This window comes from Tasmannia lanceolata, unplaced genomic scaffold (assembly GCF_043159265.1).
Source record: "Tasmannia lanceolata isolate RefF3 unplaced genomic scaffold, GAP_Taslan_0.1 ptg000037l, whole genome shotgun sequence".
NCBI classification, from domain to species: domain Eukaryota; kingdom Viridiplantae; phylum Streptophyta; class Magnoliopsida; order Canellales; family Winteraceae; genus Tasmannia; species Tasmannia lanceolata.
This window is the reverse complement of record NW_027518714.1, coordinates 63,236,616-63,367,500: the sequence shown is the minus strand read 5'-3', so window position 1 is coordinate 63,367,500 and position 130,885 is coordinate 63,236,616. Positions and strand designations below refer to the sequence as shown.

General features: G+C 40.4%; 2 protein-coding genes and 4 pseudogenes across 6 annotated transcripts; 2 read left to right on the top strand and 4 right to left on the bottom strand.

The window, feature by feature from the left end:
* Window positions 1-4,620: 4,620 nt before the first annotated feature.
* Window positions 4,621-5,370, bottom strand: LOC143861684 (equilibrative nucleotide transporter 1 pseudogene; annotated as a pseudogene).
* A 1,735-nt stretch (window positions 5,371-7,105) lies between these two features.
* On the bottom strand, window positions 7,106-30,716 carry LOC143861683 (uncharacterized; annotated as a pseudogene).
* A 4-nt stretch (window positions 30,717-30,720) lies between these two features.
* On the bottom strand, window positions 30,721-32,889 carry LOC143861682 (uncharacterized; annotated as a pseudogene).
* Window positions 32,890-61,143: 28,254 nt separating this feature from the next.
* Window positions 61,144-83,928, top strand: LOC143860293 (putative casein kinase II subunit beta-4). The gene is made up of 5 exons (XM_077370862.1): window positions 61,144-61,676; window positions 76,201-76,419; window positions 77,565-77,671; window positions 77,755-77,920; window positions 83,547-83,928. The coding sequence occupies exons 1-5, from the start codon at window positions 61,487-61,489 to the stop codon at window positions 83,681-83,683; spliced, it is 819 nt and encodes a 272-aa protein (XP_077226977.1). The 5' UTR covers window positions 61,144-61,486; the 3' UTR covers window positions 83,684-83,928.
* Window positions 83,929-85,316: 1,388 nt separating this feature from the next.
* On the bottom strand, window positions 85,317-111,359 carry LOC143861681 (chaperone protein ClpD, chloroplastic-like; annotated as a pseudogene).
* Window positions 111,360-115,582: 4,223 nt separating this feature from the next.
* Window positions 115,583-130,429, top strand: LOC143860908 (protein FRIGIDA-like). Of its 5 annotated transcripts, none has more exons than XM_077371766.1 (5): window positions 115,583-115,664; window positions 119,947-120,101; window positions 120,194-127,825; window positions 128,040-129,112; window positions 129,221-130,429. In XM_077371766.1, the coding sequence occupies exons 1-3, from the start codon at window positions 115,646-115,648 to the stop codon at window positions 120,509-120,511; spliced, it is 492 nt and encodes a 163-aa protein (XP_077227881.1). In that variant the 5' UTR covers window positions 115,583-115,645; the 3' UTR covers window positions 120,512-127,825; window positions 128,040-129,112; window positions 129,221-130,429. The 5 variants fall into 5 exon arrangements, 3 of the variants coding, with proteins under 3 accessions (XP_077227881.1, XP_077227882.1, XP_077227883.1); XR_013239833.1 differs by lacking the exon at window positions 115,583-115,664 and adding an exon at window positions 117,501-119,469 and having other exon boundaries at window positions 120,194-127,395; XR_013239834.1 differs by lacking the exon at window positions 115,583-115,664 and adding an exon at window positions 117,501-119,469 and having other exon boundaries at window positions 120,194-127,453.
* Window positions 130,430-130,885: the final 456 nt, after the last annotated feature.

The window sequence follows — 130,885 nt, the reverse complement described above, 5'->3', positions numbered from 1 at the left end:
AATCAATGGAAGAAAACCCTTACATATACTTTTCCGGTCACAGATTTGTTTGAGCTTACACCTTGGAGTGGATAACCTGTAAATATATTCTAATTTTATCAAATTCATGTTTTAAGGCAGTGTCCTTTCTGTCCAGGTAATGTCCATCTATGTCCAAAATAATGTTCCCTGTGTTCAGTGTTCTTTCTATTAAATTTTTAAGATCATGGGGCCCAGCATGCACTATTCATATGGACCCCATATGTTACTATTCATGTGGACCCCACAGGTTACTATGCTCAGCAGTTCACCATTCTTTGATTTAGTTTATTTCTTGGCTACTATGCTCAGCAGTTCGCCTTTCTTTGATTAAAGTTTACTTTACGGTTACTATGCTAGGATTTCACCGTTCAAATAAGATGGGCTACTATGCTCAGCAGTCCGCCTTTCTTTGATTAAAGTTTACTTCACGGTTACTATGCTAGCATTTCACCGTTCAAATAAGATGGGCTACTATGCTCAGCAGTTCGCCTTTCTTTGATTAAAGTTTACTTTACGGTTACTATGCTAGCATTTCACCGTTTAAATAAGATGATAAAACTTGCATAATCTATAGCGAGTTATCGCCTCTTATGCATGCTTTATCCTAATATTTACATAGGTGGTAGAACCAACCATATTACCCATAATAAATACTTTAACTATCTATATGAAAGACTTACCTTGGTAGTGATGAAGTGAATTTCCTTTTCCTTCTCCTCTCTCTCTTTTTCCCTCTTTCTCTCTCTTTTTCCCTCTCTCTCTTACTCTTTCTTCTCTCTCATTCTCTTTTTTTTCTCTCTCTCTCTCTTTATTATTATTTTTTCTTCTTCTTCTCTTCCTCTATTTATAGGTATTTTTTTCAACTACAGTTTAAATTCACAACTACTTTCTTAAATGCTTTTACAAAAATAAAGGAATAGTAAAGGTATAAATAAATGAATAGTAAAGGCTGCTTGAATAGTAACAGGATGATTAATATTATTTAATTATTATTTTCGTCGGTGAAGCGCAACTACTCTTTAATGATAGTGGTTGTGGAGTGACCCGCTTAACCAATGAGTTAATGAAAGTGGTTGCGGTATGTCCTTCTGGTAGTGGTTCCCACTAGTGATGGGTCCCGCTGGCGTTGGGTCCCGTTATTTGTGGGTCCTGCTTGTTGTGGGTCCCACTGGTGGTAGGACCCGCTTGTGTGGGGCCCGCTGATGTGGGACCCACTGTTGGTGGGACCCGCTTGTGAATAGTACTCGGTGGGTCCTACTGTGAATAGTAATTTTGAATAGTTTATCTCAATAGTGAACTTGCATAGTATTTCTGCGTAGTAATCTTACGTAGTAATCTTGCATAGTGACTATTGGTAAGTTTTAATATGTGTAAGTATCTACTCATTTTTAGTTGACATCTGGGGCAGTGGTTTAGTGGTAGGAAGCCGTTCAATCCTCGCTCAGCGTTGGGTTCGAATCGCGTACGCCCCATTATGCCAGATGTCCTCATGCCCGATTAACTTGGGGAAAAATGAGTAATGACCGATGATTACCCACCTATGAGGCCATATTTATTTATTTGTATATATATATATATATATATATATATATATATATATATATATATATATATATTTTACCGGTTATTACATCTATGGATCAAAGGGTTAGGATCCTCTTATGGACAAAACCTATCTACATTTGCGCCAAGCATATAGAACAAAGTGGGTTGAGTATTTTTAAAAAAAAAAAAACACGCACTTATCTAGTGTTGGGATATAGAAGCACAATTTTTTACATTAAAAAAATAATAATAATAATAATAAATACAATGGGAGAGAGAGAGAGAGAGAGAGAGAGAGAGAGAGTGTGTGTGTGCTTATTCAATGTGGATTTGTAGAGAGAGTTAGGGGTGTCAACGGATCCACTCGGGTCGGATCCACCTATGTCACAGTCACGATCCATTCAAATTCCTTATCGGTCGAGTCGGAGTCGGATTGTTCTTCGGATCCTACTTTCCACGTCATGATCACGATCTATTTTAATTTGGACCGTCCATCGGAGTGTCCTATTATGTCCCACTAAGCTAAGTAAACAATTAAATTTTTTAAAAAGAGAAAGAATGGCAGTCCACTATTAGTGTGTCTTTATGCATTTTCTTCAACTAAATTAAAAATTTATCTATGTTTAATCTATGTGTATAATAATGCTTCTAAACAATAAAACTAATCAAAATTACATACACAAATATGATGTATAACTATTATCAAAGAACAAAACCCCTCTCTCTCTTCCTTTGTCAAAGTATGAAATGAAGTGACTGAAATGAGTGAAATCGCATTCCTATCCGATTCATTAAGTGGTAAGAGGTTTTGACCAAAATACCCTTCATAAAACGGTTATCATTAACAAAATTTGGAGGGTATTTTTGTAAACCATTTCGGATCGTGACTATCCAATGGGCATCTGTGGTGTGCCCATACACAATCCAAAATTTTTCGGATACCAAATTTGATGATCCGAAATATGCCCATGGATTCTATTCATATGTTTAGATCCCATTCATTAACATTCGGATTCGGACGATCCATCGGACCGTCTAGATCCATTGACACCCTTAGAGAGAGTGCTTCCTCTTCAAAGCCGCAAGTCTTCTTTTTTGAAACTAACCTTTTTTTTTTTTTTTTACCGTTTTCAAAAAGTAAACGCATTTTCCTTTCTCTTAGTCGGCTCCAGGCTCAATGTTCTAAAGCTGTCTACTTTTTCCTATAAAAAAATAGAGCTGGCCCATCACCGTCACAATCACAATCACCTGCATTTGAAACGTAACTCCCAAGAAATGAATGAATTTGAAACTTAAAACTCCCAAGGAATCTCTCTCGCACATGGCTGTGCCTACATCATTTGCTAGAAATTATATGATGAAGGGCCGTATTTACACTTATCATGGTAGGATAGAAGTACCATCCCATTTGCCTGCTTGAATCCTGAAAATTCTGTGCATTTATCATCCATGCACAGGTGGGCAATAGACACACACACACACAGAGAGTGAGAGAGAGAGAGGGCCCCCCCGGGGGGTGGGGGGCGGATCGAATTCGAAGCGGATATGACTATATCCGAATTCGATTACAATATAAATTATCCGAATTCGGATTCGAATTCGACGGATATGTAATATCTATTACCGAATTCGATTCCGGCGGATATTGTTCGAATTCGGTTAATTATACTCAGAAAGGGCCTGGGCTTCCCCCTTTTGCATAGCAAATACTTCAATCCATACTCATCAAAAAAAAAAAAAAACTTCAATCCTGAGAAATTTGTGTATCAATTTAATCCCAAACTCTCCCTCTCCCTTGCAAGCCGTAACCCTAGCAGCTTAAAATACAAATCATATCCCCATGCTTAAGAGAAAAGGAGCTCAATGGCCAAAATATATATTCCATAAGACTAAGACAATTGCGACCAAAGAATAATCATGGAAGGCTTACAGCATTTTCATAAGTTTTGCTAGCAATGCTCTTATTTCATAGCAAACCAAGCACATACAAGTTTAGTATGTCAGCAAGTTTAAACTAAACAAATCACGATAAAGAGATGGATCAAACTCCTAAAACCTAATGGGAATTGAATCCACAAAATCCCCCAAAAAAGCAAGCAAACTTGAGTCCACAAAATTCCCCCAAAACCAAGCACATCTTTCTCCTTTTGATCAAGAGCACTTCTGGAGCAAATTCTGCTGCGCTAAGAGGTGTCTCACAATAAGTAATGACTCTATTGTAACAAAAAGTAATCCCTTGCCTGTCAGACAAATTGGGACACATGAAAGATAAATCAGATAAGCACCCAGAAGGAAATAGACGGCATATGAAATTCCAGACATCATTTACAAGTAATGTAACGTGTCTCCATCTAGATGCAAAGGCTCATCTGGAGCACTTTCTTCGTTGTCTATGACCGAATGCCAGTCCCTCGACCCTGCCGATGAACTTAGATCGTATAGAACTCTTGCCGACGAAAAGGAAAACTTATGGCAAACAACTTCCCAGTAACAAACGAGTCAAATATGTCTCAATTTATTCCCAACCAAACAATGACATCAATAATATAAAAAATCTAAACGTAGACAGAATCTTTGTCCAACAGTTCTATTCTTCAAAGTATATACATAATGAATAATTAATACATACATGATCTCCACATGTGAACAAGAAGAAAAAAGAAATGCCATATATACTTACATGTACCATTCATCTTGGACTTCCAAGTTTGTGATATTACCACTAAAACTAATAGAGAAATAGCTGAAACTTTCCATTAGGGTAATAAATCAGCTTGGAGCTCATTGGGAGTAGGAACAAATTTGTTAAAGATGAGAGCAGTATTACGTGTAGAAAAATGAGAGAAGTAGTACTTATTTTAAGTTGCATTTACTGGCATACCACAATTCATTTCCCCTAGTTTGCCCTGTTGCTTCACCAGCAGATGCAAATGGAATACATTACCATGGTCTTATACAATTTTACAGCCAGAAACAACTTAGCAACCCAATCCTTAGTCCAGGGTTGTGAGACAGCACAAATGCAAACATCTCAAATAACCATAGGTGGATGAATCAGATGACCCAGAACCAAGCTACTACTGAACCAACTGCCAACCCAAGAATCAGAAAAAGGACAATCACAATCCCGGCAGTCTCAGCACACTGTAATGGAACGACTTTTGGAGCAAGAATCATTAACACACTTGTAAGGTAGCCATTGGTTAACCCGAGAAGACATGTCAGCACCGTGACTGGAATCTCTGTTCGGAAGAATGTAGGACCATGCAAGCAACCGAGAAAGAGAGGATAGAACAACAGCCTCGCAATGCAGGCAGCAACAGCAACATTTGCATTATCGACAAGATAAATCGCATTTAAAGACTTACCCACCAGATCGAACACATTGTATCCAGCAATGAGAAGAATAGGATACCAGTCCTTGAATAGCAGAGACTGCACATCTTCCGTAATATATCCTGGAAATATGGAAAGCGTTACAACATAGATGAGGAAGATTCCAAAGTCAAACCATTTGACTCTTCCTATGATGTCCCACAAGGTCGATCTCCACGCAGATCCACTAATGGGGCCTTTCTCTCCTGATTCCTCATTCATGGCCTGCATTTTCAAATCTCTGTAGTATTGAATAACAGGAAGCCTGCCTGCCACGTTGTAGCAAACAAAGCATATGACCATAACTACGATACTGACACTGAAGTAGAGGTTTGCACTGCTTCTTAAACCATTGGCAGTTTGTGGGTAGATAGCTTTGGTTATAATCCTCATCACCGAAACAAGAACCCCTGCACCCACAGATTCAAAGTTCAAAAAGGACAGTGCACATGAATGTTGTGAAAAAAATTTTCATGTCATTTAAACTAAAAACAAGTACATCAAGAGCGTGAGTGGATTCTGTCAAGAGTTTTCTTTTTCTTGTCTGTTTTTTAAATGGTAATAAAACTTTGTTAAGAAAAAAGAGAACAGAACAAGAAATTACTGGAAGGGCTGCGCATGCATGTTGTGCAATTTCTTTCCATGAGTAGTGATAGTAAAATATCATTTAAACTGCAAACAAGTACATCACGAGCTTGAGTGGAATTCTGTCAAGAGTTTTGTTTTTCTTTTTCTTGTTCTTTTTTTTTGAAATGGTAACAAAACTTTATTAAGAAAAAAGAGAACAGAAAAAGAAAACACAGGAGGGGCAGAGATTGCAACATACACAACAAAGATCTAGAAACACCCCTTTGGCAGAAAGACCAGCCATCTCATTAGCATTACAGGGGGTGTGAAAAAAAGAAAATGAATATAAATTAATAAGCAAATCACCCTGACCATTCAAAAAAAAAAAGGCCTAATCTCATCGATGATATTAGAAAATCTCCATGGACCAAGGGACTCATTCCTTGCCCACGAGATTACGTTTAAGGAGTTGCCCTCAACAAGAGTGGGCAACTGCAATTTGAAAAAAAAAAAAAAAAACAGAGAGAGTGGGCAACTGCAATAAAGGGTGATAAATGACCAAAGTCCCGTAAGAAGCGCACGGACCCCTGTTTTTTTGGAATACAATAATTTTATTACGAAACATACTACAACGTACAAACAAGGGACAAAAGATGTTCCTAGGAGTAATTATCATTTTGCACTTTCTAAGGATATCTCTCATGTTGTTCTTTCTTCCCCATGAAATGAGATCAATTTTGACTTCTAATAATATCCTTCCCCAACTGCCTACACACGCATGTACGCACACACATACGTACGTAGTTAGAAAATCTCCATGGACCAAGGGACTCATTCCTTGCCCACGAGATTACGTCTAAGGAGTTCCGCTCAACAAGAGTGGGCAACCGTAATGATGGGTGATAAACGACCAAAGTCCCGTAAGGAGAGCACTGACCCCTGTTTTTTTGGAAGGAAACAATTTTATCACGAAAAATACTACAGCGTACAAACAAGGGACAAAACACGTCCCTAGGAGTAATATAATCTCCTTTCCAATTTCATCAATGATCATTCTGCACTTTCCAAGGATATCTCTCAGGCTGTAGTTAGAGAACTTATTATTTCTTCCCAATGAAATGAGATCAATTTTGACTTCTAATAATATCCTTCCCCAACTGCCTCTTTTTTTCCTTTGAAAATGTGATAATTCCTCTCCTTCCATATGTCAGATCAATGCATATTGTACCATCCTCCAAAGAACCTATCCAGCTGCTCCAAAAGGACAACTACTCCAATGCATAATGATGTTCTCAATTGATCTTTGGAGCACCCATGAGATACCGAAGCATTTGATAGTAGCCTGTCATGGTCAGTGAGAGTAGCAATGCACCTTTAGATGATCCAAAGACCCCTCCTCCTTGCATAAAACACACCAGCTGGCAAGGTGGAGCTTAAGGCGCTCACATGTGTTGATTTTTTTATTTGCAACCGTCCAAGTAAAAACCATTACCTGTGGAGGAGCAACGGATTTCCAAATCCTTACCAAACAAGAGCCTTCTTGTTCACCCAGATCAATATGTGGAAAAGAGAGCAGACGGAAAAAGAACCTTGAGCATCAGGGTCCACAATCTACGATCAGGCCTGATGGGAGAGCAATAATAGGAGCTAAGGAGACCTAATAAAGAGGAAAAGCAGTCTATTTCACTGTCCATAAGGTTTCACCTAAGCCTAATGACCCAATCCAGACTCAACCCCCCTCCTTTCCATATGGTCACAAACTCTAGTCCCTCAACCAGTCGCTAACAAGCATAGGTTTGAAAATCTATCGCACACCTGAGAGCATGGTTTTAAATTTCGGCCGAAACGTTTCGGCCGAGTACCTTGCTTTTAACCTCATTATACAGCCCACTCGCAGCAATTTGTAGAACAGATAGAACCTTGGTCTTCTTCTCTTCTAGCTCTCCATGCAATTTAGTGAAAGCAGATAGAAGCCGGTCCATAGATTCTGCCTCAGTTTCTGACCCAATAGAGCTCATTAATTCCGAACACTCCTCTTCAACTTTAACAATCTTTATTGCATATTTCTCCACTCTCAGACACAGGTCCTCATGTTTTTGTCTAACAGCATCAAAACCATCACCTTGGGCCTTTGCAATGAGGTCAGCAGCCTGTCTTTTAGCAAGAGAGAGAGTATCAGAGGAAAGGTTACTCACTGGTAATTGCAAAACTTGGGCCCACCCATGCACTGGACTGGTTGTAATATAATTTAATGGGAGAACTCTTTGCAATGCCAAAGCATATGCTTGGAGTGCTCTTACTGCAGAAGAAAGTCCACCATCCAACTCAGCTATGAGCTGAGAAATTTCCCTATCTAAATCATGGCATTGTTCTTGTGTGGGCTCCGATACAATTGTCAATGGAACACGAGCCACCACAACAGCAGATGTAAGAGATAAGGCTTCCCCCATACTACAAAGTTGTATGCAAGCTTGAACTTCTGGCATTGAACCACTCCGTAATGCATCAAGGACTCTTCCATGTTGCTCCATGCACAAGGCTGCCTCTTGGGCTTTCTCAGCCGCAAATGTTTTCGCTTGAGTGAACTCACGGGCATTTACTTCAAAGGACGTACGAGTCTTTTCTGAATTACTAGTTGCTTCAGCTACAATTGACTTGGCTGATGTCTCGTGCAGAATAAGATTTGATCTCTCTTTATCGGCATGAAATAAAGGGCTGAGACAACTTCATATTGGTTTAGGAGATTCTGAAAACCTCTGGTAGAAATCCACAGATATTAAGTTTCAGTTGGCAATAAAATTTAGCAACTTACCACATATAAAACATTTAAGTGTTATTCCGTTATACCTCGAGAACAGATTCAACAGCCGGTAAGGTAGTCAACAAAAGATCATGGTGCTCCTGACCACAATTAAAAAAGACAAATCGAGTATTAAATTAAATTTTAAAATATAACATCAACAAAGTTGCAGATACTCAACTCAACTCAACTAAGCCATTGTCCCAAACTAGTTGAAAGTTGCAGATAAAAACAACAAAACTAGAAGTTATAAAAGTAATTGCATCTGTTACTCGTCTCTATTATTTACCATGTCTTTTGTCTCGTGAGACAACCAATTACTCCAAAAGCTTTAGCTGTTGAAGAAGGTGTCATTAAATCTTTAATACTTGAACACTCCCCCTCACATGTGGGCCATCATTTTAGGGTTGGCCTACACGTGGCACATGTAGCACCTCTTTTGGGTTTGGCCTTTGCATGTGGATTTTTACCATCAAGGAGGTTTGAACCGAGGAAAATTGCTTTGATACCATGTGAAACAACCAATTAGTCCAAAAGCTTAAGCTGTTGAAGAAGGTGTTATTAAATCTTCTATACTTAACATCTCTAAAGAAAGTTGTCCAGAATTCCAGATAAATGAAAGCAGCAAATAGATATGCTTTAGAGGTCAATATTCATGTTTCCTATGGATAAACAATCAGACTGTGGATACAAGTATGCTAGCCACATGATAACAACACAGAATATAGATTAATTTATTATGAAAATTTATTACAAAAAATAGTGCAATCTTGTCAAGTTATTGTCTGGTATAGGAATTATAAATGAATGGCATGCATTACTGGTATAGTTTGATAAAATGCAAGGTTATAGCGAACTGTAAATAACACTATTTATGCACGATTGTCCAGTTTGGATGAAGCAAATGGTTATAGTAATTCAGTATCAAGTTTGAATCAAAACCATCCACTTTGTGAATAATTTTCCAAAGTAATTAGTTCTTGATATATTATGTAGTTCATTATCTACGAATAAAGTTTTAAAGCACCACTACTTGCAATGGTTCATAAAATTACAGGTGAATGTTCTATATCTGAATAACAAGACTTGTGGTTGTGATCTTTAGAATGGTACTAAATAGCAACGGAAAGCTAATGATACTGGTGAGAAAGGGGAATAGCATTTGCACTTCTTTTGTTTTGAAAATGGCACTCCTCATCTTGTCAAGAACTTTTTTTTGGTCGGTGGTTTTGATTAGAAAATTATAAAATGAAGAGGAGTGCATAATTAAAACAAGGTGTTGAATAACATGTAAGGGTAGATTAGGTATTGCTAATAGTTTAGAGGGTATTGTAGTCTTTGTACACTATTGCCCTATTAGGGGCCTATACATACATCATATTCATTAGGAGCTCCCTAGTGGAGACTCTCAACCCTAGCTCACTTCTAACATGGTATCATAGCAAAGATCCATGGAAAAGGAAGAAGAGCCATCTCAAGCATTTCAGGCCATCTATCTCTCCTCAAGTCAATCTCTCCTTACGAGTCCTTTTTTTTTATTTTGCGCTAACCCATTTTTTGGGTTTTTACACTCCCGAAAATCTCTCTCTGATCTTCTCCTAATATCTCTCTCAATCTTTTTTTCCTTTTCTTTTGCTATTTGCGCACAATGGGTTGGGTTTGCCATAACCCACCTCTCCACGAAAATTTCTCTCTCTCTCTCTCTCTCTCTCTCTCTCTCTCTCTCTCTCTCTGTGTGTGTGTGTGTGTGTGTGTGTGTGTGTGTGTGTGTGTGTGTATGGATGTCCCTTAATTGTGCACAAAAAAAAAAAACAAAAAAAACCAACTCCCCTTTGTTGCCATAAACACTCTCCCCTTTCTACCTTGCTGTGAATTCCAAATCTCCCCCATTCTCAACCCAAAATCCCCTTTTCCAAATCCAAAATCCTCAATCTTTAATCCTAAATCCTAAATCTTTCCTTTCTTTCTCTTTTGAATTCTCATTTGGGAAGAAATCTTCTTCCCAAATCCCTTTTGGCATCCCCAAATCTCCACCCAAAACCCCAAATCCTTTTTCGACCATATTTTCTCACCACCATCCCTAAACCTTCTTCCTAAAACAAGAAAAACAAAAGGATCCCTTCTTTTTCTATTATTTTCTATCTTTTCCCATTCAATTGCTCTCTTTCTTGTTCTTTTTTGTTGTAACTCCATAAATCTCTTTCTTTTCTCCTAAATTCATTCTTTTTCCCTCTCTCTTGTTCTAAATCCATACATTCCATTCTTTCTTGTTCTAAATCCCTAAATCTCCTTTCTTTTCTAAATCCATGCTCTTGTTGGGTTCTTTCTCATTCCTTCATCTCTTTCTCTATGTTTTAAATCCTCACTTTCTTTCTTTTTTGAGTCTCTTTTGAAATCCTCCTCCTTCTCTATTCCATCATAATCTTTGTTTTCTCTTTATTCTATGTCTTTTGTGTAGATATCCAAGGTGCACACCAAGTGTTTGGTCAAATGTCCGAAAGAGGTGTACTGCCTTGTTTGCCTTCTTTTCGTTGCAAGTTGAAGGCATTCGACCTTCAACTTGAGGGGGAGAGTTGTCATGTAGTTCTTCTTTTGTTGTTTTTCCCTGAGGGAGTGATCTAGTCTTGTTGTCTTCCTTGTTGCCCTTTCTTAAGGGGGAGTGTCGGTGTGTCTTCATGCCTTTTCTTGTCTTGTTGTCATCTCCGTACTCATGTAGTTTCACCCGAGGGGGAGTGTTGTTATGCTCCCTAGTTAGTCTTTGTCTTCTCGACTTTATGCCTTATCCCCTCTTTTCCGGGTGATGGCTTCCATATCCATCGTTCATTGGCTTTCTTACATGTGACGGTCTCTTCCCGCCGACCTCTCTTTTCCGAGCGATGGTGTCCCCATTGTTGGTCGGCTCCTCTTCAGGCGATTTTATTCATGCCGTCGACCTTGTCTCCAGACGATGGTTTTCCCATCGTTGGTTGGTAATCTTCTCCCTCATTTTCTTCTTATCTTCAGGCAACGATGTTCATATCGTCGACTTTGTCACAAAACAATGGTTTCCCCATCGTTGGTTGGTTATCTTATCCTTTTCTTCTTCTCTCCAAGCGATGGTTTCCCCGTCGACCTTGTCTCCGATGGTTTCCCTATCGATAGTTATCTTCTCTTAACGTTGTGTTACTCAATTGGTATTTCCACTCGTGGTGCTTCGCCATTGCTCATGTGCGCAACTTTGGTGTGCCTATTTTACTCAATGGATCGCTGCTATTTCCCTATCGAGGTGTCATCGTTCGATCCTTCGTCGTTTGTAGATGCCTTTGCCGGGCTATCATTCAATTGGAGTTTCATAGTGGTCGTTATCGTCGCTCTCGTCGTAATGCTACTTCAGGGGGGGAGCTGGTCCTTTTTTGTGGCCGCTGATCTCAACGATAGTACTCTCACGGTGGTCGTTATCTTTTGTTATGCTTTCCTTATGTATTCACCACACCAGCTTGAGGATGAGTGGTATACCAAGCCGGATATGTGTATGAGATTATGTACTTTTTGTTATTTTTAGTTGTTGTAGTTTTCTTTGTACCAAGCTGGAGTTTCATAGCACATACACTCCAGCATGAGGGGGAGAGTTGAATAACATGTAAGGGTAGATTAGGTATTGTTGATAGTTTAGAGGGTATTGTAGCCTCTATACACTATTGCCCTTGGGGCAAGGTAGATTAGGTATTGTTGATAGTTTAGAGGGTATTGTAGCCTCTGTACACTATTCCCCTATTTGGGGCCTATATATATAATATTCATTAGGAGCACTCTAGTGGAGACTCTCCGTCCTCCATTCCTCTTCTTCCTCTCTTCTAACCCTAGCTCACTTCTAACACAAGGGTGGGAGACATCATGTCCCACAAGAAAATATAAATTGTAAGCAGTCACAGACCGATAGAATAAGAAACTCTAAAGGAATCATGTACCTTAAGGATAAATGGGTCCAATAACTAGTTACAAGTGAAACTTTTTAACTGACAAAAGTTTCAGCATATCAACCCCCATAAGTAATGAATAACTGCTTAGCTTATCCACATATTTCACTCGAAATTCTTGTAAAACGGAATTGGAAAGCATTGATGTTTAGAGTGTTGAAAAGCCAAGGCATCGTATTCATATTCTCATCCATTTGGAAAGAAAAGTATCTCGCTGGCCCACATTAGGAGTCAAGTATTAATAAACAGAAACTAAAGTGAATCATGTTATCAACTACATTTATATAGAACAAAAGAAACCCACCTAAACTCAATGTTTGACAGAAGTGGCCACAAAATAAGAATATTTTAAAATACGATGCTTGGAAACTCGAAAGAAATTTCAATATTTTGTGATTTAATGTTTGCCAAAACATGAAACTCATGGTAGTTTTTTTTTAATTTATTTAAAATGACACACATAGGCACAAACTCATGGGACTCCCATTGGCGGCATTGCCTCCCAACCACCTAGGATGAGGGGTCCAATTAATCAGTTTGGCTCCACCAAAGCTTGACAGACAACTCTAATGTCTAGGAGGAAGGAGGAACATACTGGTGTTTGCAGAAAGATAGGGATATTTATTTATGAAAATGCCCTTTCTTTCAATTAGTCCATATTTTGTGCCTATGTGTGAGACGGTTACAGCATTTGGGGTCAACTTTAAGCCCCTTAAATGCATGAGATGGGGACATGAGTGCACTATTATGCTTAATTGGTTGATCGACGACAAGATTAGATGTTTAATCAATTTTCTTGTAAATAGTCCAGTAGGAACATGATTTATAAAATCAGTTGATGAATCTATTAATAAAGGATGGGGAAGAAAAAGTAGCAGAGGTTATCACTATTAACTTACCAACTTCTCCAAAAGCTTAAGCTTTTGGAGAAGTTGGTAAGTTAACATGGTACCAGATCCAAAGCTCTTGAGTTCAAACCTCTCGTATAGCAAAAATCCACATGCGATGGTCGGCCCAAAGTGGGACCACATTTGCCATGTGTTTGCCAAATGGGCCACACGTGCGGGGAGTTACGGGGCAAATGCCTGGGTTCAAACCTCCTTGATAGCGAAATCCACATGCGATAGGCCAACCCAAAAGAAAGAGGGGCCACACATGAGGGGAGGGTGGAGTTACGGGGGTTGGGGGGTTACGGTAGGGGGGATTGGAGTTACAGTGCATAGAAGCAGGGTACTGTGGGTAGAAGGGCTTGTCGTAAGGGTACGATGGATGGAGTTGGCTTTGGGTGGAGTAGGAAGAAGATGGGTTGGAGGCAGAGGCGATAGATGGATTTGGCTTTGGGTGGAGATGGAGGAGATGGAGGCTGACGATTGTCCTTAGGGATCGGAAACCCTAGGGCTCTGATACCATGTTAACTTAGCAACTTCTCCAACAACTTAAGCTTTTGGAGAAGTTGGTAAGATTGTTGGTATCATAGCCAAAGCTCACGAGTTCAAACCTCCCGGATAGGAAAAATCCACATGCGATGGTCGGCCCAAAGTGGGACCTATGTCACAAATATCTCCGATATTTTCAAAATATAGCGTTTTTATCGCAACATTTTGACAAAACGACAAAATCCGGAACTAATCCCAAGATTTTGAAAATATAACGATATTTTCGTTTTTCTCATAAAATTTCCCGATAATATCGTGATATTATCCCGATATTTTTACGATATTTTTATTTTATATTTTTCTTCAATTTAATATTTTTTATGTATTTTTTAAATAATTTTATTTTTACCTTTTTTTCCCGATATAAACTCGAAAATAATAATTTTTTTTAATATATCCTGAGATTTTCCTTTGCCGAGAAATTCCCGAGAATGACATTTGTGACATAGAGTGGGACCACATGTGCCACGTGTTTGCCAAGTGGGCCACACGTGTGGGGGAGTGTTAAAGTATAAAAGATAAATAACGCCCTTCTCCAACAGCTTAAGCTTTTGGAGAAGTTAGTAAGTTAACAATAACAAATAACCATTCTGAATATGTTAGTATAGGGAAGACATTGATGGAAAGAGAAATTATTAGAATTCCAAGTGTTGTTCACTGCATAGATTTGATTTAAGAGCATCATCAAATTGAAAGGATATGCATTGACAATTTAGAAGGCTAAGAAAGCAACTGAGTTCATTTATGAGCATCCATAGGTTCTTAACTTAATGAGAACCTATGTAAAGAATCAGGAGCTTCTTTGTCCTATGATAACATGGTTTTCCACAACCTAGCTAAGTAACATTACAGAACTTATACAAGAATAAATCGGCTGACATTGCATTATTTTCCATTGGAAGCATTTACTCACAATTCTTATGTCAAAATGGTCACGGGCACAAAAGCACGTAGTATTGTGTTATTAGATAGGTTATGTTGGCTACAGGTTGTGATGTAGGACGGTTTAGGGAAACCAGGCTCAAATCTGATGAATTTAGTCACAGCAGTGAAGATGAGGAGTAAAAGCTAAGTTTTAGGGGTCTAGCGAAGGGATGTGGGATCAAAGAATATGGTACTGGGACTATAGAATTGATCAGGTAGACTTATCAAACTGATTTGGGGGACTGTTGGGACTGGTTTTGGTGGACTGTGATGATGATGAGTAGGGACAACCGGACTAGTATAGTTTGCAGGGAAGTCAATAGGATTGGTTGTAATGTTCGATAGAAGGGGGAAAAAAGTAATGGTGACCGATGGGATGGGGAAAAGATTGGATAGATTTGGTTGAGGATTAAAGGCTGCAGATCTGATCTAGGACTGTTCTGGAATTTCATGGCAGAGCAAGAAAGGGCACAGCCAAGGGGACTAGTGTATCGGTTTTCTTGAATATTAAGGGACATTTGACTTTTCCTCAGCAAGAACTCTGCTATTAATGATTTCAAATCTCTTCAAGCCATATTCTTCTTCAACTGCTTCATATTTCTTCCTCCCCATTTGCCTTTGGAATGACCAATTTGATGTATATTCCACTTCTTGTCATCATTTGCACTTGTGCTTCCAATAAATGTCAAACGGAGCCATAGCTTAGTTAAATTTCAGAGAAATGATAAATGTATCGGTTAACTTACCAACTTCTCCAAAAGCTTAAGCTGTTGGAGAAAGGAGTTATTTATCTTTTATACTTTAACACTCCCCCGCACGTGTGGTCCACTTGGCAAACATGTGGCACATGTGGTCCCACTTTGGGCCGATCATCGCATGTGGATTTTTGCTCTCCGGGAGGTTTGAATGAGAGACCTTCGGCTCTGATACCATGTTAACTTACCAACTTCTCCAAAAGCTCAAGCTGTTGGAGAAAGGCGTTATTTATCTTTTATACTGTAACAGTATCTTATGTTTTTTGTCATCGAAATATTCTATATCCTGGCCAAGTATGTTGACAGTCTGGTTTTAAGGGGGGCACAGTTCACTGACACCAAAAAAGTGAAGTCTTCAACCAACTCCGGTGGTGAACGTAGGGATATGATATCAAATCATCAACTTCTTTTTCATTTTCATTTTTTTTTTTTTTTTTTTGGAGTGTGCATGTGTGCTGGGGGAGGGGGGGGGTTCCATATTTCTCGTGGACCACTCATTGCTGTCCGTGCCTTAATATTTCTACACTGTATTGCCTACTATGCTTGAACATCTCCAGATTATGAGCAGCTTATGACATCTTGGTTAGTCTCAAATACAGATGCCGGCTCGTTAAAGAAAGGGTTTCCTGAAAAATAATTTGCAGTTCTGTGGCTGCTTTCACTTTTTGAAAAGCAGTCGGAGTACTCTGTCTCCCAATACCATTGTTCTCATCGATGCTTACAGTTCCTAACCTAGATTAGGCTTTGGCTACAATCCAGAATATTTCGGATAAAAGTATCGATAAAACACCCAATAATAGTATAAAAAGGAAACTCCCAGTCCCAGACCATGAAGTCGCTGCTGTAGCAGCAAAAATAATGGTTTAATTAATTGCATGAAACATGAGGATCATATTCTCTGGCCAACGAAGACTAGTAAGTTCCTAACCAATCAGATTAAAAACAAGGAGTCTTGAACACCAAATCTGAATGTACAAAATATTGAATGAAAGTAAGAAAAAAAGTTACAACCACGAAATACTAAAAATTCTTAATTTGAGAAAGTCAATAAATCAAAGTATATGAAAGTGGCGACAGAATATATCTACCATTTGAGAACATTTTGCTCGAAAATGACTTATCCAAATGGATTCACACAAAAAGACAATAAATGATCTTAAATCCATTAAAGGGTTCCACCAATAAAAAATATATAGATGGGACATAATTATATATTACCAAGCATCCCATTATGTGCTGAAGCTCCTCTGAAGGCTCCCCTTCGTATGCATTCACATCAACAAGAGTAGGGTGCACTATAGACCAAGGAGATAGCTTGGCTAACATCAAGAGCAAGCCCTCCAATTGTTTTCTAACCACTTGCTCAGGATGAGAAGTTAGTCGGGCAAATAGCTGGGGTGTAATTTCATGCAGAAGAGAACAACAGAGGCAATATATAATTAAACTATTATTTCTTAATGAGGAGTTCTAAAATGAAGGGCACCCTTGCAAAAAAAGGGATGAAAGGGCGCCCCCATTGGTTGTAAATCACTGAAGTGCATTAAATGGGATGAAAAGTCAAAGAACATTAAATGCATTTTGATGATTTACAACCCGCAGGGGCGCCCTTTCATCCCTTTTTTGCAAGGGCGCACTTCATTTTAGAACTCCTCTTTCTTAATTCGATGCTCTATGTTGGAATATGTAACTTGCCTAAGGGCATTTAGGACTTTGTACATTCCTTTATGTTTTAGTATAAAGATATGAGTCAGGGGGAGATAACCCTAACTCATTTATTTTCTCTGTCTAAACTTTCGTCTAACATGGTATCAGAGCCTTAGGGTTTTCTGATCCCTAGGGTTCTCTAGTAGCCTCCATCTTCTCCGCCACCCCCCGCCGCGAAACCCAACTCTGGGGCAAGTTTCATCGGAGGCAGACCGACACACCATCTTTTTCCTCCTGAGGAGGAGCCGTTCTCTCCGAGCCGAAGGCAGCCCTCCCTCCCTCCCGCCCGCCCCGTTTCTCTTCCCCTGCGCAAAGCTCCCGGTTCTGTACCCCTGCGCAGCAACCCCCCACAGATTTTCTACCTACGGCGGAAATTATTTTCCAAGAACAAGGATTTGCACCCCCCCCCCCCCCCCCTAAAATTTTTCAGGAAAATATTTTCTCCCCAGCTTAGAAGACTTTTTCCAGGACCGAAGATTTGCCCCCACAAAATCACTTTCCTGGAAATAAGTTTCCAGGGCTGTGTTTCACCTCGCATCAGAATTTTTTTTTTTTTCAGCACCCAATTCCTAGGTTTGCTGGTAAGCCTCACACCCCAAGTTTTTCAACCCACAACATTTTTCCGTCTCTTCCTTTCATCCCTTGGTAAACCCTACCACTCTTTTCTCCCTGTTATTATGTGTTAGATCTTCATCTCTTACATTACTTTGATTCTTGTTTATCTTTGCGGCTCCCCTCTGTGTCTCATGGCTTCCCTCTTGTCAAGCTTCGTCGATGCCCGTCATTCTTGGAGCCGCGTCTAGCTTTCTTGGCCTATCCTAGTTTGCCCACTTATTCTGTTATCTCCTGTTATTCGTCTTGGTTGGGATTGTCTGTTTCTTTCTTGCTTGTTGTTATGGAGGAGGTGCTTGACAATCCTTCCACAGGAGTGGCTCCTGGTGTTCATCCGACACCCTCTTTGGCGTCTTCTTCGTCATCATCTCTCTCTGTGGATGGATTATTCCCACATATCACTATTGTTAAGTTGGATGGGGCAAACTATGTTACTTGGAAAGCAGCCGTCGAGAAGTATCTTATTGCCCGTGGGAAAGCCCACGTCATTCGTCGTGATCCTCCTCCTACGACGGATCCCACCTTTGATCGATGGGAACAGGGGGATGCTCTTGTTTGCAACCCTTCTGTGGCAGAGTATGGCCCCTCACGTCTCTGGGCCCTTGATGCTTTTGCCTACTGCGAAACGGATATGGGATCAGGTTACTCTTCTTTACTCTGGAGTGGCAAACATTAGTCAGATCTGCTCTACCTATTCTGAGTGGATGCGTTTCCGCCGTGGTGAGCTTCCTCTTGCCACCTATTACAGCCAATTCGTTGGCCTCTGTCAGCAGCTTAATGTTTACATGCCGCTTACCACGGATCTCACAGAGCCTACCCGTCAGAGGGATCAGATCCGTGTTGTGCAGTGCCTTGAGAGTTTGGGTCAGAGTACATGCATCTTCGTCAGCAAATTATCGGTTCTGGCGCTATTCCTTCCCTTACTGAGGTTTACTCCAGGGTCCAGCAGTGCTCTCCTGGTGATCCAGCGATATCTGTTCCTATTGATGGTTCTGCTCTCGCGATCTATAATGGCATTACTCGCCCGCCTCGTGGTGGAGCCTCCTCTGGTCGTGGCCGTGGTCGTACCGGCCGTGGTCGTACCGGCCGTGGTGGTGGTCGTTCTGGTGGTGGTCGTGGCCGTTCTTTTTGCACTCACTGTCAGCGCGAGGGACGTTATATTGACCATTGCTATACCCTGCATCCCGAGCTTCGTCAGGCACGCTCAGCTCACATGGGTGCTACTACTGCTTCGGTTTCAGATTGCACTCCCTCTGCTTCTGTTCTTGCACCAGCTGATTCCACCTATACATTATTCCGTGCCGATTATGAGGAGTTCTAGCGTCTGCGGCTCAGTTCTCGTCCTTCCTCTGCAAGTTTCGCCCAGCCGAGTAGTTCACCCACTACCCTTCTATCTAGCTCAGGGTCATGGATCATTGACTCTGGGGCATCCAATCACCTGACTGGTAACTCTTCTCAGCTTCATTCTTTTCGCTCTTTCTCATCTCCCTCTCAGTCTATCACCCTTGCTGATGGGTCCACTACACCTATCACTGGTGTTGGTCATATCTCCCCTCATCCTGCTCTTACCTTATCTTCTGTTTTATATGTCCCAAAATCACCATTTAGTTTACTTTAAGTTAGCCAAATTACTAAATCTCTTCATTGTTCTGTCTCATTTTTCCCATCTTACTGTTTGTTTCAGGATCTCTCGACTGGGAAGACGATTGGAACGGGTCGTGAGGTAGATGGACTCTATCGTCTTGACTGTCGGCCGCCTACTGTCTTACATAGCTCTTTGGATACATTTCAGTGGCATTGTCGCCTGGGGCATCCTTCACTTCAGCAGCTGCAGCAGACTTCTCTGGATCCCGGACCTTTTTCTAGTTTTCAGTGCGAGTCCTATGAACTCGGGAAGCACCGTCGTGTGTCGTTTCCGTCCCGGATCATTAGTCGAGTGTCTAGTCCTTTTGAATTAGTCCATTCTGATGTATGGGGACCCTCTAGGGTCGCGTCTAGTACTGGCTTTCGGTATTTTATTGTGTTTATTGATGACTTCTCACGCATGACCTGGTTATATTTACTTAAGAGTCGATTCGACGTGTTCTTTGCTTTTCGCACATTTCATTCTGAAATTAAGAATCAATATAATTTCAATATTAAATGTCTTCGTACTGACAATGCTAGAGAATATTTTTCTGATACTAATGGCTTTCAATCCTATCTCTCCCAACATGGGATTTTACATCAGTCTTCATGTGCGTACACCTCTCAACAGAATGGTGTTGCTGAGAGGAAACTTCGTTATTTGCTTGAAGTAGGTCGCACTCTTCTTTTTCAGATGAGTGTTCCTAAGGCATACTGGAGTGATGCCCTTCTCACGGCGTGTTTCTTAGCAAATCGCCTTCCTTCCTCTGTCTTAGAGGGTGCCTCTTCTTTCGAGATTTTATCTCCTAGTAAGGAACAGTTTCCTCTGACACCTCGTGTATTTGGATGCGTTTGTTTTGTTCATCACCTTGGACCTGGCCGTGACAAACTCGATCCCCGGTCTGAGCGTTGTGTCTTTCTGGGGTATTCTCGTACGCAGAAAGGCTATCGTTGCTTTAGCCCTCATTTGCGTCGCTGGTTTGTCTCAGCCGATGTTACATTCTTTGAGTCTGAGGCATTCTTACAACATGGCGCGGCATCTTTCACCCCTTCTCTCGAGTCTGAGGTCTCCCTTCCCTTACCAGATATACCTGCTTCTCTTCCGTCATCTCCTATTTCCGTGCGGCCAGCTTCTGCAGCTTCTACTTCTTCTGCCACGTTGGAGAAGCCAGCTCCACCTAAAATTACACAGCAGTATCAGCAGCGCCAAGTTACAGATAGGTCTCTTCTACCTCCTTTCGCACAATCATCTTCTAAGCCGATGATCCCTCTCTCCCGCTCTCAGGTATCTTCTCTTCCGCCTTCCTCTGTTGTTTCTGATTCTCCTATTGCATCTCGTATGAGATCCCGTTCCACTGCACATCCTATTTCGAATTTTGTTTCTTATGATAAGCTCACCAGTACCTTCCAGAGCTTTGTTTCCTCCTTGTCTTCTATCTCTTTACCACAGTCAGTGGCTGAGGCTCTTGACCATCCTGGCTGGCGTGATGCTATGAACCTAGAAATGGGCGCTCTTCATAGTAATGATACATGGGATCTGGTTTTCCCTACCAGCTGGTGCCCATCCTATTGGTTGTCGGTAGGTTTTCTCGATCAAATACCTCCCTGATGGTACTGTCGAGCGCTTACAAGCACGGTTAGTCGCGAAAGGATACACTCAGACTTTTAGTGTTGACTACACTGAGACATTCAGTCCCGTTGCGAAAATTCCCTCTGTCCGTGTGCTCCTGTCTCTTGCTGTTAATCATAGCTGGCCCCTTCATTAGCTGGATGTGAAGAATGCCTTCCTCCATGGCAACCTAACTGAGGAGGTGTATATGGAGCAACCACCAGGATTTGTTGCTCAGGGGGAGACTTCCTCCTACGTGTGTCGCCTACGCAAGTCACTATATGGCCCCAAACAATCTCCGCGTGCGTGGTTTGGGAGATTCAGTGAGGCAGTCATGCGCTTTGGCATGAAATAATTCGCAGTGGATCACTGAGTCTTCAGTTATCACTCTTCAGCTGGGTGTATTTTGTTGATAGTTTATGTAGATGACATAATCATCACAGGGAGCAATTCACAAGGTATACAACGTTTGAAAACCTTCTTGCAAAAGGAATTCTCTACTAAGGATTTGGGTCAGCTCAGGTATTTCTTAGGGATAGAGGTTGCTCGTTCCTCTAGAGGCTTGTTCCTATCACAGAGAAAGTATGTCTTGGACTTGCTAAAAGAAACATGCAATCTTGGAGTTAAACCAGCTTCTGCACCCATGGATCCTAATGTGAAACTCGTTCCAGAAGAAGGAGAGTTGTTGCAGGATCTTGGCAGGTATCGCAGGCTTGTCGGTAAACTTATATATCTCACGGTTACTCGGCCAGATATTTCATATGCTGTTGGAGTTGTCAGTCAGGATATGAGCTCTCCACGTACTTCTCACTGGGCTGCGGTGACACAGATTCTTAAGTATTTGAAAGGGGCTCCAGGGAAGGGATTGATGTTCAAAAGACATTGCCATATGAAAGTTGAAGGCTTCTCTGATTCAGATTGGGCTGGATCCCCAGCAGATAGACGGTCCACCACTGGGTATTGTACATTTGTAGGTGGCAATCTTGTTTCATGGAAAAGTCAGAAGCAGGATGTTATAGCTAAGTCCAGTGCAGAGGCTGAATACAAGGCAATGGCACAGACAAGCACGAAACTTATTTGGCTACGTTCACTTCTTTCTGAAATTGGCTTCATTTCATCTTCTCCTTCGCAGCTTTATTGCGACAACAAAGCTGCAATATACATTGCCAACAATCCAGTCTTCCATGAGCGCACCAAGCATATTGAAGTGGATTGTCATTTTATCCGTCAAAGAATCCAGAAAAGAGAGATTTGCACTGTGTTTACTCGGTCAGGGGACCAATTAGCTGATATGTTTACAAAGTCCTTAAATAAGTCAAAATTGAATGATATATGTAACAAGCTAAGAATGTATGATATCTACATTCCAGCTTGAGGGGGAGTGTTGGAATATGTAACTTGCCTAAGGGCATTTAGGACTTTGTACATTCCTTTATGTTTTAGTATAAAGATATGAGTCAAGGGGAGATAACCCTAACTCATTTATTTATCTGTCTAAACTTTCGTCTAACACTCTAGAACAGCAACAAACTGAAGTATAACTGCCAATGCAGTAGAGGAACTGTTAGAAGACTCGGTTCAAGTGTATCTCTTAACTCCACTCCATAGTTCAAAAGAATATGCAGAACATATAATGTCGCCCTGAGAGTGGAATTTCCAGCCTTCTGCTTCACAAAATCAGCATGGCCGCTAGCCGAGAGACTTCTATGATGATTGGAGGAGGAATGCGTGAGGAATTTCATATAACCATGAGCAGCGTGTCCAAAAAGCGAAACTCTTCTTTTCCTTAACGACCACCAAATATCAACCAATTCATTAACTAAAGACAAAATTTCATCTTTCTCTATGTCAGCCTCAACATAGAGGAAACACATCTGTAATTGAGATTTTAGTGTAGTGTAGGCAGATTCACCATCAGTGTTTTCCACTCCGGGTGCCCCAGCCACAGCTTGAATGAGACACACTACTTGCTGGACCAAAGACGTCAGAGGTCTCGTGTTTCAAATGCTCACCAGAATAAGGCCAAATGATATGGTTTTGATTATTCTTTTGGAAAAAATTTGCAATTATTGTTTGGACTCTTGATATCTCTTCTTCGGTCTGTCCGACTGAATCTCTAGAAGAAGAGCGGGAGACAAAGAGTATGACTGTAGAACAGAATCTGGTGTGGAAAGAGAGCCTCTTGCTTGACTATAACACTAAAAGGCATAAGACAGCCATGACTTACCCATACTGGGACAAAGAACAGTAGACACTTTGGTAGCTGTACCCACAATTTCCTCGAGAATAAGACTATAATTTGCCTCAGACGTGAAGCTCTCATCATTGCATGTTTTGGATTCCAAAAAATCCACACTTATCTTGGAAAGAATACTTTCCAAATTTCTGTTTGAATACTCTTGTTTCAACCAGCTCGATAGTTTCAAGCATGCCTTGGCCTTCAGCAATTTATCAGATTCAGAGAGTATCATTGTTGGAGACAGCATAAAAGGGCCCACCAATGACCACAGATTTTTCAAAGCTTCTTCATGATTATTATCTGCATAATTTAGCAGGATATTCTCATACTGCATATTTGTAATAAGAAAATCAGTGTGCTTTCCCTCATGATGTGACAGGAGATCATTTTTTAGAAAATCACTCAAACGATGTGCCATTATGAAATTTGTCTGCTTACGAGCTAATCTGATCAGCTTCTGACAGAGTTGCAGAGTAATTGGTGAGGTTGGAATCGCATTACGATAAACTCGCAATATCTTTAACCATGAACTACAATCTTGGTGAACACTATTAATTGGAGCCTGCAAAACTTGATGTAGTGAACCCAATATTGATGAAAGTTTTGATTCATCTTGGTTGTTCAGATCACAACCTTCTTCAAAAGCAAAGATACAATGAAGCTGAGTGGCATATGCAGCTACCTCAGTCAACCCATAAAGGGAAACAACAGAGAGAGCTTCCTCAAGCATCAACTTGGCCTTTTCTATTTCAGGCACTGTATCTACCTTAGCATTCCTTTTAAGCATTGCCTGCAAAAGCTGTTCACTCCTCTGTAAGGCCATTTTAGGATCAAGTGTAAGCTCATTGCTACTTTTAGGTGTCAAATCAAGAAAGCTCCATGATGCTTGGATATATCCTTCATCAAAGCGTGCTAAGGCATGAATTGCATTTATTTCATTGCCTGCAGTAGTTAGAGCACCAGTATAACTCTTCCCGGCATGCTTACCACGAAGGGCCTGTAGTTCTAATGAGCAGCAGCCTTTTCATACTGCCCTTGGGCCTGATATACAAGTCCTGGCATCCATGAAAAAGCCCCCAAGCTCACCATATCCCCGGAAATAATATGACCGTCCTCCACAAACAATGACGAAAATGCCATCGCCGCCCACTTTTGAAGACCAACCAAAGCCTCAGGTTCGTGACTCCGGCACAAGGCCAAGGCTGCATGCCTAAGGATCCTCAAGACATCTCTAGAATATCTTGCTCTAATATTATGGAGATTCTCAGCTATTTGTGTCCGGGGTTTGTCCTTAAAAGCCGATGCTAATAAATGACAGAGGTCGTGTAAGCGTAATAAGCAGTAATGAATGGTTGCGGCGTGAGAATGAAGAGCTAAACCAGCATTCATCATGGGCTCACAAATGCGAGAAAACCACTCTTCACAGACCTTCTTGTTAGCCCGAAAGAACAAGGAACTCTGTCGGGTTGCGGCCGGTAAAACACAAGACCCATCATAAGCATTATACACATTTTTCTTCAGAGCCTCGACAAAATGCAACAATAAATGCATTGGTCATAAGTGAGCACTAGATGAACCAATATTTAAATTCCCTTCACTTTGTTCAGTATCTAGCTGCAATACATGTGCTACGTCTAAAAGCATGCACTCCAAAGCTGCGAAAGTCTGGGTGGGCCCACCAAGGTTTGTTCGAAGACGAACAGATATACAATGCCTTGCTGCTTCATGTATGGACCACCAAGCAGCAGCCACATTGTTTACTGAGCAAATTTCATCCATCATAATTCCATCCACTTTTACATCCATCCATAGGCCATCTGGACCAAGGTTTCCTAGCTCTTCTAGTTGACTTGGAACAAAGTCGTCCTTCGTACCATGGCAGCTAAAAACTGAGCGTTGGATCCAAGATGAAAGGGGAACTTTCCACCTCTGTGAAATGTAACTCAAAATAGAAACAAGTTGCTGAGAGTGAAGCTTCCGAGGCAGCTGCTTGAGAGCAAATACTTGCTTCCAGTGCAAATAAGGTATATTTCTCAAACTAATAACACCACGATCCTCAAAAGCACCACATGTGTAAATTGTAACTGGCAATACACTGGAAAGCACCCTCACAAATGCATTTTTAATACTAATATCTGGATCACCGAGTTTTTCAAGGACAATTTCAGCCACAGAGTAGAAGTGCCCCGGATAAACAAGTCTTGCTTGTAGTAGTAGTTCCTAAGTTGATGCGACATGTGACCTCACTTTCAAGTCTCCATCAGATGCTGCATCGAGAACTGAGAAAAGCAAGCTACTGCTAATACTAGCACACTCACATATATCACAAATATAATCTTTTTGTTTCACATCCTTATGCATAGTTATGATGGACCCACAGAAACTACAGAGCCACTCTAGGGCTTCGAGTTTAACTGTGAGAGAAGAAGAAACCTGGAGAGCTCTAACAATGTAAACACTGTACTTCCTTAAAAACTCCATTATAACAACGGAATACTCATTCTTAAAATCAAGCCAGCCTTGATGCTTGCTATCAATTTCAATAGAAACTGTTTTCCAAGAACTTTTACCTATGCCCCACTTGCTTAAGTATTCAACTTCACTGAGCTTGTGTAATGCCCTCAGAACATGAATTTGCAACTCCACACATTCTTGAACGGGGAAATCAAAAGGATTCAGTTTTTCACAAACAAAAGATGCGAGTTTTACTGATCTCTCATAATGGGAAGTGGAAATGTCTATCTGGTTCAGCAAATTTCCACCAGTACCCAAACACACACAAGCTAACAAGACTTTTAAATCAAATTTAATCAGAGCAAGCAACTAAAGTTCTGAGCATCCTTGGCCACCAACTGAATACACATCTGATTCACCAGATATCACACTAGAGACCCGAATACTGTCATGACCAACCCCATTAACACGATCCCTAAATTTTCCAAGCATGCCCCTTAATAACTGCAGCTCCTCAATTAACAAATCCATGGCCTGTCCAACAACTTCATTACACCGATGCTGAAGCAAGAATAGATAAGTGGCAGTGAGAGACCCTGTCACAAGGTGATTTGGATGCAAACGCAGCTGAGATAAAGGCGAATCAAATTGCAGTATCTTCTGAACAGACGATGGGAGGAGACAGAGCTTTTGTAGGGACAACAGTTGCAGATTTGTTTTTAGCATTCTATGCACCTGAAAGGATGGAATGTCCTCCCTCGAGCTTTGAAACAATATATCAACGGCCGCAGGATAATAGGTCGAAAAACTTTCACACATTACTTCAGCCAATAAAATCAAGCATCTCCATGATTCTCTTATCCATTTTGACCACCCGAATTTCTTGCCAACCATAGAAAGGCATGCCAACAATTGAGGGAGCATCCTGGCAAGGGGTTCACGGATTTGATCAAGTAGATTCATTTCTAGCATACCATAATCTGTGACCTGCAAAACTGTCAGAAAACATGAGAGTAAAGCAAGCAACCGTCGGAACTGTTGTGGGGTCCCAACACTTCCATCCTGAAGTAGAACCTCCATGTCACCCAGAAACATTGACAGCAAACCCAGTGAAAACTGCAAGTTAATCAACCAGTGTTTCTGGAAATGCAAAAAACTATCCATTATAGTGGACCTATCCGATTCCGAAAGGTCTGGTACCAATGCCCATCCGAGAAGTAGGTCAACAATGTCAACAAAATGAGGCTGAAAGCACCGACTAAACTTGAAAGAAATTAAAGTCAAAAGACCTAGAAGTTGATGGAGTAGGGTCAAGGAGGTTCTCTCATCCTCAAGAAGTTCCTGGCATGCTTTGAGGATTGGCAAAACATATCGCTCAATTCCACCTGTATCTCCAATATTAAGAAATTCCCGGAGGCCTTCCAATGCCAATTCAACCGTCCCATTTCCAGCACTAACATCCCTAAGAAGGGGCAAAGCCCAACCAATTAATCGATCGACCAGACCCCCTGCTATAACATGATTCTGTCGCACATTTGCTGCCAAAGGGCTGGAACACACTACAGAACACAGAGAACCATATGCAGTTGCTGCCAACTGCCTTACCGAGTAGGACCTGCAAGCAATTTCAACAATGACATGAATTCATTTTAAGCAGTTTTCGTACGGAGCACGGCGTAACTAACTGTGCTTGAAGGAAAGTTTCCTCTCACATACTATTGCACAACTTAAGGGTGCATTTCATAACTTCCTCATGAATAAATAAGCCTAAATTATGATTAAATAACACCAACTCTAACAGCTTAAGCTTTTCGAGCAACTGGTTTTTCACATAGTATGAGAGCTATTGCCTCACGACATGTCCTGGGTTCAAAACCCAACAACTACCTGATATTAAAAATCCATGTGTACGGCCAACTCTAAAGTGGAGCCACATGTGAGGGTGGTGTTGAATCATAAATGACTAAAAAACACCAACTCTAACAGCTTAAGCTTTTCGAGCAATTGGTTTTTTCACATGGTATGAGAGCTATTGCCTCACGACATGTCCTGTGTTCAAAACCCAACAACTCCTTGATATTAAAAATCCATGTGTACGGCCAACTCTAAAGAGGAGCCACATGTGAGGGTGGTGTTGAAGCAAAAATGATTCAATAACACCAACTCTAACAGCATAAGCTTTTGGAGTAATTGGTTGTTTCATATGGTATAAGACCTATTCCCTCACGACAGGTCCTAGGTTCAAAACCCAACAACTCCTTGATATTAAAAATCTATATGTATGGTCAACCTAAAAGAGAGGCCACATGTGCCAAGTGTATGGCCAACCCAAAAAAGAGGGGCCGCACGTGAGGGGGGAGTGGTGAAGTATAAATGATGACTTTAACAGCTTGAGCTTTTGGAGTAATTGGTTTCATCTCATCTAAACCATTGAATTAACAGAGTTAGGGTTATGAGTCCTACACGAAAATAGTAATCACAGTCTCAAGTGAATTAAAGAGTTAGGGTTAGGGTTATTAGTCCTACACCAAAATAGAAATCATTCTTTCAGAGCCTTGCTCTAAGCATATGATGTCGTTATCTTTTCTTTCCATTGCATAGACACTATATTCTACTTTTGAATTTTCCAATTTTTTGTAACAAAGGCTTAATCGTGGCTTTAAAGGTCAAATTTCACATATTTTTCAATTAAGAAAGAGTAGAATAGAGAGAATTAGAGAATTAAAAAAAGAGAGATAGATAGAGAGGGAGGAGGTTTCTTACTTGTCAGAGACAAGTTGGGAAAATCCCTGAGAGAGGAAAGAGGAGGAGTGGGTTGAGAGAGTTACCCTATACAGTATTAAACCGTAATTTTGAGATAATATAGTGAGTTATTTGATAAAACATCAATAACTCTCTCATTTTAAGTGCCAAAGTGGGAAAATTTCTACCATTCGGAGGTCGTCAAATTCTCTTTCCATAGAAAAAAATCCCATCAAAAAATTCAATGGGTTGAGAGAGTTTTGGTCTCTTTACCCTAAACATTATTAAACCATAATTTTGAGATAATGTAGGGAGTTATTTGATAAAACATCAATAACTTTCTCATTTTAAGTGCCAAACAGGTGAAATTTCTACCATTCTGAGGTCGTTAAATTCTCTTTCCACAGAAAAAAAAAACATCCTAAAACATTCAATGGGTTGAGAGAGTTATGGCCTCTTTACCCTAAATAGTATTAAACCGTAATTTTGAGATAATGTAGGGAGTTATTTGATAAAACATCAATAACTCTCTCATTTTAAGTGCCAAAGTGGAGAAATTTCTACCATTTGGAGGTCGTCAAATTCTCTTTCCACAGAAAAAACATCTAAAAAAATTCAATGGGTTGAGAGAGTTATGGCCTCTTTACCCTAGACAGTATTAAACCGTAATTTTGAGATAATATAGTTAGTTATTTGATAAGACATCAGTAACTCTCTCATTTTAAGTGCTAAAGTGGAAAATTTTCTACCATTCGGAGGTCGTCAAATTCTCTTTCCATAGAAAAAACTTCATCAAAAAATTCAATGGGTTGAGAGAGTTATGGTCTCTTTACCCTAAACATTATTAAACCGTAATTTTGAGATATTATAGAGTTTTTCCTTAATTTTTTGTCACCCATTAGTTTATAGGACAACCCCTTTTCAAAAATTTTGCTTTGGTTTTGGTTGCAAAAGGGTGGCCATTTGGAAAAAAGTTTAATGAAAATTAACTAAAAGAAATTTTTCGCCCCTTAAGTTACCTTGGACAATCCCCTATTCATGTATATGTTGTATTTTAACTAAATGAGGGATATTTTCAAATAAAACTCTTCATGGGAGACATTACAGGGATAATGCGCCCCCCTTTCTGCTCTAGTGTAAAAACTGGCTGCCTTACAGGATATTTCACTCCCCTTTCGCACTACAATTCTAATTCGGCTCGTCTTATTAGGCATTTTTGCTAGAATTTTGATGAAATTTTGCAAGGACATAGTTGGGACCCTAACCTATCCTAGGGTGAAATTTGTCCCCTAATTCCTTGATTTGAAGGGTTTTCTATTTACACAAAGAGGTTCAGGGCACGGTCAAAATGGGGTGTCTACAGCGGGATAACGCTCCTTCGAAAGAACAACCCAAACATAACCGCCGACATCAAATACCACTTCTTGCCGATGTAAATCAACTGCGCTTTTATATTTTGCATTGCTCTTCTCAATCTGAAGTCGTACTTGTTCGTTCATTGATTTGATATGATTGGCCACTTCTTCTGCTTTCGCATGTATCTTCTGCTGATTAGGGATAAGGGCAACATCAAGTACAATAGTCGGATTAGTGCCATATACTACCTCGAATGCACTACGGTTGGTTGTTCTATTTGGCGAGCTGCTGTACGCAAACTCTGCCTGAGGAAGTACGGAATCCCAATGCTTTGGTTTGTCTCCAACTAAGCAATGTAACAAATTGCCTAGGCTTCGATTGACTACTTCAGCCTGGTCATCCGTTTGAGGATGATATGCACTGCTGAAACACAACTTAGTTCCCATGAGCATCCAAAGAGTCCTCCAAAAATGGCTAATAAACTTCGGGTCTCGTTCTGAAGTGATTGATTTGGGAACTCCATGAAGACGAACTACCTCCTTGAAATATAAATTCGCCACGTTGGATGCATCCATGGTCTTGCGGCACGCGTTGAAATGTGCCATCTTTGAGAATCTATCGACTACGACCATGATGGAATCAACTCCTCTTTGTGTGCGAATAAGACCAAGAACGAAATCCATACTCACGTCTAACCACAGAGCAGTAGGCACGGGAAGAGGAGTGTAAAGCCCGGCATTAGTAACTACACGCTTCGACTTTTGGCAAACATAACACCTCTCAACGAACCTGGTGACACCACGATGCAACTTAGGCCAAAAGAAATGGGAATCAATCATAGCGTAGCTTTTGTCGTGTCCAAAATGTCCCATACCATGACGCTCGACGATAATCTTCTCATGTAGAGAGCAATCATGAACACATAATCGAACACCCTTGAAGAGAAATCCATCATGGATGTGATAATCATCTCTTTTTCCTGCTAGTGTCTCCATGTAATTAGCTCAAAATCTGGATCGTCGGCATAAAGATCAGGAAAAACATCAAATCCATGTACCTCGACCCGCATCGTAATAAGTAGAGCCACTCGACGACTCAAGGCATCGGCCAGTCTATTGCTAGTGCCAGCCTTGTGCTTGATGATAAATGCAAACTCCTGTAAATACCCAACCCATTTTGCATGCCTTCGATTGAGCTTTTGTTGGCCATTGATATGTTTGAGCGCCTCATGGAAAACAAGATAAACTCCCGATGCACTAGATAGTGCTGCCAATGCTTCAATGCTTGCACAATAGCATAAAACTCAATATCATAAGTAGAATAATTAAATCTTGCACCACTGAGTTTTTCACTGTAAAAAGCAACCGGCCTTCCTTCTTGCCTCAAAACGGCTCCAATGCCCGGATGGGAAGCATTACAATCCACTTGAAAGACTTTCTCAAAATCTGGCAATGCTAGAACTGGAGCTGTAGATATCTTCTCTTTGATAAGCCGAAAGCTATCATCAGCTGCAGATGTCCAAGTGAAGGGTTATTTGTCTTCATACTGTCGGTGATATGTGTTATAAGACTGTTGAAATCACGAATGAAATGCCGATAAAAAGAAGCGAGTCCATGAAAACTACGTACCTCGTGAAGTGAACGCGGCACTGGCCACTCTAAAATGGCTTTCACCTTGTCTTGATCAGCTTTCACACCTGCATCTGAAATAATAAAACCAATAAAGAGCACTTGATTAGCAATAAAAGTGCACTTCTTAAGGTTTAGGTACAACTTATCTCGTCACAAAGTATCCAGCACTTCACGCAAGTGTTGCATGTGGGAGTCTGTTGAGGGGCTATAAATCAGGATGTCGTCAAAGTAGACAAAGACAAACCGTCCAACAAAAGGACGCAACACTTGGTTCATAAACCTCATAAAGGTGCTAGGTGCATTCGACAACCCGAACGGCATCACCAACCATTCATAAAGGCCCTCACGTGTCTTGAAAGCAATTTTCCATTCATCTCCAGGGCGAATCCGAATCTGGTGATATCCACTCCTTAGGTCCAACTTGGAAAAGACCTTTGCACCCGCGATTTGATCAAGCATGTCATCAAGTCGAGGAATCGGATACCGGTATTTCACAGTTATCTTATTAACGGCACGACTGTCAATACACATGCGCCAAGACCCATCCTTTTTTGGTGTGAGCAAAGCCGGCACGGCACAAGGACTCATACTTTCTCGAATTAGTCCCTTGCTCATGGCCTCCATTACTTGCCGATGTAACTCTTGGTGTTCTTGTGGGCTCATACGGTATGCAGGTCAGTTCGGTAAGCTTGCACCTGGAACTAGGTCAATCTGGTGTTGTATGTCACGCATGGGAGGTAGGCCTGATGGAAGCTCTTCTAGCATAATATCAACAAACTCGGTTAAGAAGGGCTTTACCACATCATGTGGTGGTTGGGGTGAGGAACCATTTTTATCGATCAATGCATACACCACTCCACTCTCCTCTACTTCCTCCATGAATTTGTTTATAGATAGCAAGTTACTGGCCTCCCCCATTGCGGGTTTGGTCGAGCTACCATCTCTCATGGGAGCGAGAGTGATTTTTACATTGTCCTTAATAAATGTGTATGTATTTTTTTCTCCCATTGTGATTAACACTACGATCAAATTGCCACGGTCTACCCAATAAAAGATGACAAGCATCCATGGCAACTACATCACACCAAACATTATCGAAATAACGTTTTCCAATTGAAAAAGTGACCAAACAACGAGTCGACACGGTTACCTCGTTTCCTTTCTTAAACCAAGAAAGCTTGTAGGGCCTGGGGTGTTGTTCCGGCTTGATATTCAACTTTGTTACCGCCTCGTGTGAGATGATGTTCTCACTGCTGCCTCCGTCAGTAATTAACTTGCACACCTTTCCGCCGATTGTACAAGTTGTATGGAATATGTTACTACGTAGCCAATCTTCATCCACATCTTGCTTGGGCACCAAAAGGATCTTTCGAATCATCAAGGCCTCTCCCGTATCTCCATAGACAAGATCATCTCCATCAACCTCATCTTCCTCCTCATCATAAACGGCATCGCCAACGCCATTGAATTCGGCATCCCCAACGTCCTCAATCATCAATTGTTTGGCTTTGGAGCGCATTCCGATGCATGGTGGCATGGCTCATTGCATCTAAAACAATGACCCGATCTCGCCGTTTGACCACGATTGCTTGGGCCAAAATTGTTCCACTTACTTCCAGAATTGGTTGTAGCACCATGGGAGGGGCGTGAAGCTTGTTGTCCCCTTTCACCATTTGTTGGCCGAGTTGTGGATTGAACGGAATCATTTCTTGGGGCTGGCCGTGGCTTACCGTCCCACGATCCCCCAACCCCGGTTCCTCTCCTGGATAATTATTTTTCTGCTGCAATAGCTCGAGGATATGCTTCCTCCACCATCCAAAGTGAATGGAGGGCAAGCATGTCTTGGATGTTTTGCCGCAAGCCTCCAATGTAGCGTGAGGCTTGTTGTTCTTCAGTCTCCATCAAATCAGCCCTAGTGATGAGTTGATAGAACTCATTCGTATAATCCACCACGGAATGGCTCCCTTGTTTCAAATTTCGAAGGCTATCATAGATCGTTTGCATGTAGTTGAAGGGGAGGAATGTCTTCTTCATCGCCTTCTTCATCTTTTCCCACTCAACAATTTTGGGCTTTCCTCGTCATTCGCGATTCACTTTGAGTTGTTCCCACCAGGAAGATGCTCGGCCACGCAATTTGATTGCAACTAGTTTCACTTTTCGATCTTCAGGATCATCTTTTAAATCAAAGATCCGCTCCACGGTTTACAACCAATCGATGAAATCTTCAGGTTGAACGCCGCCATAGAATTCGGGCATTTCAATCTTCAAACCCATCTCCCATCGGTGATAATCCATACTCCTATCTTCATATTGTGCTTGTGGTCCTCTCTGCGGAAATTTGTCATAAAGTGGATTCTCAAAGACACCCTCGGACCCATAGGCATCGTCCTTTTGGATGCTGGCTTCGTGTAGCATAATCATCTGCGTCAAATCTTCTACTTGTAGTCAAAGTTGATCGTTCTCCATAGCTAGATCAGGTTGAGATCCTGCAGGAGTGGCGATCTCCTCCAAATGTCGTGTACAGCGCTTCGGTGGCATCCTTTGCTCTGATACCAACTAACGTCGGAACCACATACAAGTAGCAACACGAGATTTGTGCAAAGAGAGTATGAATAAAAGTAATGATGGTGCTAGCAGCAAACCGCATTTTGGAGGAAACTCCAAGATTCAAGAACAATGTTTTTCTCAGAAAACATTCACTTCATTCAACGTTCAAAAAACTACCCCAAAATGCAGCCGTCCCACCCTTTACAATGCATAAAATCTATTTTAGCCAAGTAAAGAAAAACAAGAAATTATAATTTAGAAGCTATCCTAAAATACCAAAACAATAATTTAGAAGCTATCCTATAAGACCATTACACCGATTCGTTTTGTAAAGTTGACAAAACTAATATAGAATGTTGCTGATGACACGAAGGCTAATAATAGTGTCGTGTAGAAATCTTGCCCCTTCACATGCACTTACCTTTTCACGTGCACGCACTTGCTTTTCTCCCATGCACCTTCGTAGTGGTAACGGTTCTAATATTAGCAAGCACAGCCGATGGCCTTGTAGGAATCAATTTGTATCTAAATGATGCTCCTAATATTAGAAACACATAGAACGTCCATGCAGCATGGTAAGCACTAGTTGTGGGCCCTCTTGGGATGGTCCAACCACGCAGCGTTCGCTTCGACGATCCGATCAAACGGTCCTGCATCAGTTCTCTTCTTCCTTCTTTCCAGACCTTCTCCTTTACTGACGTCAGTGTTGTAAGAAGCACAAATGGGAGCTGGTTTTCCAATAGCATCATGACCCTCACCACTAAAGACTGGTCATGTTTGCTCAACAATAACTTGTTTTTGTTTTCTACAGTTTCTGCGACGAACTCCAGAAGAAAGCAACCATCCTTCAACATCATGCATGCGAATTCCTCATCCGATGATATCTTGACATTCTCATCATAACACTCCCTAACTTGATACACCACCCTTAACAATTCCTTGTAGAATGGCTCTACCAATTTCACATTGCCATTGGATTCAGTATATAGATGCACTGCCGTGACCTTGTACTCTTCAAGTCGTTTGAGATGGGTTTTTCCGAAGTGGTAGGAACCTAATGAGACCACCTCTGGATCGAAACACGCCTCGTTCGATATTATTTTTCGCAGGATCTCTGTTACCCTCCCTATGGTAATCTTTGCCACCAGGTCTCTCTTCTCTCATATATTAACTTAGCAGTGAGGGAGATTGTCAGTTTTCTCATGTTCTTCGATTTCGGCAGGAGGGTGCTCAGGGAGCATATGGGTAGCAAGAGGGCGCGTCTTCTCATATTCTTCGATTTCAGAGACGAGCTTCCCAGCTTGCCCTCTAATGAGAGGAGGGAAGAATTTAGCCATAGTACCGTGCTTAAGCCAACGTTGAGTCAAGGAATACAGGAATTAGCCCAGGGGATGGGGGCTACATATTGTAAATACTTAATCCATAAATCACTCTTAGAACTTACGTGATGAGTACAAATTGTAGCTTTACTACTTAAAGCCTACCCCACTTTTTTCTCTGCCTCACTCTTGGAATCAAAGTACAAACTTGCCATCAGTTCATAAGAAAGTTTCAAATATATAAATCAAGAAAGGAATATTGTGTCTCATTCACAACCTATGATACCTTCCGCCATTAATTTTAGCCTCCCACAAAAAGAGGATGGCTGATTTTGGTGTAAAGTAGCATCCCGGGCAACAAAGCTTAGATCACCTCATCTCATGAGTAGAGCATGTTGGTAAGTGTTCAATCTAGGAAGTTGAGTTAGCTTTGAATGTTGAGCTCATTAGAAAGGGGGGGAGAGAGAGAGAGAGAGAGAGAGAGAGAGAGAGAGAGAGAGAGAGAGAGAGAGATTATGGTTAATTATGATTTATTAAGGTTGACGATAATGGTGGTCTTAAAGGTCATAAAGGGAGCAGCTTGGGGTACAAGGGTGGTCTTAAAGGGCTTGGGGTTGCAATTAGAAGGTGGTGATCGGGGGTAGGGGCGGAGCCACGAATTTACACTTGGGGGGACTAATTTACACTTTGCCTGCATTGGTCATTGGTGTTGGAGGGGGGCAAAAAATTTTATATTTACAGTACCCGGAATTTAATGATTTTCAATTGTGATTCTTTTATGCATTAGTTTTGACTTGTGTTGATTTGTTTTTTTTTTTTAATGGACTTCTGTTGCTGAAATTAATGTCATGTTTTATTTGAATCTTATCTGAATGGTGTTATTAAATTGATAATATACAACTTGGCTCTCAAATTACAATTGATATACACTAAATTAAAAAAATATTTAGTTAACTAAACACTAATTGTCTAAAAATTGTAATTTTCTCTGCAATTTTTTTATTTTGGAATTTTTTTCATGAAAAATAACTTTACCAAATGATAAAAAAAATTGATAAGAGGAATGCTAGACTCACAAGAGCCCTTGCAAAAAATCAAGGAAAGGGTGCCCTCATTGGTCAAAACTCCTTTATGGTAGTTATGACCGTGATTTTCTGTGCATCCTAAATTGATTTTGACCAATGAGAGCGCCCTTCCCTCATTTTTTGCAAGGGCTCATGTGAGTCTAGCATTCCTCATTAGATAAAGACCATGAAAAAAATTAGATGAAGTCTTCGATAAAGATGATCACAAGATAATATCAAAATGTTCTCTATATGTCTGTTCTTTGCATCATGCACAAATTTTAGAAATAAATATAAATATTAATTGAAGATCTCAACAGAGATGCAGAAACTTGCCACTAATATTTAGTTTTCCCTTGTTTGTTTGTACATCCACATCTAGTGACTGATATTTACACCCCCTTGTTTTTTATACCGTGTACCTCTTCATTCTAGAATTCTACTATAGCTCATTGGTCATTGGACTCTGCAAGATGACTTGATGAGCCATTTTAGTAGGCTAGTAGCTTATGAAGGACTTTAATTTAAGATACGCGCATTATACCAAAAGAAGGGGATTTAAATAGGGTGCAAGTATATGCATTATTATTTTGATGGTGGCACCGTGGCTTCTCTGGACAAAAAAAAATTTGTTTCCACAATTTAGATACCCTGTTTTACAGCCAGAAAGTAAAAAAAGGAACCTTAGAAAAAAGATGAATAGAGAAGAGTTAAGAGTAGATGAGGTCTCTGTGGGATTAGAGGTAGAGGTTGGGAGTGTGAGAGAGAGATAGAGATAAAGATTGAGGGAGAGTGGGAAGGAAAGAGAGATATTCTGATATGGTGGGAGAAGCAGAGCATATCATTGGAAGGAAATCCCAAAATATTTGGACTTGCACAGAGAGAGTTATTAGAGAAACACCAATAAGGGCATTGTCCTCTTCCAAAAAAATGGAAAATTAAAGGGGGGTAAAAGAGCAATTCCGGAAAACTCAATTATGGGATAAGACAGAATCAATTTTTTACGATTTTTAGGGCCATATCACTTTGGAATTTACACTAAAAATTTGGGGGGGGGGGGGAGTGGCCCCCCACGCTATATGTGGTTCCACCACTAGATACGTGGGCTGAATTTAATGAAAGAGAAGAGCAGCAGATGGCTCTTCTTGATGTGGCAAAACGAGCAGTAGATGGCTCCTTTAGGCAACTCTCGGAAGGCAACAAACTCAACTCAACTCAACTCAACTCAACTCAACAAAGCCTTTGTCCCAAACTAGTTTGGGTGGGCTAAATGAATCCTTTAGAAAAAAATTCCTGAAGAAGATAAAAGGAACTACCCAGCTCTAATCCTGGTTCTAGTTGGGTTCTTCTACGTGGATCATTTTCTTCCATTCTATCCTATCAAAAGTCATGTTCTCTGTTATGTTCCTAGCTATCAAGTCTTTCCTTACTGTTTCTACCGAAGTTGTTTTCGGTCTGTAACAAAGCAACTCAAATTTTATTTCCAATAAAAGATAATGAAATTGTTTACAGCAATAGCTATTTATAAACTTCTGAAAATAAAAATCCTAATCAAACTAAACCACTATGCTAATCCAACTAGAACTAGGAAATAAATAAATTCATAAGATTTCTCCAACTTATCTCCTTGGACGAACTACTAAGGTGAGAATTTCATCCACACTAAAAATCAATTTTAAAATCCTAATATATCTCTACTATTTCCTAAAACTTCTCTAAAACTAATCCCAAAAAGATCACAAATAAAATCCTACAAAAACTAAAACTCTAGCTAATTTCTTCAAGTGTAGTAATCACGTCGGCCATTGATCTAGATGCCGATGTGTTCTCCTTGCCCTCTGATGATTGGCTTTCGGGATGCATTCATTCACAACAATTTCTAACGGATCGACGATCTGGACTGTTGAATTTGTCACGTGAAAATAAACTAGGCCCCCGAGGGGGGAAGTAATAAAAAATCTGAAGAGCCTCTTCCCCTGCTCCCACTCAGACGAGACTATCTGCATCATTGTTCGCTGATCTATGCACATTCTGAAACCGTACATGGAAATTTGTCACACGCTCCTGGATCTCATCTACACGTCAAATCTCCTTTTCTCTCCCCTGCCTTCTCTCTTTGTCTCTCTTTATCAATGCTTATCAACATCAGATGAAAGGGATTTCCCAAGATTACCGCCCCAATGTTTCTCTTAATGTAATATCTTTATTAATTAAGTGCAAGTTCGAAGGGGAAAGAGATGGGAGAAGAGTGAGAAGACGAAAATTAGGGCTTGGATTCATTGTTACTTACTGAAGAAAGTAGATCTTGAAGGAGGATTGGTTACTGAAAAGATGATAAATGGCTGAAGCATGTTTTTACTGTTTTACCACGGGATTTTTCAACAAGGAGGGGGAAAGAGAGTAGTAAAAATGTGAGAAAAAAGAGATCTGAATGTTTGCATCGTGTTTAGAAAACTTTTCTGGGTTAGAAAACTCCATCTGCAATGGAGATTTATGGGTTGAAAAAACTCTATTTGATGCAGAAATCTCTCATCTCTCTCTCTCTCTCCCTCTCTCTAACTCTCTCCAGCCAATTTCTTCTATTTATCGAAGCTTTTGGGGTATCAAAGATTCAAATTATTTTTCTGTTTTTTTTTCATTCGTTTTCTTGTTTTCTATCTTCCTCTTATTCTTAGGTTTTCTTTCAAACCTCACTTGTCGGAGTCTCTTATTTTTCAAATATGTTCTCTGGCATTTCTGAGGTTTAAGATAAAGGAGATGCTTATGAGAATTTGAGGATCTAATATGTATCTTCCCCTGCATCTGTTTCTTCTCTATTTTTATCCACAACAGGGCCTTAGCATTGTTGAGAAGTTTGATCCCTTTATACTGTTCTGGCTTCTGATTTTTTAATGTGTACTTGAATAATTTTGTAGGATTCTCAGTGGCTAGGGAGTATCCTTCTTTTTAACCCTGTCCACTTTTTGGAGTATTTTTCTTGGATGTTTGTATGATGTTTCGCTTTTTTTGCATAGCATACTTATGGATATCCTATACAAGGTTTTCTTTATATGTTTCATTGTTCTTGCATCAATTTGTATGATTTATAGCATTTTTGTGAATCAATATGATGGTATTTGTAAATCAATCTCCGTATGTGGACAAGTAGTATCCTTGTCTGAAAAGAGGTATCTTCATTGACATTGTAAGTTTGAGTAACAGAGATTGTTACATGTTGGGCATCAGATGTGACATGAGCTAATTCCAAGATTCTACTTGTGGATAAATACTGAAGAAAAGTTCATTTAGGTGGTTGAGGAAATACAAACTGTAAACTGTAAATAATGTAAACAACATGTTTAATGCGACAATATAGCTAAACATGTTTAAATCAACAAGTTTAAATTAGATTTAAAGCAGGTATAGGGTGAATTAGGACAATTTGGAGTGAAAAATATACTATTGCATGAGGCTCAATGCGACAATATAGAAAAACCCGACCCGACCTGCCCGACCTGAGAAATTATCTCGGGTTGGGCCGGGTTTATGAATCGTGGGTTTTCTCCAAATAAACCCGACCCGACCCGAGATAATTTCTTGGGTAGGGTAGGGTTCTAGAAAACCAGACCCGTCCGACCCAAGTTGCAACCCTACTAAGAACTCCTCCCACGCCTACTGGCCATGGACTACCCAGGCTCGATCCATCGAAGTTGAGCATCAAATACCCTTGCATAGGAGGAGTCCACCTGCGGGGACTTCCTTATTCTCGAGATAAACCAAAGAAATTGTGGATCTTGACCAAGGTAATAGTCAGATAAATGATTTTCATAGACACGTTTTATGAGCTTTTGACTAAGCCCCTAAAAATTATGTCATTGCTTTCCTTCTAGGTAGCCCATATCGTGGCTAGCATCACAACACTTCGTAAGATCCTCCCCTCCTCCTCCAAGGGTCAATCATCCAACTTTTAAGAAAATATGTCAACCCTCTAGTAAAAACCCATTGAAGCCCAAATCTCCCAATAATATAGCACCAAATATCTCTGGCAAACCTGCAATGTGATATAAATCTAAATTTAGATGTAATAAACATGCAATATAAATTTAGATGCACAAGGTTTTGGTTTCCAAAAACATGTCCCCACTGTTGCTCTTCTTTATTGGATAAAATTAAATGTTTATAAAAAATTTATAGTTACACTACACACTTGTACTAAAATGTATGCTACCCACATGCCCTCAAGCTTAGCTTAATCAGCTTATTATTTACTTATTTAGGCATATTATTATTGAATAAAATAAATAAATAATCCTATATTCTTATAAAAAGCTATTTAAAAAAAATAGTTAATGATCAACATAAATATTCAATTGCAAATAATGCACAAAAGTTTGGGCCCACATAAACAAACAACATATTTTTATACTCATTGGCACAATCCAACTATAATAAATTGCCTCAAACTATCACCTCATTGTTATAGTTCTCAACTCAACTCAACAAAGCCTTTGTCCCAAGCTAGTTGGGGTCGGCTAAATGAATCCTTTAGCAACAAAAATCATGAAGAAGGTAAAAGGAGTCTACTCAGTTCTAATCCTGGTTCTAGTTGGATTCTTCTACGTGGATCATTTTCTTCCATTCTATCATATCCAAGGTTATGTTCTCTATTAAGTTCCTAGCTATCAAGTATTTCCTTACTGTTTCCACCCATGTTATTTTCGGTCTACCCCTACCTCCTTTTAGTCTCTCAATTTGGCATGAGTCACCTCTTCTCACCGGAGCATCCAAAGGCCTACGTTGGATATGTCCAAACCATCTTAAGTGGTGCTCTCTCATCTACTCCTCGATCGGAGCCACCCCCACCTTTTTACTAATGTCTTCATTTTTAATTCTATCTAACCTTGTGTGACCGCACATCCATCTAAGCATTTGCATCTCCGCTACACTCATCTTATGCACATGCTGCTTTTTGGTGGCCTAACATTCTGAGCCGTACAGCATGGCTGGTCTCACATCTGTCTTATTAAACTTTCCCTTCAACTTGGTAGGGATTTCACGATCGCACAGAACTCCTGAGGCAAGCTTCCACTTCAACCAACCTGCTCTTATTCTATGGTTAACATCTTCTTCAATCTCTCCTTCCTTATGTAAAATTGAACCAAGATATCGAAATATATCCCTCTTAGGTACCTCCTGTCCACTCATATTTACTACGTCCTCATCCCGCCTCCTTACATCACTAAAGTTGCATTCCATATATTCTGCCTTAGTCCTACCCAGTCTAAAACCTTTAGATTCCAAAGTAGTTCTCCATAACTCTAATTTAGCATTTACTCCTGCTTTGGTTTCGTCGATTAATACTATATATCATCTGCAAATAACATACACCACGGCACCTCATCTTGGATACCCTCTGTAGGCTCATCCATAACTAGTGTAAAAAGATAAGGGCTTAGAGCTGATCCTTGGTACAGTCCTATTGTAATTGGAAACTCACTAGACGTGCCATCCGCGGTTCTAATACCAGTTGTTGCTGCATCGTACATATCCTTAATCACATCAACATATTTAGTAGGCACTTTTTCCTTTCATTGACCTACCACATAACACTCATGTGTACCCTATCATACGTTTTCTCCAAATCAATGAAAACCATATGAAGGTCCTTTTTATTTTCTCTAAATCTGTCCATTAACTGCCTAATCAAGAAGATACCTTCCGTAGTCGATCGTCCTGGCATGAAACCAAATTGATTCTCTGACACCTTAGTCTCTTTTCTTAGTTTTGCTCAATTACCCTCTCTCAAAGCTTCATGGTGTGACTCATTAGCTTAATTCTTCGGTAATTGGTGCAACTTTGAATATCTCCTTTATTCTTATAAATAGGTACTAATGTACTCTTCCTCCACTCATCAGGCATCTACTTAGTCTTCAAAATATTTTTAAATAATCTAGGTAACCAAACTAAACCCACATCACCCAAGCATCTCCCAGTCTCAATAAGAATATCGTCAGGTCCCCTAGCCTTACCTAATTTCATATTTTTCATAGCTACTCTTACCTCTGATGTTCGGATTCTACGAACAAATCTCCGATTTGTATCATCAAAAGCGTCATCAAGTTCTCCCAAATTTGCTACAGGTTCTCCATTAAACAACTTATCAAAGTAACTTCTCCACCTCTCTTTAACCTCGTTTTCTTTTACTAACAATCTTTTATTCTCATCTTTGATGCATTTTACATGATTCAAGTCTCTGCTCTTCCTTTCTCTCATCTTAGCAAGCTTGTAGACACCTTTTTTCACCCTCTTTCGTACCTAACCCGTGGTACAAATCCTCATATACCTTGCCTCTAGCTTCCCTTATTGTGGACCCCGACCCCGAGGGCGGTGACGAAGGATACGAGATCCCCGTCAATCCTCTAAGATCTCCACAATGTGAATGAGAGCTCTACCAAGGAACTTTCGAAATAGTGCCACTCACAGCATGAATAGCGATATAAATGAGATACTTCTTAATTCAGGGACTAGCCCGGAACCAAGATGTACCTATAACAAAGAAGAGTCGACATCCAAGGAAGTCGGCCCTGGACCCCATGAAATACTCTGTCGGAATAGATAACTAGAGATGCAAAAGTCCGTGCCTGGTGACGACTGAGGAAGATCCGAAGAGCACCCCCAATTCGCCCAAGTGCAAGCACCTGGTCTCTTATGCCATTTTAAATTAATTTTGAAGAGTTTTGGGCTAAAATCATGTGAAATGAGAACGAGTATCCCCGAGAAAATGTCTATCTAAGCATGTATGACCCGGGGATGGGCAAAAGAAAATAAACATCCAAATCCTAACTCACCGCATCTAATCCTAACTCATCACATCTAGGAAAGCAGTAACATTCGCATGCATAGCTACAACTAAGCAGATAATGACAGATAAGATGAGATAATCAGGAAAAACAGTAAAGAGCTACGTCTAAGCAGATAATCAAGATAAGATGAATGAATAAATGCTACAACTAAGCATGTGAGAGGAAAGATAAGCACAACATTAAACTGCCAAAGCAATAGAATAAACACACTAGCAAGCGAGCTTATATAAGAGATAATGCTAAGAAAAATAGTAATCAATCACATGTTAGAAAAGCATGCAATCTAAAAGTAATACATAAGAAAGCAAAGACAAACACACAACGAGTTAAAAGAAGCAAGGAAAGAAAGGAATCGGAAAATCAACGGTATGTGAAGACCAAAAATACCAGGGAAAAGAAAAGGGGATATACGATAGGCTCAGGGGGCGATTCTAAAGGAATCAAGCCCAGTGATCCTGTTTCGCTGAAGATCGGACAAGTCTCGCGATCATCATAGTCTATCGTTGGGCTCAGCGAGGACAATCCCTATGAAGGGGCCACGCTACGTCGTCACCCGTCCCAAAACCCGATAAAACGTTGGAAAACCGATGAAACCCGAAAAACCACGATCAAAATCAAAAATAGAATGCAAAGAGGGCTCTGAGTGACCTGGCAATCACCATCCTTGCCCATTTTTGGTTTTTGTTTCGAAAGTTTTGAAAGGGTTTGAAAATATTTATTGAAAAGGTTTGACTGAACTTAGGTGGGCCCAAGCTGCCTACTTACCATGTGGAAAGGGATCAAGCCAACGTAGTTCGAATCAGCTTTTCGAAATACGCTTTGAGTGTTTTTTTATGTTTTTTATCCCTTTTGATTGAAAGGGGGTTTTAGCTCAGGAGATTTCCGTCCGTCGTCGCCTAAAACCCCACAAAGATGTGTTCCCATAATCAATGGAATCTCGAAAAATCGATGAGGATCCCGAGGAATGCGAGAAGAATAATCCTGAAAGATGGTAAGAAAGGAAACCCTAAACCCTACAAGGAGTGATAATCCTGAGAAAGGAGGTACCCCTAAACCCTGTAAGAAGTCCCAGGATGAGGAAAGAGACGAGAAGGGTAAAAGGGTTGGCTCAAGAAACGTTGGCTCAAGAAACGTTCCGTCATCACCCAAACCCGTCAGAGATTTCCAAAATACTGAAAAAGATATCGAACATTGTATCAAAACCGAAGTTCAATGAAGTTCCCTAATACATGAGGAAGCTCTAGAAATCGGAAATGAACACCGAACATTGCCACAAAATCACTACAGCCCTGCTTTTACCATGGAAAAAAAAACTCACTTTACACCTTTCTCATTTTTTTTCTTTTTACTTCTTATGAAATGATCTCATATTCAAACTACTCACGCAAACTCATCACAAACAGAGTAGGGTCAGACCAAGCTTGTATGAACATCTAAACATGATGGTATTAACATTGACCAATTGGGTTGCTAGTGTAGTTAATATCTCCTTTGACATTTACACCAAATCCATTGTAATGCATGGTACTAACACCTACAGAAGTCAACTTTATTTCCAAGACCCTAAGAAAATCATCAGCTAATTGATCTTAACAAATTTCATGCAACTGAGACAAGCGAATCATGTTAACATGGGTCTAGGTACTGTATGAACAGGCAGATCATGTTATTCTTATTTAAGTATAGATCTAAATGTATTTCACATGAAAACAGAATCATAGTAATTCTCTTTGTCATGGTGCAAATTGGGTAGTGCTTGTATCCAATGAATAAAACTTTTATTAACGAGCATGAAAGATCAATTGAAGCAAAAGAAAGGGAAAATTCCAAACTCAAAGTGATAGTTGTACACTAAGAAGCGACAACAAACAGGGAGCTTCCGAGGCAATACAATTAATTAAAGAGATGTAGGTACCTCTTCAATATAAGTAATCCCTGAGTATTGTGAATCCAAAACCTTCAAGATATGTATTAATTGCACGTGAAGAAACTGTAATCTGGTGAATTGATGGTTTAAATGGACTTTAATAGAAAGTGAGACTTGACAACCAAATGCTGGTTAATTTGTGAGGACTCAGAACCTTCAAAAGAGTGGCCTAGATAATAGGACATGAAATGAGTTTCTCTGAGATTAACTCACATTACAAAGAGGGTATCCCACAGCCACAAATGTTAAGAATTCTCAAGAATACAGATCCCAAATATACTTCACAGGCATTTTGTCAAACATGAACATGCAAAGATTATAAGCTTCTGAATTCTTAGATCAAGTAAAAGACAATCCAATGAAAATAAAAACTAGTTGAATACCTGTCAGAAATTGTTGCAGACATTGTTGACAGAAACGCTCGCTGAAGATGACCGTCGGGACCCGTAACGGCTGAAGGTAAAATGATCGGAGCTATGGGAGATCGTCGGAATCGACAATAGTTCTCGGATTTGGCAGTGCCTGATTAGATTGCTTAGAAATTGGAAGGGGATACGATCAATAGAAGAAGAAATCAGATAGTAGTTAAGGTTTAATGGGGAACTGATGGGGTGTGAAAACACCAGCCTCTCACAGGCCGCCACCTGTCCCAGAGTAGGTGAGCTGCAGCCTCTCACAGGCCGCCACCTGTCCTGGACACCTGTCCAGGACACCTCACCAGATTTTCCCTATAAATAGGGGATCAAAGCTCAAACCAATGGGTAATAAAAAAATCCCTTCTCTCCCTAAAAACTCCTAGACATCTCCCCTTCACTCCTGCTCATACTGACTTGAGTGTCGAAGGGCCTGTCCGGAGTAAAACCCGGTCTGGTCTTCTGACCTCGCTTGCCTTGTGCAGGACTCAGCCCTCATAGCAGGACTCTTTCTCGACCACCTCACTCCTCGTTCACTCCGGTCCCTCAGGACTCAGCTCCCCTAGTCATCTAGCTCAGTTCTTACATCACTGCTGTACCTGTTACCGATTTTAGGTCTAACAGATTGGCGCCATCCGTGGGACCCTAGAACTAAAAGCTGTCCTTACACATCCCACTCACAAAAATGGCAGGACGCAAGAGTACGCGGATGCCTACTGCGCGGGCGCGGACTACCCAAACCGCGCTACCCGCAGGACCCGGAGCGAGCGAATTGCATCACTAGTAGTAGCAGCTTCTGCTACAGCAGAGCAGAGCCCGGCTCGCTCAGAACACCTGAACCCCCAGCCCACTCCGGAGCAAGTTCAAGCTCTATTTCAACAGATGACAGCTCTCGTCGGGCAGTACCAGCAACTGCTTCAGACGCCTTCACAACCTCCCCCAGAGGCTCCGCGATCTGTCCAAGGAAGGCCAGACGTCCACAGGGGAGAGTCGTCGCGCCATGGTGAGGATCGAACTCACCACTCCACTAGACAAGTCCATCACCCCACAGCGAGGCATGCCCAAACAGAGCTTCATCACCGTGAAAGGTCGCGGTCCCGCTCCGCACAGAGGCGCCGAGCTCATGAAGATCGTGCGCCACCAGCGAAACGTCGACCTCGTCGTAGGAGTCGGGAGAGCCAATCCGGCTCCGTGGCGAGCCACTCTGTGGAAAGGATCAGGTCCTTGGACCACAGGACGGATCCGCTACTACAGAGAATGGAAGAGATGGATCATCGGATAGAGGAACTGGCGAAGGACCAGAGCCGGCCCGTCTCCAGGGCGTTCTCAAGCAGGACGTCGTTCACTGATGATGTTCTGGGTGCCCCAGCACCCAGAGGGTTTAAAATGCCCGCCGTCCCTCAGTATGACGGCACTACAGACCCCGTGGACCACTTGGAGACATTCAGAACAATGATGCTCCTCCACGGAGCTTCCGATGGCTTTCTTTGCAGAGCGTTTCCAACGACGCTAACTGGCGCAACAAGAGACTGGTATTCCAGGATCAAACCGAACTCCATCAGCAATTTTGATGATTTTGGAGAGGATCTTGTCTGCCACTTCATGAGCAGCCGCAGGCCAAGGAAAACAACAGCTTCCCTGATGGCCTTGCGACAGGACGACAACGAGCCTCTGAAGGTGTTCGTCCGCCGATTCAACAGGGAGGCACTTCAAGTGCCAAATCTAGATCCCTCAGCAGTAATGAATGCGCTCCTCGCAGGCACCAGGTCTAATGATTTCCGTCGAGCGGTGGCTCGACAAAATCCGCACTCACTAGCAGATCTTATGGCCGGGGCAGAAGAGTACATAACGGTGGAAGAAACACTGGCAGCTCTTAATTCAAATCGGAGGATAACCTCTGAAGAGAAGAATCTCCCTAAGCAGCGCAGGGAGGATAAACCTCCAAGGAGAGAGAAGTCTCCGCCTCCTCAGAGAAGAGAAGAAAACTTCACGCCTCTCAACACCTCCAGAAAGCACATACCGGCGGCGATCAGCGGAGAGGAGTTCGTGAAGTGGCCTGCTAGAATGATCTCCAAGGGAAACAGGAGAGATCCTTCAAAGTACTGTCGGTTCCACAAGGACCACGGCCACGACACAGATGATTGTTGGCAACTCAAGGAGGAAATTGAGCAACTCATCAGCCGGGGCTATTTGAAAAAGTATATCCGAACTGACAGCCGCAACCAAGAATGCAGAGGAAAGAGCCCCCAGGGCCGCAGCCCTCGGAGATCACAGCAGCCCTCTGCTCGGGACAAACCCCCTCAGCCGGCCAATGCGCAGCCTGAGGCACCCCGATCTCAGCCAAGGGGGGTCATCGGTACAATTATGGGTGGGCCTGCCGCTGGGGGCACCTCCTCTACCGCTCGCAAAGCATATGCACTGCGAGTTAACGCCGTGCACACAACCAGCAAAAAGACGAGAACGGAGAACGAGATCTCCTTCTCAGATGCAGATCTTGATAATCTTATCCTGCCCCACGACGATGCACTGGTTTTAACCATGCTCGTTGCCAACTGGGAGGTGAAGAAAATCCTCGTAGACAATGGGAGTTCAGCGGACATTCTATACTACCACGCCTTTGAGAAAATGATGATAGGCGACGACCGTCTGAAGCCGGCGAACTCAGATTTATTTGGCTTCTCCAGAGAGGTCGTGAAAGTGGTGGGGCAGATCGAGCTCCCTGTTCTTGTCGGAGACCCACCTTGTCAAGCTTTCGCCATGGTCAACTTTCTGGTAGTAAGGGCCACTTCGGTCTATAATGCTATCTTGGGACGGCCTGGCCAGAACCTCATCCGTGCAGTAGCCTCGGCCTACCACCAAAAAATGAAGTTCATAACCCCCAATGGTGTGGGGGAAGTTCGAGGAGATCAGCCTCAATCCAGAGAGTGCTACGCAATGGCACTCAAAGGCAAAAATGCAGTGGAATCACTGCCAATTGAACTGCTCGATGTAAGGGACAAGCTCAGAGGGACTCAACCTGCTGAAGACCTCCTCTCCATCCCACTATGCCCGGAGGACAGTGAGAAGGTCGCTCTGATCGGTTCCTCCCTCAGCAGCAGCATTCAGCACCAGCTCACCAATTTTCTCCAGGACAATGCAGATGTCTTTGCATGGGTTCCTGCCGATATGCCCGGCATTGATCCAGAGATCAGCACACACAGGCTGGGTGTTGATTCAACCTGTAGACCGGTGAAGCAGAAGAGACGACATTTCGCTTTCGAAAGGCGGCAGACAATAAAAGAAGAAGTGGAGAGGCTTCTGAAGGCCGACTTCATTCGCGAGATTCGATACCCGGACTGGTTGGCAAACGTAGTCCTAGTCAAGAAGACTAATGGAAAATGGAGGACCTGCGTCGACTTCACTGATCTGAATAAGGCTTGTCCTAAGGACAGCTATCCACTCCCGAAGATCGACCAACTCATTGACGCCACAGCGGGTCATGAACTGTTGAGCTTCATGGACGCCTTCTCCGGATATAATCAGATCAGGATGTACGAGTCGGATATACCAAAGACCTCATTCGTCACAGATCAGGGGACTTACTGCTACCGAGTTATGCCCTTCGGCCTCAAAAATGCCGGAGCTACTTACCAAAGGCTTGTGAACAGACTTTTTCAGAACCAGATCGGCCGTAACATGGAAGTCTATGTGGACGATATGCTGGTCAAAAGTCGGAGTGCGCAGGACCATGTGTCTGATCTCAGAGAAACATTCCAGGTCCTGAAGAAGCACAACATGAAACTTAACCCCACCAAGTGCACCTTTGGTGTCAGCTCGGGGAAGTTCTTAGGATTCATGGTGAGCCAGCGAGGGATAGAAGCAAACCCAGAAAAGAACAGAGCCGTGATGGAGCTTACTGCTCCAAAAACCATCAGGGAAGTCCAGCGGCTCACGGGAATGATAGCGGCGTTGGGTCGCTTTATCTCCAAATCACCGGAGAGATGCCTGCCCTTTTTCAGCGCGGTCAAGGGACTCAAGACTGCGCCCTGGACGGAAGAATGCCAGATCGCATTCGAAGAGCTGAAAAGGTATCTGTCCTCTCTGCCATTATTAACAAAGCCGGAGCCGGGTGAGGAGCTATTTTTGTATCTCTCCATCAGCTCCACGGCTCTGGCAGCTGTCCTCGTCCGTGAAGAGCACCGCCAGCAAAAACCTATTTACTATGTCAGCAAGGTTCTTCACGACGCAGAAACAAGGTACCAGCGGGTCGAGAAATTGGCTTACGCGCTGGTAATGGCCGCCAGGAAGTTAAGGCCGTACTTCCAAGCTCACACTGTAAAGGTCTTGACTGATCAGCCACTTCGACAAGTTCTCCATCGACCAGATATCTCTAGGCGACTTGTGAAATGGGCCGTAGAGCTAAGCGAGTTCGATATTCAGTACGCACCCAGGCCAGCTATCAAGGCCCAAGTACTGGCAGATTTTGTAGCCGAGTGCACTATCCCCCAGCCGGTCACCGACCCTGAAGCAGCGCAGCTCCCAGTTGTAGAGAAAGCAGTCCCTGAAGAGCGTATAGCAGAGGAAATTCAGACAGAAATTAGGCCACCGTCAGCCGAGCAGGACTCCATAACCAGCACACTGACTTGAGAAGTATATGTCGACGGATCTTCAAATAAAAATGGCTATGGAGCCGGCCTCATCCTCACTGGGCCTGATGAGTTCACTGCGGATTACGCCCTGAGATTCGGATTCCGTGCATCAAACAATGAGGCAGAATACGAAGCCCTCCTTGCCGGAATGAGCCTAGCAATTCAGACCGGCGCCCAAAAATTAAAAGCATACTGCGACTCGCAGCTGGTAGCAAACCAGATCCAAGGGGTCTACGAAGCCCGAGACGAGCGTATGATTAAATACCTCGCCAAGGTTCGCCAACTTTCCAGCCGGTTTGCAAGTTTCGAGGTCATCAGAGTACCAAGAACAGAAAATGCCAAAGCGGACGTGCTGTCAAAACTGGCTGCTTCTGGATATACCACCCTCGGAAGCATACGCATGGAGTTCTTACAAAGATCTAGTATCGAAAAAGAAGTTGCCGACATAATGCAGGTGGAGAACGAGTCGTGCTGGATGGACGAGATTATTCATTATCTGCGCGACGAGGAACTCCCCGAAGATAAGAAGGAAGCCCGCAAAGTGATACAGAGAGCTGCCCGATTCTCCTTCAGCGGTGGCAATCTGTATAAAAGATCATATACTCTCCCATATCTGAAGTGTTTGAGATCGAGCGACGCCGCATATGCATAGCAGGAGACTCATGAAGGAATTTGTGGAGAGCATCTGGGGGGGCAAAGCCCTGGCGATCAAGGTACTCCTCAGAGGACTGTATTGGCCCACCATACGACAAGACCCGCTGAATCTGGTTAAAAAGTGAGAGAGGTGTCAGAAATTCTCCCTCACCATCCATCAACCCGCTGTGGCGATGGCCCCAATTATCAGTCCACTCCCTTTTACAGTATGGGGGATGGACATCTTGGGCCCTTTTCCACCGGCTTCCGGAAAGCGCATGTTCGTAGTAGTGGCAATCGACTACTTCACCAAGTGGGTGGAGGCAGAACCTCTAGCCCAGATCACTGAGCAGAATGTGCAGAACTTCTTCTGGAAGGCAGTAGTCTGCAGATTTGGGATTCCCCGTGCCTTAATCACAGACAACGGCAAACAGTTCGACTGCCGGAACTTTCGGAAGTTCTGCTCGGACCTAAAGATTGAACAGAGATTCACTTCGGTTGCTCACCCCCAGACCAATGGGCAAACGGAAGTAACTAATAGAATCCTGCTTCAGGGGATAAAGAATCTGCTGGATGAAAAAGCTGGTCGATGGGCAGATGAGCTCTATCACGTTCTGTGGGCTTACCGCACTACTCCTCGCAGGACGACTGGTGAATCGCCGTTCAACCTCTCCTTTGGTACCGAGGCTGTGATACCAGTCGATATAGGCGCTCCGTCTCCCAGAATCACCAGCTTCAACGAGCAGCTTAACGGCGACGGGCTCCGTGCCAATCTCGACTTACTAGAAGAAATCCGGGAAGAATCTCGAATCCGGGTCGCCGCTTATAAGCAGAGGGTATCAAATTATCACAACTCCAAGATTCGCCCCAGAGAATTCAGGACAGGAGATTTGGTCCTGAGAAAGGCAGCCGTCTCCCAACCGACGAAAGTCGGGAAACTCTCCCCGACTTGGGAAGGGCCATATCGAGTGAAAGAAGTTATCAGGCCAGGAAGCTACAAGCTAGAGACACTGGAGGAGCACTTATTACCTCACGCATGGAACTCCAAAAATCTCAGGAGATATTATCAATAGACAAAATGTCCTGCGTAAAAAGGTGACTTTGTAAATTTGTAAATTTGTTATTATTATGAATAAATAATGTTTTTTTTGCAGACTTAGTTTCACCCTTACTCATTGGAAACCCAGTTCACAAAACTTGGGTACTCATTGGAAACCCAGTTCTTAAACTTGGGTACTCATTGGAAACCCAGTTCTTAAACTTGGGTACTCATTGGAAACCCAGTTCACAAAACTTGGGTACTCATTGGAAACCCAGTTCTTAAACTTGGGTACTCATTGGAAACCCAGTTCTTAAACTTGGGTACTCATTGGAAACCCAGTTCACAAAACTTGGGTACTCACTGGAAACCCAGTTCTTAAACTTGGGTGTTTGTATCTGGAAACCCAGTTCACAAAACTTGGGTACTCTCTGGAAACCCAGTTCACAAAACTTGGGTACTCTCTGGAAACCCAGTTCACAAAACTTGGGTACTCTCTGGAAACCCAGTTCTTAAGCTTGGGTGTTTGCATCTGGAAACCCAGTTCCTAAACTTGGGTACTTGCTGGAAGTCCAGCTCGTCACAATTCGGCTATCAACAGCCTCAGTCCCAGGTTATCAAAATTAAAAAGACAAGTCAAGCAAATCACTCAGTAGAGAAATATCAGAGACAAAGAAGGACAAATGTGATTTCATTGATCAGAATATGTGGGGCCTCGAGGGCCATTACAAAAGCTGTAGGGTCTCAAGGACCATTACAAAATGAGGTCAAAATGAAAACAGAAAAATACTAAGCGTCTGGAAGAGAGGTGATGTCAGCAGGAGCATCAGCAGGAGCATCAGTAGGAGCATCTGGCTCCTCATCAGTAATCTTTGGCCTGGCAGGGAGAGTCATATTCTGCATCACTAAGTTTGGATTGCAGGCCTGGAGCTCCTGGAGGCAGTCGTAGTATATGAGACTATAAGCCTCGCTTGACAGGCTGAAAAGTTCAGCCTCCTTCGCCTCTGTGGCCTCCTTCACTGCCGTCTCCTGCCTCTCTTTGGCTCTTCCTCTTTGGGCCTCCATGGCTTCGGCAGCCTTGACCAGCTTCTTCTTCTCTGAGGCCAGATCCTCCATCAACAACTTCTTCTCCTCCTGTACTCGCCCGATGCTCGTTTGAAGCTCCTGGACCTCACGGGCCAGCTTCCCGTTCTCCTCTTCGGATTCGGTAATTGCTTCAGAGAATTTCTTGCTCTTCTCCTTGAGATCATTATAGTAGAGCAAGATCTGCAGACAGAAACAGGCATCAGTATGGTCAAAGGAAGAAATGGGCAGAAAGTTAGCAAACTGATCACCTCTTCCTTACCTGGTAAGCTGAGGATAACACAGCCTCCTCTCCTGTAGCTGGCGGCTAGCGAAGGACCTGTTGCTTGTCCTTCCGCAGCAGACACTTGCTCATGATCTCTGCTGCTACCCGGCTCTCGCCTAGGGCAGTATCATCCTTCAGAACAGCCCAATTGGGCCGAAAAACGTTCTCATTTAGTCCCGTAGGAGGACGGGCTCCAGAGCCGGTTCCAGTAGAAGCACCACCGGATTTAGAAGAGCCACCACCCTGGGCAAAGGGGCCTATTAGCTTCACCGTAGTCTTGGCCCTCTGAGATGGGGGTGGAGGAGTGCCTTGTGATGGGGCCGGACTCGCCAATACAGTCGCATTTCTCTTCTGGCGCTCCTGTTGTGCCTGTGCAGCACCCTCCTGTGCCCGTGGCTGGGCTCCCTGTCTTATCTTCTCAACGGTCGATTGTTTCTTCATTTCTGCAAGACAAGCGAGCAGTCAGAAGCAAGCATATAAAAATAAACAAATTCTAAAGACAGGTCTAGCTACATACGTTTTGGAGTCGCGGCACTCACGCCCAGTCCAACTAGCACCTCCTCTCCTGAAAACTCTACACAGAGGATAAGGCCTGATTGCTCAATCTCCTTCCGCATCAAGGCGAAAGTCTCTCTGTCCTCACTCTCGAGGAGCGGCTTTCGACTTAATTTGGAAGTGTCCGGAGTGTCCCACACTAGAGGGACAGGCCAGGGCTCACTGGCCTCCTTATCCTCGACGTAGAAGAACCTATTCTTCCATGAATGTATTGACGAGGGGATGCCGGTAATGATTTTTAGCTCAGGGCGCTGGCTGATGTAGATCCAGCCCCCTTCCTTATGCCTCTTCAGATGTGCACAAGCACGGAATAGCGACAAGCTCACGCTCCTCTCTAACCGGCCATGGACGAGATACAAGAACCCAGTCAGTAGTCTCCATGAGTTCGGAGCTACTTGAGCTGGGGCCAGTCCGTAGTATCGAAGCACCGCTGAGAAAAATGGGTGCAAAGGAAATCGGAGTCCCGCCCTCATCGACTCCTCATAGATACAGAGATCTCGGCTCTCGTTACAGGCTCTGTCTCCCTCTATAGCTGCCTTCAGTTCAAATCTTGGAGGCACGCAGTACTTATCCCTAATGTCCCCTAGCATGGACCTGGTGAGGTAGTTCTCCTCGACTAGAGCTCGCAGGTTGTATTTTGGGTTGGCATCCATCCGCGCTCTAGCGATCACCTCCACCGCCCGGCCAAGAAGGAATGTTGTAGACGCCTCAGCAACGTCACTTTCAACACTCCCTTCTGCTCGGGGGAGACTACCAGTGGGGAGTGGAGTGGCGTTCAAGTCTAAAAACACCTCGTCCCTGTCCCCTCCGTCGTCGCTATCTACGAGATCTATCCTAGCGGACGTCCTAGCCATTACAGGCTCCAGTGGCGGCCTAAATTCTGAACTACTGCTAGTGGAGGACTCCGTACCGGACTCGGAACTCGAATTACTATCAGACATGCAGTAAAGAGAAGGGCTGAGAGGAATACCGGTGAGTGGAGCTCGTCAAGTCCTTGCGCAACTCCTACTGCGAACTGAGAACTGAGAAGTCGAAGCTCCCAGAGCAAGAATAGAAAAAAAGATGAAAAGTAAAAAGTAAAAAAAATGAAAGGGGGTAAACCTCCTTTTATAGCTTTTCAGAGGCGGTGGGGCATTAAATGCGACGCACGCATCTCAAGGACACTCGAATGGCGCCACGTGTCCCATATTTATGACGGACACATTCTCCCACTCAAAAATACGATCAAGCACGCGCGTGTTCCTACGCGCATGAAAATTCACATCTCCACTCCGTACTCCGTGCTCCGTGCTCCGCACTCCGTACTCCGTACTGGATCTTTAAAGCCGAACTGGATATAACGCGTTTCAACAAAACGACAAAAATCAGTCCGGTCCGAACCGGACTGGCCGCAAGACGACAAAAATCAGTCCGGTAAAAGCCGAACTGGATATAACGCGTTTCAACAAAATGACAAAAATCAGTCCGGTCCGAACCGGACTGGCCGCAAGACGACAAAAATCAGTCTGGTAAAAGCCGAACTGGATATAACGCGTTTCAACAAAACGACAAAAGCCAGTTCGGTTGAAGCCGTACTCCGGACTCCGAACTCCGGACCGAATATGACGCGTCCTATACCGCGCCAAAAGCCAGTCCGGTTGAAGCCGTACTCCGGACTCCGAACTCCGAACTCCGGACTGAATATGACGCGTCCTATACCACGCCAAAAGCCAGTCCGGTTGAAGCCGTACTTCAGACTCCGAGCTCCGAACTCCGAACTCCGGACTGAATATGACGCGTCCTATACCGCGCCAAAAGCCAGTCCGGTTGAAGCCGTACTCCGGACTCCGAACTCCGGACTGAATATGACGCGTCCTATACCGCGACAAAAGCCAGTCCGGTTGAAGCCGTACTCCGGACTCCGAGCTCCGGACTCCGAACTCCGGACTGAATATGACGCGTCCTATACCGCGACAAAAGCCAGTCCGGTTGAAGCCGTACTCCGGACTCCGAGCTCCGGACTCCGGACTCCGAACTCTGAACTCCGGGCTTCGAACTCCGGATTCCGGACTGGATCTCCAGAATGAATTCTCCGATTCACGTTCAAACAACGTCTGCCCATCCCGAATAACGAGTGATCACACTTTCCCAAGTCTCTCAATGACTTGGAAAACTGGGGGGCAACTGATGGGGTGTGAAAACACCAGCCTCTCACAGGCCGCCACCTGTCCCAGAGTAGGTGAGCTCCAGCCTCTCACAGGCCGCCACCTGTCCCAGAGTAGGTGAGCTGCAACCTCTCACAGGCCGCCACCTGTCCTGGACACCTGTCCAGGACACCTCACCAGATTTTCCCTATAAATAGGGGATCAAAGCTCAAACCAATGGGTAATAAAAAAATCCCTTCTCTCCCTAAAAACTCCTAGACATCTCCCCTTCACTCCTGCTCATACTGACTTGAGTGTCGAAGGGCCTGTCCGGAGTAAAACCCGGTCTGGTCTTCTGACCTCGCTTGCCTTGTGCAGGACTCAGCCCTCATAGCAGGACTCTTTCTCGACCACCTCACTCCTCGTTCACTCCGGTCCCTCAGGACTCAGCTCCCCTAGTCATCCAGCTCAGCTCTTACATCACTGCTGTACCTGTTACCGATTTTAGGTCTAACAGGATCTATGATTAAACAGGGTTCGGATTCAATGGGGTTTTTGGAGGATGTGACCGGAGCAATGGTGATGGGGGTTTGATGGTGGCCATGAGGAGATGGAGATCGGGGTATGAGATGCTAGCTGATGGTAGTAGATGTGGGTTTTGGGTTAAAAAAATGGTGGAAATGAAAGTGAAAAGGATGAGAGAAATGGAAGGGATGTGGCTGTTGTTGGTGCTGGTTGGATCTCCGGCGGAACGGCCGGAGAAGAAGACCGAAGATGGATGGTGGAATAAATGGTGGAGATGAGATGACGATGGGGAAAAGGGGTTAGATGCAGGTGGGACTGAGATAGATAGGGTGATGAGGATACTGGTGAGGGAGTGGCCGAGAAATGGGGTGGCTACCGGCCGGTGGCAATAGGTTTGGGTTTAGGAAAACGAAGGGGTAATGGCTGATGGTAGAGTGGAGAAGAAGGTGCAAATGGCCGAAGAAGGTGGTGGCTGGAATCAGGTAGCGTTGGTTTGGTCGGATTCCGGCCAGCTTGCCGGAATCAATGGAGATGGTGGTGGTGTTGGCTAATGAGAGATAAGATCGAGATGGAGGATAGGTAGAGAAGATGGTCGGTGGAAAGTGGAGGATGATGTAAAGGGGGAGAAAATTGGCCGGCGAAAATGGTGGCCGATGGAGCTCAACCCCGTTCTCTGCTGCTCCCTCTCTTTGTCTCCTTATCACCTCTTTCTTGCTCCTCAAGAAAAAAAACCCCTCTCTCTAACCTTAGCTGATGCTTTCTTTATAAAGGGAAATGCCATATTCGGCCCCCCTATGCTTCGCAGGACAGCCCCCTTGGTAGTATATTATGACTACTCTTTTTCCTACAAAGGGGTGGCTCGAGTAGAAATTGATGGCAAGGAAATGCCATATGTGACCTCTTTTCTCCTGGACAAGCCATTCATTTTCTAATTCAACCCCCCTCATGTAAAGGGAAATGATAAACTTGCACCTCTTATCCTTGCCCTGGACAGCCCCTACTAGTATATCGCTCACTCTCTTTGGCAAAAGGGGTGGGCTATCCCAGGTTATAAAAGGGACAAATATATCATATTCCTTATAGGGCATTGATATCAGCACACCTCCCTGGTGTTTGGATTCACCCCCTTCTCCCATTTATCTTAAGAAATGATATTAGCACAACCTCATTTGATACCTTTACAAACCATCTTGTCTTCTAGCGTTTAAATGGTTGTCAACAGATTATTGCATTTCATAAACAAACTTTGACGAGCCGATTAAAGGGCAAATGATAATTGGGTTTGTGCAAATATCAAAATATGGTGTGCAGGTAATCATTAGGACTCAGGGGACTCAGATAAAGTGTCGGTACCAAAACTCAGGGGTATTTTGTAACTTTTCAAATCTTTGTAAAAATGAAAGAAAGGATTAGGGCAATTGATCAGAGGATATCACTAAGGTTCAGGTATCACTCGGGCTCCACAAACGCTTCAACAATGGTCTGCAAATTGGCACTTTCGGGTTCTTTTGCATTTTAAGGTTCGATTCTTCGGGAATTTTTGGGATTTGGTTTTGGGACTCTTATTCGATTTTGTGGAAAAGGGTCCGGTCAAAATGGGGTGTCTACACTTACTGCCTTCTTAGCTTCTTTTCTAGCCAATCTATACTTCTCCATGTTCCCCTCATTTTTACACTTATGCAAGCATTTATAACTCTCTCTTTTAGACCTAATCGCCTTTTGGACCTCCTCATTCCACCACCATGTGTCTTTAGACGGCGGCTTACTTCTTCTAGATTCTCCAAGTACCTCCCTAGCCACTGTCCTAATATAACTAGACATCCCATTCCACATAATATTAGTCTCCTCGTCAATACTCCAAGGTCCTTATTTAAACAGTCTATCATTAAACATCTTTAGTTTTTCCCCTTTGAGATCCCACCACCTAGTCTTCGGATGTCTAACATCTCTATCTTTTCTCTTCTAACGTTTGATGCATATATCCAACACCACTAGCCTATGTTGTGTGACTAAACACTCCCCGGGTATGACTTTACAATCTTTACCCGCTACTTTATCCTCTCTCCCAGTGAGGATAAAATCTATCTGGCTACAGTTGTTTCCACTGCTAAAGGTTATCAAGTGTGAATCTCTTTTCTTAAAAAAAGTATTTGTTAACATCAAATCATATGCTACTGCAAACCTTAAAATATCTTCTCCTGCCTCATTCCTATTACCAAAACCCAATTCTCCATGAACCCTCTCAAAACCTCCACTAGTTCTTCCCACATGACCATTTAAATCTCCTCCTATAAATAACTTCTCTCCATGTGATATTCCTTGGACTCCTTCATCCATATCGTCCCAAAATTGCCTCTTGACAGAATCATTTAATCCTATTTGAGGGGCATACACACTAATAACGTTAATCGTCTCTTCATCTAATACTAATTTAATTAGAATAATTCTATCACCCTTCCTTTTAACATCTACAACCTTATCTCTTAGGCTCTTATCTATTATGATCCCTACGCCATTTCGATTAAAACATCCATAAAAATAAAAGTAAACACAAACACAGTCAAAATATTGCATATCGCTCCATTTCTGAATCCATAAGAATTCAAATCAACTGATTCACATTGGTGCGACTGATATGGTCGATATGCATCATTGACATGATTTATGCCTAACATTTCAACCTTCCCGATATTGATATTTTGAACTATAATTGGGAGTGCCAAGATTCTTAAGCCACGCGCTCTTATGGGAGTAGGGACATATATGCTCCACAAGTTGTTAGAATATGTGAGATCTCATTAGTGGATTATGTGGAGATCTCATGTTGGATCATCTTATTATACTAGGCAAGTTGGCTAGTAGAGGTAACCTAGATAGACTAGGAAACTAGATTTGATTAGTAATTACATTATAATATTCTACACATATCTCCTTCCATAGTTATCTTAATTTATCTCTATGTTTTTCATGTAAGTGCTCTTTATAAGCACTATCAATTCTCTTTGTAATTTATCCAAGAAACTCAAGAATAATAGAAATTCTCTAAAATTCTTCATGGTATCACCGATCCAGCCCCGATTACAATTCCATTTTCCGGCGGACGGTCGATCTAGCCGTCCGCCGGGCATTTCAAAATTGGCCTAAATATGACTCGCTCATTCATGCTTGAGTCAAATCCAGTTCATTGAAGCTCTTCGTGGCTCATCTTTCATGCGCCACATTTTTCAACAACATGAGACAATCATCTTCAGCAATTTCGAACATCAATCGTGGCAGACATCATTCGTAGCAGTGTGCATCAAAATTTACAATTTTTTATATTTCTTTTTGGGGATATCTATTGTAATCAAACGTATATCGATTTTCAATCCATATACGTTCGAGGGGGCATATTAGAGAATGAAATCAAATCAAGATCAAATATTCTAAGATTAGAAGATTTGATTTTATTAGGCTATATTGGTTGGTTGGGTTAGATTAGGCAAGTGAATTAGATTATGATAGTGTCTTTCCATAATTGTCTTATTCTCTTGCTATGTTTATCATTTGAGTGTTCTATAAAAACACTCCTCGTACTTGATGTAAAGCATCCAAGTTTAGTGAAATCTCCTAATTTTATCATGGATAAAGTTGGATGCAAGCATGCAAAAAGTTACTTTAGTTTACATAGAGGTGCCCATACCTCATGTGTGATGGAACCTATGATGATCCCAATGCTGTTTAGGATTTGATCCAATGGCTAGGAGATGTCTTAGCCAAATTACTCACTTTACCCTTCCATACTTAATGTCCCCTTGCCCTTTCTTATTTTATCCCCCCCCAAAATCCCTTCGTCCTCTATTTAAAGCCAAGATTTTACAGACCTCCTCTCTCTCTCTCTCTCACCCAACCCTACCCTAGCTAACTCTCCCTCCACCTCTTTAGCCTGTGGTACCCTCTCCACTAATCTGCCTTCTGCCAAACTATACTCTTCTCCTCTCAAGGAAGGGGAGGGGCTCGTGTATATAAAAGGTACTAAATTAGGAAGATAAAGACAAGAAGAAGATGATCAAGATTAAGCTCCAACAAGGAGAATCTCATCGTCCGCCTCGAAGCATTAAGCACAATAGCTGGAGTAAGGCTAAGGTTAGGAGGTACACTGTTGTGTTTTCTTGTGATTTTGCATTGTTAATAAAAAAATTCAACCCATTAGGAATCATCCTCTTTTCCTCTTTCCCTCTTTCTAAGCACCAAGGGACCACAAAGGTGATCAGGGTACAACCTATTCTCCTTGCGATCGTATTCAGTACGGACCCTTCATCTATTTATCAAAGAAAAATCTATAATCAAAATAGACAATGTCACAGTCAAGGTGGGTCTCATGCGTCTTTGTGGTTCACTTTGCAACAAAAGGCACAAATGATAATTCTACAAAAATCTGTTTGAAGAAGAAAGCCTAGAGGCTCAATCCCTCTACAAAAATCTTATTTTTTCAATAGTGTCCATCACCTCACAAGGAAAACAGTATAGGGAGACAATTGTTTTAGGATTGCGTCAAACATCCACCCCATTGACCCATTTATGATTTGGAACCTTGGATCGTGTGGAACTTTTGAATGACGTGCATTAAAATGAGATGGGAGACTGGTGACCACCAATCCAGGTTTGCTCCATTGCAAAATAGTGACCCAATGTCAAATTCATCAAGCTGAGTCGAGGGAGGGGTATGACTCGCTCGAGTCTGGCTTTATGAACGAGTCAAATTAGCGTTTTTTTTTTTTTAATAATTAATTTCAACACGGTAAAAGCAGAGGAAACGACATATAAATAAGGAGGGAAAAGGCGCCCCCCCACCCTAAAAAAAAAAAAAGAAAAGAAAAGGAGAGGATAAAGGTGTTCCCGTGGGATAGAGGAGGAATCACGAACATTTTCCTCTCGTCTCGCATCTGATTCGATGAGACAGAGCTTTCATCGATCTCTCCTCCACGATCATCGCCGCTCGCTATGAAGCCTCGCTAGGGTTAGGGCGAAAACCAAAGGAAAGCGAGGGGCAGGAAAAAGGGATCCACTTTCTAGGGTTTCATAGCCGTCCTTCCCTCGTTTTCTTCGTAAAAAAAGGTTTTTGAGGGGGTGAGATTAGTCAGGTGTATTTCTTTTTTTTTTCTTCTTCTTCTTCTTATTCTGTAACAATAATGTTGAAAAATGGTGCTCCGTCTCGAGCCGTGCCCACGCGATCTAACCCTATCCCTAATGTTGCCGATTCAAACCCCAAACCTTTGAAAGCTTCGTCTACCATCACCGTTACTAAAAAGCGGTCGGAGAGTGCTTCGACTTCAGCGCCCAAGAGTAAGGAGACTAAGCTCACCGCCCAATCTCCTCCAGGTACTTTAATCTATGCCACTCTCCCCTTCCTTTTCCTTTTTTTTTCTTTTTTCTTTTTCCTCTGCTGCTGTAGGCTTTAATCCAAGTATTCTTGGAATTATATTTTCTTTTCTCAGCAATAAAATGTAGAATAGTATGGTCGTGGATATGGTGGAAAGATAGTTGCTTTATATGCCCTTTTACGTTGGAATTTTGTCTACTTGTTTCGACCTCTGACGGGTTTCCTTTTTTATACTGACGAAGAGAAACAAAGAATGAAGGAGTCGTGCATTGTTGTTTTTTGGGACATTTCACATGCCTTGAAGTTGAACTAGTTATGCATCTGTTTGCGATTGTCAATCCATCAGTGGTAGGAACTTGCAAGAATAACAAAAGTTTCAGTGTTGATTTGTCCCACAAAGGGAAAGGATCATCCTACTGTTAAATTTTCCCTTTAATAGTGGCAAATCTAATGGGCAGATTGTGAAAGCTCACAATGTCAAAAGCCAAGGTGTGATCCCCCTTTTATAATTTCGGTTCATTCTAAATCTCTCCCATTAGAGATGTGGAATGAAGATAAGATCAAAATCCCTCTATTTGTGGTTTGTTTTTATCAAGTTATGAGTCATAGCCAATGAGGAGAATAAGAGTCTGTTAAGATAAGATTAAATAAAATTAGCAAGGAAGAAGAGGTTTTAAAGGACACGCAACTAACAATCTCCCACTTAGCCTTTAAAATCTTTCTAAATCAAATTTCACTCATACCCAATACAGACAGGTAGACCCAATAATTTAGTCGCCTGTGCCCCGTATCAAAGTACTAATGAAATAAGATTTTTTCACAAACACAATTATCAGGGATTACTATCAGGATCAACTTATTCTGTGAACTCCTGCCACAGATGTTGTGAACTCTTGCCACAGTACATTTTGTGAATTCCTGTCACAATTTATTGTGAACTCCTGTCACAATTTGTGGCCTCTTGCCGCTTAAGATGAACTCCTGTCATCTATCTTATGAGCGCTCTTATTATATTCTGGTGAATTCTTGCCACCCCATTTAATGTGAACCCTTGTCACATGTTACATGAACTCTTGCCATGTTTAGGTGAACTCTTGTCACACTATTTAGTCAAAACACATATGAACTCTTACCATATATAAAAAACCTTAAGCATAAAATTTATTTGATAGAATTAATAAAATCAGAACATCTTACTCATATGATGAAGTCCCATGTTTGACACATGCTTTTCGAAGCTTTTCACAAATAAAGCTTTAGTGAGAGGATTTGCCAGCTGATAATCGGAAGCTATCTATGACACAATGATTTCCTTTGCATTCACTTCTTGTCGAACTTAATGGTGCTGAACCCGGATGTGTTTGGTTCAAGGATGGTTTCTTGAATCTTTGGTCAGAGAAATGGCAGCAGAATTGTCACAAAAGATGGTCAAGGGATAATTGATGGAATCAACAACACGAAGTTCTTTGAGGAGTTGTTTCAACCATATTGCATGCGTAGCAGCTTCGCTACATGCAACATATTCAGCTTTAGTGGAAGATAAGGAGACCGAGTCTTTCTTCTGACTTTTCCAGGAAATAGTTGCACCTCCCAATGTGAAGACATATCCAGTGGTTGATATGAGGGTATCTTCACATCCTCTATAATTAGAATCAGCATAACCAGTGAGAATGAGCTGATCAGATCCACCATAAACAAGTCCAAAATCATTTTTCCCCTTCAAATATTTGAAGACTTTCTTTACAGCTACCCAATGTGGCATACCGGGGACTTGCTGAAATCTTCCAAGAACACTGGTGGCAAAAGTGAGGTCAGGTCGAGTGCTAGTCATAGCATAATTGAAACTGCCTACTACAGATCGATAGGGCTTGTTTGACATTTCTGATCTCTCTAATTCATTCTTGGGACACTGACTTTTGTTAAATTTGTCTCCTTTGACCATGGGTGCATTTCCTGGTTTGCATTATTTCATTCCAAACTTCTGGAGAATTTTGTCAATATAAAATTCTTGAGACAGGGAAAGTAACATTATTTCTCTATCACGGTTGATCTTTATTCCAGTGACATAAGAAGCTTCACCCAAATCTTTCATTTCAAAAGATTTAGAAAGAAAAGATTTTGTATGGAATAGAAGAGCCTTGTCATCATTTGCTAGAAGGATATCATTGACATATAGCACCAGAAAAACTACATGTCTCCCACTGAACTTGGCATGCAAACAATGTTCAACAAAATTTTGAGAGAAACCAAATTGGGTGACAACATTGTGGAATTTTTAATACCACTGTCTTGAAGCTTGTTTTAAGCCATATATGCTCTATTTAAGTTTGCAGACTAGATGCTCCTTTCCAATTTCTGCAAATCCTTCTGGTTGTTGCATACAAATCTCTTCTTCCAAATCTCCATTTAAGAACGCTGTCTTGACATCCATTTGATGGAGTTCATTGTCAAAGTGTGCAACAATTGCCAAAATGACTTATAGAATCTTTCCTAGCCACTGGAGCAAAAGTTTCATCAAAGTCAACTCCTTTTTGAGTGAAACCTTTGGCTACAAGTCTGGCTTTAAACTTATCGATCTTCCCCTCCGCGCTTCTCTTGGTTTTATAAATTCATTTACAGGAAATAGGTTTGTGGTTTTCTGGTAAATCAACAAGTTCCCACACTTCATTTTTCTTAATGGAATCTATTTCTTCTTTCATTGCCTCGATCCATAGGTTGCAATGAGAATCATGAATAGCAGCTGAAAAATTTATAGGATTATTTTCATTGACGTCAGGTTCCATGAAAAGTGTTTCCTCCAAATAAACAAGGTAGTCATCTCTAATAGCTGATTTCTTGTTTCTATGAGGTCTATCTGAATTAAGAGATGGTTGAGCACCAGAAGCGGATTGAATTACGGAAGATGGATAAAATTCAGGTAATTCAACTCTGCGTTTCTTTCGAACCTCATTAAAGAAGGAATTCTCAAGGAATTTCATGTTTCTGCTTTCAAAGATCACATGAGAGAGGGTCAAACAATCGATAGCCTTTGTATTTTAATGGATATCCAATGAAATAGCAGTTGATTGATTTACTCTCAAGTTTGTTTTTGCCAAGGCCACTTTTGAGAGCTTGAGCAGCACAACCCCAAATCTTCACATGTTGGAGACTAGGTTTCTTTCCGGTCCAAAGTTCAAAAGGTGTATGAGCAACATATTTGGAAGGGATGCAATTTAGAATGTAAATAGCGGTTTTAAGCGCCTCTTCCCATAGAAAAGTAGGAAGATCAGCACGCTCCATCATGCATTGGACCATGTCCATAAGTGTCATGTGCCTTTTTTCTGCCACCCTATTTTGCTGCGGAGAATGGGGCATAGACATCTGATGAATAATTCCATTTTCCGAGCAAAATGAATCAAAATCCTTGGAGAAATATTCTCCTCCTCTGTTAGATCTAATGATTTTAATCTTCTTATCTAGTTGATTTTCAACTTCACTTTTGAAGATTTTAAAAGTTTGAAAAGCATCAGATTTCTTCTGAAGTAGGAAAATGTACCCATAACGTGTATGATCATCAATAAATGTAATGAAGAAGTTAAAACCATCAATGGTAGTAAGGGGTAAAGGAGATACATCAGTATGGATGAGCTTGAGAGGTTCATTTGTTCGAGAAGCTTTGTGAGGAAAATGTGTCCTAGAGAGCTTTCCTTTGATGCAGTCAACACATTCTCCCAACAAATCAAGATCAAGGTTGTTTAGAATTCCATTTCTTTCAAGACGTGACATTCTATCCTTTCCAATATGACATAATCTATGGTGCCACAACAAAGTATGATTTGGCATATCAATAGGTCGTTTGAATATGTTACTCAAACTAGGATTTTCAACATTTAGGGATTCATCAAAACACAGCTTATAAAGTTTAAGTTTATCAACCTTATAACCATTGGCTAGTAATTCCATTCCACGTTTTATTACTACTTTTCATGTTCAAAGAGAAAGGAATAACCAAGAAAATCTAAAGCAGAAATAGAAATCAAGTTTCTCCGAATAGTCGGAGCAAATAAAGTTCTGTCTGAAATTAAAGTTTTTCCATCACCAAATACGAGCTCAAAACATCCTACGCCTTCGATTTTGGCCTTTTCATTATTCCCCATGTAGATGTACGCCTCGGTCCCGTCCTTTTTAATGTTCTGAATCCCTGTACGTAATTACTAATATGAGCTGTACATCCACTATCAATCCACCATGAGTTTGAATGTTCGTTCATAAAATTTGCCTTAGTGCAAGTAAAGGTTTTAACCTTACCTTTGTTGGATGGTGTAGTAGGCTTCTTCGGCTTGCGACAGTTTTTCATGACATGTCCAACAATTCCACAATTGAAGCACACTTTATCACTCGCAATTCTTTTGTTAGGAAAATTTGTATTTTTTTGATGTTGAGGTTTGAAGTTGGCTTGGCGAGGTTTAAAATTGGGTTAGGACTTAGAATACTTCTTTTTCTTATAGTAATTCCGAGCATTCAGCGTCTTGTTTTCACTAAGGTTTGCAATTGTAGTTTCAACATTCGCCTTTTTCCGATCATCCTCAAGTAAGCATTGATTCAACAGTTCATCGAAATTCCAGGTTTTGTCACTAGTGTTGTAATTGACCATGAAAGTATCAAAGGAAGGAGTAAAACTACTCAGAATAACGTATGTGACGAATTCTTGTTGGAACGTGCATTCAATGGAAGCTAAGTCATTTATGAAACCTCCCATCTTCAAGATGTGCTCTCTGACATCATCTCCTTCAGCCATCTTAGTGTTAATTAAGTTCTTGATTAGAGAGTGCATCCTAGCTTTTGATGACTCTGCAAATTTGGCCTCCAAACTGGTCATCAACTCCTTAGCAGATTTGCACCCGCTAAGAGTTTTGCCTATCTCCTCAGTCATAGATCTATTGATCAAAGGCTACATAGTTTGTCAGCCTTTCTCCAAGTCTCAAATTTCTCTCTATTAGTTGCAGGTGGACAAGGACAATCTAATGCTATGTCAACTTCCTGGAAGGATATCAATGATTTGATCTTCTTTTTCCATTTTTGAAAATTGGATCCGACCAAGGTTTCTACCTTAAAAATTTAATTCATGGATGCGGTTTTCAAGTCCATGGTGTGAATCTGAAAAACAAGGAAATCATTCCAAGGTCAAACATGTGTTGATCTGCAAACTCCTGTTGCAGAAAAAAACAAGAAATGTCTACCTTTGGGTATGACATTCCTTAATAAATCAACAAAAAAAAATCCAACTTTTATCGAGTGACTTCAAAATTTTTACTTCTAGCTGACCCACTTTGGTGGAATCAACTCACGAAGGGCCTGTTTGGATGCCGAGAAGATTTTGATTTGGAATTCTAACATTTGCAGCCCTTTTTGCGTTGAAATTTGGATCCCGATCAAATCCTTGAATTTCCAATTCAGCGATTGACAGTGTGAAAAAAATCAGATTTCCAAATAAACTGTGGAAATAAGAAATTGGAAATTCACAGATGTGGCAGTTTCCTTCACCCTCTTGGCTCCTCAACCTCCACCTTGCAACAAGAATTACCCCCTTCCCTATCTGTCTCCCTCAACATGAGCTGGCAGATCTATTCATTTTGTACTGAAAACTCAATTCCAAATCCAAATACAAAATTTGAGGTATCCAAACGGGCCCTAAATTCATTCTTGATTGACCCACTTTGGTGGTATCAATTCTTGATTGACCAACTTGGAAGAAGAGATTTCGAAGGACACGTAACTAACACCTACTTCCTGTTAAATGAAGAAAATATTTATGGAAGAAGCCTTCTATTATCATGATAACTACTTAAATACAGTCTGCAACAACAGATAATTCCAAAGTACAAAAACAGTTACAAAACTAGAACACAACTATTCAAGCAGTTATTTTGGAGGAAATGGTTATAATGCAATAACCTACTTTGCACTTGCCAATCATGTGCAATGTCAATGATAGCATCCTCAACATTCCACCCCCAATAAAAGTTTCCTTGTCCTTGAGGCTGCAAATTAGGAAACTGATTCTGGAACCTATCAAACCGTTCCCAAGAAGCATCCTCAACCGGCAGACCAGCCCAATGAACTAATATTTCAGTGACTGCTTTGTTGTTCTTTTAAACCATTCGATGATCTATGATTGCTTGAGGTACTCGTTGCAATTGACCTTAGCCAGAAACTGGTGATAAGTTGTACAGTACTACTCTCTTTTCACCGATTTTCTTTTCCTAGCAGGAAACATGAAATACTGGGTGGATCTTCGAATCCGAAGGCAGCAGTAATTTGTAGGCTGCACATCCATTTCGCCGTGTGACCAAGAAAGGTCCATAATAGCGCGGAGAAAGCTTGAAGTTAATTCTGTTGGCCGCTATCATCTTGCTAAATATGGCTGAAATTTTAAGTAAACGCAGTCCCCTACTTGAAATTACCTTTCACTGCGATGTTTGTGTTCTTGCATCTTCATTTGACCTTAGGCTGCTTTCAAATTTCCCTTCAAGAGGCGTAGTATCTGATCATGGCTCCTAAGATCCTTATCAGCCATGGCCACCTTTGATGTGCTAGGTTCATATGGTATAACTGGCGTAGGTGTCCTTCCATAAACCACTTCAAAGGGAGTCATGCCTATAGTTGAATGAAATGTGGTATTATACCATCATCCAGCCCACGGTAGCCATTTGGTCCAATTCTTTGGTTCATTGCTAGCAAAGCACCGTAAATAGGTATCAAGGCAACGATTAAGAACCTCTGTTTGGCCACCCGTTTGTGGGTGATACGTTGTACTTGTCTTTAAATTGGTACCTTGCAACTTAAAGAATCCTTGCCAAAAGTTACGAAGGAAGATTGGATCTCAGGAGATAAAGTGTCCATATTTTGATAGTCTATCAACCAACACCATGATTGCGGTGTGACTGGAGATGTCGGAAGTCCATCAATAAAATCCATTGTGAATTCCGTCCAAACTTGCTTCGGAATAGGGATAGGATGCAATAATACTAGTGGTGAAATATTTTCAGCTTTATTTCTTTGGCAAATTTCACATTTAACAACATATTTTCTTACATCGGAATGCAGTCCATCCTAGTAAAAAGTTCTCGAAATTCGCTTGAGCGTGCTTAGATACCCTGAATGGCCAATAGTTGGAGTGTCATGAAACTCATACAATATCTTATCTTTTAAAGCTGATGCTGATCCCTACACCATTCGCCCTTTATATTTTAGCATCCCATCGTTATATGAGTACCCCTTTTAAGCTTGTGGGTTACATTGTAGTTGGAGAATTCTCAACTCAACAACTCAACAAAGCCTTTCTCCCAAACTAGTTGGGATCGGCTAAATGAATCCTTTAGAAAAAATTCATGAAGAAGATAAAAGGAATCTATCCGGCTCTAATCCTTGTTCTAGTTGGGTTCTTCTACGTGGATCATTTACTTCCATTCTATCCTATCCAAGGTCATGTTCTCTGTTATGTTCCTAGCTATCAAGTCTTTCCTCATTGTTTCTACCCAAGTTGTTTTCGGTCTACCCCTACCTCTTTTTACTCCATCAATTTGGCACGAGTCGCCTTTTCTCACCGGAGCATCCAAAGGCCTACATTCTAAGATTTAGCCGACACTTAGAATTGATTGCTGACACATGTGTCTTGCCCTGTCCGACACGACACGCTTGTCAACCCGTGTCGACACTCCTTTTGACACTTTTAAATGTACTGCTATAAGTTTTAGACTTAATTTGGGTGTGTGGACACATTTTTTGTGCCGTGTCAAGTGTGGCATTCTGTTTTATTATTGCATATTATGTTTACCTCTTTTATTATTAAGTCTTCTTTTATTATAAATTCTTTTTTAACTCTTCTTTAACTAATATTTACTATTGTATCATATATATACTTTCTATTTTAGCCGTGTCGCCGTTTCTAAATTTTGGGGGTTCGCCGTGTCCGACACTCCGTGTCCGTGTCCGTGTCGACACGCGACACTCCGTGTCCGTGTCCACAAATCATAGCCTACGTTGGATATGTCCAAACCATCTTAAGCGGTGCTCTCTCATATTCTCTTCAATTGGTGCCACCCCCTCCTTTTTACGAATGTCTTCATTTTTAATTCTATCTAACCTTGTGTGGCCTCACATCCATCTAAGCATTCGCATCTCCGCTACACATCTTATGCACATGCTGCTTCTTGGTGGCCCAACATTCTGAGCCGTACAGCATGGCTGGCCTCACAACTGTCTTATAAAACTTTCCTTTCAACTTGGTAGGGATTTTACGGTCGCACAGAACTCCTGAGGCAAGCTTCCACTTTAGCCAACCTGCTCTTATTCTATGGTTAACATCCTCATCAATCTCTCCTTCCTTATGTAGAATTGAACCAAGATAGCGAAAGATATCCCTCTTAGGTACCTCCTGTCCAGTCATATTTACTACGTCCTCGTCCCGCTTCCTTACATTACTAAAGTTGCATTCCATATATTCTCTCTTAGTCCTACTCAGTCTAAAATCTTTAGATTCCAACGTAGTATTGTAGTTGGAGAATTAATTGATGTAAATCTGGTTTTGTCATCCACTCTTGTTTGACCTCTTCAAAAAACGACACGGATATAGCTGATAAATTAGCTTCTTCAAAGTGCTTAGACAATGCATCAACGGCAATATTTTCTTTCTCCCTCCTGTGGATTATCTTGTAATCATATCCCATGTGTTTTGCAAGCCATTTCTGTTGTTTCGGTGTTGAAGCCTTCTGATCAATTAAGAAATCTAGACTTCAATGGTCATTTTTATCAAGAATTGTTGCCCAACTAAATATGGTCTCCATTTTGATATAGCATGCAATATAGCTAGCATCTTCTTGGCATAAGTAGGCAATGTTAAGTTTCTTCACGAAAGTGCCTTGCTTGTATAAGCTATTGGTTTGTTTTCTCGCAACAAAACTCCTCCTATCCCATTTCCATTAGCATCGGTCTCCACAATGACCACAATGAACAGTTTTGTGAAATCAGTTTACACGGATTCTTCTAAATGGGCGAAGAATATGTGTCGGAGATGTCTTAGATTCCAATCCTTTAGGATTCTCCGAGACACTTCTAGATCTCTTTTATCTGTTTGTTCTGCATACCACTGCCAGTGCCACAACTTTGCAATTACCTCATGTTTTGAGTTTTACCCATCCCATTAGTAAGTTTCATAAATAGAAATAAAATATTATATCTACTTAACTGATTATTTTTTTCAATATATTTCTTGTAATAAGCATATTATTGCGTAAGAAAACAAGATTTGAAAATTGATTAAAATATTTTGGAGAATCCACAAATCTTTCTTTTTTAGGTTTGCTGGATCCTACACTTGATGCCCGTGTCGGATTCCGACACTCGTATATGTACTGATGCAACATATAGTGCCAAGACAGGGGCGGTAGTTATGGCTCTTTTAAGAGCAACAAAAGGCTGATCCAGCTCCATTCAAACCCATTCTTCTTTAAAAGTGTAGTTAAGGGCGTTAATTTTCCCATATTTCCGCACAAACTTGTGATAATGGCCCGTCATACCTAAAAATCCTCTTAATCTGTGTTGGTTGTGGCCACTCCATCTTTGATTTTATATTTTTTCTGGATCAGCCCCAACTCCCTGTTCTGAAATTATATGACTGGCATACTCCACCTCTCTTTGGCTGAACAAACACTTTGTTCTCTTCACATATAGTTGGTTATTTTGGAGAAGTTGTAGAACTTTTCGAATTTGCTCTATATGTTCTTTCCAATCCCCAAGATGTCATTCATTAAACTTTGGATGGTGGTCGGGGCATTAGTGAGGCCAAAAGGCATTGCAAGAAATTCATAATGCCCATCATGAGCTTGAAATGCTGTTTTGGGTATATCTGGCTCATGAACACGAATTTGATGATATTTGAAAACTGTGAAAAAATTCAACGGGTTGAGAGAGTTATGGTCTCTTTACCTTAAAACAGTATTAAACCGTAATTTTGAGATAATATAGAGAGTTATTTTATAAAACATAAATATCTCTCTCATTTTAAGTACCAAAGTGGTGAAATTTCTACCATTCGGAGGTCGCCACATTCTCTTTCCACAGAAAAAAAACTCATCAAAAAATTCAATGGGTTGAGAGAGTTATGGTCCCTTTGCCCTAAGCCAGTATTAAACCGCAATTTATAGATAATATAGTGAGTTATTTGATAAAAAATCAAAAACTCTCATTGTTGTGCCAAATTGGTGAAATTTCTACCATTCAGAGGTCGTCAAATTCTCTCTCCACAGAAAAAAACCTCATAAAAAAATTCAGTGGGTTGAGAGAGTTATGGTCTCTTTACCCTAAAACAGTATTAAACTGTAATTTTGAGATAATATAGGGAGTTATTTGATAAAACATCTATAACTCTCTCATTTTAAGTGCCAAAGTGGTGAAATTTCTACGATTCAGAGGTCGTCAAATTCTCTTTCCACAGAAAAAACCTCATCAAAAAATTCAATGCGTTGAGAGAGTTATGGTCTTTTTACCCTAAAACAGTATTAATCCATAATTTTGAGATAATATAGGGAGTTATTTGATAAAACATCAATAACTCTCTCATTTTAAGTGCCAAAGTGGTGAAATTTCTACCATTCGGTGGTCGTCAAATTCTCTTTCCACTGAAAAAACCTCATCAAAAAATTCAATGGGTTGAAAGATTTATAGTCTCTTTACCCTAAAACAATATTAAACCGTAATTTTGAGATAATATACGGAGTTATTTGATAAAACATCAATAACTCTCATTTTATGTGGTGCATCTTCTTGGAGCAACTACCATTTCAAAAAAAAAAACTCTCTCATTTTATGTGCCAAAGTGGTGAAATTTCTACTGTTTGGAGGTCGTCAAATTCTCTTTCCAGAGAAATAAACCTCATCAAAAAATTCAATGAACTTCCTGTCTTAAGCTTCCATATGGGTGGCATCCTAAAATTTCTCCTTGGTTCATGGGGCGTTCATAGATGTAGTTGCTCAGATCTTCTAGTTGTGGTGCATCTTCTTGGATGCTAACTTTTAAAATCCCATACTACTGCATTTATTTAGCATGCACTCTTGGTTATGTGTAGCTTATTTGTTACTAATCTCATCATTAATGAAATGGGCAGAATTTTGTCTACATCAATCAACCATTTGATTATATTAACTTGTTAATTAAACGAATTTCTAAATCCAATTTCTGCAACTTGTCCATTAAGAAACCCAAATCTTGTATTTTTCTATTAGTCCACCTAGACTTTTCTAAAAGTTCTTGAAAAATAACCATAACTCTTTTTTTTTTGAAATGGCAATAACCATAACTCTTAGATCAATAAAAACGACCATCTCCGCCAATTCTTACAACCTGGGGTCATGGTGCACCCCTACTAGCTTTGTTCTAAAAGGCGGCCGCCCAGGCCACTTAGGCGCTGGGCGCAGAAAAAACGCACCCCCCAGGCCCTGGGCGTTTTTGACTTTTTGTTATTATTTAATGTTTAATGCTTATGCATAAAATGGTTTGGATTGTTATGTATTCATGTATTTGTATTTTCTATAAAAAAAATGCAAGATATTATGAAAATATATTAATATCTAAAAAAAAATGAAAAACGCCTGGGCGCGGCCTGGGCGTTGGGAGGTCAGTCAGCCGCCCAGCTCCGCCCAAAGCTTTTTAGAACATTACCTACTAGTATCAATACTATTACATGATGTTTTTAATTTGCTCTCCTTTTTTACCACTTTGTCGCTGCCTTTTGATTGAGATGTCTTAAAGAGCTATATGAGAACTTGTGGATCAATTTGATTGAATTTCTGTTCATGAACTAGTGGATTGATCTTCATGGTTAGATTAATAGATATGAATATGATATCTTGAATTAGTTTGATCAAACATTCCATTGGTGGTGGTGGTGGGTGTTAATGGTCCTTTTTTTTCGCCGATGGGGGGTTAATGGTCTATAAATTTCGCATTTATAGTTCGAGGATGATTTTTTTTTTGAATAGTGATAATATATTAATCTAAAAGAACCTAGAATGACCCTAAAGCACTTAAAATGGGTAGGGAATTCATAGGACAAGGGAATTCATAGGACAACTAAAACTAGGTTCTGATGCCCGAATTGATGCAGAATGGGTTAAGCTTTGACTAATTCCTGCAGCTTTGGGCAGCAAGCAAAAACTAGGAGAAGTATTAGTTAAAGCTAAAATAGAGTCCTATTGTGAGATTTCTAAGGACTTAAGAATGACGATAGAAGTGTTTCCTATGTATCCTCTATGGGATTTTCATGATTGCAGCACATTATGACATGATTATGCAGGCTTAAATAATAAATTAAAGCAAACTAACACTAGCAATTGGTCACTAAAAACATTTGCATATTTTGGCACACTTGAGCAAAACCAAGAGCTCCAAAGAAGGTTCAACGTTAGATGGAAGCATGAGTCTTCTTTGCTGAACCAAAGATGCAATTCAAATAAAGGGGAAAAACATGGTAAATAGTCCCAAATCCCTAATCCAAGATTCCAGAACAACCTCAAAGAAAGAAACTAAGTTTCCCGTCAAGGTGGTCGTAGAAATTGGGTATTTAACTGATTTAAGTTTTCAAGATGGATGTAGGGTATCACAAATTAATCCAAAATATCAAATTGCGGAATGATTTGAAGGATTCAACAGCCGAAATCTAATCTGGCCATACCAAAAGATGCAAATTTCAGATCTACATATAGGGCTATTTTGGTAATTTCCGGTGTCAACAATCAACAAGGATTGACCGGTCAACTAGCCACCCAAGACAACCTCACCTACGAAATTTAGAGGTGATCAATCAAGAGTACAAACCCCAAAGAAGAAGTATAGACATAGATCCAAAAGATTTAGAGCTCAACCTAGATCTAGAAGAGGCTTTGGTGGATGAAACTTGGGATCAAAGAAATGAAAATTAGGGTTTCTTAAGGAAAGTCAAAATGGATATGTAGATTTAATAGAGAATGTTTGAGAGAAAAGAGAATGGAGAGAGAAAGAGATGGAGAAACAATTTGTAGAAGAGAGAAGTTGAGAAAATACCTTGATTTGTATTAAATCCCAAAGACTTCTCATCAATGGGGAGCTTTCACCCGTGCAAGATAATAAAGGCCTTCAGAGAGCTCTTCAATTTCATTCATTCTCTACAAGGTGGGCTTCACAAAATAAAAAGGTGAAAATGTGTTTCCTCCTAAGATAAAGAAGTAACTACTCTCTCCCTTATCTTTATAACTCATAACTATCCTTATCTCTAACTGATAACTAAAATATTTTAAAAATGACAAATACGTCCCTGGCTCATTAAAAGTCATAGAAACTACAAAATAAGAGCCAAGCTTATAAAAACTGAAATACCAACTAAGATCCTACCGTATAAATGAATATTACTCCCCTGTGCGTAGGAATAGTCTAGCACTGCTTAAGTAAAAATAAAATTAAAACTCTATTGCTACTTAAAAAAAAAAAAAAAAAAACTCTTTGCTCAAAAAATCGTCGAGCTAGGAATAACGCACTAGGTTCTGAGTGTGCATCCTCATAAAACTTCGATCCATTCTGTTGGAGAGGTGAACTGTCCAATTAATAGCTCGGCAACTCCTCGTCTGGCCATATCAACGTGATGGATGGCTGCTGATGTCGCCGTCTACGCCGTGATATTCTAAATCCAATGTTGATGTTTCCATGAGTCCATGACTAACCTTGTGACTTAAATCCTTAGAAACACTGGAGCATAAGTATACTTTTATTGAATCCTTAAAAAGAATGTACCAGGCAGGTCAAATTTAGGGTATCCTTGTACAGGAGATCCTTGTCGTATCAGATGTTTGTATCCATGTGTTTTTAATATAATCTGATGGAAGTAGTTTTTAAAATATGTCATAGGTGGCCCGACCACCTCAGTTGCAGGCCTTCCTTAGATTAACATTTCAACAAAAAAATTGCCATAGGTGATTCGACTTAAGCGGGTTCGCTAACCATGTGACTCAAATCCTTAAGAACACTGGAGTATAAGCATACTTTTATCGAAACCTTTAAAACTGGAGTGTAAGTATACTTCCATGGAATCCTTCAAACGAATGTGCTGGGCAGGTCAAATTTAGGGGATCCCTGTACCAGAGATCCTTCTAATGTCAGATGCTTGTATGCATGTCTTTTTAATATAATCTGATGGAAGTAGTTTCTTAAAAATTTGTTTTCGATGTTTGGAAGTTTACACTCGGCTCATTCAACTTCAAAAGGTTTTCCAAATATGATACACAAATCCTTCAAAAAACTGAAGTATAAGGATACTTTTATTGAATCCTTCTTATGTTCCTTTCCGTATCATATTTTACGTTCATTCATTTAATGCTACTTTTTATTCTCTTTCAACATGTTAATGTTTCAAAAGAAAATTTTAGTTATCGTATCACCATTTGTAAATTGGCATTTTTTATTGGGATCCTAATTTTCTGATCTTTGTTGTATTTGTTGTCTTTGCATCTTTAAAGAAATCTCGGATACAGGAAGCGAGGAGACAGATCTTAGCAGTTCCGAGGGAGATGATTCATCTTGGATCTCTTGGTTTTGCGGGTTGAGAGGAAATGAGCTCCTTTGTGAAGTTGACGAGGATTATATACAGGATGATTTTAATCTGTGTGGACTTCAAGGACAAGTTCCGTATTATGATTATGCCTTGGATATGATCTTGGATAATGATTCTTTGAGTGGTATGCTCTTCACATTTAATCTTTCCCTTTTATTGTGTGTTTCCTTTTTTTTATTACCATTTTCTCTTTATTGATTTTAATATATTGAACCTGATATCATATATCTTTCTTTTTTTGAGTAGTAGTATTATATATATATATATATATATATAGAGGAAAGTGTCTCTAGTCTCTCCCCTAGATAAGCTTATCTACTCCTCCCTTTAAAAAAAACACAGTGGGCCCACGCTGTTTGGATGATCCAAAGCATTCATTTGATAGGTCCTAACATAGATAGGGTGTGCCCAAAAAATCAGCCACAAAGGGTCATCCTAGAACTTCATTTTGTTGGGCACACCGTGTCCAAAATGGACGCATATAAATGTGGACGTTTATATGTGTCCATTCTGGGTACCACAAGGCACCACAAAACGAAGTTCTAGGATGACCCTTTGGTGCTGATTTTTTGGGCACACCCTATCTATGTTAGGACCTATCAAATGAATGCTTTGGATCATCCAAACAGCGTGGGCCCACTGTGTTTTTTTAAAGGGAGGAGTAGATAAGCTTATCTAGGGGAGAGACTAGAGACACTTTCCTCATATATATATATATATATATATATATATATATATATATATATATATATATATATATTCTAAAAAAGAAAAATATACAACTAAAGCTAGGATTCCTACCGAGACTAACAACATGAAAGAAGATACCCCTAAGCTATAGTGTCCTGAATAGTTGAAAATGGACCTAAATACAGTTATGTTAAAATAACTGAAACATATACCACAAATATATTTGTTATGATGAGGTAAATTTTACTTGTCTCATTCTTTCAACTTAATGTTGGGCTTGCAAGTGCTTGCACTTTAGTTTTGAAAGATGCAGAAATTTTCAAGCTCTTTTTTTTTTATAAGACCCATGCAGCTGGTGCTCGTGGTCTTTAGGGTTAATTGTAGCAGCCACCTCCCAAATTTCTTTCGTATATTCATTTAGTCTCTTTCTTTGCCTATATGCATTATGCAACACTGCTGTTCCCACCATTCGTCGTGAACTTTGACTTGATTTTTGCTTTCTAGTACTTGATGAAGTTTCAAGTCGATGACTATTTTTTAAAAAAGAATCCTTTTTTCCTTAATGGGGTGCTCTTTTAGGTGAGGTAGATGGCGATGAACACAGTGAAATTGAATCTGCAGCAGAGCTGTTGTATGGCCTTATTCATGCTCGTTATATCTTGACCAACAAAGGATTAAATGCAATGGTAAGGTTTTTCATATTTTGATAATATCTCAATGGTTATCAAGTTACAAGGTAAAACATTTCTTAGTTGGGCTGTTATTGTAGCATGAGAAGTATAAAAGAGTGGATTTTGGAAGATGCCCTCGTGTTCATTGTGGAGGGCAACAATGTTTGCCTGTCGGTTCATCAGACATCCCTCGCAATGGTTCCGTGAAGATCTATTGTCCCAAATGTGAGGATCTTTACTTTCCACGATGCAAATACCAGAGCAGTATCCTTCTATTTATGATTTGTTTTTTAATGGAATTTCCTACTCAGTATCATTTAATTATAAATTGGAAGGTCACTAAGATTAGAAGAAAACCAGTCCACGCAATATACTTGGCATGCCAACATCTGTGATACAACATTAGCGTCACCCTCTTGATGTTGGCTATTTTTTGTTATTAAAAAATATGAAGTTTTACATATAACCTAATATAAATTTATCTTTTGTTTTAATAAAATTTGCTATTGATAAAACAAAAGATAATTTTTTTTTCTTTTCAAAAAAAATTTATCTTTTGTTTTATCAATAGCAAATTTTATTAAAAGGGATTGGATTCAGAGGAGGAAGCATAGGAAATACAAACACAATTATACAAATACCATGATTTGATAGCTAATCATGTTTAAGTCAATCGACTGATGCATCTTATATTATAGTCTCAAAATTTTAATTTACAAGTCCACAAATGATAGCATCTAAATACCTGGCATCTGTCATCCTCTTGTTTTTTGTTTCTGTTTTCCATTTGTGGAGTTTCATAGGGCCTTGGATAGGATAGAATGGAAGAAAATGATCCACGTAGAAGAACTCAACTAGAGCCAGGATTAGAGCCAGGTAGATTCCTTTCACATTCTTCATGAAATTTTTCTAAAGGAGTCATTTAGCCGACCTCAACTAGTTTGGGACCAAGGCTGAGTTGAGTTGAGTTGAGAGTTTCATAAGGCCTATAACAATAAGTAGATTTTTATAATCTATATACAATATGTATATAACTATTACTGCCAAATATTGTATATAACTATTACCGCTAAATAAATAAGAATAGAAAAATCATAACATATGGTTTTGCTTTTGCTGATCAGTAGAGCCAGTGAGGCGGTAAACAAGTGTCTCGTTTAATATTACTTTGAGAGGCTAATCAAAGTATATAGAGACTTATGAATTTGGAAATCATGTTTCGTCTGACATATGCTGTGTGTATAGTTTGTAGTTTACAGTTGTTTTGGGCATTTATTACCAAGGGACACAAAAGCTTGTTCACTGTGTCTTGTTTGCGGCTTTGTCCAAGGTTTCAGGTTTTGATTTTATTATGCATTTCGGATGTGATGGAAATAGAAACATATCAGTTTTGAATGGAAATTTTGGTGGGAATACAGTAAAATTACGGAAACATATACAAATAACAGACATTTAAGATGAAACTTCAAGAAGTGCTAGGTTAAGCACAGATGCACGTTAAAAATCATCACAGAAAGGAAAAATCATTGGTACTGGTTTAACAACATCGAGCACCTAATGACATGAGTAGTGACGAGCACTATAACGCGTGTCTCATAATTTGGTACATTCTAGATTTTTTTTTGAATGGATTCAGTACATTCTAGATTTCACATGTAATTCATATAAATATTGATGCATAATACATACATCACATTTAACATGCAATTCATATAAGGGGATATAAATATAATTATATAACACATACCCATATACTACTAATGCACTTGACGGTCTTGGTTTCGGTTTTGGTGGAAATTCAAATCATGGTTTTTTAACCATCTGCTTTGTGAATCTCCCATCTTTTCAGATCTCTTCGCATTATTAGAAGTTAAATCATGTTTTATCATTTTGATCCACCGACTTCGGTGCTTATCATCAAACTCACATGTACATGGACAAACTTTGAAGCGTTGTGCGTATTATCACTAAACATGCTTCTCGAGTTCATATTCTCAACAAAATTGTTTAGGTTCTAATGCTAGATTATCTTTTACAATTATGATCCATCTATATACTATGCATCATTGCATATTGTATTGATGCTTCTAATGTATTTCTGAGAGGGTTTTCTATATGGTTGGCATTTTCTTATTATTGTTTTTAGACTCCGGAGTGTGTAGGGAAAAAGAAACATGAGAGGAAAATCATATGAAACCCTACAAAGAGCTCCACCTTCCTCACATTTGGATGTTTGATTTTTTCTGCATGGGAAATTGGATTTACTCATCCATCTAGTGACATTAAAGAAAACACTCTTATTGCTAAAGGGCCTGCATGATAAAAGAAATTCCTTGAATTAGAGCTCCACCTTCCTCACATTTGGATTATTGACTTCTTCTGAATTGGAAATTGGATTCACTTGTGCATTTAATAACCTTGGGAAAATCAACCCCTCTAATGACTGAAGGACCTGCATTTTGTACTGCAACTGCGAAAAAACTCCCTTGGTTTTTACCATTAAAAAAAAAATAAAAAATAAAAAAATCACTGAAGGACCTGCATAGTCAAAGAAAACCTTGATGCCTTGAAGGAAAGAAAGAACTTAATCCATGTAGTAACCTTGAGAAAATCACCCCTCTATTCACTAAAAGGACCTGCAAAATAAAAGAAAACCTTGATTCCTTGAAGAAAAGAATGAACTGCCTGGGTAGATCTCATCTCTTTGTATCCCATCTTTTTGTGATTGATGTGTTGGTCCCTACTAGACCAAAGAAAGCCAATCTAATAAACCTCTACATTGTGTACCTTTCGTCATGTGTGTCTTGTTTTCTTTCTCGTTCTTTATATTTTTTGATCCTCTTTGTCATGCTTTGTAAGTGGCTACTCTTGTCCCACACCAGTTAGACTTTGGATTCTGCAGAGATCACGGTTTAGAATATTGGCTGATAGTATCAGATTTTCAGGGGTTGGATGGTTTTCAAAAGATGCAGGCATATTGGCTTGAGAACACTTGATTTTTATGTGGTTTGGGTTTGTGTGGAAATGTAAGCCGACCCCATTTTTGCACTTTTTTCAATATTTTTGAGTTTTTTTTTTTTGCTTGGATTAAAGGTCGTATGACCTGATCCCATCCAGATCTACCTTAGTCTAGAAGTTATGTCCTTCACTAAATAACGGGTTTACTCCATTTGAGGTGATATACCTAACCTTTCCCCTCATTTTTGTTATGGAACCATACTTATTTTATCTCTTTTTTTTAAGACTTTCCTATCTTTTAATGTATGATATATATGAGAAATATGATGAATGGGCGTATATTGTTCATCATCCCGTCCTTGATATTTGATCCAACAACAGCTCACTTTTTAAGAAGCTGCTGTTGGATCAACTATCAAGCGTGGTACTTCCATTGTACCACCTTTATGTATCCATACGCTAATTCATCATATAATCATGGTTTTAAATTTCGGCCGAAATCTGAAATTTCGGGTGAAATCGGAACCAAAATTTCACGAAATCAGAAATTTCGGGTTTATCTGAAATTTTGGTAATTTCAGCCGACATTTCGGATATAATAAAATGTTGCTTTTTTTTTCTATTACCGAATTTCGGTTTCAGCCAAGGCCGAAATTGGAACCTAGTTTAAATAGGGTAGGTGCCTATGTTGTTTGGGTTATGTTTGACATTGATTCTATAGGACCTAACATAGATAGGGTGTTCCTAAGAAACATCTCCATAGGATCATGCTAACCCTTAATTTGTGGAGGTTTAAAATGGACAGCTATAAAATGGGTCCATTTTCTGCCTGCATAGATCGAATGGTTAGGATGATTCCATGGATATGATTTCTTAGGAACACCCTATCTATGTTAGGTTTTATGGATTGAAAGGGTTGGATGACTCAAACAACATGGCTTCATGTGCTATTTGTAGTGGCTAGCTCAGATAGCTGAGGTCTCCCTCAGATACATCACCCATCACCGAAGGCATTTCGTTGAACAGATGTTGCATGAGAGTGCAGTCACATAGGCTCAGATTTTGTCTTATTCATTTAATTCATCTGAGGTGGCTGCACTCTCATGCAACAGCCGGTCCGCGAAATGCCTTCTGCAATGGTCCCTAGCAAATCCCTATATATGTATATTTAATTTTTTTCCTCCATTTTTTTACTATATTTTGTGTTTCAATGTCATTTATATTTTCCATATTTTTAACTGCTTTCAATTACCTATTATTGACTTACATTTACATTTGTTTTGTATTTGATCCATTTAGTAATGGTTTGTGCCTATTATTTATTAATCTCTCTCTCTCTTAATTGTTTTGCATTTTTGCATTATATTTTTGTTAGAAGCCACCAAAGAGGGAGAAAGAAGAGGAAGAAGAGAGAGTGACTTAGGGATCCTTCCCCTCACTTATGTATTTATAGGAAAGAGAACATTCAAAAGACTACTATGCCCTTATGGCTACAATACACACCCACACACACTTCTAACAATTTTCATTTTTTATATTTATCTGTTTTTATATTTGATATCTGACTTCCTTTGATATAGATCTGTGTGCAATAGGTCAAGTGTAAGCATATGTGTACCTACTGTTTAGTAGTGCCTTGTGTTGTGCCACTTATGTAGGTGTGTCAATTAATTACCAACTTATTGTTCATTTCTTTAGTTTCACTTATGTTCATGTTTACACTTATAGTTCAAGTAGTAACAAAAAGGTTGGTGGACGAGCAGACATGACATGTTCCTCTAGGCTATCGGCTGATACATGATAGCGGGTAGGACTTCTAATGTGGGTAGTTATGTTCATGTTATTTTCAAGCTACATAACTGTCATGGCATGCTGTTTTTGGCGGTGGCTAATATGCCTGCTGATTCAGATATTTTGATCCTTGGTGTTGGGTCTCTTTTGCAATTAGGGTCTCTCAATTGATCGCTGTTAGATCTTTGGTCAGTCTTTAGATACACCTCCACATCTTTGGTCAATCTATAGGTACACTTCCACTCAGGAGCCGGCTATAGGAAAGTTCAAGCTGAACATTGATGGAGCTTCCAAAGGTAATCTAGGAAATTCAGGGGGGGTATGATAAAGCAAAGATGCGTGCCGTTCTCTCACTCTTATGATGAAGGATCCAACATTCAGGCAGAATACAGGGCCCTCCTAGTTGACTTAAGACTGTAATGCAAAGATATTTGTGACGTTCTCTCGCTTCTATATGGTGAAGAATTCAACATGCAGGTGGAATGCAGGGCCCTCCTAAATGGCTTAAGAGTTAAGACTGTAAGTCTTTGAATATAAAACTCCTTGATGTGGAATCAGATAGCAAAGTGCTTAGTAGACATGGTCTTAAGCAACAGTCGGGAAATTTTTCCCTTATGCAAGAGCTCACTCCCTCTTATTTCCCATGTATACCATGAGGGAAATCAAGTTGCAGACGATTTGGCCCATGAAGACTGTCAGAACCATACCAATCAACAATTCTTCTATTGGAGAGATCTTGCTAGAGATGTAAAAGGAGCAATGAGATGCGATGGTCTAGGGATTCCCAGTCTTTGTGTTTAGGATTATCCAATTCGACATTTCGTTACCCTCACCGTAGATAATTATGCATCTTTTCTTTATCAATACACTTCATCTTAGCCAGTTTAGTGCATTTCAATGTCTTTTTTCTTCCTAAAATGACAGTTTAGCCTATTTCTTAATACATTCATCTGGTACTTTCTCAACTGCAAACCATGTGTAGATTGAATTGACTGCAAGCCAAGTATGGTAAGTATTGTTCGTAGTTAACAGTCTTTCATTCATTGCAACATTAACATGTATCTAGTACATCCCTTCTGTATATATGGACTCCACTATCAGCTCTGTTTCGTCTGTTTCTCTTCTTGACTTTTTTGTTCAGACATGGACGGTGCTTATGTCGGCACAACATTCCCACACCTATACTTGATGACCTATCCTTCTGCAAAGCCTTCGAAGCCTTATCAAACTTATGTACCTAGGGTTTTTGGATTCAAGCTTCACAAGGAATCCAGGTGACTCAGATGATGATCTTCCATTTATGTTGTTCCTTTCTCAAAGGGCCGGCAAATACCACCGCTTCCACCAACAAACCCTTGTACTCGGCAGGAATTTCATGCAGCTGCCATTTATGTATGTGATTTCTGATGCTGTATGATAGGAGCTGGGCTAGAAATAATCACCTCTCAAGGAGAGTCATGGCCTGGTCAAAATATTTGATCATTGTTTGTCTAAAAATCATCTATAAGAGTACTTTGCCTTGATGCTTTGCCCCTTTTTTCTTTTTTTTTTGTACTTCTATATTTATGACCCGAGTGCATTTGAACACTAAAAGATGACTTGGGCGTATCAATCAACAGTATATCTTGTCTTTAACAACAATCTTTTCATCTTTCTTAAATCTTGCAAGGCCAGAAAATTTTGATAAAATTTTGGACACGATGGCATTTCTGATGAGTGGAAAATTTTGAAAGGCCAGAAAAGAATTGCAAAATGAACTCTGGGAGAAGGGGGAGTGAGCATTAGAATTCCATTGAATGGCTTAGTGCTCTGAAAAGAACCCCTGTAAGATGGCTTAGTGTAGGGGTGAGCATTATTCGGTTATAACCGAAGAACCGAACTGAACCGATTTGGTCGGTTCGGTTCGGTTTTTCTCCATTTCAGTTCGGTTTCGGTTAGTTTTTTGGGAAATTCGGTTATTCGGTTTCGGTTATCTAAAAAAAAATTCGGTTAACCGAAATAACCGAAATAAGGGATGAAACCATTTTTTTTTCAAAAAAAGTTGCTTTATGTGCACTCCGTGGGATGATCAAAACCGTCCATTCGATTGATCACAACTTAATTATGTTGTGCTCAAAAATTCATTTTTGATCGGATGATCCTAGCCCTCCGATCCAAGCCTAAATTTTACTTTTTTCCCTCTTTTCCTCTCACAATTCGGTTATTCGGTTATAACCGAATAACCGAATTTGTAATCGGTTCGGTTTCGGTTCGGTTTCTCATAATTCGGTTTCGGTTCGAATTTTGCGAAACCGAAATAATTTCGGTTTTAACATTTCGGTTTTTTCGGTTCGGTTTTAACCGAATAACCACCCCGAGCTTAGTGCTCTGAAAATACTTGGAGAGGAAAGCATCTTTTGATTTTGCTGTGCTTCTGTGAATCCAAGTTTCCCAAACTGTACAAAATGGATCACGGTACAAACCTGTACTTTTTGAGGAGTTTTCAAGATGTCACTACCTGACAATCTAGACACCCACACACAAATTTTATTTTATTTTTTTCCCAGCTTTTGGAATCACGAAAATTCAAAGGAAATTGATAGCGGCACTCTTTTGTTTCAATAATGGCAATCAACTCTTTACAGTACGGAAGCCACTTTTGCCGTTCACATTTCAGGCCCAGATGGAGTGGCCAATTGAATAATACTTGGCTTTTATTCACTGTAGATACAATTTCTGTCACCTGTATACTATACAAAATAGCAGGCACTAACCGGTAAAATAATCAAATTGCAACTATAAAATGATAACTGGATCTTACAGTGTAGATTTTGAATCTGACAAGTGGATACCATAACCAGATCTAAGTGTAAGGAACGGGTTTCAGTAAATGAAGGCAGTGTCACCTGGTGGCAAGCAATGCTTCGCTTAGTTATGACATCTTCATTGAGGTGGGGACTCCCCTCCTCAGAGGCCGGTCATACCCCTGTTTGCACACAAGCTCCTTGATTGCTTCACACACCTCTAGCCGCACTTTACCTCCACCCGCATTATATTCAGAATCTCAAGCATCTGAAACAAAAAGGATAATGAAAACTAAATTACCTACAGTTATGAGATTTTCCCGTATCAACATAAGAATACCATCTGAAAAAAAAAAAAGGAATCGTAAAGTAGAAGAAAGATCAGACAATCATAGAGGTGGCTTAAGGTTAGTTTCTGGAAAAGAGAAAACAAAAGGGGGCAATACAGTTGTTGTTTGAAAGTTGAAAAGTAAGTCAAGCAGCAACTGATTGAAGGTTTCTGATATTATTTTTTTGAAAATGAAGGGTTTCTGATTTTTGCTTTTCATAAACTCCGGACACCGACGAAGTTCATAAAATATTGGCAAAGTGATTATCAATTCTGTTTATTTTCCCCCAACTCCCAAATGCTTTAATTTTCTTGAGTGCCCAGTTTTCATAGTGAGTTGGGATGGCAACCAATGTGTTACTGCAATAACTAGGAGAGAAATTGTGCTCTATTAAGTAGGAAGGAAACAAACCTGTGCCTTCTCCAGGGGGCGGAATGCAACTACCTCGACTATTCTGTTGACTAACTCTTTGCAGAAATACGCCCTTAGCTCTTCCATTACTAGACCTTTCATCCCTGAATATGAACTTGACTCTGTATCATCTGCAATTAAGAAACCAATGGTATGGTGCTGCGTCGGCCTTTGGCAATGGCAGTAGAGCCCACATTGGATGTCATGACAATCAATGTGTTTTTAAATGATATCCTCCGTCCCTGTTAATCCCAAAAATTGTAAAATAAATTTTGTTTTTGAAAGGTAACTATTATCTAACTATTATTAACCAAAAATGGAAGAAGCAAGACTGGTGTCACGGGGAAGCAGTTCAGGACACAACCGGTATTAAAATCTCGTCTCGTTGCGTCTTGGAAATGCGTTGTTTATAGCACCTTTAGTCGCCACTCGCCGCTAAGCTGGTTGGTTGGCCAAACTCTATAGGAGGAGTTGACCCCGTGACTTGCTGACTCCTCCCCCGTTAGGCCCAGCAGGTGTGGGCAGGAACCTTGGTGGCTTGCTCATGGGTTGCAAGAGGACTTGCTTGTGCATCTGTTGCACACAGTAGGAAATCATACTTCAACTCGTAGGCGTGCCCTAAGGGAGCTTTGGGTGCGGACTGCGAGCTATCCATAGGGATGCTCCAGTTTCTTTGGTCGAGGATGGGGCCAAAGACAGTGTATGTTGGGTTGGGTTCCCACATGCATTGGGCGTACGGACCGGTGCAGGGGGCTACCTATACTGTTTGCCCTTCTGCACCGCGGTACGTCTTGTGGGTAGGCCATTCTCTAGGTCTTCCATGGGTTCGTGCCGGGGCGACTTCGGTTCCCCTCGCGAGGTGTACACCTTGCAGATCAGTCCATGGGGCATCTTGCTCCTTGGATGACCAAGCCCCAGCGTTTGGCGGATTGGTGCGTGGCATCGTCATGCCTCGTACTCGATGGACTTTGCATTAGGCCCCAAGGCCTTATGTTCGATGTACTCATGATGCAGGCTGATCATGAGTGTGGGTATCTAGAAGCGCATGCAAGATCTGAGCCAAGTAGCCTGTTGAACAACTTAGAGTTTGTGTGCACATTCGAAGCATCAAGGGGTGTTGGCGTGTAGGGCCTTTAAATAGGAGTGGCAATGGTTCGGTTTCGGTTCGGTTTGACCCTCAAACTGAACCAAACCGAAATTTGAATCGGTTTGGTTTTACCAAACCGAAACCGAACCAAAATCCGAATTTTCGGTTCGGTTTCGGTTCGGTTCTGCCAATTTTACCACCCCTTACTCATAATTATTGGAGATATTCGGTTTCGGTTCGGTTTGATCCCCAAACCAAACCAAACCGAAATTTCCAAAACTGAATTTTCGGTTCGGTGTCGGCTCGGTTCCGGTTCGGTTCGGCCAATTTTGCCACCCCTACCTTTAAAGCCTTGCATGATTGAAGGCTTGCCCTAGCATTTGTGCATGTTGGGGCGCCGCACGGGTTATTCCGTTGCTCAAATATTTGGTCCGTGACACTGGTGACGGAGCAGCAGCGGCAGGAACATGTAGAAAATGAGCTACTTTGTGACCCAAAGCATTAAAAATTGAGAGATTCGGAATCGGGACTGTGGGAACAGTGCCTTTCCTAGAAAGTTCAGGCAATTATGTTTGTGACCGGATGGACAAATCATATATACGAAAGAAGAAACAACTTAAGGTAGACAATCTCCTTACTGAAATCACGGCAAATGCTACGACCATACATTTACTAAATAACTTGTTATAGATGTATACAAAATAACTAGTCATAGATGTACCCATCTCAGAGTCAGTAAGATGACCATCTTCAAAAACCTGGAGGACGTTAAAAATATCAGAATGAGCTTTCTCAATTTCATCAAGCAAGACCAATGTGAAAGGTCGTCTTCTGACAGCTTCTGTCAGGGTGCCACCCTCTCCATAACCTACATATCCTGGAGGCGCTCCTATTAGCTTGCTTACAGTATGCCGCTCCATGTATTCACTCATGTCCAATCTTAGCGTGGCCTCTTCCTATGACAATAGCATGAACACAGTGTTAACTATGAAGCAATTATGTAGGTGTACTGCATTTCTGTTTTATGCATATATTTTGCTATAGGCCATGCCCACATGAACTAGTGTTTATCTCGGTATATATTTTTCAATTACCATATTATATATGTACATATTGGTATTCCATGTTTGCAAGGTCTGAGGGGTTGGGCATTGCGTCCCCTGTTCCATATGAAAAAAATAAACATGTACAAGCAGCTTGATCCAATGAAATAAATTAGACTACAATAATTACCAGAAATGGTAGTAAGCAAAAGCAAGGGGCTGTAAATAAAGGAACAAACTAAACTATTCTAGTATTTTATGGCCCAAAGCAACTACGAAAGAAAGATTCTAATAGTGTCCTATGCAGAATATCCATTAAATTATAGAAATATTATGGACAAAATTCTACTACTACTCCCACAAGGGCTTAATCTATCGTAGCCAGTTTTTTGTTCACAATGCGCAAATTTCTGTGGCACAATCTGTATTTTTACAACAGCATAGATGAAGGATTTACTAATCACTCAGGTCTGGCTTTCTTTGCTCTCTAAATACAGAAAATGAAAAGGACATGGCAGGTTAAATTGGTTTGAGCATGATAAGTCCCCTTCTGTCAGTCTACCATGTTTTGAATTTAGTTCCTGGAGGAGGCCAGAAGCCTGAATGCTCGAAAAGGTGCAGAAGCAGGATTAGAAGCAAGAGGAAAGTTAGCAATTGTATGGACCAAAGCATATAGTTGCAAGGCAATGTAGTGGGTGAGACCCTAAATCATAGTTTTGTGCAACTACATTTTCAACATCTCGTGATATAATGGATGGGATTTGCTAGAGAGCATTGCAGAAGGCATTTCGTGGACCGGGTGTAGGAGGCCAGAAGCCTGAATGCTCGAAATGGTGCAGAAGCAGGATTAGAAGCAAGAGGAAAATTAGCAATTGTATGGGTCAAAACATATAGTTGCAAGGCAATGCAGTGGGTGAGACCCTAAATCATAGTTTTGTGCAACTACATTTTCAACTTCTCGTGATATAATGGATGGGATTTGCTAGAGACCATCACAGAAGGCATTTCGTGGACCGGGTGTTGCATGAGAGTGCAACCACCTCAGATAAATTAAATGAAGAAGAAAAAATCTGTTGAAAAGAAAGCCTATGTGGCTGCACTCTAACGCAACACCTGGCCCGCGAAATGCCTTCTGCGATGGTCTCTAGCAAATAGAGAGATTATGACTTACTGATCCAAAATAGCATGCTGCTAAAGCTTTTGCGAGCTCAGTTTTGCCAACTCCGATCGGGCCACAGAAAAGCATTGCTGCAATGGGTTTGTCAGGGTCCTTGAGGCCAATGCGGGATCTTTTCACAGCTCGAGAAATGGTAGCGACAGCATCATCTTGGCCAATCAGTCATTGCCTAAGCTGCTCATCGAGACCAACTAGAAGGGTTCTTTCATCCACAGTGAGCTGCTGGACTGGGATACCTGACCATAGCGAAGCAACGGCTGCTATGTCATCTGGTCCTACCATTACAGGACTAGAAAACAAAACCCACGACGAGAAAATGAGGTCCAAATCAATGTTTAAGTCAAGACAAGGAATTTTAGTTATTTATTTCTTTACAAGACTTGAAGACTCAGTATCATACCCATTGTTATCTAATGTAGATGGGATAGGGGGCTCTGAGATGAGTTTGATGTCATCCTTTATGTCAGCAGCACCAACACCATCCCCACTGCCCTGATTCACAGAGTAATTCATTTTATTTGCCACCATCTGCACACAAAATGAAACGGGTATCTATAACGTACAAATCTAAACAGATTTAACCCAAATACCAGGCAGTATAAAGAAAAGTTACCGGGATCGCCCTCCCACCCTCCGACCTGCGATCCGGGGTCGCCGACCCGAAACGTGGGTCGTTTGCGACCCGGATCACCAAAAATGGTGACCCGCGCTAAAGGGAGAGATGCATAGAGAGAGGGAGCACTTCGATAGACTAGAAAAAGAGAGTTGCACAATAGTTTATTAGTTCATATCTTTATATTCTTATTTCAGAACAGGGTAGTTATTTTCTGTTTGCTTCACTTAAGATCGAGAATGCAATATATGTTGGAACTTAATTTAGTGATATTTGGAGATTTTCAAATTTTATATATTATGGATTGGATTAGAACTGGAATTTTCATTTTGAATATATATAAATGGCATACATGATGTTTTTGGTTTTGTTTATCAATTGTACGTAGTATGGACTATAGAATGATATTTTGTAAAAATATATGAAATTATATATATAGAGTACCAGAGCGACCCAAATTTTCACTCTAAATCGACCTGCGAACTAAAATAGCTAACCAACTTAGTTTACCCTCATCGTACCGCGTACCGGGCTACCATCGTACCCCGTACACATTCCTGTACCACGTACTGGAACGAACCGTGTTCTAGGTAACCTTGGTGTAAATTAAGGAAAAAAGCCAATTGCCACTTCATTCATTGCCTGAACGGCTCTCATTTCTTGCCAATATTCATCTGGTGGCTTCGAAAGTATGCATGTTTGTTGCTTCTTTCTCTTCTTAAAGGCATCCATACGGGCTCTACTCTCAGCCTCATCAATGAGATCAATGGCTTTATCAGGAAGGTATCTGTCAGCAATATATCTTGCTGAGAGGTACACTGCAGCATTTATCGCTTCCAAAGAATCTACATCTATGATGGAATTCATACTTCTCACTTAGACCCAATAATATCCTTACAGCATCCTCCTATGAATGTTACAGAAAGACTAAACAGTGATTAAAATACAGACATGGCACATAGAAATTATACATTAATATAAATTAGAACCAAGAGGCTACCTGGCTAGGCTCATTTTTCAATACAGGTTGGAATCGGCGAGCTAGTGCTTTATCATTTTCAAAATGCTTCCTATGTTCATACATAGTTGTAGATGCAATACACTGGTCACTACATATTGTAAGTGATTTCCAGATACAATGGATAACAACAATAGAAATTATTTATCGACAAATGCCAAAAACAATTTCAAAAATCATGTAAAGATATTTCAAAGTCCAGATTTCATTGATTGCATAATACTCTTCCTACATGTTAAGCTAAGAATAATTCTAGATTGTTGAGAATTCCTTCAAATGTTTCTGAAATTTATAATGACATGTTCAGCTAAAAGATACTCAACTGACAATATCAGATGTATGAGGGTTTTGCTAGAGGAGGATTAACTCAATGTCAGTTCTCGAACAGAGATTCTTGGCACTTACAATACGTCATCCATAATATGCAGAGCAGAAAAGGAAAGATAAAAAGAAACAATATATGTCATCCTCCAATTATTCTTCCATGAAACCTTATTATTTCTAACTAATGTCATGTTGACAATGGAGCAGGAAGCATTCCATACTGTATCCAACCCTCTCAGATTATCTTATTTTACTCTTGATTATCCTTTTTTCCGCCTCATGATAAACAAACGGCTGTAGGAGGATGGAAGGGGCCAACAGGTTGTAACCAGCGGCCTCTCACTTATCTAGTATTAAACACAATATAAGTACAGAGTTTGTCAATGGGACCACCACCTGTAATATGCCTGTTAACTTGCCAACTTCTCCAAAAGCTTAAGCTGTTGGAGAAAGGCGTTATTTATCTTTTATACTTTAACACTCCCCTGCACGTGTGGCCCACTTGGCAAACACGTGGCACATGTGGTCCCACTTTGGGCCGACCATCGCATGTGGATTTTTGCTATCCGGGAGGTTTGAACTCGAGACCTTTGGCTCTGATACCATGTTAACTTGCCAACTTCTCGAAAAGCTTAAGCAGTTGGAGAAAAGGCGTTATTTATCTTTTATACTTTAACAATGCCCCTCCCAAGTGCAGGCTTTATCAAGTTAGCAATGCAAGACCTGATCCCTTGCTTCCTCTTCCAACCGTGCCAGACCCAATAAGTGTATGAGCTTCATCAATAAAGAGAATTATGTTAGCTGAATTTTTGTATAGCATCATTGTGGGAATGAAAAGAGGACGCACTTATGTGCAATCCAAACATCCAAGGAAACATATTCGGCAACCTGCTTTCTGTACTTCCTTGATTAAGTTAGTGACCCTGGCTTCTAACTCTCCCCTTTCTTTTGCTCCTGCCATTAATAAACCTATATCCAAAGACATTATCCGCTTTGACTGCATTTACAGTCAATTGAAATAAGTTTAAAAAATTAATCCTTATTAGTATGAAAACTGAAGAAAAGATAGCTTGGATGCACATTATGTGTTGGATAAGGAGGCTAGATCAGTATTTCAAAACGTGGCTAAAGCAAATTATAGTTGACTCAGCACGGCAAGACAAAATACTTGGCTCATGAGGCCGAGTACTCAGTTCACGCGGTCATAACTCGAGAGAGTCAAAAGGAGGTTTGATTGACTTTGGTAGGGGGAAAATGTGGACTCGACAAGAACTCGACCAAGGTAAAAGGGAGTCGACTCCGGCGAGTCGACAATTGATGTGGGGAGTTTTGAAACAGTGGGATAGATACAAAATAATGAGCACAAAAAGAATGCACATCACTCTTAAACAAAGAAAATAACACACCAAAAGAAAAATAGGAACATCTCCATTTGCAATATTAGTGCTAGCCCTTCAGCAATGGCAGTTTTCCCAACGCCTGGATCGCCCAAAAGAATGGGGTTGTTCTTGGTTCTCTGGCAAAGGACCTGGACAATTCTCTGAATTTCAGTGTGTCGACCAATAACAGGATCAATGAGTCCTTCGCTGGCTCGAGCAGTGAGATCCACACAGAACTGAGCTAATGCACTTTTCTCTGATGAAAAGATTTAAACCATCAGCGTTTGTAGCATTTCCATGCTCAGGAAAATCAATCAGGAGGTATGATATAAACCTGAATAAATAGGAAGTCAAGCCACCAACCTTTCTTTCTATCAGAAGGTTTTACAATGCTGGACTTTCCAGAAGAAGATTTTTCACGTTTCTTACCAGACACTGCTGAAGGTTCTCTACCATCCTTGGCAAGCTCCCCATGAAGTCTGAAGAGTGCAACAGATGTTAAGCAATCTATGTTCACTCCCTGTCTGCAATCAATGTTCAATTTAGACACAATATTGGCTGGCTAAATGCAGTGATTGATCAAGTCTTTATCACAAATACACAAATTAGAGCTTGCATTTAAAATGCGATTGAAACAAAGGAAAATACAGGTTTCGGAAAATTGCCTGGTGGGACATACATGTTAGACATGCTCAACAGATGCACGTGAACATGGCTGTTAATAGAATGCTATTGATAGGGAGCATGTCTCCCTATATTTCTATAAATCTTGTTATATGCTTCAGATTTTGAACTAATATTTCTATAATGCTATTCATAGGGAGCATCCTTCATGAGAATCAAGGAGTTGGGAAGATGAGGCCCATCATCGGTATTAAAAGTCTTTTAACTAGTCTTAGAGTGTTATTCAAGTCCGTTAAAGTCATGGGAATAGTAGTCTTTTTCCACCTAAATCAATTTAAGTATTTTAAAGAGGCCCTACACATCTATTATGAAAATTTTAAGTGGGGAGATAGTTTTTTAAGTCATTTGAGGCTATTTAAGTCTTTTTCCTTTTTTTTTAATGGTATTTAAGTCATTTCCATTTTAATTCACTTAACTCATTTATGTGAATAAAGAGGGCCCACATTTAATTCACTTAACTCAATTAAGTGAACCATGAGGTCCCACCTATACCTTGCAACATTGGATTTAGAGTTCTAGTTATATGGAGGTGTCTTGTAAGAATCCTTGTTTTAGTCTCTTTGAATTCCATATTTCAGTCTTTGTCCGAGTGGCGTCATTGGATAGGTTTTTATGTTATAGAGTTGAAGTAGAAGTAGACTTCTACATGCTCCCTCCCACAATTACCTAGGGTTTGGTTTCTCTATAAATGTAAGGACTTTGGCCCTTTGAATACACAACTGAATTATTGAATGAAATTTTCAGCAGTTGTAGCCTTTGCAAGTTGGAGTGAGATGCTTACCCCCTGTCCCGGTCTGATGCTTTGACACCCTTGTTGAGATGCCTAGAACCCTAATGTGATTCAAGGTTTATTTTCTTCCTTTTAATTCTTGATTTAATTTCCTTTACTTTCAGTTACTGATTTTCTGCACATAAAACTGTAATCCCTGCTCAAGAAATCCACTCCACTACCCTCTAAACCAGCTGACCTACTCCCCATTCTCTTCTTGATTCCCAACCTCTACACTCAACGGACTTACCCTACGGTTTTCTTTATTTGAACAGTTGATCTCTCACAGATTCAAGAACTGCTCGAATATCCCTACCTTCAGCCTTAAACCTACATCCATTACACCCAACACTCCCCCATATATATGTTGGGTATATATAATATAACCCATGTATGTTCTAATATAAGCCCAATAGGTAATGGACCAGGTGTAGTGGGCCCATTTGGGCTGGAGCCCATTAACCTCTCTTAACCCTAGTGTATCTCTATATATAGGGGCTGGAGGCAACAAACTTGGTATTCCAAACTAGATACCTTGGGTGTAATGCTTTAAGCATCCTGCTTAAACCCTATTAACCCTAACAATCTTAAAGCATTAAAAAAAAACCCTAATTCTTTCGTCGGCTCCTCTCGAGATAGACCATCGCCGGTGAAACCCATCTCACGGCATCTTCCTTGCCGTCGGTGAAACCCATCTCAAACAGAGGGTTTCTCACGGAATCTGCTTGCCGCCGCCGGTGAACCCATCTCACGGCATTTGCTTGCCGCCGGTGAACCCATCTCACGGCATCTTCCTTGCCGTCGGTGAAACCCATCTCAAACAGAGGGTTTCTCACGGAATCTGCTTGCCGCCGCCGGTGAACCCATCTCACGGCATTTGCTTGCCGCCGGTGAACCCATCTCACGGCATCTTTCTTGCCGTCGGTGAAACCCATCTCAAACAGAGGGTTTCTCACGGAATCTGCTTGCTGCCGCCGGTGAACCCATCTCACGGCATTTGCTTGCCGCCGGTGAACCTCACAAAGGAATTGTCCAAGACCCATCTTGTGGACAAATTCATGGATTTCAAGTTTCAAGAAGACAAGGAAATCACTCCTCAAGTTACTGATCTAGAGAATTTGAGATCTAAGTTGAATAATGAAAAAATAGCTGTCTGTGATTCGTTTCTTGTGGGTGCAATTATATATAAATTACCATCTGCATGGCATTCTTTCAAAACCGAGATGTATCGGAAAAAGGTGCAAGTGGGACTGGATGATCTCAAACGATTCATTCGAATCGAAGATGAGAATCGAGCTAGGAATAACTTGGAGATGGTTAGACAGCAACAGTCTGCTGCTAACGCGGTAACATATCCCAAGAAATTTCCTCGGAAATCCAAGTCACCTAAAAGTGACCATCCCAAGTTGGAGGCCAAAAAGACTATCTTTCAGAAAAAGAAGGGCAAGTGCCACAACTGTGGGAAATGGGGTCATTTTGCTGCAGAGTGTAAACAACCTAAGAAGGCTAAATCTGACACACCACAAAAGGAAGCTCATATGATGGTAGGCAGTGCTGCGCCTAAGAGTTTTATTGCCATGTTAGGAAATGGTAAGGCCAGTACTTCTTCAGACTGGTGGTTAGATACAGGAGCCACCTGCCATGTTTGCAACTCGAAGAAACTACTTACGAATGTTGTTGGCGTGAAAGAGACCGTTACAGTGGCTAGTGGAGCTGAGGCAGAGGTGACTCACACTGGAACTGCGAACCTGGTTCTTTCTTCAGGTAAAATACTAACTTTAAAAAATGTTAAAGTAGTTCCTGCTATTCAAAAGAATTTAATTTCTATTAGTCTTTTAGACAATGCTGGCATGTGTTCATCTTTTTTGGGTGGTAGAGTAACTTTAACTGTTAACTCTTATTATTTTGGTTGTGCTTTCTTAATCGATGGTATGTATAGACTGAGTTTAGCAAATGAAACCGTTAGTCAGGTTAGTTCCACTTTGATTGATCCTAAGTTGTTACACACTAGATTGGGACATGTGAACTATAGAAAAATGGTAAAACTTGCTAACACTTATAATATACCATTAGATACATCGATTAGATTTGACAGGTGTGAAGTGTGTGCACAAACCAAGATCACTAGAAAACCTTTCGTTCGGTTTCTAGGAGCACACACCTTCTTGAGTTAATACATTCTGACCTTTGTGACTTTAAAAGTTTCACTACTCGAGGTGGTCGGAAGTATTTAATCACTTTAATAGACGATTTTTCTAGATTTTGTCATATTTATCTCCTAAAATCGAAAGATGAAGCTTTTGATAAATTTAAAATTTTCAAGAATCGTGTTGAAAATCAATTGAACTTGAAAATTAAGAGATTTAGGAGTGATAGAGGAGGAGAATACACTTTGACAGAGTTCAAGGAATTCTGTGCCTCTCAGGGCATAATACTTGAAACTACTGCTCCTTACTCACCTCAATCTAATGGCATAGCTGAACGTAAGAACCGGACGTTAACTGAAATGTTAAACTCTATGTTATTGACAGCTGGCATGCCTACTAGCTATTGGGGAGAAGCAGTTTTAACTGCAAATCACATCCTGAATAGAGTACACCACTCTAAGTTGACCACTACTCCTTATGAGTTATGGCATAAACATCCTTGTAGATATGACACTCTTAAGACTTGGGGCTGTATTGCTTATGTGAGGTTACAAGACCCTAGGAGACCTAAGGTAGGACCTAGAACAAGCACTTGTGTTTATCTAGGTGGTGCAGAAGATAGTGTTGTTGATCGGTTTTTGGATCTATCTACCAATTTGGTTATAGAATCTAGAGATGCAGTATTCTTTGAGAATAAATTTCTCAGAGATCATGGTTTGAACCTACCTGGCGATACTGAAATGGTTACAGAATCGCATGTAGAGTTTGAACAGAATACTTCTGACACCTGTCCTACACTGATTTCTACATCAGAACCTTTAAGAGTTTCTACAAGAGATAGAGTACCCAAGAACTTTGGTGAGGACTTTGTGACCTACCATGTAGAGAATGATCCATCAACCTATAAGGAAGCGATGAGATCTAGGGACTCTTTGTTGTGGGCAGAAGCCATTGATGATGAAATGAGCTCTCTGCTACAAAATCAAACTTGGCAGCTAGTCGATTTGCCAAAAGGGGCTAAGACTGTGGGCTGTAAGTGGATTTTGAAGAAGAAACTTAATCCTGACGGATCCATAGCTCGATATAAAGCACGTTTAGTAGCTAAGGGCTATACTCAAGTTAGTGGGATAGACTACTTTGATGTTTACTCACCGGTCTGTCATTTGGCAACGATAAGAATTCTTCTTGCTTTAGCTTCTATTGAGAAGTATGTTGTGCATCAAATGGATGTAAAAACGGCATTCCTTAATGGAGACCTCACAGAGGAAATCTACATGAACCAACCTGAAGGGTTTGTCATGGAAGGTTTCGAGAACAGAGTTTGTAAGTTACACAAATCTTTGTATGGTCTTAAACAAGCACCTAAATTGTGGCATCAAAAATTTGACAAGGTAGTAAAGAGCTTTGGTTTTCAGACCAGTTACTCAGATAAATGCCTTTACTATCGTTCTGTGTCGAATAAGGTTGCGATTATTTGTTTGTATGTAGACGATATGTTGATTCTTGGTTCCGATCTCTCTGCAGTGAGTGACGTGAAAACCACTTTGGCTCAAGAATTTGACATGAAAGATCTTGGTGTGGTTGACACCATTTTTGGTATGAAAGTAAGTTTTGAAAGGCAAGGGATTACTCTTAGCCAAGCCCATTATATTGAAAAACTACTTTCTACATGGGGATACAGTGAGTGTAAACCGATTGAGACACCATTTGATTATACCAAGAAGCTGATCTCTAATGAAGGAGACAGTGTGAATCAGTTAGATTATTCTAAACTGATTGGTAGTCTCATGTATGCTATGAGTTGCACTAGACCAGACATAGCCTTTACAGTTGGCATGCTGAGTCGTTTCACTAGTAATCCTGGCCATGAGCACTGGGATGCCCTTATGAGGCTGATGAGATACCTTAAGGGTACTCAAGGATATGCTCTATGTTATACTGGCCATCCTCCTATCCTGGAAGGGTATTCTGATGCGTCATGGGGCTCAGAATTAGGAGACAGTAAATCTACCAGTGGTTATGTTTTTATACTGGGTGGAGCCGCTGTTGCATGGAAGTCAAAGAGACAGACTTGTATTGCTCTGTCATCTATGGAATCAGAACTTTATGCTTTAGCTTCTACAGGAGATGAAGCAGAGTGGATAAGAGATCTGATCCTGGACATTCCATTGACCCATTTAAAGATTAACTCTTTGAGTTTGTTCTGTGATAATCAAGCTACAATTACGATTGTGAAAAACTCACTCTTTAATGGTAAGAGGAGACATGTCAGGCTGAAACATGCCACGCTGAATTATCTTCTAGAACAAGGTATTATCACTTTGGTTGATGTGAGATCGAAGGATAATATGGCCGATGCTCTTACGAAGGGACTGAACAAAGATCGAATATTCAAAACTGCGGGGGAGATGGGGTTAAAGACTGTGTAGACGTGTCTTAACCTACATTCCTATTATTTTGAATTTTTTCGAATCTCCCTATCTTGGCCAAGATAAGCACTTGATATGTTTCAATGATGTTTACAGTTATCTTTATGTCATTCCACATTTGATGACATGTCCTTCTTGGGAAAGGTTGTTTCATTCCAAACTTGATGATACAGCTTAACTCAATTTGGATATGATGCCTGTAACATTCCAAATGGAAACATGGAATGGTTCTTTGTAAAAGAAACTATTTAGGTCTTGTTCTTAATTGAAACTTGACATTGATGCTTATTGATATTAATATTTGTTTTTCAGCCATTATGAAATTGTACTAAGTTCTTCTGGTAGAACTAGATACTTTTAGTAAAATACACAAATGATTGGATTCATTTTTTAATGAAATTCATATTTGATAATTTACAGGAATTGGCGAAAATGGAGGAGATTGCCTCAATTTGGATCTTGATGAGGATGACTTACTTGATGAGTGAATCCTTATAGCGCAGTGGGAACTATTATTTTCTTTTTCGTTGATTAAATAGTTCACCTACATATGAAACTGCTTATGTTTGAGTTTAGATTATTTCTAAAACTTTTGGTTATTCTTTAAAGTATTTTGTTTTCAATTGGATTACAAATCTTTATTGATATGGTGATATGGGTACTTCAATAATTTTGTTTGGACATCACATTATCTATCTATTGGATTGTGCTATATGTAGAACATAGGAGGAGATTGTTGGGTATATATAATATAACCCATGTATGTTCTAATATAAGCCCAATAGGTAATGGACCAGGTGTAGTGGGCCCATTTGGGCTGGAGCCCATTAACCTCTCTTAACCCTAGTGTATCTCTATATATAGGGGCTGGAGGCAACAAACTTGGTATTCCAAACTAGATACCTTGGGTGTAATGCTTTAAGCATCCTGCTTAAACCCTATTAACCCTAACAATATATTCGCTACTGCCATATTAGAAACCTAAAATCAGTCTTTTCTTGATCTGCTATAGATACAAGAGAACTGCCCAAATCCTGCATGTACTCTAGTCCCTGCATCTGTTACAAAGACCAGTCCCTAACAATCCCAAACAGTCCGATACTGACCTTAAAAAACCAATTTGATCAACACTTTCTTGAACTTCCATAAACCTGAGAACCGTCCTAAATCTGTCATCCAATTCAAGAACCTTGAATCCGTCCAGAATTTCAGATGAGATCCTAGCATATGTGCAGTTTATCTTTCAGTGCCTGCAGTCCAACCCTACCATTGTCAACCACCCTACATATCCTGTTTTTTCGAGCCCAAACTCTTTAATCCAACAGTCCCAACGTACTGTTACAAAACAGTCCCAACAGTCGGACCTATTCTCTGTTAATTTTTAAAGTGTATTTTTTGGTTGCTTTATTTTATTTTTATTTTGAGAGATGTAGTGAGGGCAAATATGTACTTTTGTATCCATGGACATGTTGGTCTTTTTGCCTAGATTGCACATATGTGAGCCACACATGTTTGCTACAACTTTTCCCACTACTTCCTATTTCAAATTCAAACTCTACTTGAAACTCTAAACCCACTATCCTAGCATTAAAGTCCCCACTTTCCCATACCCACTATCTCCTACCAAAGCTAATACTTCTCTTTACTTTCCTTTGACCAAGCATATTCTCATTTTAACTTCATTTTGGTAGAGATTCTCTACTACCTAGACCTCCATTGAAGCTTCATTGAAGTTTTCTTGCGTGCAAGCTTTCCTCTTGAAGCTTTCTTCTTTTTTTTATTGTTCTTTATCTTGTAGTGTTGTTCTTTCTATCATATATTGAAGCACATGATTTTGGGCATTGTTCTTCTTCTACTTGGGTTGTTGATTTTGGGCTAGTGTAAACTTTGGTTTCACTATTTGAGGAGAGGATTTTCCGGTGATGAGAAATCCGTCTTTCTCTATATTCTCCATCTCATTGTTATTTATATCCTATAAAACAGGTCCCTATTCCCTGCTCCTAAATTTTCCTAGGAAACCCCAAGCATTTGCCAAGCATCTGCTCTGTCGGATCTGTGCGATTAATTGTTTCCCCTAACTGGTCGTACATCAAGTAGTATCGGACCTACACAGCACTATCTAGTTTCTTACCTTCTGGTCACGCATCAGTTTAGTTTCTTACCTTTTAGTCACGGGCATCAGTTTGTCATGGGTCTCATGGTCCGTACACAAGGTTGTGATGTTTACGTTCACGAATCAATGATTTGCTTGTGTGATACTGAATTGTTAGGATATAACTGCCGATGGTTCTTACATTTGTGTATGTTTATCCTTGCATTAAAATATGTGACTATGTTTATCCTTGCTTCAAGATAAGTGAGTATTGTTGCCAATTATAGCATGGAGATGCTTTTGTTGGGTATATAATATAACCCATGTATGTTCTAATATAAGCCCAATAAGATAATGAACCGGTGTAGTGGGCCTATTTGGGCTAGAGCCCACTAACCTATTAAAACCCTAGTGTATCTAATATATATAGGGGCTGGAGGCAACAAACTTGGTATTCCAAATTAGATACCTTGTGTGTAATGCTTCAAGCAACCTCTTGCTTGACCTAATTACCCTAACAATCTTGAAGCATTAAGAACCGGTTTGGGTTGTTTTGCAACTGGTTCATAGACCGGTTCTTCCGATTTAGTAAAACCGAGTTCTTCAACTGGTTTTGCCGCCAGCTTTATTTGCAGCTAGTTGTCACTGGTTGTTTGAAATATTTTGCAACCGATTCTCATTTGTAGGTTTTCCCAAAAATCGGTTCAATTGAGAAATCAGGTTGGGCGTTGTTTCTATCAGCTGGTTTGTTTTACCTCTCCTCGGGTTTCCCCTTGGCTGGTTCTTTATACTTGGTTCACCCCCTATAAATCCCAATTACTGTTGGATTTGGGTTTGGGTTTTTCCCTTGGTGGTAATCTCTTGCTTTTGGGTTTCATATTGGATATCTCGGGTTCGCGGGTATTGGATTTGGTTTGCAATACTTGGCTTTGGCTTTCGCGATTCACAAATCAGGTGCACTCTTTCCAATTTGTGTTTTAATCTGGAAATAAAATGGAAAAGACTGCAATTCCCTTTGAGATGGTCAAACTTCAATCATTTGGAGGCTCGGAATTTTATTCCTGAAAGCGAAAGACTCAATTCGGTTTGAAATACTTAAATGTTTATTATACCGTCTTGAGTACCTTTGCTGATACGATTGAAAGTGTTGAGGAATCTCAATGGATTCGAGATGAGGATCTCTGCAAAGACTACTTATTAAACTGTCTGTCAGACCGTCTTGCAGAAACTTATAGCAAATTTGACACTGCTAAAGAAAGTTAGGACAATTTAGATGCCCAGTTCCGAAAGGAGGAATTGTCCAAGACTCACCTAGTGGACAAATTCCTGGATTTCAAGTTCCAAGAGAACATGGAAATCACTCTTCAAGTAACTGATTTAGAAAATTTGAGATCTAAATTGACCAATGAGAAAACAGTAGTGTGTGATCCGTTTTTTGTGGGTGCAATCATTTATAGGTTCCCATATGGATGGCACTCTTTCAAAACTGACATGTATAGAAAGAAGTTGCAAGTGGGATTGGATGATCTCAAACGGTTCATTCGAATCAAAGATGAGAACAAATCTAGGAATAACTTGGAGATGGTTAGACATGAACAGTCAGCTGCTAATACGGTGATATATCCAAAGAAATTTTCTCAGAAGTCCAAGTCACCTAAGAGTGATATCCCCAAATTGGAAGCCAAAAAGACCGTCTTTAAGAAAAAGAAGGGTAAGTGCTACAACTGTGGGAGATATGATCACTATGCTGCATATTGTAGGCTACTTAAGTTAGTTAAATCTGACACACTATAGAAGGGAGCTACTATGTTGGTAGATAAGGCTGAGCCTAAAAGTTACACTACTATGTTAGGCAAGGATAAGGCCAGTACTTCTTCAGATTGGTGGTTAGATAGAGGAGCCACGTGTTCTCTATGTCACCCAAAGAAACTTATCATTGGTGTTACCGAAGCAAAGGAGACTGGTACAGTGGCTAGTGGAGTAGACCTGGAGGTCACTCACACTGGTACTGAGAACTTGCCCCTTTCTTCCGGTGAACTGTTTAATTTATAAGATGTATGCACTTTATGTTTGTATGGTAGAGTAACTTTGGTTGTTAACTCATACTATTTTGACTGTGCATATTTGTTAAATGGTATGTATTGATTGAGTTTAGTTAATGAGACTATTAGACAGGTTAGTTTACTGTTATGATCCTAAGTGGTTATACAACCGATTATGACATGTGAAATATAAGAAAATGGTCCAAATTATTAACACTCATAATATACCATTAAGTGTGTCAATTAAGTATTGACAAGTGTAAGTTTAGGAGTGATAGAGGAGGAGGATTCACATTGACAGGGTTCACATTGACAGGGTTCAAGGAATTCTATACCTTTTAAGGCGTAACCCTTGAAACTATTGCTCCTCACTCGCTTCAATCATGTGACATAGCTGAGTGTAAGAACAGGAAGTTAACTTAAGTGTTAAACTCCATGTTATTGTCAGCTAGCCTGCCTGGATGCATTTGGGAAGAAATTGCTTTGATTGCAAGTCGCATCCTGAATAGAGTGCCAAACTCAAATGCTCCTCCACTCCTTATGAGTTCTGGCTTAAGAGATAGAGTACCTAAGAATTTTGGTGAGGACTTTATGACCTACCATTTGGAGAATGATCCATCATCCTATTAGGAAGTGATGAGATCTAGGGACTCTTTGTTGTGCACAGAAGCCATTCATGATGAAATGATCTTTCTGTTAAAAATTTAACTTGGCAGCTAGTCGATTTGCCAAAAGGGGCTAAGACTATAGGCTGTAAGTAGCTATTTGTATGTGATTATACAAAATTTTGCTGGGTCTTAAACAAGCACCTAAATTGTGACATCAAAATTTGACAAAGTAGTAAAGAGCTTTGGGTTTTCTGATAAATTACTTGGATAAATACCTTTACTATTGTTTTGTGTCAAATAAGGTCATAATTATTTGCTTGAATATAGATGTTGATTCTTGTTTCCAATCTCTCTCTGTGGTGAGTAATGTGAAACTAACATTGGGTAAAGAAGTCGACATGAAAAGACCTGGGTGTTGTTAACACCATTCTTGGTATGAAAGTAAGTTTTTGAAAGGCAAGGAATCACCCTTGGCCTAGCCCATTATATGAAAAACTACTTTCCTTTTGAGGATGCAGTGAGTGCAAACTGATTGAGACACCATTTTAATTATACCAAGAAGCTGATCTCTAAGGAAGAGACAGTGTGAATCAGTTAGATTATTCTAAACTGATTGGTAGTTTCATGTATGATTTGTGTTGCACTAGGCCAGACATAGCCTTTATAGTTGGCATGCTGAGTCGTTTTAGTAGCAATCCTGGCCATGAGCATAGAAATGCCCTTCTGAGGCTGATGAGATACATTTTGTGTACTCAAGAGTATGCTCATAACTATGGTGGCCATCCACTTATCGTGGAAGAATACTCTGATGCATCATGGGGATCAGAATTCGGGGACAACAACTCTACTGATGTTGTGTGGAAGTTGAATTGGAACTTTATGCTCTAGCTTCAGTTACAAATGAAAGCAGATGAGATAAAGATTCTGATTATGGTTATGGACATTCCACTGACCCAGTTAAGGATTAGTTCCTTGTGTGTCTTCTGTGGTAATCAGGCTACAACAATGGTTGTGAAGAACTCACTCTTTAATGGTAAGAGGAGACATCTTAGGCTGAAACATGCCATATGCTGAATTATCTCAAGAACACGGGATTATCACTTTGATTGATACGAAATCGAAGGATAATAGACTGAAGGTCTCGCAAAGGGATTGAACAAAGATCGAATATTCAAAACTGTGGGGGAGATGGGGTTAAAGTTTGTATAGACAGGACTTAACCTACATCCATGTTATTTTGAATATTCGAATCTCCCTTTTTTGGCCAAGATAGGCACTTGATATGTTTCGATGATGTTTACAGTTGTTGTGTGTCATTCCACATTTGATGACATGTCCTTTTTGGGAAAGGTTGTACATTCCAAACTTGATGATACAGCTTAACTCAAATATGGATAAGATGACTGTAACATTCCAAAAAGAAACATGAAATGGTTCTTTGCAAAAGAAACTATTTGGTCTTGTTCTTTATTGAAACTTGACAATTAGGAATTGTTCTTTGCAAAAGAAGCTATTTAGGTCTTCTTCTTTATTGAAACTTGACAATGCTGCCTATGGTGAGAGTGATAATGATACTTTTTTAGCCATTTAAGAAATTGTACTATGTTCTTATGATAGAACTAGATACTTTCGTGAATAATGGGGTTGTACTAAGTTCTTCTTAAGGTAGAACTAGATACTTTCATGTGTAATTCATGTTTTACACAACTGATTGGATTCATTCTCATGAAATCCATATTTTGATAATTCACAGGGATTGGCGAAAAAGGAGAAGCTTGTCTTGATTTGGACTTTGATGAAGATGACTTACTTGATGAGTAAATCTTCTAAAGTCATAAAGACTTATGCTTACATTTCAATATGCATAGAGTTCACTTTTTTGTGGAACTTTATTTTGGATCTCGATGAGAATCATACCTGAATTCATCTAAGATCAGTGGGGTTCACTTATATGTGAAACTACCTTTTGGTTGAATTTTGCTTGTTGTATATCTAAAACTCTTGGTTTGTCATAAAATGATTCATGTTTTCAGTTGGATTACAGATCTTTTATGATATAGACCATATGGTGATGTGGATGATTCAATATTTTGTTTTGAACATTACACTATCTATCGATTGGATTGTGCTATATGTAGAACATAGGAGGAGATTGTTGGGTATATAATATAACCCATGTATGTTCTAATATAAGCCCAATAAGATAATGAACCGGTGTAGTGGGCCTATTTGGGCTAGAGCCCACTAACCTATTAAAACCCTAGTGTATCTAATATATATAGGGGCTGGAGGCAACAAACTTGGTATTCCAAATTAGATACCTTGTGTGTAATGCTTCAAGCAACCTCTTGCTTGACCTAATTACCCTAACAGCTTTCTACACTAAAAAAAAACAAGTTTCAGGCATGGGAATGTCATAATTCATTTTGAAATTGATCACTCTTATGGATCGAGAAGAAGGGGATATCAGTGGGGGAAGGTTTGGTGCTCAAATCGTGGTCTTCCTTCCAAATGGCTCCGGATGGCCTCGCTGGCCTGTTTGATTGATATGCTGGAGTCGAGAAAGGCATTGGGCAACGTGTTGGGTGAAAACCATGTCTTTCCCATAGCCATGGCTTCTCTTTGAGAGAACACCACTGCCGCTTTAATCGCTTGTTCAGTGAACCGTTCAAAGACTGCCAAAAATGAAATGGATTGTCTCCGTCTCCATTTATGAGAATAACAAGGAAAGTAGCGAATTGGGTGTGGGGTGGAAAGGAGAATGGATAATTAATACATGTCTTGAATTTCGCAGAAAAGATGAAGGGATTTTGAAGAGGAAAAGAAATCCATCAAGCAAATTGAGAGGCCGGGGGGGGGGGGAAGAGAAGAAGATTCCGTTTCCATTGACTCTAGAGTGGAAGGAGGAGTTGTTGATTTTAATGAAAAAGCAAACATGGCCTCGGAGGGCGGGCGGGAGAAGACAAGGCTGCAACTTCTCCCTTTCTATTTCCATATATTTTCGCCCCTTCCTTTATTTTCTTGTTTGGGATGGTGAAAGCCTCTCTCTCTCTCTCTCTCAATAAACAAATGTAACGAAATTACCTCGTAAATTTATGTAAGTAAACAAAATTATGAATGGCATTTTGTAAATGTAATGAAATTACCCAATTCTAACCTTGATAACCCCGAGTTTTATACAGATAATCCCAATTATACCTTTATAAATCCGATTCTAACCTTGATAACCCCCAACTTCCTTTTTTTCCCTCTTTTTTACGCGCCTCCAATTTTTTAGGTCGACTTTTATTTTATCCGGCACCCATTTCCTTTTCTTTCTTCTTCCTTTTCTTTTTCATTTTTTCTGGCGACTACCATTTCTTCCTCTTTTTTTCTTTTTCCTCTACCTCCTCTCTTTTCTTTCTTTTCTTCATCTTCTGTTGTGTTGCAAAGATGAAAAACGATTAAAAAAGAAAGTAGACGAGAAGAGTTATGTGCTTTATTTGAGTAGAGGGTAAAATTATCTTTTGATTCTCACAAAAAGGTGATACACGCATTTTCAGTAACCTTAAAATTTTGTGTGTCCCAGCTGACATTTCAAAATAAGTTCGCATCCCAAAGATAAAAGATCCTTTTATATGGTGAGCGGGGCTTGCATGCATTGTCAGGGGCTGCCGCCCTTGATATTTGATCAAAGGATGAAGAGGATTATTGACTTTTATCCTCTTGATCCCCTTCACACTTGCATGCACACCCACTCACCAGATAATTTCTCGTGTTTTCATCAGGTTTTTAAATGTGATGAAATTGCATCTCATGAATTTATATAACATATGAATGATGTTTTATACATCAGCGCTCTCCATTCAGATCTCATGAACTCCAACGGATTTTGCGGCCACGTTCACGACCAAGAATAGTTTAGGCCCCGACAATATGAATCCGATAGAAGACACACTTCAGATGATCCAATTGTTTTGCATGCCCAAATCTTGTCTATTAACGTTTAGATCCTTTGCACCACTGAGACCATATGGGTGCATTACACCCCTACACAAACTAGCATGGATTCTAATTGAGCAATGTAACATATAACATGAGAGTTACATGCTTCTAAGGAATTTGAAGCCTTTATAGTACAGCCCATCCAGGCCCAACAAGGCCCATGGCTTGAGTTGAGCCCATTAAAATCTACCCTGAAGCTCGTTTTGACTTTGGAGGCTGGAGTGAGGACGAGGGAAGGAATAATTGGAAGAAAGAGACGAGAACGTCTGAAATACAGAGAAAGAAGGCCGAAAGCATGTGGTGCCTTGCCTTGCCTTGAAAACTAAGCACCTGCTTACTTACTGTATAGAAGTTGCACTAATGAATTATGAGAAGGACTACGCAGAAAGCCAATTTTAGGATCAATTGACAAAAGGCAATTTCAATTGTCTTATAGGAGGGCACAGGGTGACATGTAAGTGAAATCAAGACCAATGACATTGTAGAATAACCTGAGGGGACCCACACGCTCTTGATCCCATTTTGGTTGAGCATTCCATGCTTAATTAAGATAAATGGTTACTTAGCTCGATCTTGATCCTATCCTAGTTGAACATTCCAGGCTTAATTAAGATAGATGGTTATTTTCTCTTGCTTGTTGGGTTTGTGTTCAAGGGTATCTTGTCCCTAGTTTTTCTTCCAGTTCTCTTAGGTTTTCTCCTCAAAATTTTTGCTTGATTTCGCTATTTATAGATAGGTTGTTACCGTCCACATCCAACGCTCAACCTTTGAAGGTGCCAATCCTAAATCTAGTACATTTCTACATAAGCAAGAAAGCAAGAAACATGCAATCACATCAAAAGAGCAACATGGGAAAGCGAGAGAGAAAGGAAGAAAAAAGCAAGAAACGAGAACATGGGAGAGCATTAGAGAAAGCAAGAATTAAAGAGAGAAACAATCACATCAGAACAACATGCTAGAGCAAGAGGGGGAAAATCAACATGCAGACATGGAGAATCTATCCCAATGCACTGAGAATTAATCAACTCACAAAGTTCAATAGTTCAATATGCGATATCCATAAAAATTAAGAAACTCCCTTTAAACAGCTAATATATAAGATTATAGACAATCTTATAACCTCTTAGGAAATCATTGTTATCGGCTGAGGCAAATCTTTTCTTAGACATAGAGAATCATAAATACAGTTAGAAAAGCAAGACCTAACTCTGTATTAGGATTTTTTTGTTGAAGAAAACAATTTTATTAAATAACAATCGATTACATGTGCACTTCAGGGTGAGCAATTTTATTAAATAACAATCGATTACATGTGCACTTCAGGGTGTAAGGATTGCCTTTTATAAAATGATTCGCTAGAAGCTCTGAATTTGGCTAGGCTATCAGCCAAATCACTGGCACTTCTAGGAATAAGAGAAAAAGAGCAAACAACAAACAAACACAAAATTTTTATTAGAACTAATAGACCTAAAAGTTTTTTTTTATTGAAAGACCTCACCTAAAATCAGCTCCAAGTCGCTCCCAAACTTTATTAAAATCCACTAAAATTAAATTATTTTAAATTATAAATGACAAAGGCAGCAAAATTTCAGCCAAATCCAACATGAATCATCCGTAGTTGACTTGGGCCCCCTCTGCAAATGATCCTGGCCCTTTTCTTGTCTATTAGATTCCTATGATGATTCCAGTAATCAACCTCATTGACCCAAAAACAATCTTCAGGATAACCAACAAATTAATTAGTCAAATGAAATCTAACCCACTCATGCATGGAGAATTGGGAGAGTTCAATTAGCATCTATGCTCTCTTGAAAAGTAGACTTTCCCTAAAGCTAAATTCGAGTGGTCGATCAATCTCCAGCGTACAAGAACTCCAAAGTGTAGAACTTAGAATTCAAAAGCATAAGCATTTACACAAGTGTCAACATGAACGTATAGTAGTAAACACATTAGGTCATCTTTCTCAAGGGAAAGTAGAAGTTAGGGGATCTTAAGGCGGAGTGAGTAGCAAGACTTGTCGAAGGAGCTTCTTTTAAGGAAAAAAGCATCATTCAAAGGGGCAGGGAAAAGGGTCTAAAAGAGATTAATGATAAGATACCATGAGATAAATAGATACTTAAAAAAATATCTTTCTTCAATACTTAAAAAAGCGCCACGTTGGCGATGCTAAGAAAGAAGGATATTGTGATTTCGGCGTATTCCTTATGGTGCTCAGGAACTCATCTTTACACATCAGGGTCTCCATAGATGCTTCCCTTTCATTTTGCTACAAGGTGATTATTGATTGAGATATGCTTTTCCTTTTAAAATTTTTCCTTTAATGCCACAAAAATAATAATCAATTCCCTTCAAAGTACACAGTTTCATTGCATTATCACACCCCAAAAGAGCTTTTAAAAATATAGTCCTGTTACTAATTGAGGAATTAACAGTAATCTACTAGTCTTAATAGGAATGGCTCATTGCGACTATGTTTTCATTGTAACGAGGCATTCCTAGCTATTATGCATATGGGGTACCATTTGTGAATGATCATGGCCACTTGATTATCCCCGCCATGGATCTCCAATGTCCTAAGAGTCAGATTGATCGGACAACCCTAAATTCCTAACTATCTGATCACAAGCTCGCAAATAATTAAGACAGAAAATACTTAGGCAATAGTTGTTAGTGATTTTGCATTTTCAAAATATTGTATATTACATGTTTTAGTGTTTTGGAAAATGTTTTATCAAAAGCGTTTGGGAAAAAGAAAATATTTTCTTGGAAATATTTGCTTTTACAAAAGGATGTAGAAGTGTAGTTGAAAAGATAGTCCTGTACCGGATGAGAGAAAAGAAAGAGAAGGGCTTATAAAGCACTACATTTTCTAACTCTTGTTGATTGCACATTGGGTTGAACCCATGGTTGGACCCGCGGGACGGTGCAACGCACCGTTCGCACAAGCGCGCGCGGCGTGGGCAATGGGCTATAGGGCGCATAGTGGCGCTTTTTTAGGTGCACTTTGCACTTCGCACCGGTCGCATGGGTGGGTCAAATGGTTCGCAGGCCCATCAAGCCGGATGGTTCAGTTGGGTTGGGCTTCGGTTCGGGCCTACCGGTGGGCCCGTTTCGGTTCGGGCCTAACGGGCCCATGACTCCAACGGTCAAAGGGTGTGATCAAATGGGTTGTGTCCCTTCCCCCAACGGTCATGTGCCAAGGGGGTGTGATCCACACCATAGATGGTTGATCTAACGATGACTGGGTTGGAGAGAGGTTTTACTCAAACCAACAGTCACCTCTAGAATCGATCAGGACCATTAAATATCAATGGGTGCGATCTAACGGTCAGATTTCAAACATTCTGGAAAGGTGCCCTGTAGAGGTGTTTTTCACACTGAAAAGACACCAGATGGTCTATAAAAAATGTGCAAACTTCAGTCATTTCATATAGAAATCGAATTGGCAATTCTGACAGACTTTACACTCTCTTATACACTCCTACAAAAATCCCCAAGTATTTCTACATACTGTTTTTCTTTTGTTTACTGTTCTAGATACTGTTTTTCTGCAGAAACAGAATCTAGAGATTTCTCTAAGGCTTGAAACTTCGGAAGGGCATTTCGGGTTTGATTCCGCTAGTGCTACGCGTCATCAAACATTAGTAGGGCTTCCCTACTAGGCTTCATTGTATCTTGGAGGCAATTCGCGGATCCCCTTTGCACACTACTAGTGGGGGCGAATCTTGTCCTAAGGAAAGTGATATCACGCCTTGAAGCAACAAGTTTCTGTTTTCTATCATCAACAGTACCTTCAACAAATTTTCCAACAATAGTCACGTTAGTTCATAGACGGGTGAAGATGTTCTCTACCTCGAGGAACTAAAGATGCATACTCAAGGTAAAAAGTTAATTGGGACCAATAATACCTTTGGTCAAGTAGCTATAATCTTCCATATCCATGTATGTTTCAGGCAATTGGAAACCCGACATGGGTCCCACAAGTGTGAAGATGGCAAAAGCTGGTACGTCTTCCTTCTCGACATGCACACGCATATACATATTGGACTGATATATCCACTCCCCTCTCGATACACACATATTGGACTAGGGAAATGATTTCGGCGCTCAAATGTTTTGATAAACATGCGCTCACTTGTTTGTTGTGTAGTATTTAAAGGGTTTTAAGAGCTTTTTGACAACTGTAATATCCTCTTATCACATCCCTTTAAATGCTACACGACAAACAAGTGGAACACATGTTTATCAAAACACTGGAGCCCAGAAATCATTTCTCATTGGACTAATATCCACATTACCATATTTTGATAATGACACTACTCGTTTGTTTAATACTTATCTGACTTAGATAGGCTGTTTCCAAAAAATCTTTACCATAGGATGATCCTAACCCCCTGATTTGGGTAGGTTTAAAATGGACGGCACCGTAAAGAAATCTCAAAAGATTGGAAGGTTAGGATCATCCTATGCGGGAGACTTTCTGGGCACACCCTATCTATATCAGGGCCCCACCCAAATAATATGGGCTGCACTGTTTTTTGTGCTGGTGCTCATATAAATTATTAGAACTAGAAATTAATAGAGGAGTTCCATTATCAAAATAAGGGAGTGCTAGTATCAATTTTCTAATGCATGCACAGCCTTGTTTTAATAGTGCAACTCCTCCCTTCAGTCTTTATGATCCGATGTTGATATCTTTGGGAATTTTGACAACATGAAAGAACATTATAAAAGTGTATAACAACGCGAGGAATGCCGAGGAAGTGTGGATATTAATTCCCTAGATATTTATTAAAGACCCGTAGAAAATCATCAAAACACCATGTACCCATCAAGCAAAGGTTCCGTGAGTAAACGAAACCGCACCAGCCACTATCTTGGGTTATGTTATATGTTGATTCTATATGACCTAACATAGATAGGGCATCCCTAAGAAATCATCTCCATAGGATCATGGTGAGCGTTGATTTGTGGAGGTTTAAAATGGACGTCTAGAAAATGGGTTAATTTTGTGCTTGTACAAATCGAGTGGTTAGGATGATTGTATGGATATGGTTTGTTAGGAACACCCTATCTATGCCAGGTTCTATGGAATGAATAAATGTGTTGGATGAGTTAAACAACATGGGAGATGGTGTACTTATAGTGGGTTGCTCATATAAGCTATATGAGCTATAGCCCAGAAACCTCGCTCCCCCCCTATATATATATATATATATATATATATATATATATATATATATATAGGTGGTGCGGTTTCGTTTACTAATAAACGTAAACAAAACCGCATACAATCATCCTAGAGCTTAGAATACACCATCTCCTATAGTAGTTTGACTCATCCAACCTATTCATTTTACACTATCTCACATAGATAGGGTGTTCCTAACAAACCAACTCCATACCATAATCCTAACCATCCGATCTATATGACCATAATTTCTAGCCATCCATTCTAAGCCTCCACAAATCATAACCCTAACCATAACCATAACCATAACCATAACCAATGTTTTAAATTTCGGTTTCGGAGTGCGAAATTTACTAAATGGGTTGGATGACTCAACCAACTATGGGAGTAGTGGTTTATGAGCTCTAGCACTGGTTGAGCTCGAGCTCAGAAACCTTTTCCATATATATATGAGGAAATGGTTTGTGAGCTCTACTCAGATAAGCTTATCCGAGCAGAGCTCACAAACCACTAGGGGCCCACATTTTGGTGGTGATCCTAAGCATTCATTTGGAAGGTCCCTTTATTGATGGGGTGTGTACCAAAAATCAGCTCCATTGGATCGTCCTAACCTTTTCATTTGTGGAGCGAAAAAATGGGCAGATTTGTGGACAAACGGTATAAACTATCTAAGTTGATACTGGCTATAAGTTAATAAACTTCTCTATCTTAATAGAAAATCACCCGTCTAGACTTGATACCTAAGCCTAAGTTAATAACTTCTATATGATAATTTAATAAAAAAATTCAATTATTTTCCTGGTCTAATATATATATATATATATATATATATATATATATATATATATATATATATATATATTAATAAAATGAAAATTAACCTAAAGATATAAGAGGATTACTAATTAAAAACCTATCTAATGTGCCTCTTGGACAAAACAATCATTATTGATTAGTAATGCCTTGTTTAATTGAAAGAGATTTTACACTTTTTAACTTAAAAGGACCGTCGTTAACCTATTAATTGGAACGGCCATGAATCTTTAGGGGGATTTATTAGGGACCATCGTAGAAAGGCATCTCGCATCTGGAGTTCCTCCCTGGTTAACTTAATAATATGTTTATATTAAGACCGTCGCACTAGTCTCTAGGATATTAATTTAGACCTCTACTATATATTTTTAGCTATAATAATAATAATAATAATAATAACAACAACAACAACGATAACACTCAATTTTTCGTGTCCATCCATTTTGGATGGATAATGTTTACCTGAGAATCCCATTGGCCCAGGTCATGTTGCATCTTGCTGAGAGAATATGAACAAAACTGATCAAACCTCTAATGGCAATGTCATTAATACCGGATCCCAATGCACTTTCACTACTCTTTTCATCTGTTATCTTCTTCTTCCCCGAGCCTTCAAAACGGTAAAAATTCCATTTCCATCACTATTGCCATTTGAAAAAAAACTCCATTGCCATTAGAAAAAAACTTTACATGATTCCTGGACGGTTAACTAAAGATATTTTCCGGCACCTTCTTTCACAAGTGCCAGCCTTTCAGCGCCCACTCCTTTTTGTCATATGCCTTTTTTTTTTTTTTTTCTATTTTGTTGGGTTCAGATGGTTCTACATTTCTTAATAAATATAAGAAATTTCACCAATCAAAACAAATTTGGTTTATAGGCCCCCTGATTTCGTACTATGCGCCCCTCTAGCATTCCTATTTCGACGCAAATTCACTTTTCAAATTTTAATAATATTTTTGATAATTCAAATTTTAATAATTTGCCAATGGATTATAAATAGTTAGAAATTCTTCAAAAAAAAATTATTAGGCTAAATCTTTATTTATTTTAATTCCCCCAAAACTTTGCAGTTAATTAAGAAAAAGAAGGGCGTGCTATCAAAACAAGAGGGTGCAGAAGAAGGAAAGATGCGAAGATCTCTTTGTTATCGGATCTTCTTTTTATCATCGGCACTAGTAGTGGCTCCCGAATCGCCAAAGGTGGGAATTCCGGCCAATTACTCGTCTTTTTTTTATGGGCAATTACTAGTCTTTACACGCTAAACATAATCATAAAAACCTAACGTACGTTCTGACTGACACGTGGCGGTCAGGAAATAAGTCGGCAAGAATCGGTTACGCGGCGTCACGAAAGAGTTCCGAACTTGATCCATGCGAAATTCAACAGACACTCCACGTGGCTTTACGTCCAGATTCGATACCTAACCAGTGCCGGTGAGGCGGTGATAGACGGTGAGCCGTTTTTGTTAGAACTCAGAATGACTAAGATGCCCTTCCATCTTTAATAGAATCCCGGTACTACCCTTAACGAGTAAAAGTTCCATCTTGCCCTGATTCTACGGATTTTAGTGATGTGATGTTCGTTCATTTTGTCGTTTATGTATGCGTGAGTTACTTTTTCCATCTTCAAAAGATTTGTTTGTTTTAAGTGCGATCTGAGAAGCTTTTAAAATTTAAATTTAACTACCCGAGTTGAATCGGCCCTCCGGATTGTCTCTAGACTTTTCTGAGTTGGAGATTAAATTTAAGTTAATCTTTGAGTAATAAGAGAAGAACAGCTTGTTTCAAACAATTTATTTAATCTCGTTATATAATAGGGTTTCAATTTAGGTGTATATAGGCCTGCTATATTTAGGTTCATGCTTTTGCTAAACCTACAAATTTGAGTAGGGAGTCAATGGATCCATCTCGGATTGGATCCACCCATGTCTTCGTCACGATCCATTTTAATTCCTTATTCAGAGTGCGTTCAGCATCTCATTTTCTGAGCTTGGGTCATGATATTTCACAGGTCTTTGCTCTGTTACCATGTGAAACTACCAGTTACTCCAAAAGCTTAAGCTGTTGGAGAAGGTATTATTTAATCTTTTATACTTTTAACAATACTAGAAGATAAGACGTGTTAGTGCAAATATCAAAACATGGTTGTGCTGATAATATTTCCCTATATATATATATATATATTCTATGGTGAATCTCTTTAAAATGCTTGAAATTATCTGCATTTCCCTTACTTTGTTATTCTTTTTGTGCACCTAGGTGGCTATTTTCATGGCCTCAAAGATTTAACTTATGGAGTTGATATAGCAAGTATTCGATGGATGGGTATACTACAGGTACACATTGTCAATGGCATCTTTTTTATTGTTTTTTGGGCTAGTAATTGCATGGTCTATTTACGCTAGGCCTGGAAAGAAGACCTGTCAAAGTGTGTAACTGGTGCATGATCTGTTGAATGTAATGAAAGTTCTTTAATGTTTCAACCTCTTTAAGTGGCCTATTAATCGGATGAAACTTGAAACAATTTCAACGAGATTTCCTTGTGAAGACTAACTATGTTTGGAAACCATGAAAAAATATTCCATGGAAGTGAGGGTAGCATTAAAAGCTCCTAAAATCTTGTAAAAATCAGGAAAAAAACCAATTTTAAATAGAAAGTTTTTTTCACTAGTTTTTAGAAATTTTTTATACTCTCGCCTACACAATTCTCTCCAATTTCTTCCCCCACCCCTCTCACACAATTGGGTCCTTGAGTATTCCATTGAATAATTTTTCATGGTTGCCAAACATGGCCTGAGTAACCATATTTTGTACCATTTTTCCTTGCTAAGACTACGCAAGTCTAAAACATGCTTGCGTGGATCTCACTCCTGGCTGGTGCTTCATTATTGAACAGATTCAGTGAAATTTCGTGGACCTTTTTATATTTTAAGTTTTGAGTTCCAGATTCAATATTGAGTTTCAAGATTTAATGAATCTGTTAGAAATGAGATTAGGCTTAGATGAGAGGAGGAAGAAGAGGAGTGAAGGATGGAGAGTCTCCAGTCGGGAGCTCCTCATGAATATGATGTATATATGGGCCCAAACTAGGGCAGCGGCACGCACGCACGCTGTCTGTTGTGTGCATCTTTTTCTTTTATGCTCACGCACGCTGTCTGTTGTGTTTTGTTTTCCGTCTAGTATCATCTACCTAGTTTTGCTCTATGATGGCGAGTGTGAAAGTAGAGCAAGTCCCATTTTCACAATTGCAAGATGAAGCAGAACAAGTGGAATTGTCTTGGTCTTCTTCCTCTCATTCTTCTCTTGTTAAATCATGTGTAGGCGAGTTGAATTGCCTCTCCTCTGCTCTCTCCATTTTCACCAAACAATGGAACGAATTGGAGCAGCATCTCCATTCTATTCAGAAATCCATTCAGAAGAAGCTCAATGATAATCCCGGGACCACCCTCTTTCTGAGATGGAAAGAATCTGCGAAAGCATGAAAAGCCGCGGCCTGCGCAGATGTGTGGCACGCCATTTTCACGACATAAACAAGCTCCGTGACGAGGCTTGTAAGGCGCTGAAGCTCGCTCCCAACCCATCAAGGCTTGTCTTGGATTGCATTGGTACATTTTATCTCCAGGGAAGAAAGGCCTATACCATAAATTCTCCCATAGTGTCCATCCGCAGGGCTTGCATCCTCATCCTCGAATTCTTCCTCTTCTTCTCCCAAGCCAGCATCATCATCGACCCTTGTGTCAAGGCAGAGGCTGAGCCGGCCGCTGTTGCTTGGCGGACCCGCCTTCTCCATGAAGGTGGCATTGCCAATGCCAGCCCTGATGATGCCCTAGCCTTGCTGCTTTTTGTAGCATCCTTCGGGATTCCGTCTGACTTTGCCAGCGACCTTCTCTACCAGCTCATTTGTTTGGGTGTATTACGGAAGAAATCCAAATTACGGAAGAAAGCCCAAGTCCTTCGCCTTTCCCCTGTCCTCGTCGACAGGGTTCAAGGTTTAACTGATGCCTGATAAAATAATCTGCTTTCCTGCTTTTGAATTCTTATTTATATAACTCCATCTCAAATTGTTGGAGAGCAAACTCTGAATTTTATTTTGTAGAGTTTTGGATTCTCTCTCTCTCTCTCTAGAGAGAGAGAGAATCCAAAACTCTAGAGAGAGAGAGAATCCAAATTGTTGGAGAGCAAACTCTGAATCTTATTTCTCTCTCTCTCTAGAGAGAGAGAGAGAGAGAGAGAGAGAAATAAGATTGAGCTGATTGAATTCAGATTGAATGATAGGATTCCTTGTCCACTGTAGAGCATTGTTCGTATCGGGAATGTTTTTAGAATTTAACCTGCAACTTCATTTCAGTTTATCTTTTGATGAAGTAATTCCAACTCATCTTCCTTCATTTCCTCATTTAAACATTAAAAATAATACAAGTCTTTTCCATCTATTTCAAGCGAATTTTGTAATTTATAATTTTCTAAATTGAATTGAATTACAAATGCAAATTTTTGTTTGGATTTTGCTTGATTCATAGGTTTTAAATTGGGATCAGATTTTGATAACTCTGCTTGGACAATTATGACAAAAAAGATTATTATATGACCAAAGTCTCCTTGCTAGTAGGTGCATCTTATGCAAGGAGGTTGACAAATGGTGAATAGATGTGCTTTGCAAGGTAGTGGAAGAGAATCTTTCTTCATTCTTGATGTGCAAGGAAGTTGTGGTGTCAGCTTTTGATCTTTTTGGTATTCTTTGGGTTTTTCCTCGGTCTTTTCTCCAGTATTTAAAAATGCGGATTTGACGCGGAATGCGGATGCGGTACAACGCGGAACGCGGCCAAGGTAAAAGTGAGTTGACTCGGGCGAGTTCCAAGTCAAGTCAAAGACGTTTTAAACACTGCTTTTCTCAGCCTTAATGGAGGAATGGTGCTGCCATTGTCTTTGGGGGAAAGGTTGTATCCTTTAGTGCCTGACTTCATTCGTGGTTGCTTCGGGCATCTGGAATCTCAACTCAACTCAACTCAACAAAGCCTTTGTCCCAAACTAGTTAAGGTCGGCTAAATGAATCCTTTAGAAATATATGATTCATTTCATAGAAGAGTGGCAAAGTTTTTCGGCCGGCTGACAACCTGACGCCAACCCTCCTCCTTTATCCTGGCTTGGGACAGACTATGAAAAACACAGGCGGAGTTTTCGGGCATCTGGAATATATGGAAAAATTGACTTTTGGGGATAAAAAGAAGCCAATAGTGCATATGCTTGGCGATATTAAAAGCTTTATTTTCTTGTAAAGGAGTTTAGGGGTTTTCTATTCAAAGTCCTAATTGCCGATGGGAGGAAATCATATTGGATAGAGTCGGTAAGCAAAAGAACAAAGTCGGTTGGCCCTCTCTTCGAATACTCTTTAAGACTGTTAAGTTCAATTTGGACAGGGCTTTTATTCGCAACCCCTGTCCGGTGGGTATGGTCGATGTTTTTAGGAACCATTGGTGAAACTATGCTCTCCTTTTCCGTGCCAATTGGAAGGATGCCAATGAAGCCGAGGTGAAAGCGCTCTTGACCACCTCAAAGCAAAGATCTGGGTGGTAATCTTATCGTGGAATGTTAGACCCCGCTAACATATCATTTCTTGGTCTAAGAAGTACTCTCCAAGCTATTGAAGATTAGCGAGCATCGTTGATGAGTTATTTTCATATATGTAATTTTTTTTTTAAAGTTAAAAAGGAATGCCCTTGAGACTTGAACCCATGAGCTTAAATATAGAAAATCATATTACTTCAGATATGTAATTTTAATTCCTTTCGTTCCTGTCATGTTCTTCATAGTACTAATGTAATAGTGGACCATAGAATCGGTAAGGGAAAGAAGAAAGCCCTTTTGACTTGGTCCCTGCACTTAACCACCTCAAAGTCAAGATCTAGGTGGTAGTCTTATCATGGAAGGTTGACTCGGATAACATCATTTCTTGGACTCAGCTAACATCATTTCTTGGACTAAGAAGTCCTCTACGAGCTATTGAAGATTAGTGGGCATCATTGACGAGTTATTTTCAGAGATGCAATTTTAATTCCTTTCGTTCCTGTCATGTTCACATTACTATTGTAATAGTGGACTCTTCTGCCCAGGAAGGAGTTGGAGGGCTTCGTTATATGCGAGGTAATCTCTGGCCCGCCTTCTTTATAACATTCTCCTGCTTTTATAAAGTTCTATTTGCTGTCTAGAAAATATAAATAAAGGAATTGTATAATTTAACAAAAATTTTAGGGTATGATTGGTTTGTTGGAAAATTTTAAGCATTCATCAAATTTCTCATTATTCTCTAGAAACTTTTGAAACACTCCTACGGTTTAAACTTTAAATTCTGATTTTAGGATTCAGTCTGTTCTGATCTTACCCTTCCATGTTCAACTTCAACTTTCAGAATGTTGGTTTGAGCATCACATCACAAACAATCATTCTCTTTCTTTAATCCCCTGAGCATCAACGTGTGGGGGGGGTGCTTTTGTTGTTTTTTGAGTTTTCATACTGTTCTTTAGTATGTTGTATCCTCACTAAACGGTTATTCTATATGTATATGGTAACTGCATGAAAATGACGTGAATGCCTATTTATGTTTTCTGTCTTATGTCACAGATATTATTCAGGGGATGGTAGCCGTTGGTCTTTCCTGTGCTTTCAAGCTCGAGGACAAGTTCCCTCCTGTGTCTCTGCTGTCATCCTTTATACAGGGAGTCAACCAAACTACCAAAAAAATGAGTAGAGGAGGACAGGGTTCGCCTGTGGTTTTGGTATGGTTATTTGTTAGAGTTTATAAATCCTAAATTTTGCATATCGGGCTTACCCTTTATTTATGTTGTTACACTGTGATGTTATGGCACAGAAAGAGGCAGATGAAAAGCAGCTAGCTGCTTTAAAATCAGTTATCAGATGCGTGGAGGACCACCAGCTTGATCGTGCAATGCTTTCCAGCTGGAATATCGATGAGAAAATTGCCAATTTGGAGAATTTGAAGGCAGCTTCAAAGAGAAAAGCTGATGAACACGTGTCATTGGATAAACTGAAAACTCATAAAGCAAAACATCACCGGCCTACCACTGCGGCACAAAGGCACCCTCTTCCTCCTCCTCCTAAGGTTATCCCATCTCAGGAAAAGAGCTTGCTGCTGCATGATGGGTTGTCAGATACCCTGGCAATCTGAGTGGCTTCTCAGGAGGCACCTTGGCAGGACCCGTTGGTGTGCTATCTGAGAGAGGACTGCTGCCTGCTGGAAATTTTCTTGGAGCTGGGCCATCAGCTGGAAGTGGGGTTGTTGGAAATGGTTCATTTCCTGGAATTGGCAACAACAACAGGATGGGAACATACAGTTGGAATGGGAACGACAGCACAACGGGTGGACAGAGCTTCCCATCTTCAGCAATGCAAGGCTTTATGGGGGCAAATCGGTTGTTATCACAAACACAAAGGATCACAGGATCCAACCTTTATCAGTTTGCTGACACTGTTGCTCAAAGTGAAGCCCATGATAGTTCTGCCCTCTATCCCCAAGCTTACTTCTGAATGATGGGTGTTTGCTACAGGCGGACAAGCTTTGCTGGCTCTATGGGATGTTGACAGTTTGTTACCCCATAATGCAAATATACATGAAATCATTAGCAAAATTATTTGGAACCACCCCAATGCCTCCCAATTCTTACTCGAGTATTTCATCAATGTATGCAATAGAAATTGAGAAAAATAATGATTTGTTGGGTACTAAATAGTTGCCCGTTCTAAGTTTATAGAATTAAGTCACTAGGCTCATTGTGTGTGCATCTTGTTCTTACTAACAGTATCCAAGTTGATGAAAATAAGAAAAATGAATTGATGCATTTTGTCTAAAGCCATCCGTCAGTAGGAATCTAGGAATGATTGCGCACATCATTTGATTGGTTTCGAATCATTTCCCCTTACAAATCTCCTTGTTTTCGTGGTACAAACTCCAGCATACATTTGATAATAGAGAAAAATTCCATTGCTAACTGCAGTGGACACTACATCTGAGCATACTGAGTGAGACTTTGATATGTATTATTCAGGTTGCCAGTCTTGGGGTGTTCCTTTTATTCAGGTCTTCTTCCTCATGCGTTTGCTCAACTCTGTTTCTCCCTAGTTCAATTTCTCTTGCCTAAGCTAAAAAAAAGGGAGATGCGTGAGAGCTTGATATGTAATGTGAGTAGATTTGAATTTAATGTGGTTTTAAGTTGAGATTAATCCCATAACCTCAAAGTCGAGGCAAGTAGATTTGAATTCAATAATAGGATTGCTCCCCATCCATCTTTTTTCTTCCTCATCTTTCTGTTGAATAGTGTTACTGTGAAAGAGATGGTGGAGGCTCGAATTTCTCATGAGTATGGAATTAGAAAGTAATTTTTGAGCAAATTGAATTCAGATTGAATGATAGGATTCCTTGTCAACTGTAGAGCATTGTGAGTATTCGGGCATCAAAACATAATATGTTTTTAGAATTTAACCTCCAACTCCATTTCAGTTTATCTTTTGATGAAGTAATTCCAACTCATCTCCCTTCATTTCCTTATTTAAACATTAAAAATAGTAAAACTCCATGCCATCTATTTCAAATGAATTTGTAATTTATATTTTGCTATATTTAATTGAATTACAAATGCAAATTTGTGTTTGGATTTGGCTTGATTTATAGGGTTTAAATTGGGATCAGATTTTGATAACTCTGCTCGGAGTAGTTTTCAGTGCTGAACGTTGATATTGTAAGTGCTCGTTTCAAAAGGAGCATGATCACGGATCTTGGGTGTTTAAACTTCGAAGATTACATGTATTCATTAGATTCTATTTATTTTGAAACTAATGGTTGTAAAGCGCTTACTAGAGTCCATGGGTGTCGGTTCCTTTGTGCGCGAGCGTCAACCAGAGATCATGATCATCAACAGAAGCTCACAAATGTCCCTCCTCTCTGGTTTCTCCTTGCTTCACGACCAACAGTGATGGGGACCGGCTTTCATATGCTCTACTTGCCTTGGACTTCAAGGGGATGGAAGGCTTGAAGTCATGTGCAATTTGGGACATGGAGGGGACTCTTATAGAGGTTGGGCTGAGGAGACTCCTCATCACATCTCTCTTGTCCCCAACTTCCCCCTCTTTTTGTTCACGGGTTCTCAACCGATAATCATCACAAGAGTTTGTTTTCCATCAAACTTTATATGGTTTGTTATAACTTTAGGTGGTATTTATAAAAAGGAAATTGTGATTAAAGACTATGTTCGGGTATTTATAAATACCAATAAAAAATAGATCTCGACTGTTTATAATTAACTTATGGTTATATTACTTGCAATCTCACCAAAATGAATATACATTTTTTTTTGAATGGTAATATATTATAAATAAAAGAAGAGGAACAATATACAAGGCCAAGCCGACCGAGAAGGTCAACCAAGATGGCAAGATATAAAGAAGATCAGAAAAGCAACACTACAACACAGCCATTAGGGAGAGACAAAATCAAATAGCTGATGCTCTTGTTTTCCCACTCCAACTCTAGCAAGCTTGTCTGCCCCAGCGTTGGCGGATCTCTTGACATGGTGAAAGACTACTTCCAAATCTCCCAACCGATCTCTAATCTCGATCCACCTGGCAAATCTCCAAGGGTGGGCATATGACCTTTCAACCACCGAATGACATTAAGAGAATCACCCTCCACAGTCACCTTTGCTAAATCAATGGACTCAACGAATCTGATACTCTGTAAGGCTGCTCTGATCTCTGCCTCATTTGAATATGCCACTCCTATCGGGCCAGAGAAAGCCCAAACCGTATTCCCCAGCTCGTCTCTAAGAAGGCCATCAATCCTAGACGGACCGGGGTTGCTTAAGCGAGAGCCGTCAAAGTTTAAGCTTTAGGCACCCCGGAGGAGGAGGACTCCATTGTGGGCCACCAGAATCTTCACGTTCACTACTAGAACACACCTCTCTCCAAACAAACCAAAGTTCATAAGCCAAGATGAATCTAAATTCGGGGAGAGCAAGTAGATTTGAATTCAATAATAGGATTGCTCCCCATCCATCTTTTTTCTTCCTCATCTTTCTGTTGAATAGTGTTACTGTGAAAGAGATGGTGGAGGCTCGAATTTCTCATGAGTATGGAATTAGAAAGTAATGTTAGAGTTGTTAATAATAATATGATAGAAGACGGTTGATTTGATGAACTCACCTCGTTTTTTATTAACAACTCTAGGTGGGGGTGGAGGTTCAATACTCTCTTTAGGAAAGCGAAAGAAGACAAGGTGAGTTGGTCCCATTATAAAATCGAGTGAAATCTGTGTCCATCACTTTACCCTAAATCAACGCATGTGCTGAGGCCAGGTGTTCTTCTAGTTTTTTTAATTCCCTCACTCTGTCCGTCCGATCTTTTTCTTTTTTTTTTTGGCTCACGCTCTCTTTTCGGTTTTCCATCTAGTATCGATCTACCTAGGGTTTTGCTCCCTCTGCATTTTAGGCTTTGTAGTGAGGGAGCGTGGGCATGTCTTCTACATCTATGATGATGGCTCGTGGAAAAATGCAGAGCAAATGTCTTGTATATGTGTGAAATTAGAGCCATTTTCACCTTCGCAGAATGAAGAAGAAGAAGCAGAACAAGTGGAGGCTCCTTCATCTTCTTCTTCTCTTGTTAAATCATGTGTAGGCGAGTTGAATGGCCTCTCCTCTGCTCTCTCCATTTTCACCAAACAATGGAACGAGTTGGACCACCATCTCCGCTCTCTCCAGAATTCCATTAAGAAGCTCGACTTGTTCATTTGAAATAGATGGCATGGAGTTTTACTATTTTTAATGTTTAAATAAGGAAATGAAGGGAGATGAGTTGGAATTACTTCATCAAAAGATAAACTGAAATGAAGTTGGAGGTTAAATTCTAAAAACATATTATGTTTTGATGCCCGAATACTCACAATGCTCTACAGTCGACAAGGAATCCTATCATTCAATCTGAATTCAATTTGCTCAATCTTATTTCTTGAAAAGTATGATTATTTCTGGACCTTTTATTCGGTTTTCTAGAAGGGAGAAAAAGAAGAAGAGAGAATCCAAAACTCTACAAATTAAATTCAGAGTTTGCCCTACTACAACAATTTAAGATGAAGTTATATAAATAAGAATTCAAAAGCAGGAAAGCAGATTATTTAATTAGGGATTTGTTAAACCTTGAACCCTGTAGACGAGGACAGGGGAAAGGCGAAGGACGTCGGCTTTCTTGCGTAATTTGGAATTCTTCCGTAATACACCCAAACAAATGAGGTGGTAGAGATGGTCGTTGGCAAAGTCGGACGGAATCCCGAAGGAGGCTAGAAAAAGCAGCAAGCCTAGGGCATCCGAAGGTCTGGCATTGGGAATGCCACCTTCTTCATGGAGGAGGCGGGTGTGCCAAGCAATGGCGGCCGTCTCAGCCTCTGCCTTGACAAAAGGGTCGATGATGTCTCGGGCTTGGGAGGAGGAGAAGCCTGGTCTAGCCGCGGTCGCATAGAGGAAGAATTCGAGGATGAGTAAGCAGGGTGTGCCGATAGGAGCACGAGTAGGTGTTGTTGTTATTGTTTGGAGATAAAAGGCAGCAATGCAATCAAAGACAAGCCTTGGTGAGTTGGGAGCCCCTGTCAGCGCCTTAGAAACCTCGTCACGGAGCTTGTTGGTGTGGTGAAGATGGGTGGCCACGTATTGGTGCAGGCTCTCGCTATTCATGGTGTCGCAGATTCTTTCGATCTCAGAAACATAGACTAAGAAAAGAGACTAAGATGTCGGAGAATCAATTTGGTTTCATGCCCAGACGATCGACTATGGAAGCTATCTTCTTGATTAGGCGGTTAATGGAGAGATTTAGAGAAAATAAAAAGGACCTTCATATGGTTATCATTGATTTGGAGAAAGCGTATGATAGGGTTCCCAGGAGTGTTATGTGATGGGTCCTTGAAAGGAAAAAAGTGCCTACTAAATATGTTGATGCGATTAAAGATATGTACGATGGAGCAATAACTAGTGTTAGAACCACGGATGGCACGTCTAGTGAGTTTCCAATTACAATAGGACTGCACCAAGGATCAGCTATAAGCCCTTATCTTTTTACGCTAGTTATGGATGAGCTTACGGAGGGTATCTAGGATGAGGTGCCGTGGTGTATGTTATTTGCAGATGATATAGTATTAATCGACGAAACCAAAGCAGGAGTAAATGCTAAATTAGAGTTATGGAGAACTACTTTGGAATCTAAAGGTTTTAGACTGAGTAGGACTAAGACAGAATATATGGAATGCAACTTTAGTAATGTAAGGAGGCGGGACAAGGACGTAGTAAATATGAGTGGACAGGAGGTACCTAAGAGGGATATATTTCGATATCTTGGTTCAATTCTACATAAGGAAGGAGAGATTGAAGAGGATGTTAACCATAGAATAAGAGCAGGTTTGAAGTGGAAGCTTGCCTCAGGAGTCCTGTGTGACCGTAAAATCCCTACCAAGTTGAAGGTAAAGTTTTATAAGACAGCTATGAGGCCAGCCATGCTGTACGGCTCACAATGTTGGGCCACCAAAAAGCAGCATGTGCATAACATGAGTGTAGCGGATATGCGAATGCTTAGATGGATGTGCTGCCACACAAGGTTAGATAGAATTAAAAATGAAGACATTCGTAAAAAGGTGGGGGTGGCTCCAATCGAGGAGAAGATGAGAGAGCACCGCTTAAGATGGTTTGGACATATCCAACGTAGGCCTTTGGAGGTGAGAAGAGGTGACTCGTGCCAAATTGAGGGAGTAAAAAGAGATAGGGGTAGACCGAAAATAACATGGGTAGAAACAGTGAGGAAAGACTTGATAACTAGGAACATAATAGAGAACATAACCTTGTAGGATAGAATGGAAGAAAATGATCCACGTAGAAGAACCTAACTAGAACCAGGATTAGAGCCGGGTAGATCTCTTTTACCTTCTTCATGAATTTTTTTTCTAAAGGATTCATTTAGCCGACCCCAACTAGCTTGGGACAAAGGCTTTGTTGAGTTGAGTTGAGTTGTTGTAAAGGCAAGCCGGGTGTTGCCCTTACTAATATAGGAGTAACATTCTGCAGAAAAGCTTTGCATCCGCCCGTTTGAGCTAGCAATTGGCCAACAAACCTTCGGCTCCCCACACGGTTGTAAGTTTAGCGAGTGTAGGTGACGTTTTTCGAGATTCGGATCGATATTTATTGGTGGCTTTTGCCGGACATGCGGGTGAGTGCGAAGTTAAAGAGGTGGAAGCATGAAGACTAGCTTCTTGACTTGCGCTTCAGACTCTATTCGGAAGTTCATCAAGGGATAGCATGATATAGACCCCTTTTTGAAGTGGTGTTATTGAAGTGGTGTTTGTGTCTTCCTTCCCAGGGATAGGATGATATAGACCCCGAATCATAAAGGTATCTTCATGGTCCCTTTGTCTGAGTTGCACCAAGGGCAAGCACCTATCTTTCTATTCGGTTAACTAAAAAGTGTGGTGGTCCCATGATCCCTCCAAAATCCAAAGTTCTTGTTGGAACGTTATCAAAAAAAAAAAATCAATGCTATCAATATCCTAAAGAGAAAGAGTCGACAAATGGTGAATGGATGTGCTTTGCAAGTTTGTGGAAAATAATCATTTTTCTCTTATGTTGCAAGGAAGGTGTGGTGTCGGCTTTTGTTCTTTTTGGTATTCTTTGGTTTTTGACTTGGTCTTTTCTCAGCCTTAATGGAAGAATGGTGCCGCCATCATCTTGGGGGGAAAAGATCGTATCGTTTGGCACCCAACACCATTCGCGGTTGCTTTGTCTATTTGGAATGTATGGAATAGATGGAATTTTGAGGATAAAGATAAGCCAGCCAATCATGTATTTTTCAAAAAAAAAAAAAAAAGGGAGAGAAGCCAATCGTACAGATCCTTGGCGCAAACAGAGGAGAAGCGGGTGAGGGTGAGCAGTGTAGGCCCTGTGTGAAGATCGGACGGATGCGGTGGTGCGGCGTCGTTGCTCTGATGTGCAAGACTAAGAGATGAAGATCAATGCTTTGAAAAGAAATGGAGTATGAATACTACTTTTGTGTTTGTGTAGACAAAAGTGTAGTAGAAATGTCTTGTAGAGTGAGTATATTGGATATAGAGCCTTTTTTCTTTTTCTTTTTTATTGGTAGAGCCTTTTTTCTTCTTGTAGAAGATGGGAGAAAAACAAAATGTTGTGAAAAGTGAGCCTTTTTCCCCCTTTTGGAAGATGATGTGAATGTCTTGAGAAAAAAGCTTTTTGGTCTTTTTGTAGCGAGGGCAAGCAAGAGAGATGTTGGGGATGGTGCATTAATCAAGGGAAAAGATTCCCTTTGTTTTGATTTCTATAGATTTTTGGAGAGACAGAGAGAGAGAGAGAGAGAGAGCAGATATTTTCTAAAATGAGAGAGAGAGAGAGGATTTACCATTCCAAAACAATAGAAGAAAGAAAGGATTTCTTTTGTTAAATATTTGGTAAATTTGAAATTAAATTATTTCTATATATGAGTATTTTTAAATTTACGTGTTAACGGAAAGATCTGGATGGTAATCTTATTATGGAAGGTTGACTCAGCTAACATCATTTCTTGGTCTAAGAAGTCCTCCCTGAGCTATTGAAGATTAGGGGGGCATCATTGATGAGTTATTTTCAGATATGTAATTTTAATTCCTTTCGTTCCTGTAACAGCGGACGATGGAGTCGGGAAGGAAAAAAAGAAAGCTGGTTAGACTTGGTCCCCTCCTCCTCCTAATACCCAATACCCAAGTTCAACTTCGACGAGGCTTTTATTGGCAACCCCGGTCCACTGAGGCAGGGCTTTTAGGAACCATTTGGTGGGACTATGCTCTCCTTTTCCATGCCAAGTGAAAGGATTCCAACGAAGCTGAGGCGAAAGCACTCTTGACTCAGCTAACATCATTTCTTGGTCTAAGAAGTCCTCTCCGAGCTATTGAAGATTACCCGGCATCATTGATGGGTGTTTTTTATAAATGGATCATTGATGAGTTATTTTCAGATATGTAATTTTAATTACTTTCGTTCCTTTCATGTTCTTCGTAGTACTAATGTAATACTGGACTTGGACTCTTTCACCCAGGGAGGAGTCGGAGGGCTTCGTTATATGTGGGGCAGTCTCTGCCCCGCCTTCTTTGTAACATTCACTTGGTTTTATGAAGTCGTATTTGCTGTCTAGAAAAAAATAAAGGAATTTTTTAATTTAACTAAATTTTGATACAAAATGTTAGGGTATGTTGGTTTGGTCGCATGTTGGAAAATTTTAAGCAATCATCAATTTTCTCATTATTCTCTAGAAACTTTCGAAACAAATTTGGTCTGTTCAGATCTTACAGTTCTATGATCAAATTCGACTTTCAGAACATTGGCTTGAGCATCACATTCCAAACAATCATTCTCTTTCTTTAATTGCTTGAGCATCAATGGGGGACAGTGGTCTTTTATTGTTATTGAACTTCGATAGTGTTCCTTCGTATGCGGTGTCCTCACTAAACGATTATTCTACATGTATATGATCATTGCATAAACATTACGTGATTGCCTATTTATGTTTTCAGGCTTATGTCACAGATACTATTCAGGGGATGGTGAATGATGGCATGCATGTTGCGGCTGTTAGTCTTTCCTGTGCTTTCGAGCTCAAGGCCAAGTTCTCTCCTTTGTCTCTGCTGTCATCCTTTATAATAGAAACCAACAAAACTACGAAAAACATGAGGAGAGAAGGACAGGGTTCGCGTGTGGTATTGGTATGCTCAAGGCCAAGTTCTCTCCTTTGTCTCTGCTATCATCCAATTTTGTGTATCGGGCTTACCCTTTATTTATGTTGTTTGTTATAATGTGATGTTATGGCACAGAAAGAGTCAAAGAAAAAGCAGCTAGCTGCTTTAAAATCAGTTGTCAGATGCGCGGAGGACCACCAGCTTGATCGTGCAAAGCTGCTTTGTCGTGGACAGCTTTCCAGCTCGAGCCGGGGCTGGAATGTTGATGAGAAAATTGCCATTTTGAAGAAAGATCTTTCAGAGATTCAGAAGGCAGAACCAGCTTCAAAGAGAAAAGCTTCTGATGAAGAAGCTGTGTCATCGAAGAAACTGAAAAGTCTTAAAAAAAAGTCACCTCCGGCCTACCACTGCGACACAAAGGCACTCTCCAATATCTCTGGAAAAGAGCTTGCTGCTGCATGATGGGTTGTCGGATGGCGGCATTCTCAGTGGCATCTCATTGGCAGGAGGACCCATTGCTGAGCCTGAGAGGGGACCGCTGCCTGCTACTAATTTTCTTGGTGCGGCCAGAGCTGCTGGGCCAACATCAGCTGGAAGTGGTGTGGGGGTTGGAAATGGTGGTGTAGGAGGTTCATTTCCTGGAGTGGCCACCAGAGGAGATGGTGTACAAGTGGGGGAGCCATTAACAAACAACAAGGTGGTGGGATCATACAACAGTTGGCATGGGAATGACATCACGGGTGGTGGGCAAAGTTTCCCATCTTCTTCAGCAATGCAAGTAGGCTTCATGTTATCAGAAACACAAGGGGGCACAGGAGGATCCAACCTTTATCAGTTTGCTGACACTGTTGCTCAAAGTGAAGCCCATCATCGCCTACCTTACTAATGAACTATTATGGGTGCTTTAGCTATTTTGGGTGTTTGGTACAGGGGAAACAAGTGTTTCTGGCTACCCATAATGCAAAATATACATGGAATCATTAGCAAAATTATTTGGAACCCCAACGCCTTTCAAAAGGCAGCTGGACTCCAATGTTGGATTACAATCCCCTTCTACTACATGTAATTTGCAAATCATAGTAGTCAGACTGTTGACGACTGTGCAGGTCTTTGAAATACTTTTGACAGAGAGATTATTTTACTCAGCCTTTTCTGTATGGGAGAAATGATATTTGCATCCCTTGCTTTTGGTATTGGCAGTGCATAATTAAACACCTGTTTGATTGCCTCCGTCTGCATTTTGAGATTGTAGATGGACATAAAGAATGTGCTTTTGTTGATATTTGAACTATTTAAAGACCTTCCGCTTACATCTATGAATGTTTTCGGTCTTTGTATTTGGCACTTTCGTTGTGATCTAAGCCGTTGAGATGTGGGCCACCCCTGGACTGGTCTAGCATTGCTAGAACCAAACTAATAGAAGATCCTAACCCACAATCCAAAACTGGTTCTTCTTAAGGTTTGATCCTAAACTCATGTCTAAGGCCCTGCTCGTTTTGGGTTTTGAGAATTGATGATTTTGAAGCCAGAACTAACTATTGTACTCAAAATTGTGTTTAATTTTGAGTACAATATTCAGTACTGGAAATTTTCAAAATCCAATATGTGGGCTTTCAAATGGACAGCTATAAAATTCGCCCAACTTGCAGGGCCTTAAAACCGGCGGTCATAAAATAAAAAACCCACTATCTATGTTCAGCAGGAAAACCTTCAGAAGGAAAACCTCCTCAAATTAGAGGCTTAGAACTGTCCGAAATCGTCCATTCATTTCAAGCCTAGCAGATAAAAGGCTTGGGTCAT

What these genes read in the sequence shown, in the direction of transcription:
- LOC143860293 (XM_077370862.1), top strand. Translation starts at nt 61,487, where the DNA reads ATGTTGAAAAATGGTGCTCCGTCTCGAGCCGTGCCCACGCGATCTAAC. An exon ending in GGATAATGATTCTTTGAGTG is followed by an intron (nt 76,420 to 77,564) that starts GTATGCTCTTCA and finishes GTGCTCTTTTAG; the next exon opens with GTGAGGTAGATGGCGATGAA. An exon ending in ACAAAGGATTAAATGCAATG is followed by an intron (nt 77,672 to 77,754) that starts GTAAGGTTTTTC and finishes CTGTTATTGTAG; the next exon opens with CATGAGAAGTATAAAAGAGT.
- LOC143860908 (XM_077371766.1), top strand. An exon ending in AGGGTTCGCCTGTGGTTTTG is followed by an intron (nt 120,102 to 120,193) that starts GTATGGTTATTT and finishes GTTATGGCACAG; the next exon opens with AAAGAGGCAGATGAAAAGCA.